Below are 144,179 nucleotides of genomic sequence, written 5' to 3'. Positions count from 1 at the left end.
TAAAAAGAGAGAGGGTGTGGAGGGGGGCTCCTGGGTGACTCAGTCGGTTAAGCATCCGACTCTTGATATCAGCTCCTGTCATGATCTCACAGTTCATGAGTTCGAGCCCTGAGTCAGGTTCCGCACTGACAGCGTGGAACCTGCTTGGGATTCTCTGACTCCTTCTCTCTCTGCCCCTCCCCTGCTGGCTCTCTCTCTCTCTCTCTCTCTCACTCAAAATAAATAAACATTAAAAAAATAAGCATTTAAAAGAGAGAGAGAGACTTCTTTTCACAGAGATAACAAAGACAGACATAGGAAGTGTGCTTAAAGGGATATCAGAGATGTGCTACTCCAATATCTCCCTTATCTGCTGGTCACGAACATGGCCTGTGAGTTTTCCAGCAGAGCTCTGTTCCTCTGAGGCAAGGGATTTTGTCCCATTAAAAACAGGGTGCACCTCAAAGCACCTTCTCCTCAAAGGTGGAAGGGCGTACAGGTGAGTAGGAAGGACGCATGGTACTGATTGAATGGGAATCAAAAGGGGACGTAGGGAAGGCAAGCCTGACTTCTCGAATTTGCTGAGTGGCAGCCAAAATGGGGTTTTTAAAGGCACAGTCTGAGCATTCATGCTCTTTTGTCAATAAGGTATTTTACCGGGACTGCTTCAAAAGGATGTTCAGGTTGTGCACTGCACACGTACAGGAGCATTGTTTATACTGCATCCAGGGCCTCCTGCAGAGATTCTAATTGCAGTTTTCTGCCATTTTTGCACCTATATGAGGTGACCTGTAAAAAGTATGCTCCTTCAATGCAAAGTGTGTCTTTATTCTTTCTTTCTCTATAGTATGTAACCCAGGACAACACATAATTGAGAGTTCAGAAGATGGTTTGTATAATGTTTATGGTGAAAGTGTCTTTGTTCTCGTGTCTTAAAAAAACCCAAAACAATAGAACAGAAGTTTTGGGCCACCAGTCTCATCCAGGCCACGCTTGGGCCAGCGAATATGAGACTTTCAGCTTCTGGTGCTTGTCAGGCTGTGCCAGAAACCCACCTTGCACCTGCTTAAAGGGGTGGAGAGGAGGGGACGTCAGGGTTAGAGGTCCAAGGTCCTTCTCCCTCCATGAGAAGGTATGTGAGAAAGACAAGCCATCTTAACATTGAGATTGAGAGTAACCCAGCGGATGGGTTTATTTCTGTGTATGTGTGAGTGTGTGTGTATGCGATGTGTGAATGAACGAACAACACAAAAAAGGATATGAAAGGTGATTCAAAAGGCAATACCTTGAGCATGAAAAAGCTGGAGGGACATCCTCATGCTTCTACTTCATAGTCTAAAGTTCAGTTTATGGAGGGGCGCCGGGTGGCTCGGTCGGTTAAGCGTCTGGCTTGAGCTCAGGTCGTATCACGGTTTGTGAATTCAAGCTCTGCATTGGGCTCTGTGCTGACAGCTCAGAGCCTGGAGCCTGCTTGGGATTCTGTGTCTCCCTCTCTCTGCCCCTCCCCCGCTTGTGCGCGCGCGCGTGCGCTCTCTCTCTCTCTCTCTCTCTCAGAAGTATATAAACATTAAAAACATTTTAATTTCAGTTTACGGAAAATGTCCAACTCCATTACAAAGTAGAACTTTCTGTCTGGGAACCCTTGAATGTGGATTCTAGCAAGGCTGCTTTTATGTTATTTCTTTTAATTTTCAAAGCTCTGGGTTGGATAGTCAGTGCCATCTTCACAGCATTCTGGACTATTCTGGGCAGACTGGCATGTTTGTTCTCCCTCCCCCACGAATGCTGAGATCTTTGTGCCTGCGAGCTGTTAGAAGACTTCACTTTCACGGGGCTTTAGCGGATGTTGGAAAGGATTTTGTCAAACGCGTGGCAAACGCTAGAGGGCGGTATGTGCTCAGACGTCAGCCGGGGCCAGGAAAAGGACTCCGCCTCCTCCTGGAATTCTTGGCTCACCTCCCGGAGCTAAAAGGAATGAATAAAATATGTGTGGGAGGGGCAAGCCTGGCCCTGAAGTCTAATCGAAGAGGCTGGATGTGAAGTCAGACTCTGCAGGCAGCCTATCAGGAGCCGGGAGGAATTCTTGTCCTTGAGTTCAGGGCAGTAGGGAAGTCTGTGCCGCAATCCTTGACTGTCATCAAGACTTGTCCTCTGTTGGGACATTCACACACAAAAACCAGACTTCAAGGCTGCAGAGAATCAGCAGCTGTATCCATCACAGATCACAAAACTTTATTCTGAGAAAGCCCCTCATGCATTCGAGGAAAACGTACCGTGTGTTTATTCGCCATGTGCCAGACGTCCAAGTCTAGGGGCTCGGCTGCAGTCCTGGGTCACCTAGCCCCAGCCCCCGCCCCCCTGAGGTTCACTTTCTAGTAGGAGGGAAGGATGAATAAATAAGGACACAAATCAATAACCTCGGGCACATATTTTCATCTATTAGCTTCTTTTCTCTCGGAGCCAGGCCAACCAGCGCTGTCTTACATGATCTATTCTCACTCTGAAAGAGAATGCAAGTCACATATTCGACTCTCCGATCGTGGCCACAGGCCACATTTTTTAACTTTTTTTTTTCAATGTTTATTTATTTTTGGGACAGAGAGAGACAGAGCATGAACGGGGGAGGGGCAGAGAGAGAGGGAGACACAGAATCGGAAACAGGCTCCAGGCTCCGAGCCATCAGCCCAGAGCCCGACGCGGGGCTCGAACTCACGGACCGTGAGATCGTGACCCGGCTGAAGTCGGACGCTTAACCGACTGCGCCACCCAGGCGCCCCCCACAGGCCACATTTTTAGAGAGACCATCTGGCTCCGGTGGATCCGACTGCACAGTGAAGAGCCGGGATGCCGCGACCTTTTACCAAACGCAAGGGGATGCAGGGAATGCGTGTGGTCTTGGCCCCCGAGATGATTTCTGGCTCGGCCTGCTTGCACTTCACTGATTCGGGGTTGATTCGACAAAGCTAATCCCGTTAGCCAGAAGCCCACTCTGACTCCTCTAAATGCCATGTAACACAGCACTTCTGTGGGAGACCATGGCTACCTCAGATTCCTACCTGTGGCACCATGATTTGGCTCACTGCCAGCATTTTTAAGTATTCTAGAAGCTGTTCTAGAAGCTTCTAGTATTCTGGAAGCCTTCTAGTATTCTAGAAGCTTTGAAGTATTCTAGAAGCCATTCTAGAAGTTGTTCTGCCACAAATTGTTTTTTTCTAAAGTGGGTTTTGAGGAAACAGGAACAGAAAGGCTGTATCTGTTACGTAAACTGTGGCCACCCCTCCCCATACACATGTACCACTCATTAGATGGCAAGGCCCATAAACCTTCCCCGGAAAAGACTCCTTTATTATTTATTATTATTATTATTTTTGATGTTTATTTATTTTTGAGAGAGAGAGAGAGACAGAGAGTGAGCAGGGCTGGGGGCGGAGGGGTGGGACGCGACAGAGAGAGAGGAAGACACAGAATCCGAAGCCGGCTCCAGGCTCTGAGCTGCCAGCACAGAGCCTGACGCAGGGTTCGAACTTGGGAACGGCGAAATCACCTGAGCCGAAGCTGGACGCTCAACCAACTGAGCCCCCCAGGAGCCCCAAGACCTCTTTCGTCTTACAGTGAATGATGTCGTGACAAACTCTGTATCCAGCCCCTCGGTATCCCTTGTGAGTCAGGGCCGCAGGTGAAAGTTTGGGGCACATCCCTGGTAGGACGCAGCTTGCCTTCCCCAAAAGGTCAAAGGGCATCACAAAAAGGGCTCTTTGGCCACGTCCCCGCACGTAAACCTCGGCACACTTCTGTCAAATGGCCGGATGGAGGCATACATCTCCCCTCTCTCCACGCGTTGACTGGGCTGTGTTGCTGCTAATCCTTTCCTATAATCCCGGTTGCATCGCTCAGTCTTACAATCTCCAGGCCCAGAGGCGTCCCCAGGTCACCGCCGGGCCACAGGGAGCCATCGTACAGCGGAAAATGCACACAGCCAGCGACACGTGCCGAACCAGCAGCAGGTCTCTCAACTGTCGTGTCACTTCAGAAGAAACGAGCAAGACTCCACGGTTAGTTGAGTGAGGATGGAGAGGGGATGAGAAAGTACACCGATTCGCTGAATACACTGACAGAAGCAAGGAAGCTATTCTAAACACATCTTTTTCCTTGTTCTATCTTGGTTTTGGTGTAAAGTCCGAATCCCGTCAGATGCGCCCGCCTTCACCTGTCAGCACCATGTCCCTTGCCAGGACTCTTCATTGCATCCGTCAGGCATGATTTTCAGACCTCGTCAATCCTGTCAGAAAAAGTTTGATTCGTCACTTTCCCCAGGCCTCGAGAGAATTTCTGACTCCGGAGAAGTGTCGGAGGGAGTGACTTCATGACAAAAATAAATAAGCGTTACAGCTCTTTCTCTGTATGTAATAAAAAAAATTACTTAACATGTAATAAAAACTGACTTAGGTTTGAGTAGGTAGTGCAAACACACGGCACAAAATGCAGAAAGTTCAAAGGTGAGTGCAGGGCAGAAACTACTACAGGCCCACCTCCTCCCCGGGGCACCTGCTTCCTCCAAACAGAGGCAGCCACGGGCACTGGGGGCTTACATCTTCCTGAAGACAGTCTCTGTATAAATGAGCAGAGATGAGTCTTTACGTCACTTTTGAGAACATCTTTTTCTAATTTCTAAATTCAGATGGGTTCTGGCAGCATTATATTAAATACACGTTGCAGTATACTAAACGCACTACCGTTTGTCCAATTAAAGCTTTGATGGCGGGGGCGCCGGGGTGGCTCCAGCCAGTTGGGCACTGGACTCTGGATTTCGGCTCAGGTCGTCACCTCCCGGTTCGTGAGTTCGAGCCCTGCCTTGGGCTCCCGCACTATCAGTGCAGAGTTTTCCTTGTGGTTCTCTCTCTCCTTCTCTCTCTGCCCCACCCCCCACTTGTGCTCTCTGTCCCTCAAAATAAATAAATAAGCTTTAAAGAAAAAAAAAATAGGGGCGCCTGGGTGGCGCAGTCAGTTAAGCGTCCGACTTCAGCCAGGTCACGGTCTCGCGGTCCGGGAGTTCGAGCCCCGCGTCGGGCTCTGGGCTGATGGCTCAGAGCCTGGAGCCTGTTTCCAATTCTGTGTCTCCCTCTCTCTCTGCCCCTCCCCCGTTCATGCTCTGTCTCTCTCTGTCCCAAAAATAAATAATAAAAAACGTTGAAAAAAAAAATTTTTTAAATAAAAAAATAAATAAAAGAAAAAAAAGAAAAAGAAAAAGAAATAATAAAAGCTCTGCTGATGACTACCAATGACTACGTAATTGGTAATTTGTTTGGTTTTCGTTACACTGCTGTAACAGAAATGTGACTGAACTTGTGAATCAGTCTGGACACATCTTAGGTAACTTGGAGCCTGCTACAGCATGTTTCTTGTACCCTAATACCCAGGTCATCACTCCTGACTTTTTATTAGTCATTTTCCCCTTGAAATGAAGAGAGGAGCCTCAGCCTTGAAAATGAGGGAACAGAGATTTTAAGATGAGGTCTTTCGTTATTAAAACCGAGGGGGGCACAGTCACTTGAACGTCTGACTTCGGCTCAGGTCATGATCACACAGTTTGTGAGTTCAAGCCCCACATCCGGCTCGCTGCTGTGAGCACAGAGCCCACTTCAGATCCTCTGTCCCCCTCCCTCAGTCCCTCCCCCACTTGTGCTCCCCCCATCCCCACCAAAATAAACCCCCAAAATGAACAAACAAACAAAAACAAGGATAAAGCTAGCTGGGATCCAAATGGCCATACTCCAAGGGGGGACACTTGGTCATTGGGAGCACATCGGGGGGTCCAGGAATTGGCTGGGTCTGGGAGGACAGACCGGTTATGCTCCCAAAACTTCGAGTTGAATGGAACCACGGCAGTTGGTCAAGTGTTGTGATCTTAAGTTAATAGGCTGTAGACACAAGAAGTCCCAAGAGGTTCGGTGCGTATCTCTTTTTCTTTTTCTTTTTTTTTTTTTTAATTTTTTTTTCAACGTTTATTTATTTTTGGGACAGAGAGAGACAGAGCATGAACGGGGGAGGGGCAGAGAGAGAGAGAGAGACACAGAATCGGAAACAAGCTCCAGGCTCTGAGCCATCAGCCCAGAGCCCGACGCGGGGCTCGAACTCCCGGACCGCGAGATCGTGACCTGGCTGAAGTCGGACGCTTAACCGACTGCGCCACCCAGGCGCCCCGCGTATCTCTTTTTCTATTCTCTGCTCCACCTCATACCATCTCCAAGGGAAAGCTCTCCAGTCCCAAGAGGGGGTCAAATTCATCTGTTTATTCTTCTATAGCATCTGGAAGAGTGTCCTGTACAAAGTAGGCCCCCATAAATGTTGGCCTAAATGAGAAAATGGGAGGAACCAAATTTCTTCCGCAGGATATACCCTTATTTTATCGATGTATCATTTTTGAATTAAAGTAGGCATCTATCAACTTTTGAATCTCCCACCTCGGCACTTTGAGAGGGGTGGTTCTTGGATGTGTGCTCTCCCCCACTGTGCTGGAGCTCTGTTTATTTATTTTGAGAGAGAGACAGACAGAGAGAGAGAGAGTGCGCACGTGCACGTGTGAGTGCGAGTGGGGAGGGGCAGAGAGAGCAAGGGAGGCACAGAATCCCAAGCAGGCTCTAGACTCTGAGCTGTCAGCGCAGATCCCAATGCAAGGCTTGAACCCACAAGCCATGAGATCATGACCTGAGCCAAAGTCAGATGCTTAACGGACTGAGCCACCCAGGCACCCCTCAGTTCTTCAATCTTAATGTATCAACACCTTCTCTAATTTCTCAGCTGCCTCTGTGGTCCAACTGTTTATCTGACTGAAATGTCTTATTTACAAGTTGACAATTCTTGGTCCCCCTTGAAGGCAAATTTATCTCTCACGTAATAAGAACTCACCTCCTCGTGGCTACAAGCTGGCTGGCTGGAAAGGGATTCTGGAGATGGGAAGGAAGTCCTTTTATTCAAGTTTATTAAGGCTACAAAATAGAGCTAGGTTCTTCGTGGGAGACAGGGTTCTTTGTCCCTCATTGCCTCACATTGACCAGATAGGAGAAAATATATGGAGCCTGGCGGGGAGAAATTATTGAGTACAAAGATCTGAAGTCTTTCAAATGTTCTGTAAGTCCAACAGGCTGATGCGATAACTCAGCCGAGGGTTCCTGCTCTTGTAGGAGTAGGCAGCGTGGAAAGACAGGCAACCACACCGGGACATGGCCGACTCGGCCTCCTTAGACCCTGGGGCCCCAGGAATCCTTGAGAGCTACCAGGGCAGTCTTAAGTTTCTTAAGCTCCAAGTTATTCCATTCTGGCTGTGTTTTGACTCATTTGGTTTTCTGTTCAGAGGCAAGCAAAGGCAAAAAACAAACTGCCCACTCCTACCTCGAACCCAACTGAAAGAGACGTGGGATTTCTTCAAGTTTTATTTTCACCTATCGTTCTCCAAGCAGAAGTTCCATTACACAGAAGCACTTCTCTGTGCCTAATCTGGTTTGCATATCAACTCTTCTGGAGTGTGGAAACCAAGCCCAAGACCTTGACCTTTATTTTTTTATTTTTTTATTTTTTAAATTTTTTTTTCAACGTTTATTTATTTTTGGGACAGAGAGAGACAGAGCATGAACGGGGGAGGGGCAGAGAGAGAGGGAGACACAGAATCGGAAACAGGCTCCAGGCTCTGAGCCATCAGCCCAGAGCCTGACGCGGGGCTCGAACTCACGGAGCACGAGATCGTGACCTGGCTGAAGTCGGACGCTTAACCGACTGCGCCACCCAGGCGCCCCAAGACCTTGACCTTTAACCCCCAGTTGGATGGAACAATCTGTGCCTATAGCAGCCCAGGGCCCCCTGAATGCCACCTCCTATTGCTGTCAGCACTGCTCCCACCCAGACGGACATGAGTAGGGGGGGAGGCATTCTCCCTGGTGACCAGGTGGCGTGGGAATTCTGCCTTCAGGGAAGCAAAAGGGGAGAAGAATGAATATGTGTGGATCCTTGTTTCATTCTGGTGTCTACTTTTTACCTGCTTCTATTCAGCTCACCAGGAAGGCTTTCTCTGATCCCCACAGCTAAAATGCTCCCCTCCTACCCCCTCACTGTCAACCTCTATACCCTTGCCTGGCTTTGTCTTTCTTTTTTAAGTTTAGTTATTATTTTGAGAGAGAGAGAGAGAGAGAGAGAGAGGAAATGAATAAGTGGGGGAGGGGCAGAGAGAAGGAGACACAGAATCCCAAGCAGACTCCGCACCATCAGCACAGAGCCCATTGCGGGGCTCGAACGCACGAACCACGAGGTCATGAGCTGAACTAAGACCAAGAGTAGGACACTTAACCCACTGTGCCACCCAGGCACCCCTGGCTTTGTCTTTAGTGCCTGTCTCCCAGCCAGAACGTGAGCCCCCGAGCATAGGATTGCCCTGACTCACTGCAGTGTGCCTCCTCCCCGCCCCCACCACCACCTGAAATGGGACCACCTGTCCCATTTGTAGGCACATAAGTATTTGTGAAACAAATAAGGAACCTTTGCTAATGCCAGCACTGTGTCAGTCCCTGTCCGTATGCCATATATTTAACACAGGTGTTAGCATCGTCATTTTACAGGTGAAAAAAACTGAGGAGTAAGGAGATTAAGCAAGTTACTTAAGGTCACACACCTTTAGCGAGTAGTGGGCTTGGAATGTGCACCAAGAGTGTCTGCCCCCAGTGTTCTAGCCCTTCTTTTATGCATAAAACTAAAGAAATACGTAGAGTCCAGGATGTTCATTCTTCAAACGACCTCAACTTTCCACACAGGCAGAATTTAGGAAAATAGAAAGAATGGAAATATACATGGAAAACCTTCCGGAGGGTCACATCTTAAACTAACCAAGCACAGGGGCACCTGGGTGGCTCAGTCGGTTAAATGTCCAACTCTTGGTTTCGGCTCAGGTCGCAATCTCAAGGTTAGTGAGTTCGAGCCCTGTGTCAAGCTCTGGGCTGACAGTGTTGAGCCTGCTTGGGGTTCTCTCTCTCTCCCTCTCTCTCTCTGCCCCTCCCCTACTCACACTCTCTCTCTTTCTCCCAAAATAAATAAAATAAGCAAAATGGTAAACTAACCAAGCACAGCCTAATACAAAATATTCTGAGCTGAAGTCAACTCATTCTCCTGTATCTCAGAGAATTTAATTATTTTACTTAGAGTTCTTTGATTGTCTCATGTGTATTGATTGAGACTCCAGAGTGTGCCAGACTCTGGGCTCAGTGCTCAGATACCAAGAGAACAAAAGACAGGATCCTTGCTTCTCTTGGGTGTCCTGTCCTCCAACGTAGACAGGCCTCAATCAAACACACACATTCGTGATTATAAATGAAGAAGAAATATACAGTGTGCTCAGGGAACAAGGGAAAGAGGGCTCCAACCTCAACTGTGGGGCAGGGGGGCAAGTCAGGGCAGATGAGCCGTGGAAATGGTTTTAGGACAGAACTAAATTTACCCCGGGGATTATCGTAGTTAAAGAAAAGCAAATAGCAAATAGCCAGGATGCACCACACGAAATTACAGAAACAATGACAAGAGGATATACGCAGGAAGGGTTAGATGTACGGCCTCGAGCTGTATATTTAGGAGTCTTCAGGTTAGAGAGGGCAATTGACATCGGAAGTGATGAGATCACCGGGGAAGAAATTACACAGCAAGAAAGGAAGAGAGCCCCTTAAAGCACTGGGCTTTAAGGCAGTAGAATCCATTTAGTGGTTTAGAGAAGGAGGTGCCAGCAAAGAATCAGGAGAGGGGAGGGCCAGAAAGGTAGAAAATCGAAGGAGTGTGGCCTCACTAGAGTCCAGGGAGGAGAGGCTCACTAAGGAGTCACCTGTGCGGAGCCAGCACTGTTGGGGGCAAGAGAGATGAGGCCACTGGTGACCTTAGGGAGGGGCTTTTAGGTGGAAGGATGTGAGTGAGGATAAGGAGAGGGAGGGACCGGAGGAAGGGGGCAGTAGAGACCAAGCGCACGCAAAACTGAATCTACAGGCGAAATGTGGCCACAAGCCTGGTTGTGCAAAGATTCATCGAAACACAGCGAGACTGCTTACCTAACATGCTATCTGTTAGGGGCTGAATTATGTCCCCCCAGAATCCGTATGTTGAAGTCTTAACCCTCAGGACCTGAGAATATGACTGGGTTTGGAGATGGGGCCTTCAAAGAGGTGATTCAGTTAGAATAAACCAATTAGGGTGGGTCCCCATCCGATATAAATGATGTCCTTAGATAGAGAAAGAGATTAGGACACAGACAACACAGAAATGAAACACCGCATGAAGACAGCGAGATGAAGGCCCTCCATGAGCCAAGGAGGGAAGCCTTGGAAGAAACCAGCCCTGCCCACACCTTGATCTTGGTCTCCTGGCCTCCAGAACCCTGAGAGAATGAACTTCTGGTGTTGAGGCCGCACAGTCTGTGGTGCTTCATTCTGGCAGCCCTGGGGGACGAATACACTGTGTTCAGCTGGTTTTGTGCTACAGTAGTCACTAACAGTTGGGTGATTGTGCCGGGGACTATATGCAGAGCAAGGCGGAAAATATTCGCGAGCTGGCCCTTTATAAAAATTGTTTGCTGACCCCTGTTGCAGACAATAGCTTCAAGGTCACATAGCTGGTACATTCCAGAGGCAGGATCTGAACCCAACGTGGCCCCAGGGAAGCCCATGCCTCCTGTAGCCGCCGCCTCTCCTCAGCCAGGAGGGCCAACACGGACAGGGTGAAGTCACCGTGGTCCTTTTCTTTTCTTCAGTTCATGCTCTGTCCTGTGGGCAGCTGTCGTGGGGAAATGCTGAGTCATAAATAATTCTTACATTAATGTCGAGGCAGCCGGAAGGGAAATGTCAGTAGGAAATGGTATTTCAAATAAGTGCAAATTTCATAATTCAGCCAATTTTTTTAGACTGTTTCTCGTTCAGCGGTTTCTCCTTAATTTGAGTTATGGTGAAATGTTAAATGTGGAAGAAACGTGCTTTCATTTGGACATTTGGCCCAGATACATACATGACATAAACATGAAGGCATTCTCCTGCCATTTAAAATGGGCCACGTGGACCAGAGCAAGGACAGGAACAATTGGTCCTATTTACAAAACCTGATCCTTGAATCTTTAAATCACCCGACACAATTACAGTACAGTGACATCCTCTGTTGGAGCTTGTGCTTGAAAGTCTCCAGGAAGCTTTGATTCCTCCTAAACAGAAGGGCTCGTTAGTGGAATGTTATCCTTTCAGGAGTATATCACACAAATCTGCCCTCGCCATCAGCTTCATTCCCATGAAGGCCCTTTCTGGGCGGTGTCCAGAGAAACGGGGGGTGTACGTGTCAGCGGCCACAGGGCCAGGCCGGTGGGTTAAAGAGAGAGAGGCCAGTCAGGTGAAGTAGGCTGCCCTTCTCCCCCTTCCCCCCCCCCCCCGCCCGGCCCCCAGCACATCGTGGCTACCAGGAAACAGGCCAGCTGCTCCCAGATCTGCTTTTTCACCAGAAGCCGGAAATCCAGATTTGATCTGCAATTTCTCAATTTCTAGATCTTGGCAATGCATTAAAACTAAAGACAAGACAAAACAAAACAACAAAAAACACCTATGCCAGACATTTTTTTGTCCGTGGGCGGGATCTGGCCTGGGTCCCCCATCTATGACTCCTGCCCCGGTCAGCCTGTACTGCCAAATTGAGGGTCGAAATTGCCCTGAGCTCATGTGTGTTCATTTTTATGAATTTCAAAACCTTGCTTCAACAGAGTCTGCACATGTGTATTTTTGTGGCTGTATCGGACCCAGCCAGGCTTGTGACCAATTTCTCTCTTCCCTATATTTCTGGGTACTGAAATTCGTGGGTCTCTCTAAGCCACTGCTTTGGAAATGTCAGCTTCTGAACTGTGTGTTCCCAAGCAAGGAGTCAGGCTGAGCGAAGGCCAACAGGAAGGATGGGACTGGATTCTTCTGTCACCCCGACAATGTTTTCTAAACCTGGAGTGAGGCTTCCTGACTCAATCTCTGCCTCTCTTCATACAAGAGTTGCCAAGGAACAGGAGAAGGGGTACTAAAAATACAAGCTTTGTCACCTCTCTGTTCTTTTTTCTTCAAGTCTTTTCTCCACTAAACGCCTCTGCCCAACTCCTGAATCTCCATTTGTTTTTCTCGTTTGTTCGTTTATTCATTGACTCGGTAAACATTTATTAAGCAAATGATATGTGCCAGGCACTATGTTACATTCTGGAAAAGCCAAGATAAGTCAGACTCGGCCCCTGCCATTGAAAGGTTTATGGTGACGTGGGTTCTTGGGTGATCCAGACCTGAGGTTCGAGTATGTCTGGTGACCACAACCCCTACCTACGTAACTCCTCCCCCTCACCACCCCTTCCATGTATGGGGAATTTGGCCTGGGAGGCTGGAAGTGGACAATAGACACCAAACTGAAAGGGAATCCTGAGGTTCCTTAGGAGAATACCGTATATCATGGGAGATGCCTTTAAGCCAAATAATGATTTTGGCAAAGGCATTATTATACTTTATTGTTTTTTTTTAACTTTTCTTAATAGACTTTCTTTTTCAGAGCAGTTTTGTATTCACAGCAAAAGTGAGCCAAAGGTAGAGAGGCTTCCCATATATTCCAGCCCCTGCATGCACACGGCTATCAACATCCCCCACACCAGAGTAGTTCGTTTGCTGCAATCCATGAACTCCATCAATAAATTCTCACCCGGAGTCCATAGTTTACGTTAGGGGTCACTCTCAGGGTTGTACATTCTGTGGCTTTTGATAAATGCACAATGACACGTGACTACCATTATGGGGTCATACAGAACAGCTTCACTGCCCTAAACAGTCTCTGTGCTCTCCCTATTGGCATTATTTTTGAAACTTTGAAATGCTTAAGAAGAGGCTCAGTAAAATGTCCGTAACCCAAGTGGAGGATGATTTGGCCAAATTTAAGGAGCGAGTCAGTTTTATCCTATCAGAGTTCAGGGGAAAGAAAGCTCCAGTTTCTCCTATAGGAACATGAGCGACTCACCCAGAATAAGTTAAAGTCATTGAACAGCATCAGGCGGTTGACTCTGATGAAACAGCAGCAAGGCATTAGTGAAGCCACCACGAAGCCACTACCCCCTTTTTGTCCCTTCTGTCACATGCACCATCCAAAGCATTTGGAAGCCTCAGTGCTTAACACATTAACAATACCACTTAGTTGTTCAAGAAAGACGATCCTGACTGTTAATTTGATTTGAAATTCCTTATGGCAATGAGGAACAGCTATATGTGCTAAGCAGATTTGCCAGAAAAGGAAGGCATCTTCAGGCCAAACGCTACTGGACTTATATTTTTGGAAACCTTAATGAGGAAAGATCTCAATGAAACATTTGCAAAACTGCTTTTATACTAAATGTTTGGATTCTCGTCCTTAACTGCTTAGAACTGCATCAAGTTTTATTTTATTATCAAAATAAGTGTCTGTAGATTCACGGTCGACATGGTTCTAGAATTGGGGTAGACAGGAGAAACTGAGGTAGCAAATGCTGTGTTCACAATCCCCGTGACCGTAGCTAACAGACACAAGAAGAGATGCTCAACGTCCCTCATCGTCGGGGAAATACAAATCAAAACCACAATGGGACACCACCTCACACCTGTCAGAATGGCTAAAACTCAGGAAACAATAGATGTTGGGGAAGATGTGGAGAGAAGGGGAACAGTTTTGCACCGTCAGCGGGAATGCAAACTGGTGCAGCCGCTCTGGAAAACAGTGAGGAGGGTCCTGAAAAAATTAAAAATAGAACAACCCCATGACCCAGCAATTGCACCACTAGGTATTTATCCAAGAGATACAAAAATGCTGATTCGAAGGGGCACGGGCACCCCCATGTTTATAGCAGCACTATCGACGATAGCCAAAGTATGGAAAGAGCCCGAATGTCCATCAACTGAAGAATGGAGAAAGAAGATACGGTACGTATGTACAGTGGAACATTACTCGGCGATCAAAAAGAATGAAACCTTGCCATTTGCAACAACATGAATGCAACTAGAGGATATTATGGCCAAGCAAAACAAGCCAGTCAGAGAGACAAATATCATGTGAATTCACTCATATGTGGAATCTAAGAAACTCAACAGATGACCATAGGGGAAAGGAAAGAAAAATAAGACAAAAACAGAGAGGGAGGCAACCCATAAGAGACTCTAAAGTACAGAGAACAAACTGAGGGTTGCAGGAGGGGAGGTGGGTAGGGGGATGGGCTAGAGGGGGGGTGGGCACTAAGGAGGGCACTTGTCGGGATGAGCACTGGGTGTCACGTGTAAGTGATGAACCACTGGGTTCTACTCCTGAAACCAAGACTACATTGGATGTTAAGTAACTTGAATGAAAATACATAAATTTCTCAAAAAGCTACAATTACTGTGACCTGATTTGTACCTGAGCAGTCAGTGAGCTATCTTCTCCCTGCTCCAAACCCAGCCTTCCACACCCTGCCCTGTGATTCTGCTGTCGGAGCACTGCAGACTACATTTTTGCTCTGGAGTTGGCTTCCTGGGTGGCTCTGCCCAGAAGACGCCAGAGGGGGACTGCAAGGCTGTCCTGGGTTTCAACTCAGCCCCCTTGGGGTGGGGGTGGGGGCCTCTTCCTCCAAACCTCCCAGAGGCCAGAGTTGCAGCCTCTTCTCTTTGCTTCCAAGCCCTGGGGGGGGGGGGGGGGTGACAGCTGCTTCCTACAGTTACTGCTTCCAAGATAATTTATTGCTATCTTTATGCCATTTCTGTTATCTAGTCAACAACTCTGCACTTAGTCTCTGTTCAGATATCTCCTGCTGGACCCTGACCGACATAACACCTAAGGTTTGCTCTGGGCCTGTGTTCATTCAACAAGCACGTAATGAGTTCCTGCCGTGTGCTGGGCACTGTGTTAAGTGCTGGGGACTCAGTGATGAAGATGTCAGACCGGCTCCCTGCACTCATGGGGGAGGAGGGAAATGGACCCTGTCAGGCTGATGGCTGGGCTCCTAAGTCCCCAGCTCCCACCAGGCGACAGCCACACTTGTCCAGCCCCATTGTGTTCTATTTATGTTTCTGATTACATTATCCAATGAAATAGTATATAACTCAACAAAATGTAATGCTCAAAGGATGGGAATTCTTTTTATAAAAAGTAAATTATTGGGGGTGCCTGGGTGGCTCAGTTGGTTAAGCGTCTGACTTTGGCTCAGGTCACGATCTCACAGTTTGTGGGTTCAAGCCCCGCATCGGGCTCTGTGCTGACAGCTCAGAGCCTGGAGCCTGCTTCAGATTCTGTGTCTCCCTCTCTCTCTGCCCCTCCCCAGCTCGTGCTCTGTCTCTCAAAAGTAAATATATGTTAAAAATTTTTAAAAAGAAAAAGAAAGTAAATTATGTGAAGGTTGCTATCAACAGGGATGCAGGTGGACAGATATTATGTGCCTGCGATGGGCATCTCACCTCTGTGTGTCCTTTCCCCAAATCCACAACTTCAATCTCCTGAAAAAACCATCAGATATTGGGAGACATTATACTGACACCTGGCCGGTACTTTTCAAGACTGTCAAGATCATGAAAGGCGAGAGAAGATGGAGAAACTCTCAAAGACCAGAGGAATCTAAGAGATGAGATAACGAAATGCAATGCGGCACAGGGGGCTCGACCCTGGGTGAGAAAGGGACAATGGACAAGTTGGTAAAATCCCAATAAAGCCTGGAGTTATTATTAGTTACTAATAATACGTCGTGTCATTTTCTTAGTTTTGACAAATGCAGATGTTAATGACTGGGAGAAGTGGGGCCAGGGGTACTCAGGAGCCCTCTGTACTGTCTTTGCACCTTCCTTATAAATCTAAAATTACTCCAAAACAAAATGTCTGTTTAAAAAAAAAAAAAAAAACTAAATTGCATGCTTTGGAAGATTTGATAATTGTGGGTTGCTTTCAAACAATGCTGTTAAATTAGACGTGGGCAACGCCTAATTGTAAAAGATAAGGAAAATATTTTAAAGCTTGCTTCCCAAGTTCCTTTATGTTCCTGCTCTGCTTTAAAGAAACCGGAACCGAAAATAATAGATGATGTTCTATGGCTCTAGCTCATGCAAGAAAGACGATGCTGAACCTGAATCAACAAATTCCTGCTTAGGATGATGACCTTGCCTCTAGGTTAAAACTGCAGAAAATGAACGTGCATTTATCGATATTTTCGCGAAAATATTTAATATAAATATACCTCATTTTTTATGATTCCCCAATTTTTGTCCTACCGACTACTGGTCTCAACTGCATTAAAGAAGACCTCTTCTACTAAAAACTAAAACAAGATAATTGCAGGGTGGAGGTGTCTAAAGAAATAGGCCTGGCGTAATGGAGAGGGACCAGGCAAAGACGGGAGGGTTTCTCCGGGAGGTCAGAGAAACTCCCTGAGGAAATGACATTTGAGTTGAGGTCAGAATATGGTGTAGGGAACTCTGGTTGTTGGAATTTAACGACGGAGAAAGTCACACCAATAAATAACATGCAGCAGTGTCTTGAGATGGATGTGCTGACACGGGGCAGCAGGGACAAGGAGGGTGCTCCTTTCTAACTGGGGACGTCAGAGGAGGCTTCATAAGAGATGCTGCCAGTGCTTTGAAATGAAGTCATTTCCCAGGCGGGTGCAGGAAGGAGCAGGGTGATTTTAAGCAGTGGGGGCAATATTAATAAAGCACAAGGGTGTGAAACAGCCTGTGGTATTTAGGAAACAGGGAGTAACAAGGTCAGATTTACATTTTATTTTATTTTATTTTATTGAGAGAGCAAGAGTGGGGGGCGGGGGAGAGGGGCAGGGAGAGAGAATCTTAAGCAGGCTCCACGCCCAGCAGAGCCTGACCCAGGGCTCGGTCTCACAACCGTGAGATCGTAACCTGAGCTGAAGTCAAGAGTCAGATGCTCAACAGACTGAGCCACACAGACACCCCAGATTTACACTTTAAAAAGAGCGTTTAGGGGCACCTGGGTGGCTCAGTTGGTTAAGCATCTGACTTCAGCTCAGGTCATGATCTCACGGTTCATGGGTTCAAGCCCCATGTCAGGCTCTATACTGACAGCTCAGAGCCTGGAACCTGCTTTGGATTCTGTGTCTCCCCCTCTCTCTGCTTCTCCCCTGCTTGTGCTTTGTCTCTCTGTCTCTCAAAAATAAGTAAAATGTTAAAAAAAATTTTTTTTTTTAGAGAGCGTTTAGCAGCAGTCCCGCTTTGCTACCTAAAGTGTGGCCCCAGGACCAACCAGCATCAGCACTGTCTGAGAGCTTGTTAGAGATGCAGGATTTCAAGACCTCCCCAAACCTACTGAATGGACATCTATCTTCATTGTGATAAGAATCCCAGATGATTTGGATACAGCATTATAGTTTAAGAAGCGTTGTCTAGAAGATGGAACAGAGGGATGTGTTCAGAAGTTAAGAGACGATTTGAAGAGATTATAACAATCTGATCAAGAAATGGAGATGTCCAGAGCTAAAGAACTAACCCTAAGGAAGGAGAAGAATAGATTGTTATACAGGTTCGGACGATGGAATTATAGGACTCGAAAACTGATGTAGCTGGCGTGAGGGAAGTGGGGAGCTCACATGACCTTCAAAGGGTGGCATGCCAGAGCCAGGGGGCGATCCCATTGTATGCACGCATAACAATTACTAAAACTTAAATCACACACACTGACAATAAAATGAATTATATTAAATATAAAGGTAATAAATTCGCGAAAGTCATCACTCTCTATTTTACTGCGTTTTTCCATTGTCTAAGCTCTGAGGTTATTTGCATCTACTCTCTATGTTTGCTGGAAACGCCACTTAATGATGTGCTCCTGTGCACCTCTTCCTCACGTCACAATCGGTGATGCCACATTAACTGCTTGAAACCTGCCACAGTGGGAACATTTTACACCGCAGAAATGGGAAAAAGCTACAAATCGGGACTTAACCTCGTTGCTTTGTTGATTTTCTAGATCAGGGAGACAACTAGACCAGAAAACTTTTACTATAAAGGGCCAGATGGTAAATATTTTAGGTTCTCTGGGTCATACAGTTCCCATCCAAACGTTCAGTTCTGCCATTGGAGTGCAAAAGTAGCCGTGGACAATATGTGAATGAGTGGGCTTGTGTCCCAGTAGAATTTTATTGACAAAAACAGGAAGCAGCCTGATATTTTGTTTTTGCGTTTGTTTTTTGCCCAGCAGGCATAGTTCGCCAACTCCTGGTCTAGATTTAAGAAAGTGATGGAGATATTGTTAATGGAGTAAGTCAAACAGGAAAGAGTTTCATATCTGTAGCCATTACACTGTGAGTAACATACAACCTTAAAACTTCTGATTCAGCTAAAAGTCATCCACATCATTGATGAATGAGTGAGGTTCCAATATATGTCTTCCTGGCTTCATATTAACTGTTATAAAGAAAAATACTAGGGGCGCCTGGGTGGCGCAGTCGGTTAAGCATCCGACTTCAGCCAGGTCACGATCTCGCGCTCCGTGAGTTCAAGCCCCGCGTCGGGCTCTGGGCTGATGGCTCAGAGCCTGGAGCCTGTTTCCGGTTCTGTGTCTCCCTCTCTCTCTGCCCCTCCCCTGTTCATGCTCTGTCTCTCTCTGTCCCAAAAATAAATAAACGTTGAAAAAAAAAAATTAAAAAAAAAAAAAAAAGAAAAATACTAATATTACCCAGCATTCATTGTTGGGGCCATGTTCTTCCATCTGTGCCACCACACAATGGCTGTGCTTACGAAAGGTCAGTGAAATTCAACAGAAGCATTCGGTAAGAATTTACAGTAAGGATTATTATATGTTTTATTACATTTGTAAATTTTGTGGCACGCATTCTTTATAGCAGTAAAAGTTTTCATGCCCGCATGTGCGTGAAGATTCCCTCTTTGTTTTCTGGAGAGCTAGTTGCTATGCATCCGTCAGCACACCCCTACTCAGGTTTCTGGTTTAGGGGAGAAGGTTGGTGGGGTCGTGGGACACAGAAGGAGCAGTTTTGCAAAGAAAATGAAGTTCTGTTTTAGATATATTCCCCAGTTCCAATATGCTACTTTCAAAAGGGTAAGAGCATGGCCGCCTGGGTGGCTTAGTTGGTTAAGCATCTGACTTTGGCTCAGGTCATGATCTCGCGGTTTGTGGGTTCAAGCCCCTCTTTGGGCTCTGTGCTGACAGCTCAGAGCCTGGAGCCTGCTTCAGACTCTGTGTCTCCCCCTCTCTCTGCCCCTCCCATGCTCATGCTCTGTCTCTCTCTGCCTCTCAATAATAAATAAACGTTAAAAAAAATTTTTTAAGGGTAAGAGCAGAGCCCGCTTAGGCCCCAACCCCACATTCCATGAACAACCCTAATTTCTTACCAAATCTTGAGTGGAATCAAGAAATTTTCTAAAGCCATTTAGTATCTGCTCACATCACCTTCCCCCACTGATATATATGGGGCCACCGAGCAGGCTGAAGATGTCAACTCTCCTATAGACCTCGTGAAAACAAGATACTGATCCAACTTATTTCTCTCTCTCTCTTTTCTTTTTGTTTAAAAAAACATAACCTTCTTAACTATTTTAAGTGTACAGTTCACTAATGTTAGGCATGTTTACATTGTTGTGCAACAGATCTCCAGCACTTTTCATCTTGCAAAACTGAAACTCTGTATCCATTAAACAACTGATTGAATTTTTTAAAATAAAATTAAACAAGTATTACAATTCCTAGAATTAGACTCAGAGGTAATTCCTAGAAACAGACTCAGAGATACAATGAGGCCCAAGATTCACACACAAAAAAACAAAAAACAAAAAACAAAAAAACCTCAGCAAAGTGTATATATATTTTATCATCTACATCTACCTGTTCAGGCACTGTTTAATTAAGTTCATGGCTTTCTTTCCTGAGTTACTTCACTTTTTTTTTTTTTTTTAATTTTTAACGTTTATTTACTTTTGAGACAGAGAGAGACAGAGCATGAACGGGGGAGGGTCAGAGAGAGAGAGGGAGACACAGAATCTGAAACGGGCTCCAGGCTCTGAGCCATCAGCACAGAGCCCGACGCGGGGCTCGAACTCACGGACCGCGAGATCGTGACCTGGCTGAAGTGGGACGCTTAACTGACTGCGCCACCCAGGCGCCCCTGAGTTACTTCACTTTTAAGGCAAAGAGCTTGGGTCCTAATCAAAGATTCTCACCAATACATAAGGTACTCTTGCTACTCAGGTTTTGTAGCTCTCTGTTGGCTGGCTTTTTTCTTTTTTTAAGTTATGTTTATTTTGAGAGGGAGAGAGAGAGCACGAGTGGGAGAGTGGCACAGAGGGGGAGAGAGGGAGAATCCTAAACAGGCTCCATGCTGATGGCTTAGAGCCTGACTTAGGTCTTGAACCCATGATGAGATGAACCCATGAACCCATGATGAGAATATCACCTGAGCTGAAATCAAGAGTCGGACCCTTAACTGACTGAGCCACCCAGGTGCCCCGGCTGACTTTTTTTTTTTTTTAATTTTTTTTTTAATGTTTATTTATTTTTGAGACAGAGAGAGAGAGAGAGCTCGAGCAGGGGAGGGGCAGAGAGAGAGGGAGACACAGAATCTGAAGCAGGCTCCAGGCTCCAGGCTCTGAGCTGGCAGCACAGAACCTGATGCAGGGCTCGAACCCACAAACCGTGAGATCATGACCAGAGCCAAAGACAGACGCTCAACCGACTGAACCACCCAGGCGCCACCCCCCCTCCAGCTGACTTTTTGTAACTGTTAGCTGGTATTTATGAACTTATTTTGTAACTGTATTTTTACCTTTGACATAAGACAATATCTAACTTTATTTCGAGTACATAATTTATGGCAGATACTGGGCTAAGTCTTTTCCCTGTAACATTTCATTTAATCCTCACGGCAAGCTAAAGAAATACTGTTTTATTCGCTACTTTAAAATGAGGAAACAAAAGCATAGAATGCTTGCTGCCAAGGGTCACATGACCAGCAAGGGGCTGAGCCAAACTTGGACCAAATTTGGAGCCTGAGATCTTCATCGTGAAAGTACAGATTGTCTTTTCTGTGCTCCCAGATCAGATTTCCAGATACAAGCACCAGCATTGACTTTCATCTTGAGGTTTAGCAATCTGGGGATTGCTGGTCCTAAGAAAGAATGGGGACCTTTTCTTCCCCTTCATCCCTACCCCGTTCATCCCCACAACCATCTCCTAAGGCAGGGACTCAGACAAGTTGCTCAATCCTTTTCCTCTGCCACTCCTGTGTGTGCTTCCAGGGTGATTGCTACCCGGTGTCCTGCACCCTGAGGTAGACTCTTTCTGTCCTGCCAAGGAAGCTTGGGGGTGGATGGGTATTGAAATGACTGGCTTAGAAATTATTCTGGACTCTTTGCTGGGAAAAATGAGAGCCGCCGCTGGGTTTCCCAAAAGGTGTTCTGTAGAATGAGAAGAGTTTATGTGGAAAAAGTGTTCTGAGTCATTTATTTGGAATGCTACTAGTGAAAGTTAATCGTAAAGTTAAATGCATTTTAATGAATGCAGAATATCTTAGGGCCTCGAATGGGCCAGTGTAAATTGTGACTCCCAGGAGGGGTAGAACATCGATCTCAGATTTTGGCTTTCTATGCACATCTATCCCTCATGACTACTGTTCTCAGGAAGACCCCTGACACACAGTTCCCAAGGATGACCCCCAAAGGGGATGAAAAATAGCTTCTTTCATAAGTCTGACACATTTCTCTTCTTTAAGGTAAGAATGTTTATTCTAATATTTTAGTCCAGGTACAGCACTGTAGGGAAGGGAGAGAAATCTCTTCCTCTATCCTCTTAGTTTCTCCAGCTGGGGTTCTATAAATCTGGCTGTAGACAGATTAACAAGAGAAAATAAACAGAAGTTAATTAACCTGTGCCTCATGCATATGTACATAGGAGCACTCAGTAATAAGCAACCCAAAGGGGATGTTGGAACTCTGGCTTCTATACGTAGGCTGGACAAAGGAAAAGGGGTCTTGGCTTCTGAGAGGGGAGAAAAGTTATGGCAAGGCAATAAGGAAAAGTATGGTAAATAAGGATTGTTCAGTAACATTTATTATGGTGCTTCTCCATTAATAGTTCTTAAGAGTCCTTCACTTGTGGGCACAGGAGATTTACACTTTCAGTGCAAATTTCCTTTACAAAAGGGAGGGGCGCCTGGGTGGCGCAGTCGGTTAAGCGTCCGACTTCAGCCAGGTCACGATCTCGCGGTCCGGGAGTTCGAGCCCCGCGTCAGGCTCTGGGCTGATGGCTCGGAGCCTGGAGCCTGTTTCTGATTCTGTGTCTCCCTCTCTCTCTGCCCCTCCTCCATTCATGCTCTGTCTCTCTCTGTCCCAAAAATAAATAAAAAACGTTGAAAAAAATTTAAAAAAAAAAAAAAAAAAAAAAAAAAAAACAAAAGGGAAACTTGTGCCCTGTTTTTAAAGCTTTTCCTTCTTCTGCTGGTTCTCAAAATGATCCATATGCCAAAGAGGCGATATTTTAGGGTGGTAGATCCTGGTGCCTTCTAGCACTTTCCAGCTTCCAATCCTAGGCCAACTTTAAACCAGTCATTTTCACCATAAGGTAAAGCTGGGTGAGGTTCTAAGCTGAAGCTTAAACTGGCCTCATACACTGTCGGGAATGTCAAATCCAGAATTTGTAATCTGTTCATTTGTAAATGATGATAAAAGAATCTACAGGTTCATTCACACAGATGTTATTACTACCTGCGAGATAGAGTTATCCATTTACTCAGAAATCCCTAGGTACTTAAACAAACAGAAAGTATTTCTATCTATTAGCTGTATCTGTACCCTGTTACTGTGTGTACATGCTGGGGAGAGTTTTATGGATAGTCCCAGGAATTAGTTGGAGGTGGGGGGAAGGAAACATTTTCTATCTCCCAGTAAGCAAAAGCCACGATGGAAATAATTGTAAATGTTTCCTCTTATGCAAAGAATGCCCCACGTAGCACTGTAGAAAATAAATATGACAATATTGTCAGTTTGGGAAACAAGAGGGAGAGAAATGACAAAAAAATTAGGGGGTAGAAAAGCCTCCGTGCTGCATACCAAAGATGCTGAGATTCAGAATCATGGGATATAAGATTACTCCGTGCAACTCTTCATCTTGTAGATAGGGAAACTGAGCCATGGAGAAGCGTGTACAAGGACACCTGGTTATTTTGGTACAACCAGAAGGAAGGAAAGCGATCACAGTTCCAGCTTACTTTTCTGTTAAGCCGGAGGCCGCCGGAGGCAGCCTTCATCCACGTCCTGCCTTGCGAATGTGGGTCAGGTCCAAATCCACATGCCAATCAGGAATGTTTCTACCTGTACTAACAGCCTTTCGCTCCTGAGGTTTGAGAGCCAATTTCTATGGTACATGCTGACCTGGCGGCTCACCTTTCTTCAAGCCTTTGGTAGTGCGATGTAAAGGCATCAGAATCTCCTTCACAACAGGAGACAGTCCATTTTGCAATCCCTTTCCTAAGTTGAGTTAATAGCTGAGCTCCTGTGGGATGTGGAGCAACTGAAATCCTATTATTTAGTGATCAGAAATGGCCCTAGTCCTAGTTTTTCATTTCCTTTGAAGGAGCCAACATGCTTTTCCTCTTTTTTCTCTTTTCATTTTTATATAATACAACATATAGGGATTGTTTTATGTTGGAGATATCTTTCGTTGGCAAAAAAAAAAGGTTTTTGTAGGTAGAAAACATTTGCAGCTGTTTAAAAAGCAAGCAAGATTTGAATGGGAACCTATGTGCCTATTTGCAAACTACTTAAAATAGATGAGATGAAAAGACATAACTTGCAACAATTTAGTAGCTATTGGATTTCATGTATCAGGTTAGGCAATCAATCAATCAACATAAAATAACACACATAAAAACCGTAAGGGTAGTTCATATGACTTACTATCTGAGTAATAATAAGTCACAACAAATACCATACAATATCAAAATGAACAACATTTTGTTTTGTTTTAAGTTTATTTATTTTGAGAGAGAGAGAGAGAAAGCAGGGGAGGGGCAGAGAGAGAGTCCCAAGCAGACTCCACACTGACAGCACAGAGCCCAACGTAGGGCTTGAACTCATGAACTGCAGTATCTTGACCTAAGCTAAAATCAAGAGTCAGATGTTTAACCGACTGAGCCTCCCAGGTGCCCCCAAAACGAACAACATTTTGAAAAAAAAATCAGCTCTATTAATTGAGGTATAGTTACAAACGATGAAGTTCATGCATTTACGTTTGATGAACTTTGACAAATCATTTGTGTAATCATTGTAACCACCATGACACTTAAGATATGAAACATTTACAGCCTATAGGTTCTCTCATTTCCATCTAAGAGTAAGTTGCAGACACAATGATTTTTTAAAACTATTTTATAATGTTTATTTTTGGGAGAGAGAGAGAGTGTGTGAGCAGGGGAGAGGCAGAGAGAGAGGGAGACACAGAATCCCAAGCAGGCTCCAGGCTCTGAGCTGTCAGCACAGAGCCCAACTTGGGGCTTGAACTCATGAACCATGAGATCATGGCTTCAGCCAAAGTTGGATGCTTAATTGACTGAGCCACCAAGACACCTCTGATGATCTTTTATTTCCTAAATATTTGTTTACATTTCCTTAAAACATGTATTATCTTGCATGACCATACGACAATGATCAAAATCAGGGAATTAACACTGAATCAATGTTATTATCTTATCTACAGACCTTATTAACTTTGTCAGTTGTCCCCACCATGTCTTATTTTATAGCAAAACAATGTGAAATTTGAATACAGTCATCTTCCTGTTTGGGGGGGGGGAGGGCACAGGGAGGGGGAGAGAGAGAATCTAAAGCAGTCTCCATGCCCAGCACAGAGCCTAATGGAGGTCTTGATCTCAGGACTGTGAGATCATGACCTGAGCTGATGTTTAACCAACTGAGCCACCCAGGCATCCCTGCATCCAGTCGTCTTGTCTCTTCCGTCTCCTGTGATCTGAGACATTTCCCCGAGCCTTTCTTTCTCATGACGTTGGTATTTTTGAAGAGTGCAGGTCAGTTATTTTGCAGACTGCCCCTTCACTCAGGTGGTTTGGTGTTTCCTCACGACTAGATTCAGGTTACACACTCTGAGTGGGGATACCACAGGAGTGACGCCAGGTTCTCAGACCATCCTAGCAGGAGCACGTGCTGTTGACTCGCCCCATTGTTGCAACGTTAATTCGGGTCATTTGGTGAAGGTGGGGTCTGCCACATTTGTCCACTGTAAAGTAACTGGTTTGCCCTTCATAATTCAAAAATACTTGAGGAGGCATATTCCTTGAGGTCCACCATATGATGATTCAGCACCCTATCCTCATGAACACTCTTCTCTGAAAACAGTATAATCTCAGCTGGGCAGAGTCCATGCAATGCAAGTTGTTCTTTGCTAAACTGTTGGTTGCTCCCTACCACCTGGGGAAAGGAGACGATTTAAACAACGTTTTAAAGCTGGCATCAGGAATTTATCTTTGCAAAAAAATATTCTAGGGTCTACCTGAGGTTCTGAGGACTGGTCTTCAACCTTAGCATCCACTGCAGTTGGCCGTTAGCATGGATGTTTTGATAACTCAGTCTTCAAGGGTTAACTCAACCACGATGATACTCGTGCTTAGAAAGTCAGGAAAGCTTGGGGTGCCTGCTGGCTCAGTTGGTTGGGTGTCCAACTTCGACTCAGGTCATAATTTCACAGTTTGTGAGCTCGAGCCCCGCGTCGGGTTCTGTGCTGACAGCTCGGAGCCCGGAGCCTGCTTCGGATTCTGTCTCTCCCTCTCTCTCTGCCCCTCCCCCACTCACACTCTGTCTCTCTCTCTCTCAAGAATAAATAAACATTAAAAAAAAAAGTCAGGAAAGCTTATATATTTTAGTAGGAATTTCAGCAATTGATGTTAAAAGTGCTGAAAAAAAATTCCCATTTCCTATTTAAACTTGAATAAAAACTTTCCACTCAATCAAGATTCTCTAGCATGTAAGAAACTGTTTCATCTTTGACAAATATATTTCTAATACATAGTATTTGTTCCACACTTAAGTTTTTTATGCCTTTTCACATATATGTGAGACTGCATTAATGGATCATTAGATTTTTAACCACAATGATTTCCCTTGTCATTTAACCTTTGGGGTTAACTGTTTTTATTTTTATTTTTATTTTTATTTTTTTATGTTTATTTATTTTTGAGAGAGAGGGAGAGAGAGCATGAGCAGGGGAGGGGCAGAGAGAGAGGGAGACACAGAATCCAAAGCAGGCTCCAGGCTCTGAGCTGTCAGCACAGAGCCCGACGCGGGGCTCGAACTCACAAACCGCGAGATCATGACCCGAGCTGAAGTTGGACACTCAGCCGACTGAGCCACCCAGGCGCCCCTGGGTTAACTGTTTTTAAATGAACATTCCTGGCATCAAATCATGTGGTAATTATTGGGCAGGAATTATGTTCATTCTCTAAAATCATCTTCTACAACATTTATTTTGTTATTTCTTTATAAGAAGTGTGGGAAAATGTACTACACATGCTTCTCAAACTAGGTTGTTACCACTTTAACAAAAAACAAAACGTCCCGATTCTAAATGCTTACTCATCGCCCGCCCGGGAAGGCTTTTACAGCTTTACATTAACAGAAGCGCTGCTCCCCACCCCCCCCCCCCCCCAGTTTCAGATGCCTTCATTTTGTTTTGTTAAATAAGAAATGAAGACTTGACAGGATATCCGTCTGAGCATTAAGCATGACTGAGAGTCTATAGCTTCCTGTTCGTTTACATCTACTGACAGATTAGGAGAAGGAGAGAAAAATTTTCTTTCTCGAACAAAATCAGGTGTGGAGAACAGAGAAGCAGCAGTGAATTTGGTGGGGGAAGGGCATGTCTGGATGCTTATTTGGTATTCTCACCCTTCATGCCCTTCCCTGACTCCCACATTGGCTATGAATTACTCTGCCCTTGGCACTTCCCCATGGCCTTGACCAACCCACCATTGTCCTATGACCATACTTAGCCCCCACTACATGGAGAACTCTAATTCTTATTTGTGCGTAGGACTCCCAGATAGGTTCCTGAGACATGTCAGACAGTTGAGTGGACGACTGAATGCTTCAGAGGTTGGATTAATATCATATAATATTTTAGAAGCAGAAAGAGAGTTAAAATCATTTAGCACAATGCAATTTTTAATGGTAGAAGAAAGCAACTCCATGTATTTAAATGACCTGCCAATGTCACCAACTATTTATTATTTTTTTAATTTTTTAAAAATGTTTTTTATTATTTACTTTTGAGAGCAGAGAGAGTGAGAGTAAGAGGGAGGGGGGGGAGAGAGAGGGAGACACAGAATCCAAAGCAGCTCCAGGGGCTCGAACTCACAAGCTGTGAGATCATGACCTGAGCCGAAGTCAGACACTTAACCAACTGAGCCACCCAGGTGCCCCGCGTCACCAACTGTTTAGATGATAAAACACCATTAGGACTCATTTGGTACTTCTACTTTCTCTTTTTCTTTTTTTGAAGTTCATTTTTATTTATTTTGAGAGAGAGATAGAGAGCAAGCGGGGGAGGGGAAGAGAGAGAGGGAGACAAACTCCACAGTCAGTCCAGAGCCTGACGCAGAGCTCCAACTCAAGAACCGTGAGACCTTGACCTGAGTCAGAATCAAGAGTCGGACACTTAATTGACTGAGCCACCCAGGCACCCCAACATCTGGTACTTTTTCCCAAGCAGTATGCATAAGTAAATTTGATTCTTACAGGACTGAGCAAAAACAAATTAGAGAGATTGTAGAGACTAGTCTCCCCATGTTCTTTACCTAGTGGTGATATAGCTAAGGTCCCTGGAAAAATTCACCTTTTGAGAATAACAGCCCTGAAGGTGACAGATAACCTCTGTCAACCTTGGTGTCCAAGCACTGTTTTCCTCGGGGTCATCTGGAACCTGCTTCATCTGAATGCCATTTTCCATTTTAGAATCTAATGCATAGATGACTCCCTGGCCATGTTGTTTCTGAATCTTTGTTCTCAATAATGTCTCCACTTGGAATGCATTCTACCTATTGATAATTTTCTGAGACATGGATACATCTGAAAATTTTTAAATGTTGAGTAAATAAGAAAGTCGTAGAAGGATGGAGTATAGTATACAACAGCACTCAAATAACTTTTTTCTCTACTTTTTAGTTACATACAATAAAATACACGCTTTTGGGTGTACTGTTCTGTGGGTTTTCACAAATTCATACAGTTATGTTCCTTCTACTACAATCAAGACACAGAAGAATTTCATCTCACAGCCTCTCTAAATTTGCTTCTGCTCCCTCTTGGTAGTCAAATCTCACCCTACTCCCCCCAGATCCCTCCACGCTCTGGCAACCACTGACATATAAGTTGTCACTATAGCCTTCTCCAGAATGTCCTATCAATGGAATCATAGAGAATGTAACCTATTAAGACTGGCTTTCCTCACTCAACATAATGCCCTTGAGATGCTCCAAGTTGCTGCACGTATCAAGTTATTTTTTCATTGTTAGGTAGTGTTCCACCGCGTGGATAGATATTGTTCTGTTTACCCATTCCCCAGTTGAGAGGCTTTTAGGCTATTTTCAGTTTTTGACAAGTATAAGTAAAGCTGGGGTTAGACATTTGCACACAAGTTTTTGTGTGAACATAGATTTTCATTTCTCTTAGGCAACAGCACAGAAGAAGGATTACTGGGCCGTATAGTAAGTATATATTTAACTTTATAGGAAACTGTTACAGCAGTTTCCCTGTCTAGGGAGTTCTAGTGGTGCCACATCCTCGCCAGCACATGGCATTGTGAGGCTTTGAATTCTAGTCGTTTGAATAGCTATAGTAATATTTCACTGTGGCTTAATTAGAGGTTTTTTCTTTTTTTTCTTTTTTTTTTAATTTTTTTTTTAACGTTTATTTATTTTTGAGACAGAGAGAGACAGAGCATGAATGGGGGAGGGGCAGAGAGAGAGGGAGGGAGACACAGAATCAGAAGCAGGCTTCAGGCTCTGAGCCATCAGCTCAGAGCCCGACGCGGGGCTCGAACTCACGGACCGCGAGATGGTGACCTGAGCTGAAGTTGGACGCTTAACCGACTGAGCCACCCAGGCACCCCAATTAGAGGTTTTTTCTAATTACTAACAATTTGAACATCTTTTCAAGTGATTATTTGCCATTAGTATATCTTCTCTTGTGAAGTATTTTCCCAATGTTTTGCCCATTAAAAAAAAAAAAAAACTAGATTGTTTTCTTACTGTTGAATTTTGAGAGTTCTTTATATAGTCTATATAAAAATCCTTGTCAGATGTGCAGTTTGCAAACACTTTCTCTTTTTTCCTTTTTTTTTTTTCATTCTCTTAAAGGTATCTTCTGCAGAGCAAAAACTTTTAACATTGATGAAGTCTAATTGATCACTTTTTTCTTCTATGGATCACTACTATTTGCATCATATCTAAGAACACTCTGACTAACCTATATTGTTCTCAAAAAGTCTTATAGCTTTATATGTTATATTTAGATCTATGACCCATTTTGGATTTGTTTTTGTAGAAGATGGGACATGTAAATGTTTAAACCACAAAAATACCACTAGGTAAACAAAAAATAAATGTGATAGATAGACGGGGTAGGAGAGAAGACCACGGAACTGAGTAGAATTTACAAAGAAGTGTTCAACATGAACCATAACATTTTATTTCCATAAAAATAATGAATCTTGGAGTTACAGGTACATGTGATTTTCCCAATTTCTTTAGCCTAAGTACAATTATAATACCTGGGCATTATATGTAAAACAAACGTAAGACTCTGGGGGTGCCTGGGTGGCTCAGTTGCTTGAGCATCTGACTCTTGGTTTTGGCTCAGGTCATGATCTCACTTTTGGTGAGTTCAAGCCCTTCATCAGGCTCACTGCTGTCAGCATAGAGTTGACTTCAGATCCTCTATCCCCCTCTCTCTCTGCCCCTCCATTGCTCAGGCTCTCTCTCTCAAAACTAAATAAACATTAAAACAAATTTCTAAAAATTAAAGCAAAACAAAACACAAAATTAAGACTCTGAAAGTTTGGAGAGAAGGCAGACTGGCTAGGAGCCTCAGGTCTCCAAGAATGACATAGTGCTAAATCTCTGGGTTTTCTTTCTGTCCCATATATATTCCAGAGAAATCCACAATTGTATCTGGAGACTTCAACACTCTGCTCAACTATTGTTAGCACAACTTAATAGAAAATTGGCCATGGGGGAAGCCTGGGTGGCTCAGTTAAGCATCCAACTCTTGATTTTGGCTCAGGTCAGAATCTTGTGGTTCATGAGTTAGAGCTTCAGGTATGGTGTGGAACCTGCTTGGGATTCTCTTTCCCTCTCTCTCTGCCCCTCCCCTGCTCTCTCTCTCTCTCTCTCTCTCTCAAAATAAATAAATAAATGTTTTAAAAAATGAACTGTTTAAAAAAGAAAGAAAGAAAGAAAAGAAAATCAGCAATGGTGTATAATTCAACACTAATAACCAACAAGATTTCACTGGTATTTATAGAACCCTCCACCTAATAACTTCAGAATACACATTTTTTCCCAAGTACCAATGGAACATATACCAAAATAGATCAGATCCTGGACCACAAAAGAGAGCTCAAAACATTTAAGAGAATTGAAATCGTACAGTGTGTTTTCCAACCACAGTGGAATCAAACTAGAAATCAAACATGGAAAGATAACATGAAAATCTCTAAATATTTGTAAATGAAACCACTGTGAAATGTCTTAAAGGAAATAAAAAGTTACATTGGCCTTAATCAAAATAGAAATAATATAACATAAGAACATTTGTCCTGGTGAGGATTATATGATTTTCTATGTAGAAAATCCCAAGAGAAAAACAAATCAATCATCAATCTATCAATCATTTCCTAGAAGTAATAAGTGTATTTAGCAAGGTCATAGGATACAAGACAAACTTACCACAATCAATTGCATTTCTATATAGTAACAATGAACATGTGGATACTGAGATTAAAAATATAATACCATTCACAATTGCTTTAAAAAATGAATTACTCAGGTGTAAATCTAATAAAACATGTATAGGACTTGTATGTGGAAAATTACACGATGTCGATGAAAGAAATCATAGACGATCTACTTCTTTGAGAGTCACAGTGTGTGTGTGGATTCAATACTTGACATAATGATGATGTCAATTATCCCCAAATTTACATACAGTTTTAACATAATTCCTATCAAAATCCCAGCAAGGGTTTTTGAAGATTTAGGGAAGATTTATATTAAGATGTATACAGAAATGTGGCCCCTGGGTGGCTCAGTTGGTTAAGTGTTTGACCACTCAGCTCAGGTCACGATCTCACGGTTTGTGGGTTTGAGCCTTGCACAGGGCTCTGTGCTGACAGCTTGGAGCCTGGAGCCTGCTTCGGATTCTGTGTCTCCCTTTCTCTCTGCCCCTCCCCTGCTTGTGCTCTGTTTCTCTCTGTCTCTCAAAAATAAACAAACGTTCAAATTTTTGTTTACACGGAAAGGGGAAGGAAGCAGAATAGCTGAAACAATTTAAAGAAAAAAAGAATAGGGGCGCCTGGGTGGCGCAGTCGGTTAAGCGTCCGACTTCAGCCAGGTCACGATCTCCCGGTCCGTGAGTTTGAGCCCCGCGTCAGGCTCTGGGCTGATGGCTCAGAGCCTGGAGCCTGTTTCCGATTCTGTGTCTCCCTCTCTCTCTGCCCCTCCCCCGTTCATGCTCTGTCTCTCTCTGTCCCAAAAATAATAAATAAACGTTGAAAAAAAAAATTAAAAAAAAAAAAAAAAAGAATAAAGTGGGAGTAAGTAGCCTACCTGATTTAAAAACTTACGGTACAGCTACAGTCATCAAGATCGTGTGGTGTTGGTGGAAGGGTACACTTGTAGATCAATGGAACAGAATAAAGAACCCAGAGATACGCCCACTTTATGTTCGATAAGAGTGCAAAACAGTTCAATGGAAGAAATACAGCCTTTTCAACACATGGTGCTGAAACACTGAGACATCCACAGGCAACAATATGAATGCCAACCTAAGTCTCAAGCCTTATAAAAATTAACCCAAAGTTGGGGCCCCTGGGTGGTTCAGTCGGTTGAACATCTGACTTTTGATTTGGGCTCAGGTTGTGTTCCCGGGGTTGTGGGATTAAGCCTCATGTTGGGCTCCATGTTGAGTATGGAGCCTGCTTGGGATTCTCTCTCTCTCTCTCTCTCTCTCTCTCTCTCTCTCGATGCTTAACCCTTTTCCCCACGCTCACACTTTCTCTCCTTCTCTAAAATTAAAAATTAAAAAAAAAAAAAAATTAACCCAAAGTGGATCATGGATCTAGTTTAAAATGTAAAGCCAAAGAACTTTTTGAAGAAAACGTAGGAGACACTCTAAAGGATCTAGAGTTAGGCAAAGAGTGCTTAAACTTGACGATAAAAACTCAGTCCCTAAAAGAAAAAATTAATAGATTGGACTTCATAAAATGAAGAATTCTTTCTCTGCAAAAGAACCTGTTGAAAGGAAGAAAAGAAAATCTACGGAGTGAGAGAAAATCTTTTCAAACCACATACCGGACAAAGAACTAGCACATAGTAGGGGTACCTGGATCAGTCGGCTAAGTGGCCGACTCTTGATTTCAGCTCAGGTCATGATCTCCTGCTCCGTGAGTTCAAGCCCCACTGCACTGTCATTGCAGAGCCCGCCTGGGATTCTCTCTCTCTCCCTCTCTCTCTGCTCCTCCCCCTACTTGTGCTCTCTATCTCTAAAAATAAATGAATAAACAAACAAACAAAAAAAAAGAACTAGCATATTGTATATATAAAGAGGTCTCAAAACTCAACAGTGAAGCAAACATAAAACAAGCCAATTAAGGAAAAAGCAAATGACATGAAGGGACATTTCACCTAAGAGGATATACAGATGGCAAATAAGCATATAAAAAGATATTCAACATCAGCAGTCATTGGTGCATTGCAAATCAAAACCCCAAGGAGGTATCATTAAATACCCGCCAGACTAGCTCAACTACAAAGTAGTGACAACATAAGATGCTGGCAAGGATGCAGAGTAACTTGAGCACTCATCAAACTACTGGTGGAAATCTCAGATGGCACAGACTTTCGGGAATAGAGTTTGGCAGTTTCTTAAAAAATTATAAGCGCAACTATTACAACCCAGTGACTGCACTCCTGTGCCTTCATCCCAAAGAAATAAAGGCTTACGGTCACACAAAAGCCTGCACAGGAATGTTTGTAGCAATAATAATGATAATGGTTATTAATGATGGCCCAGAACTGGAAACAATCCAGATGTCCGTCGATGGATAACAAGCTGAGAAATCTGTGCACCACGGAAGACTATTCAGCAACAATGACAAAAGAACTACTAGCACACAGAACGGCTTGGATGAATCTCCTGGGAGTTAAGCCGAGTGAAAAGCAAATTCGGAAAGGTCACGTAAATATGGTTCCATTTACATAACGTTCGGGACACGAGGAAAGTATGGAAATGGAGAACAGATTAGTGGTTTCCAGGTTTTCAGGAGAGGTCATAACGGGAAAGATGTTTAGTGTGGTCATAACAGGGCACCATCAGGGATCTTTGGGGCAATGGAAACGTTCTGTGTCTTGACTATATCAATGTCAGCGTCTTAGCTGTGACATTGTAGTATAGTTTTGCAAGATGTCGTCATTGGGTGAAACTGGGTAAAGATTACATCTCTCATATTTTGCAGAACTGCATGTGAATCTACAATTATCTCAAGATAAAAAGTTTCATTAGAAAAGTGGGTCTGAAGCAAAAGTGGCAACATGTTAGTATTTATTAAAATAGTACATGAGTGCGTATTATATAATTTTCCGTGTTTTTCATGTTCAAAGCTCCTTTATTTGAAAAAAAAAAAAACAACACTTCAAGACTCAGGTCAAATGTCACCTCTACTCAAGGCTACTGTCAGTTAGAATTACATTAATTGCTCTTTCTCCAAGGCTCTATGGGGATAGAATCAGAATGAGAGCATCTTATGTCTAGCCCTGGCGATTCATCTTTCTTTACACCCCTTCTTAGCCCTGGATTTAGTCCAGTGCCTTGAATATGTTATTCTTACTGATACTGTTGTTATTATTATGCATTTAGCTGTGTTCCAGGGTTCTGGATTAGTAGGAAAGAAAAAAAAACCCACATAGTTTGAGTCTTCATTCGATAAAGAAAACAAAACAGGCCAAAACAAATCCAATAGAAGTTGTACACAAATTCAAAGAAACCGTAAGGTACTGCAGAGTACTCGCAGTGTGCTTTGTTTTTCACAGCAGCTACTTTGCCCGAGAGGACAAAATATGGTTTGTGGGGTGGAAATTCTGTTTTTGTTCCTTTGCTGCTGGCTTCTCTATCTTTGTATCATTCCGAATGCTTTGGGTGTCAAGCAGCAGACGTTGAACTTAACGGGCTTAAACAGCAAGTAGCTGTCTTGGCCCACAGGACTGGGGAGCTGGTGCGGTGTGGTCAAGGTGGCCGAATCTACAACTGTAGTTCTAGTTCCCCAGGCTCTGCCGTCTTTGTGGGCTGCCTTCATTTGTAGGCCAACACTGAGAAGTTCTGGGTCTTGTATTCACCGTGATGATGACTGGAGAGAGAGGAGAAAGATCTTGTTGTCTTCTCAGACAGAGAAGCCTTAAGGGGGGCTCTCCCCTCACCTGGGTTGCTCACTGGCCCTTTGCTGAACCAGCTGCTGACAGCAGGGTTGAGATTCTGAACATATCAACCAGGCTCTCTGCCCATGCCGGGCTCCTGAGGACCTAAGTATTGTCTTGAGCAAAACTGGGGTTTAGGAGGGGCGATGGAAGCTATTTCCCTATCAACCCTCAGTCAGGTGTCATTTATGCCTCTCTCTTTCTGCAGATTTACTGTTTTATTTATTTTTTAATGTTTATTCATTTCTGAGAGAAAGAGGTGAGGGAGGGGCAGAGAGAGAGAGAGGGACAGAGGATCCGAAGCACACTCTGGGCTGACAGCAGCGAGCCAGGTGTGGGGCTCAAGCTCATGAACTGTGAGATCAAGACCTGAGCTGAAGTCAGATGTTCAACCGACTGAGCCACCCAGGTGCTTTAACTTGGTTTTATTTCTATTGGTGCCAACGGTTCTGGACTGATTTGAATTTAAGAGAAGGGAGGAACTTTCTTCCACATGTGTTCTGTCCATGAGGATATATGTTAAAAGGCCCCAGGCTAGGGCCAGATGGGGCAGGTTACCCACTAACCATTCCAAGGAGGGATTCCCCAGGCTTGGGGAGAGATGACTCAGGCGGACCCAGGTAGAGCTCTGATTCCATGTGAATAGACAGCCAGAGAATGCCTGGCAGGTGGCAGGCAGCCAGGAATCTGTCACCAGGTGGCAGTCCCTTAGTGGCTTGGGTGAAGTTGGTGAGTTTCCCTAAGAGCAGACTGGAGGCCAGAATGACTGTACGAAGAGCCTTGGGGGCAGGCTCAGATACAGTAGTGTGTTTCTGGTATGTGTTTAAAAGCACAAAGGTTCAAGGTATGTCCGGGGGGAACAGGAAACTAGCCAGGAAGATGGCTGGGAAAACGATGCATTCCTGCTTTAGGATTTAAAGGGAATAGTTAGGGTCCTGCCTCTTGAAGTAACAAGATACTCAAGGTCTATGTGTCCGCTAATGAACATCCCAGTTCCACACGGTCTCCTTCGATTAGCAGGATGATGTTACTTTCAGGCTCCACTGCGTTTCACTACATGAAGCCCTTTTTGTAATTAAAGAAAAACAGCTACAACATTCCAAGTCAACTTGGGAACTTGGGTTAAGAGCAGATAGAGAGAGAACTCACTGAAGGCTGGAGACAATGTTATTTAAAGCCTTCCATTAATATTAAGAGATTATTTTCTCTAAATATCTCTCTCACTTATTTGAAGTAGCTTGAGTTATATATCCCAGGGACTGGCCTGGTAAAGGCTTGGTGGCGATATAAAACACTGTGAGTTCTGGAAATAAAAAACAAAAACAAAAACGAAAACAAAAACAAACAAAAACAGAGAGAGAGAGGGAGAGAGAGAAAAGGAGTTGGGACACAGAAAAAAAATCATTTTTTCTCTCTTCTCTCTGAAAATTTCTAGAACACACGAGGAACTAGTAAGTGCCTCTTTCTGAGCAGTGGGGCTGGAGGTGGGGCAGGTAGGGAAGGGCAGGGTAGGGGCAGGTTGCTTTCACTACCGCTTTGTGAGATAGGCATTTTTTTCATTCACCATGAGCTGAAATGACTATTGCAATTTGTAGAAAATAAGTAAATCAGAAAGAAAGGAACAGAGCTTATTAAGTGTATTCTGAGTTTATGGAGAAAGTTAGGACTGGATTTTTCAATTCTTAGTTCTGTTATGACCCTCCTATTGTCTTCCCTGTAAAGAATTCGTGTTTGAAGTATCCTGGGCGGCCTCATTCAGTAGAGGAGGAATGTAAGCAACTGATTTTAATAACAATAAAGGGCTAAGATTCTAGACTGTATCCTTTGTAAAGATGCTTCACGCACTAAATATCACCAGGATGTCTCCGCTAAGCCTTAGCTGCACGATTGTCATAAATACCCCAGGAAATGCCCAAGGATCAGACACAGTTCATTAGGAAATGTAACAGAGTTGTAACTGAACGTTAGTGACAGATTTTAATTCAGCTTAGCCCAATAGTGCAGAAAAGTCCACCCTTGATTCTGTTTGGGGCAGGGGAGGGGACAGAATGTCATAACCAAGGCACAATTTCAAGGAAAGAATGACTCCTTAATGGGTTACTGAGTAAATGTTTTTAATGTCTCCCGTGGGCACATACTATTCTGCTACCGGCATCAAAGAGTTAAACAAAATTCCTTGTATTTCACAAGGATTTGCAAGGGATCTGGCTTGCTTCTCACACTTCCAAAACATCTGAGCTAACCTGGAATTTGTAACAGCTCTTTGGTCTTTGAAAATATAAACTCAAATTAGATTCCCCAAACCAGAAACTCAAAGCAAGCAAAAATATTATGACAAGCTAGTGTATTTCTAATACTGCTTACCTTTTTGATGCTAGTGTTTTAGTAACTGTTCATAAGGTAAATTGTTTTACCTGTTATTTCCCCCTTTAGAATGTCACTGACATCTACATTACATTGAAATCTACACTGCAGATGAGAACAAGGCCAGGGCTAAATTCCACAGAAAGCTGGAGACCCAAGAGCCAACCAGGAACCTTTGGGCAGCCAACGTCCTTTCAAACCTGGAGACACCAAACTTTTAGTTATCTTTCTACTTTCCTTTTATTTCATCTTTCCTTCCCTTATTCTACCGCTCCCTTCTCTCTTCTCTTCTCTTTTCCTTTCTTTACTTCCTAAAAAAGAATGAAGGCTGGATATGATTTGGGGTGAGGGCAGGTGATACAGTGTCTGTGGAATACTCTTGAGATATTTGTTTGCTACCGAAGGGTTGTCACTTAAGGTTTGACTTTGAAGATCTACCCTGCCTGTCAAAACTTCTGTTTGAAGAATACATAGAAACAAAAATATAAGTTTCTGATTAACAATAGGACTCTAATGATTTAGGCAAGTATGAGGGTTTCTTTTTCTTTACATCTCTTTAATGTTAGTTACTTGATCTGGAGTCCTATGAAATTCAATTCGTCTACTGCTAGAAACAGTCTACCTCTTGAAATAACTAGAAAAGGTGCCTTTGTTTCTCTGTATGATTTTTCATACTTGCTGAGGTTGGGACTAAGAACCAGAGTTAGTAGGAAACTAAATAGTTTATTTCAGAATAACGTGTGCTCCTTGGAGCCACGTAACCAAGGAATTGGCTTTGCTTGGGGCTGAGTGAACAGTTAGACAACAGGCAAAAAAGCTTAGGAAAAAAGCCTAAACCAGTTTTTCAACCTCGGCAATAATGACATTTGAGGCCAGATAATCCTTTGTGGTAGTGTTGGGGCGGTAGAGGAGGGCCCATGCAATGTAGGATGTTTAGCGACATCCCTGGCCTCTACCCAATAGATGGCCGAAGCGCCTTCCCCTCCCCCAAGAACCACTAACCTAATTCAGCAGTGGAACTGTTTTATGGACAATCTCTGGGAGTCATTTTGGAAATTTAAAATAATTAAAAACTGTAGCAGAGTAAAACTGTACACGCCTCTTCATTTTCCTTGGTCATTTGCCTAAGGTGACCTGTCACAGCCTCTCCCAGGGGACACAGACCCGCGCCAGGAATGGGTTTTGATGACCTAATAGATCTTTTCCTGTCTCGGTATTCTGGCTAATGACAGCATAATCAATGTGCTGATGCTGAAAACATGCTGAAGAAACAATGGGAACAGAGTCAAATTCCCCTGAAGAAAGATTTTTCTTTTTTGTCTTTTTTTTTTTTTTTTTTTTTTAGTAGCCTGGGCCAAACACAACATTGCATGGTACGTTTTTCAGAAGGCAGAAATCATCAGAGATTCGAGGCAAAGTGAAAAGTCGGCCCTTTTATTGTGGTTCTGTCCGGCCCATATCTGTACGTAGATAGAGCTAAGATATAGTGGCAAAAGCAGAAATCTTGAAATATGTAACCAGGTGGCTTAAAATTCACAGCCAAATCTATATATTCAATTTGGCAGGAAAACACCTTCTTTCCTTTTTTGGGAGAGATATCACACTATGCCTCCCAGATTCTGCTGAATTATGAAATGCAGAAATTGAGACGCAGGGACAAAAAAGAAACCACTTTTCCCCTACTTTTCTTCTTTCCTTTTTTTTTTTTTCCCATTATAGTGTTCACAGATATAAGAAAAGTTGATTCAACACATCTGGATTGTGAAATCAAGCACGAGGCATGATGTGTCAGTCCAAGTATTGCGTACTTTAATGTTCGATTGAACGCTGAAAATCAAGCAGCTGCCTTCCTTAGCAAGCTCTGGGAAGGGAGCGTGGGTTTTGCTATCTTCTCTGTAGCTTGCAGAACTTTTCATGTTGTACAAACCAAGGACAGGTCTTTTGTTGTAAAAGTTAAACATGATTCCGTGAAATGTTTCCTAGGGGGGTGCCTAGCCAACTGTCTACACCACTCATGTAGCTTGAAGTGCCTGGAAACTTCTTCTGCTAGGAGAGGTAAGGGGGTGGTCAGACAAGGGACTGGCTAACTGATGAGAATTTCACTTCATTGAAAATCGTTATTTTTTTTTTTTTTGAGAGAGAGAGGGCACAAGTGAGAGAGGGGCAGAGAGAGGGAGAGAATCCCACAAGGGGATAGAGAGAGAGAGAGAGAGAGAAAGAGAGAGAGAGGGAGAGAGAGAGAGAAAAGCGGGGCTCACCTGATGTGGGACTCGAACCCACAAACCATGAGATCATGACCTGAAATGAAGTCAGATGGTTAACAACTGAGCCACCCAGGCACCCTCAATTCGTTGAAAATTATTAATGTTTTCTAAATCTCAATAACAGAATTTGCCATTAAAAGCCTGACCTTCAAGCATCCTACACTATGAACAAATGAGATTCTCCATTCTCTGTCTGCCTCCTGCGTTTTCCCACTTCTAGCTTTAACCCTGGTTGTTTCCTTTGTCTGGGATGGTCTTTTTCCCCGGGGCCAAGTGCCCTCCAAACCCTGCCCATCTCAACTGCCACCTCCTCTGTGGAGTGTTCTGTCCCTCATCCTTTGAGACCAAGGAAGTCATGCCTTCCTTTGAGCTGCCTTAGCACATTATCTCCCTACTCCTGTGACACTTTGCCCTTCCAGCAAAAGATCTGTCTCTGGTTCCTTGCTCTATTTCTCATACCATGTGGCTTAGGGCACTGTATTCGGGAGATAACATGTTAAATATATGACCCTTTAGATACCTATCCATGTCTGATATTTGTTTGATTCTAAGTGTGTCTGTCTAGAGGTCAAGATAATGGGGTCAGGCTCCCCTGTAACACCATCGGTTGAAGAAACACAAATATGGGTTTTAGTTCAACTTGCTGGACTCATGTTGCAACTGTTCCCTGTGCAAACATGTGTAAGCGTTTTTGCTACCATTCTGTCTACAGATCTGTGATGAACAAACTCCCTAGTAAACACGGGCTGCTTCTTGAAATGGGGCATGTTCCTGAACACACACCATTCTTTTTCTTTCTCTGTTGTATAACACGCCAACGTGCTCATTCATATTTAGAAATAGAAAAACAATTATGTCACCTAATCCAATCCCTTTTCAGGGATGCCACTGTAGGACAGAGGTTGAAATGATCCCATGCCTGACCTTTCTCAAAGATGAGAAGGAATGTTCTAGAAGTGAATTCTTACGAATGAGGAAGGACGATGTTTAGAGTTCCTAAACCCATTGGCTTGTTATTTATATAAATCGATATTTGGATTAAAGGAACTATTTGAGCTGAATAGTTCTCACCACGGAGTGAGAATTAGATTTCTTTAACTTGGCCTGGCTCTGAGTTTCTCTGTCTTCCTTCTTTGGAAGAACTGAACGCTGGCAAAATAGTTTCACGTTTTCTGCCAACTTGTGGTCATTGACGCTTTTGCGGTATTTGAGATTCGCACAAAATTTATTCTGTCTCCGAATATCGTGCGGTTGGTTGGGTCTCAGATGGTACTGGGGACAAGGTAATGGTGTTCTGGTGGGCAAAGTCCTGGTTCTGCCACTATTGGCGACTGGTTTGGGGAAAGGCAGTTAACCTCTCCTACCTCCAGTCCCCTGTTTGGGAAGGGACAACAATAACAATGCAAGCGAACGTGCGTCGTAAAGTTGTTCAGTGCTCTGTGAGTGCCAATTCGGGTATCACCAGACTCTGCTTTCCACACATACATCCATCCCAACACCTTCTCCCCATGCGCAACAGGCATAGCGAGCGAGAGGTCCTGACCTTGCCTTTGGAGGGCATTTAATCTAAAACTGAAGTTGAGGAGACAGGTGAGTTTGGTCACGTTTGCTTTGTGAAGCTGGAAAAGCAGCTTATCTTTTGTGAGTCATGGTTTCTTCCACTGAAAAGAAAAGTAGTAACACCGACTTTTCGGAAACAAATTAAGACCGTACACACGAAGTATCGATCGAACCAGAGAGGGTGAATGGAGAACTCAGGATCTTCCTCTCCTGGGAAGAAGCCCTGTAAAGAGGAGAAAGAGGCACGGTCAGAAAGAAATGGTGTGTGATGAAAAAACTTAGGGATGAAAGGGCCAGAGGGACAAGGGTTGGCACAGTGGCCACAGACAGGTCTCAGGGAATGGCCTGGCATTGAGCCTGTTGACACCTGCTGACTTTGAAGGCAGCAAGGAGGCCTCCAGGTTTTTCAGATCCAGGCCAGACTTAAACACAGGGCCTGGGTTTTCTTAGGAGGCTATCTTGGCTAAGAAACCAGGGTTACCCCCTTCTCTGTCCATGAAATGCTGCTAACCTTGGATTTACACCAGCGATTCACCTAAAAAGCTTTCTTTAGTCACCTCTCGTCAAGTCTTAGCAATTACATGTACTTTTTTAAAAGGTTAGGCTTGCAATTTTGTTAGGCCCGCACAGTAGGATGCCGTTGGGTTCGTGCTGAAGTAGTCACGTCGGCATCTAGATTGTGAAAAGTACTTCGGCAAAGTACATTGAAGGAAACAAGGAAGGCCCGTCAAACTTTAAAACCCAAACTGCTACAAAAATGTACATTTTCCTTAAGAAGCATAAAATCTCTGAGTAAATCTAGTTTGTAACGCGATTTTGTATGAGATTACCACCCCCCAAATTCAGAGCTTTATGGACACGATCTCATTGGGCCTCGAGTGTCGGGCTTTCTTTTAAATAGAATCATGATGTCTTTATATACCCCAATATTGCTGGCATATAGATTCAAGGTTGCTTCCTCCGCAGAAGTTAATTGGATGGGACGATGGTTATTCGCTGTTAATCCATTACCCAACCTTAGTGTTACCCTTGGGCCTGGCGTTTCATTAACAGTCCAGAGAGCATGTCTCACTAAGGCTTTTTGGCTCATCACATGAGCTCACCTCTGCAAACTTAGAGACACTGAAAGGTAGTTCGCATAAATTATTCCATCATTCAACCACAAAAGCAGGTTCCTTCGGGCAAAATATTTATGACTTTTAAGTCACTTCCTTGTACGCACATTTCTGCTTCCCATCCGATGAAGCCAAACCTGACGTTCTGTTAGAGTGATCTAGGCAACACTTTGTTTTTTGCCCCAAAGACCCAAAGATCGGCTGGGAACGTCTTTAGTTTAAATAAATAAATAAAATAAAATAAAATAAAATAAAATAAAATAAAATAAAATAAAATAAAATAAAATAAAATAAAATAAAAATAATAATAATACTGTAAAAACGACTTTCTGGAAATTGTATGTTTTTCCTCCTATCAAGATATGTAAATACCACCAGTGAGTAATATGCGAAGGACAGTAATAAACGCCATCATTTGCATTCAGCCTTTCTACCATGTTGATTTTTCCCTCTGTTTCCTTACTTCAACAACTGGTGGGGATGTTTTTGCAACTAATCAATACTCATCCCAGAACAAAGGCCTTATTCACTCATTTGTTTATTCATTCAACCCTTTATGCATCAAATATATATATATATATACACATGTATGCACATAAATATATTTAAAGTTTATTTACTTATTTTGAAAGAGAGAGACAGAGAGCAGGGGAGGGCTCAAGAGAGGGAGAGACAAAATCCCAAGCAGGCTCTGTGCAGTCAGTGAAGAGCCTGAGGCGGGGCTTGAACTCAAAACTCACAAACTGTGAGATCATGACCTGAGACGAGATTAAGAGTCAGATGCTGGGGCGTCTGGGTGGCTCACTCGGTTAAGCGTCCGACTTCTGCTCAGGTCACGAACTCGCGGTTCGTGAGTTTGAGCCCTGCATCAGGCTCTGTGCCAACAGCTCAGATCCTGGAACCTGCTTTGGATTCTGTGTCTCCCTGTCTCTCTGTTCCTCCCTCTCTCTCTCTCTCTCTCAAAAATAAACATGAAAAACACCCAGGTGCTCCTATGCATCAAATATTAATTGAGAACTTCTTAAGTGCCTAGCACTGTTTAGGGCACTTGAAATACATTCGTGAAAAAGAAAATTAGTAAAAAAGATGCCCGCCCTCTTGGAGCGTACATTCTCATGGGAGATCGTTGCATAGTAAACAGTAAACAGAGTAGTAAGAAGTGCTCTGGGAAAAGTAAAATTAAAAATAAAAACAAAAAGGAGAGGAGGGAGGGGAGGGCTAATGCGGATGGTGTGCAGGTTAAACTGGGCTATCAGGAGAGGCCCCGTAGAGAAGCGTGGGAGACGGGCAAGCAGTATCCAGTCTAAAGCAGAGTGAGGGCCCCAGGGAGGAGCCTGGTGTCTTTCTGATGTAGGCAAGAAGGTCAGAGAGGCTGGGGCAGAGAAGACAGAGAGGAGCAGCCTTGGGGACAGGAGGACAGAGCTGGGGATGGGGGGCAGGCAACACGGGATTTTGAGTGGCAAGGGGACACGATCTGGCTTAAAGCTTAAAAAGACCCCTCTAGCATTTGGTTGAAAATGGACAGTGGACGAAGGTGAACATAGAAGCAGGAAGACCAAACCATTTGTTAAACAGAAATCCCAACAGACAGGGGCGCCTGGGTGGCACAGTCGGTTAAGCGTCCGACTTCAGCCAGGTCACGATCTCGCGGTCCGTGAGTTCGAGCCCCGCGTCGGGCTCTGGGCTGATGGCTCAGAGCCTGGAGCCTGTTTCCGATTCTGTGTCTCCCTCTCTCTCTGCCCCTCCCCCGTTCATGCTCTGTCTCTCTCTGTCCCAAAAATAAATAAACGTTGAAAAAAAAAAAATTAAAAAAAAAAAAAAAGAAATCCCAACAGACAGCATGAAAACCTCTTCGATTTGCATCTTTGATTTGATTTTAAACCAGATTTTGAACTAGAAGGCAAAAGACACAGCACCCCTTCCGGCTCGGCCCCTCTCTTGCCCACCCGTCTCTTACAGGAAAACGTGGCCGCCCTCCTCAACACGGGCTGCAGCGTTCCTAGCACGTGGCTTCTTCCACTGTGGCGAGCACGACATTTAGGCTAACTTGGTAGCTCCCTTCGGGGGGCAGTACAGTTATGCCACAGAAGACAAATCATCAGTCAAGGGGCACTCAGGCAAACATAGGGTTGGAAAGTTCCAGAAATAGTTCTGGAATGCTTGGTGATGCAAGCAAAGAACAGAATCAAGAAGGGGAGGGGGGGCCTCCCCTGGGCTGTACGGTCAACATTATCTAAGCTGTTAGTGGGTTAGACTGCTGGTTTTCTTTGATATTTCGAGTGGCAAGACGTAAAATACCATACCCTTCCTTACTCTGTCGTTGCCTTTGAATTTCATGAGGCAACTTAGACTTGTGTCAGTCTATTTTTTTCTTTTTATTTATTTTAAAAATAATTTATTCTTTTTAGTAATCTCTACACCCAACGTGGGACTCATGACCCTGAATTCAAGAGTCGTATGATCTTCCAACTGAGCCAGCCAGGAACCCCTATTTTTTAAAATATCTAACATTAGGGATGTCATCCAGATTGGCGGGGGGCGGGCAAGGAAATCATTGTTACAAAAGAAGGTATCAAAAATTAAGACACAAGACTTAGGAGCAATAATGACGTTGGACGTGAAACTTCTGAAGAACTGTCTTCGTAACCTACGTAAACATAAGGAAGTCAGCGAGAATTCTTAGGGCTCTCTTCACTGTTTCACATGACTGAGAATGTAGGAGCACAGCTATTAGAAGAAGTCCCAGGAGAGATCACTGCCCTAGAAAGGGAGGTCTCTGGGCCTCTGCTGAACCGGGTAAAGCCATCAGGAAGTTTAAATGGGACCACAGGGAAATATCTACTCGTGAGGGACGGGAAACCGTGTCGGAAGGTCATTTAGCCATAGAATGGCAAATAGGTTGCAGACCTCATTGCCTCCTGGGAGTAACTTCCGGAGTGCTGAGTGGTGAAGGATTCTGAGGCCACCCCTGGTACTGATTTGGACACGGTACCGCGTGGACCAACGATGCCTGCCCCAGGCAAAGGGAGTGGGAATGGTGTACATGGACCACGTGTTTATCATTCCTGACTCACTGGTCCTCTTGCCTTCATATTTGTCTACAGTTTAATCATCTTAGGGGCGCCTTGGTGGCCCAGTCAGTTAAGCATCCCGCTCTTGATTTCGGCTCGGGTTGTGATCTCACGACTCATGGGGATTGAGCCCCTTGTCAGGCTCCACACGGGGCGTGGAGCCTTCTTGGGATTCTCTCTCTCCCTCCCTCTGCCCCTCTCCTGCTCATGCTCTCTCTCTCTCTCTCCTCTCTCTCTCTCCCAAAATAAATAAATAAATATGAAAAAATTGAAAAGAATAAATCAGCTTAGAAAGATGAGGTGCTATTCTATTTTTAAGAGGTTTGCAGAGGACATTATATAAACTTCTTTCAGAAATGGAAATGCAGAGATTGTTACTTAAAATAAATTCTCCTCGCATTATCCAGGCTTTTGTTGCTCTGATGTCAAGTTCTTTTCCTTTGTTTTGGCCTTGGTGGACAGTGGAAAAGTGCTCTGTCCTGGGAACCCACCGTGGTGTCCTGGTCTCCACGTGCACCTATGGTGGAGACCTTGGACTCTCCCGCTGCTCTAACCATCGGCCACCTTCAGTCCAGGGTTTCCCTTCTCTCGGTGCCCTCTTTCCCACCTTTGTCACCCCTGCTGGCAAACTGGGCTCTTCAGACCGAGACAGAGAGAGCCTCAGGGAGACGGCATGTCATGGAGAATCTGCACTCTTTGACTGGCTCTGCCCACAGATCCCTTTCAGGCCTTTTTTGCTTTCTCTCTCAGAGTCTGCTCTTCCCCGTCTGTAAATCAAGGCAGATTTCAACCTAGGCACAAGGACCGACCTGAGATTATAGTTTGTATGTTCGGTGCACAGTTCGGGGATGGCGGCTTCTATCAGATTCTCAAAAGGAACTGTCACTCCCACATTGTTAAGAGTCACATGCATAGGCGATTTCTAACATTCTTTCCATCTGAAACCTGGCATGTGAAAATCCCTTTTCCTGTATGGATCACTGTGTCTCATGCTCACAGCTGCAGGATGGGGCAAAGCACTCTCCCATTTCTTACAGAGAATGGACCCATCTTAATACTAAAGGACCTATATTAATCAAATTTGCAGAAAATGACTAAGGTAGACCAAAAATGTAGCCTGTGTGAGAAAGAGGAACTAGCGTTGTTAAAATGACCCTGAAAGCCCATAAGTTATGAAAAAGGACACATTGTTCTAGAGGATTCCAGTGTCTTCTAAAGGTCGTCAACCAGAGGCAACGTTCACGGGAGATAGGAGATGGTCCTTGAAGGACCCGGCAAGAGGCAGCGGCCGCCGATCCTCTCCTGGCCGTGGTCCGGGGGAACTTTGGTTTAACTGACTGTGTTTGTTTTTAGGGCTGTTAGTTTCACACACTAGGTAGCTGAAAACAACTGGAATTTATTCGCTCACAGTTCTAGAGGCTTGGAGCCCAAAATCAAGGTGTCAGCAGGGCCACGCTCCCTCTGCAGGCTCTAGGGAAGGATCCTTTCTTGCTTCGTGCAGTTTCTGGCCGTCCTGACAGCATCACTCTGATCTCTGCCTCCTCTGTCACATGGCCTCCTCCCTGTGCGTCTTCGTGTGTCCTCTCGTCTTCTTATAAGGGCACCAGTCACTGGCTTTAGGGTCCACTCTAAATCAGGATGATTTCACCTTGACCTCCTCAACTAATCGCATCTTCTTAGATCCTACTTCTAAATAGGATCACGCCTGAGGTTCCAGGTGAACGGAGGATGCGATTTAACCCCCCACGCCAGCATTGTTGGAAATTTTTCTACAAACTGAGCTTGTACTCGTGGGGTACTTAGGATAGAAAAAACCAAAATGAAACAACAACAAAAAAGAGTGCATATGTATACACACACACACATGATATTTGCTCTCTGACTCTGGCTGAATTGCAGGTGAGGTGGTTGATGGGAAGAGAGGAGAATAGAATAATAATAATACCTAACACTTGTAGAGTGCTTACTATTGGCCAGATACTGTTTTAAGTGCTTTTGCATATTATATCACTTAATCTTCATAGCGATCTTGTACAGCGGGGAAGAGTATCATTCCCAATTTACAGGTGGGAAAACTGAGGCACAGAAAAGTTAAGTTACTTGCTCAAGCTCCAGGGGAAAATCCAGGATTGGAACCCAGAAAGTCTGACTCGGAAACTGTGCTTACAACTGCCCCCCTGTACTGTTTCTTCGTGTGTGCAAGGCACACATAGGAAATGTAGGTCTGATTCAAGAAGCTCCTCACCACTTCCTAAACACATGCAGACACACATACTCTCCCTCCCCCTCCAAAGAAAACAGTAATAAATGAGCACGTAGCTTCTCTGGTTAGATGTGTTTGCAGCATTTAAACTGCAGAATCCATTGAACCAGGGGCAGTCAGACACATACTCGGGACAGATGAAAGCTAGTATGGACTGGGTAAAATACAGCTGTTCCTGCACATCACCGATGGCCTGGCAGGTTCCTCAGACCGCAGGTGGTTTCAACCAACCAGAATGTGACATCGCACTGGTCAAACAGTAGCCACACATCCAGGGCGGGGTTCACTTTTAGCAGCTTCTAGCAAATTGCTGCTACTCTGCACTTGTGGTCGACCTGGTGCCTCACAAGCCAACACACAGAGGGAAGAAAAGGGAGTCGAGGGAAGAAAAGGGGAGTCGGTAGGCCTATTTAAAATAAGAATGACTGCAGTGCTTATATAAATGCCAGGTGCTGTGCGGAGTATCTCGCCTCCTGCAATCCTTACCACAACCTTCTGAATCATCCATAGCCCCAGGGCTGGGACGGTGACTAATAATAAAGTGGTAGGTTATCCTGATGATAAAAATGGCTATGGGCTTGTTCCTGTAAACTTCCTCCAGGGGCTGTCCCACCTCCAAAGTGGACTCAGCTCTATGGTGCTGTGCACATTCAGTGAGGACAAATCTGTCCGGCAACAATTACCCAAATGAAGACTAAGGACGTTTTCACTGTCGCCGTCGGAGCTCGTGTGTGTGTGTGTGTGTGTGTGTGTGTGTGTGTGTGTGTGTGGCTTTTCAGGTAATTTTTCTTATCTAAATAACTTCTTGAGAGGAAACAGGTCCTTCAAGTGTGCAGCCCGGAGCTCTGGGCAAAGGAGGCAGCCTCGGAAAGCAGAAACCTCAGGCTAAACCAGCCCAGTTATGGCCCCCGGGTGCTCGTACCCTCAGAGGCTAAATCAAGACCAGGAAAGCGTACATACAGCCTGACTTCTGCTCTCCTGTGGGATCGTGCTTGGTTGATCAGAGCATCCCACAGACAGCGCAGCGCTCACCGTGGAGGGTATTAAATCATGGGCTCTGGAGACAAACGCCAAGCTGCAAATCTCACTCGGCTCCATCACTTTCCAGCCGTGTGACCTTGGCAAAGTCCTCAACTCAGGAGCCTTAGTTTCTTCATCTGTAAAATGGGCACAGGAATAAAACATACCACCAAAGGCTGGTGTGAGGACGAATGGAGTTACCCTGCGGCATGTGCCCTGCAAGGGGCTTGGGGCTCAGGGCCAGGAAATGTTAGTCATCGCTACTGGGATATCAGCAGTGGAGTTCTGTGCGTTGCTTGCCTTCTCCAGATGAAGTGTGGTGGTGACGTGGTTCCACTGGGCTCCGTTCACCTCCTGTTGTATAAGGAGCCATTACCCACCTGCCAGCATTAGGTGAGAAAAAGAAAAGGAAGAGGAGTCTTTGCAGAGACCCACCTTTTTTTTTTCTAAGTTTATTCATTTATTGTTTCTGAGAGAGAGGGAGAGAAAGAGAGTGAGTGGGGGAGGGGCAGAGAGACAGGGAGACACAGAATCCGAAACAGGCTCCAGGGTCCGAGCTGTCAGCACAGAGCCCGATGTGGGGTTCGAACTCACGGCCCGCGAGATCATGACCTGAGCCGAAGTCGGGCGTTTAACCGACTGAGCCACCCAGGCGCCCCCAGCAAGACCCACTTTTAAAAATGTCTGCGTCTGACCCCTTCAAAACAGAGGGTGGATGGGGAGGGTCTATCTTTCTTTTCTGTAAGTCCCACAGGCCTTGCTGGTATTTCTTTCCCGACAACAAGAGCAGGTTTCTCTCCCCACAGGGGCCCCTTTCTTTCCCCAGAACCAGAAGGGAAGGTCCCCTTTCTCTCCCCAGTAACGGGCAAGAACAACGTCCCATTGACAACGTGAATGGAGCGTCTCTTACCCTGAGACTCTTCCTGCTGCAGAGGCAGAGGGACCTTTGCTCTCTGGCTTGGCTTCCCAAGACCATGATTCCAGTTCTCTGGAGGCGACCAGGGCAGGGCAGTTCAGGATGTCTGATTCCGGCCCGATCCGACCAAGGAAGGGAAACCGCCCAGTTGCCCAGTCTCCACAACAGGCCATTTTACAGGCACGCCATGACTTCCGACGCGTGCAAGTTCTAGAAATTTCCCTGTGACACCTGCCTCTGGGCCTGCCTGCCCTGACCACCCGGTAACATCCCCTCCTTCCACACCACCTTCCCTTGCCCTGCTTCATTTTCTATCAGAGCGCTTAGCGTCACCCGGTCCATTTCCACGAACATGTTTATGGTTTGTTCTCCCTCCTGTGGGAACGCAAGTTCCAGGCGAGTAGGGACTCTGTCTCGTTCATTGCCGAATCCCTGGTGTCTGGCAGAGAGTAGGTGCTCGGTGGATATTTATTGAATGAACGGATGAATGAAGTCCGAAAGGTATTTTTGCATTCCCTCTCCAATCCAGTAAATGCCTGATAAATGGGTAACTGAAGTCTAGTTGCAATTGTCCTGGGCTTCCAGAACGGCCTGGGCTTGGAGCGGTCAACCACCTGGCATGATCCTTTTATGGCCTGGCAAACTAGAGACGCAGCTTATGACCTGATCCCTGCTCTCTGAGCAGACAGAATTCAGCTGCTGAGACCAAACTCACAAAGGACAGAGTAAAGTGAACCCCAGCAGAAGAGAAGGTCTTCAACAGCTGGGACAGCTGCTGGGGGTGGCGAGGGGGGGCAGGTCTGCCGCCTGTTTATCCTGGCACCTGTAGGGAGGAGGAAGCCAGGTGACTGCCTAGTACTGAGGGACTAGGGTCCTTCGGCTGTCTAGTTTCTCGCTGCTCTCTGCAGTCTACCCAGAAACCACACCAATGTTTCCAGGAAGTATGCACTACGTGTCGTCTATAGGTTCCAACGCCCCGCCTGCCGTCTTCTTTTTCTCTCTCACTGCTTCTTGCAAATTAAAAAGTGAATCAGAAAGCAATGTTAAAAATAATCAAACCACAGCTAAAGGAAGGTGCTATCAACAGAAGAAAGGCGGGGGGGAAAAACCCGAGGTGAGTATTATTCCGCTGTGCTTTGAACACAGGCCCTGTGATTATTCATTCTGTGAAACCCCTCCGCGGCGGCCCAAGGGAATTAATGGGGCCACAATTACTTGCCTTTTGCATTACTTAAACGGGCCATAAAAATTAGCATTGGTTTCTGTGGCCACCAGCTGGAAAAAGTCAAGAGGAGACAAGCTGTCAATAAAAAGGAAAACCCACTGCTCCAGTTTTCCCAGATTGTAGACACTCACTGTCATCAGGTAACTCCTCTTACAATGAAAGTCAGCTTGGAGCATCAGGACGTCCTGAAGGAAAGATAGGAGGACCCTAAGGATGTAGAATCGAGGCTCTCCAGCCCGAAACTGGGTGCCAGAGGGAGGACAAAGAGCTTCTGAAAGGTCAGCTCTCCAAGTTAGGGGCTGGGCAGAGACCTTGGCACTCACCTCAGGGAGGGTTCCTGCCACATCCACGTTTTCAAGGCTCCCCGTAGATTAAAACATGACAAGCCATCAAAATGGGGCCACGAAGACTGTGGTGTGTTTAAAAATAATTATACTTAACAAATCAGGCCTTTAAATACACAAGCAAACCAAGGAAACAAGATGGCGGTGCTATTCGCAAGGCAAATCCAGGACTCACTCCAAGCAGGAATTCGGGGTGTGCCGCAGGGGGCCAGGATGGGCATGGGACATGCGTGTGCGTCTGGCAAGAACTTCTTTCTATTCTGTCGCTGGGTCACCTTGACCCCGGGGCTAATTCAGTTAGCGATTATTGTCAAGTCTAAATCTGAGTTCTTCCTGAATGGGAATCCCTCTCCTCTCCTCACTCAGATGCTCTGGGCCACGAATCCACTGCCTGTTCTCCCACGGTATTTGCCACTGCTTGTCCTGCTTTGTGTCAGGGAGGGCAGTTGAGGGGCCTCCTCTCTGGGTCTCGCTTGCAGGTGCTAAGGGTGGGGTGGCCTGGCTCCTTGGGGCCTCTCCAGGACATTTTCTCTGAGTCACCCTTGGGGATAAGATAGGCTTGAGCCGGTTTTAGGTTCCTCCTCTCCGAGGTTTGATTTCGGAAATTTGCAAGTTCTTTAACAACACTGTGGTAGCTTTGACAGAACTGGAATCATTCCGGGAGCCAACGCAGCAGACAACAATGAACAGAACCCTGAACCCATGGCGTAGGATTGAAGGGAGCTTTCTTCTCTGCCTCCTCACTGCTGCGTTGATTTATTCATTCAACCAGTATTTACTGAGTCCCTTCCAAGACCAGGCTCCATATTCAGGAGGAGTGATTGTGAGGAAACACAGACCTAGCCCCTTCCTGGTGAAGCTTGCCACATAGTGCGGGTCTAGGGACCCTAATTGAAAATCACAAAGCATTGTAAATAGCCACGGCAACAAGTGCTCTAAAGCAGAGGCATGTGTTACTATAAGCACCTATTACGGGGTCTAGCTTAGTTAGGCAGGACAGGGAAGGATCTCTGAAAACCCAGACATTGAGCTGGATCTGAGGGATGAGAAGGGAAAGAGAAGGAAGTCCCTTTTTGGAAGCAACAGTGCATGTGCAAAGGTCCTGAGGTGGGACAGAAGAGAATATAAGGCCCCGAGAAGGAAGTGGGGCTGGAGCAGTGTGGCAGAGACTTAAGGTGGTTCCCCGGGGCACACTGGAGCTGTGGCAGGGTGTGGAGACCTAGCATGGCCTGCAGGAAGGAGGCCCCTTTCAAGGAGCTTCTGGGCCTCCCAGATTTTCTTTCAGCCTTAGAGCAATGGGACGTCACTGAAAGGTTTTAAGCAGGGGGAGGAGTCTGGGGAGGCCTGAATCGCATTAGCATTTTGAAAAATCACTATGGGGGCGCCTGGGTGGCGCAGTCGGTTAAGCGTCCGACTTCAGCCAGGTCACGATCTCGCAGTCTGTGAGTTCGAGCCCCGCGTCGGGCTCTGGGCTGACGGCTCAGAGCCTGGAGCCTGTTTCCGATTCTGTGTCTCCCTCTCTCTCTGCCCCTCCCCCGTTCATGCTCTGTCTCTCTCTGTCCCAAAAATAAATAAACGTTGAAAAAAAAAATTAAAAAAAAAAAAAAGAAAAATCACTCTGGCTGCAGCTTTAACATCTCTAAAGGTAATTTCTGCTTCAGAAGCAGGGTCAATATTCAGTTACGGGAAGCAGAGGGTGGTGTGGCATAGCCCAGTCTGGGTTTGAATCCCAGCTTCTTGCTTCATTTCCAGCGTGGCCTTGGGCAGGCCAGCATTTCAGAGCCTCAATTTCCTCAATAAAATGGAGATAATAATACCTCCTTCCGCGTTGTTATGAGGGATAAGGAAATTTAAGTAAATAGTCTGGCCTGACATGCGGCAAACTTCCCTTGGGATCTTTTAAAAGTGGAAACCTGCGTGGATGTGACACAGAATACGAAAAGGCCAAAATTCAGCCCATCATATGGACTTGCAACTTTACTTGGAGAAAATATTTCGGACTTCAACTTCACCTTCCATCCAGATGGATGGTCTGGAAACACCTTCTCCTGCTCCTTTGAACAATGAGATAGCGAAACAACCACTTATTAAACTGTTTGTAGAAAGGTGCTGCAGCCACGCCTTGTGACTCTGACATTTATCGGATGATAAACCATAGAAAGATGAAGCAAGCCATTGGCTGTGGGTTAAGTGCATTTGTTGGTGATGAATGACAGTCTGCTGGGTGTCATATTTGGCCAAAGTGACGCTGGTAAGTAAGCCTCTGTTTTGATCAATCCACGCTTGGGCATTCTGGTGCTGTCATCTCCCAACCAGCCCAGGCCCTGCTGTGATGGCACTCCAGATGACCTTAAGTCAACAGTCTTGGTCGGAAACACTCAAGGGCCAACTTTCAGAGGCTCTTGCCGGCCGGTGATGAGACTACGTGAACACCCAGGATATGAAATATATCAACTGTGCTCCAATTCTCGAGTTGGTAATGACATTGACAAAAATACCAATCGCACACAAAAATATTGATCACCGTTGCAAGGCGATAGGAAACCAATATATTATTTTGAACATCTGTGTATAAAGGACAGGAATCAAACATTGATCCTTTGTGACGTAAACTGTGCCAGATACTAGCTGAAATCTTCCAGCTGACACACGGAGAAGGAATGACAGAGTTAGATTATCACCACTGTGTAACCCTTAACGTATGAATGAATCTAGACATTAATCATCAATGGCTGCTAACATCATAAAAAGATAGAAAGGACAGCCCTCCCTCCCTCCCTGCATTATGTGCCTCCTGATGGAAGAACACAAACAAAATTTTGCCAACAATAACAAAAAAACAGAACTGGAAACAAGTGAACTAGACCCAACCATAAATTTTTAGGAAATAGAGAGGGTAGAGGTGTTAAATAACAAAGCTTATTAGAAAGGGCGCGCCAAAGGGCCCAGTTCCTAAAAAAAAGGAATTACAAGGAAAAAAGGAGATAGAGGGGAAACCCACAGGCCGTGCAACCCATATATGACCCAATGGCAATGTGGGGATTAAAATAAACTATAAAAATCTTTTAAAAATATCAATGAGAACCTTGAACACCTGACGGGCTATTGCATGATTTTAAGGAATTATCATTAACTTTTTAGGTGTGCTAATGCTATTGTGGTTAGGTTTAAAAAAAAAGAAAGTTGCTATTTTGTTTTTTAGCAACCCAAATTAAAATACGTGCAGATGAATAGTGTATGTCTGGAATTTGCTTCAAAATAACAGGAGGAGAGAATGGGAAGATGAGGGCAGAAAGCACATTAGCCATGAGCTCGTGATTACTGAATGTGGGCCCCAGACTCATGGGACTTTGATATTTTCCTTAACAGAAAGTTAAAAAAAATTCCATTGACCGATCCAAAACCTGTTGATCACTTTAATATCTAGCTATTATTAACAGTATTATATTAACATGAAGTCTCACCTGTGCGATGCATCCAGGCACTTTCATGGGAGGTCTGGGGGCTGGTGGTTCTAGTCTTACTCTCCCATTCAGGAGCTGAGTGATTTTGGAACTTCAGTTCTCTGGGTCTCCCTGTACTCCTTCAGGAACCGAGGAGCAGGGGTGATTTCTAACATCCTGCGGGCTGTGTGCTTAGAGGGACAAAGAGATTTGGGTCCTACAGTCTGACTGTCTGGGTTGGAATCCCAGTTTCCCATTTGTATCCTACGGTAAATTTGCTTAATGCCCCAGAGCTTTAAAGATGGAAAGAACAATAATGCTTACCCCAAAGGGATCCTGTGAAGATTAAATGAGATACTGAATGCATTCATTCCATGAACGTTGGGCACTTTGCTCCCAGCTCTGGGAAGGGGGGGGTGGGTGGAGTAGTGAAGAAAAGGCTGGGGCCAGGCTGTTTGGAGCCCAATGGGAGGTCCCAGACGACACCCAGTAAACACTAAATAAGAAGCAGGACTTCAAACAGCTACAACTATGAAGAAAACCCAACAGCGATTTCACGGAAGGCTGCTTTCAGGGAGGTGGGTGGCAACATTAAACGGGTAGGTTGGGCTGAGGAAGGCATAAATCAATTGATTACATCTCTCTCGACCACGGTTCCACATTTGGCGATGTCTGAGGATTTTTGGTGGCCGCAACTGGGGGTGGGGTTGAGGGGGCGTTCTGACATCTAATGGATAAAAGGCTAGGGACGCTGTTCAATATTCTCCAATGCAATAAGACCGCCGCCTCACCAAAACATTATCAAATGCAAAATGTGAATAGTGACAAGGCCGAGAAACCCGAATATAGAGCGGACAGCAGGGTAAGGGTCCTGGGTCAGAAGGCAGCTTGCGGTGTCTGGGGTACAAACGGAAAGTCAGCGTGGTGGAGGAAACCAGGATGGGGAGAGGCAGGTTGGGGTAGGTGAGGGAGCACCTTTTGGAGCACGGTGAGGAAGTTGGAATTATCCCCAAAGCAGTCGGCAGCCCCTGGGAGAGTTTTGAGCGGGGGAGGAAGTTAACTCAGGTAATAATGCGCTTAGCACATACAAGCTCTCTAATAACTACAGTCCATCGCTACCATCACCTGCGTATCTTTGCTACTTTGCCCCGGCCCAACTCCAGGCCTCTGCGCGGCCGCAGTAACTAACTCCTCCTGGCCAGCAGAGGGCGCCGGCCGCCACCTGGCCTCCGGCCGCCCGGGGCGGGCCTCCTCTTGCCGTCCCCCTTCCTCCTCTTTTCCCCTCAGGAGAAGTCGGGAAGGTGGCGGCGGCGGCGGCGGCGACGGCGGTTGTCCCGGCCGGGCCGGTTGGTGTGGCCCGTCAGCCCGCGCTCCGCAGCGTCCGCGCCGCGCCCAGCGCAGTCGAGTCGAACCGAGGCGGCCAGGTCCGGCGCGGGCGGCGCGCGCTGACGGAGGGCGGCGGCCGCGGCCAGGGCGGCCCGTGGGACCGCGGGCCCCCGGCGCAGCGCCGCCCGGCTCCCGCTCCCGGCCCTGCCGGCCTCCTCCCTCGGCGCCGCGGCCATGGCGGCCAGCGCGAAGCGGAAGCAGGAGGAGAAGCACCTGAAGATGCTGCGGGACATGACCGGCCTCCCGCACAACCGAAAGTGCTTCGACTGCGACCAGCGCGGCCCCACCTACGTGAACATGACGGTCGGCTCCTTCGTCTGTACCTCCTGCTCCGGCAGCCTGTGAGTGCCGGGCCGCCGGGCCGCCGGGCGGGGGTGGGCCCTTCCCCGGGGCTGGGGGCGGGGGGAGCGGGGGCGCCGGGCGGCGCGGGAGGCCGGCGGGGGCGCCCGCTTGGGCCGGCGGTTGGGGCGCGGGCTGGCGGGGAGGGGCGCGGCGGAGGCCGTGGGGCGGGATGCGCTCGGCCCCGGCCGCCGGGCTGGGGATGCGCGCTTTCGGTTTCTCGGGCCGAGGGTCCCGGCCCGGGGCAGCCTTCGTGGGTGGGGCGTGGGCGAAGGTGGGGTCAGGAGGGGGCGCCCGGGGCGAGCATCTCTGCGCCCCGCGGAGCCGGCGCCGTCTCCCTCGGGCCTCTGCTCTCCGGGGCGCTGACCCGATGGGGCTGAAGGGGAAAGACCGGAGGAGGCTGGGGAGGGCCGTGCGGGTCTTTTGTGTGGCCCGCTTGGCGGCAGCCGGGGCGCGGAGATCCCCGGCGAGGCACCTGCCGGGCGCCCGCAGAGAGGGGGTGGGGGTGGGGGGGAGAAGCTAGGGTGGGAAAGAGCAGGGACGCTTAGGCTGGGCTTCCTCCCCCCCTCCCCCCGCTCCCCGGGTCGAGAGAACCTAGGTCACTGGGAGAAAGCAGGCACTTAGGCGGAGTAGCAGGATTAAAATGTCTTGGTGGCAGAGATGTGAATCCCAAGGGAAGAAGTTCGAGAGGCTTAATTGCGAGAGAGGGAGGCAGAGAAGCAGATGGGAGGTGGTGGGGTTTTAGTTTTATGGTCCAAAGAGAGTCTTGAGTTTGGGGGAAGTTTGAATGCAAATAAGGTACCGACTAGAAGCTGTGTCATGGTATCTGGAAGACTTGTCTATCAGTGTCAGTATCTGGCTGTATACAGACAGGGGAGAGGGGACGACAGCATTTTGTTGGAAAAACGGAGACTACCTCTTGAATTGTTTGGGGTGGTTTGTATTTGTTCTTCTTCGCTTCATTAAGCTTTATTTTGATAAGGTTTTTGTTACTGTGAAGTTTCCTTTGGAAAGTTTGCAGATGATTGTGGAACTGCCGAGCTGCTTTTGGGTACTAATTATCTTGGCAAAGTGGTGGTCACTAAATACTCTTAAAACCTTTGTTGTACCAAAACATCCACTTGAGTTCTTCATTGGTAGCATTCCTTCAAGTAGAGTAATTTGGACCCCATCCCCCCCCCCCCCCAAAAAAAACACCTTGTAAGATTAATACCGAGGCAAAGTGTATAATAGATGAGAAAACTCATGTTTAGAAAATGCAGGACGTGCCTAGCAGCCCACAATTCGCTTTTTTTCCCCCTTGGGCAACAAGATGTTATTAGCCTTCCATGATGTTAATTCTTCAACAGACATTTATTGGGTGCCTACTGTGTTTTGTGTGAAGCCTTGGGGTGTGCTGATGAATACAGCAAAACCACTGTGCTTTTGGTGCTTACACTGTAGGGGAGATGGTAATATAAGTAAATGAGAGAAATGTCAGGGGTAAGTATGCTAAAATGTATGTGATAGGAGAGACCTTGTTTGAAACGTTACTATTTATTTTTAATTTTTGTTTTTAAAAAAATTTTTAATGTTTATTTTGAGAGAGAGACAGAGTGTGAGCAGGGGAGGGGCAGAGAGAGAGAGAGAGAGAGAGAGAGAGAGGGAGGCCCAGAATCTGAGAACCCGTGTATCGTAAGATCTTGAACTGAGCTGAAGTCAGATGCTTGCTTAACCAACTGAGCCACCCAGGTGCCCCGAAAGGTTACTCTTAGATTGTAGTCAGAGAAGCACTCTAAGAAGTTGGTAAACAGTAATATTATTGAATTACACAGAATTGTAGAGCTGGGTGGTATCTAGAAGAAAGTCTGGTTCACACTTCGCGTTTACAGATAAAGTTAAGTGACCTGTATTGGGCAACTTTGGTTCTAAAATGAAGGCCCACAGTCTGGTGATTTAAATGTATTTGGTTTCTCTTATGTGCATAATGGTAAGTATGTTCTGCTTTTACTAAGCACGAGATCGTTTGGTACATGGGAAATATTTGGTTTGGAAAAAAAATGTCTATACTGTTTTGAATTTCTGACATTTCTCTGTAGTCCTTCATAAGTATAGCAGGGCAACATTTAGTCTAGGCAGCAAATGTTTAAGATCAACAAATATTTACAGATTTCTTCCTAAAAGCCCACATTTCAGAAACATTCTATGTAGAAGGATATCTCACTATGCTGACAATTGCTTATTTTAAGGAATTTAATCTGTGATAGATAGGACTTTATATCTCCATTCGCAGGTGATTCTGCATATATTTATTGCTCACTTGGTCTGTGTCACATACATTATGGGAGGCAGTGGTGTTACTTGGAGCCTACTGTCTTTAAGGCGCTTGTATTCTAACCGTGTAAACGTAGTGATGATACGTTGTAATATTTCCTTTCTCTAAAAACTATTCATGAAATATGTAAATGGATAGAGAAAGCTTCACAGAAGATTTGATTTCTGAACAAAGACTCTTAAAGGCAAGATCCATGTGGCTGGCTGCTTCATGGTGTTGAAAGAACAAGTACTTGTGAGCTAGATAGATAAACCTGATCTTGAATCCTGGCGCCATTTATTACCTGTGTGGTATTGAGAATGTCACTCAGTCTCCTTGAGTTTGAATTTTCTCATCTGTGAATAGTGAGGGTAAAGTTTACCTTGTAGATTTTGGATGTAGATTAGTCTTCAGTGTTAGAGATAACCTGTTTAACATCTCACTTGATGCCTGGTACATAGTAGCTGCCTGGTAGATAGGAGGGATTAACGTGGGGGAAAAGCCATTCCGTGAGTGGCAAACAGTATGTGAAAGACATTGAAATGAGAAGCACCCTTATAAAAATCTATCAGTTTGGATTCTTCAGATGTGACTCAAAACCTTTGTTCTGAAGGGAGACTTTTTCCAGGGGCTCGATGATGTTGCCTAGATTTCTCTCAACCAAAGTTGGCTGCTCCCAGCCCCTGCAGCTGGGTACTGCCTTAATTCCCGTCAGTGTCCCAGCTTTTCCAGAAGTTCTGCCATTCACTCGGGCATGTAGCTACCTTGAACTGGTGCCCTCATTGGACTCACTATCCACAGTGACTTCACTGGGACAACAAGGGTCCCCAAATAGAGTCGTCACATCAGAAATCTGGGATTCTTGGGAAGGAAAGAAGAGATGCGGGATCTGATGGCTACTGCAGAAATATTGAAGGGACAGTAGCTCCTAAGGATTTCTGTCCTTGAAAAGCAATGATAAAGGAAAATCATTTGAGGAGAATAGAATAGCTATTGAGTTTAATAATTATTACATGTTTGCTATGTAGGTGACATGGTATATTTGGAAGAATACGAATTTTGAAATCAGATTCCGACACCGCCACTAGCTTTGTGACTTAGGGCAAGGTATTAAGCAAGGCGACTGTGTGCACGTTGTCCTGGATCCTTTGGGAAACCTTGATGTGCCCAGAAAATGCTGAGACGCAGTAAATGGTATCTACGGTCATGAATTCTAAAGTTTAGAGGTTAGTCACATACCCTTTATTATTCATTTAGTGGCATCTTTGTTTACACAAATTGAATAAGCATCTTATTGTTTATATTGCTAGACCCTCAGAATCTTTTCTTTCCTGATGATTGTCATATACCTGTTTGATGCTCATTCAGAGTATTTGACAATTCAAATTGTGAAACTTTAAATGTAGATGGTTATACTATTTACTACTGAGCTAGAACGGGGGCATTGTAACAGATTGATTTGTCACTTTCTTTCTGGTCCTACCTACAGAAATAATTAAAATTATGAATGGACACTCCATTACAGCCAACAGTCAAACATTGCCTTCATGTTAAGGAACTTTTAGTTGATTTAAAGACTAGTTTTAGACCAAATTGGGGTGGCTGGGTAGCTTAGTTTAGCGTCCGGCTTCAGCCCAGGTCAGGCATGATCTCAAGGCTTGTGAGTTCAAGCCCCACATCAGGCTCTTTGCGGTCAGCACAGAGCCTGCTTCGGATCCTCTCTCTCCCTCTGCCCCTTCCCTGCTCATGAGCTTTCTCTCTCAAAAAAAAAAAAAAAATTAAAAAATTTGGGGGTGCCTGGGTGGCTCAGTTTGGTTAAGCAACTTGAGCTCAGGTCATGATCTCACGGTTTGTGAATTTGAGCCCTGCACCAGGCTCTGTGCTGACAGCTCGGAGCCTGGAGCCTGCTTCAGATTCTGTGTCTCCCTCTCTTCTTTGCCCCTCCCCTGCTCATGTGCTCTCTCTCTCTCTCTCAAATATAAAATAAAACAAAAATTAAAAAGACTAGTTTTAGACCAAATTATTTAATATTGGCATAATCAGTAAATAAGAATTGTTTGTCTTTAAAAAGTAATTCGTGTTTTTCAAAAGGGTTTAGATAAGATAAAAAATAACATTTGAGAAATACTCTGTCCCTTCTAATACCAGCTATTTTATGTGGACAGTGTATTTAAAATGGGAATTTCAATAGGTGTATACATGTAGCCTGATACTAACTTATACTTTATTAATTTTGTGTGCATTTTGACTCATGGTGAATATTTTAAAGTTAGATGAAAAGGCATCTAGTTTGTTTTTATACAATTATTAGCATTAGAGTGGATTGCAATCAAATAGTCTTTTGGAGCTCTGTTTATAATAGTCAGGATCTTACGAGATTACAGTGGGCAGTGATTTATATCTTTAATTCCTTTTCCATTTTTTTAGTACTCTAATGTGGCTGTATTCAATGAGATGTTTTGAAAATTTAGGACAATTTCAAATTAGTGTAAGTGGGAAGACCATGAGATACTTCAATTATGAAGGACACGATGTTTTTAAGCAAATATTCATTAGGTTCCCAGCACTAGTACATGTGTTGGGGATACAATTCGAGTATTTGTTGAAATAGAAAATGTAATAATAATAATAATTATTAGTAACATTTATGGAGTGCTAGCTGTGTGTCAGGCAGGATTCTAGTAACAACATGAGGAAAGTACTGTTACGTTTATCATTTATCGAGAGCTGTTTAATAACTGGGTAATCCAGTTGGCATGGTATTTGGTAAATATATAGTTTAATTGAAGATTATGTAAATAATGACACGTGAATTGTTTCGACTACAAATTGTAAAATTAGCATACATTCTTTTTTTTCTAAAATATTTTAATGTTTATTTTTGAGAGAGAGAGAGAGACACACACAGAGCATGAGTGGAGGAGGGGCAGAGAGAGAGGGAGACACAGAATCCAAAGCAGGCTCCAGGCTCTGAGCTGTCGGCACGGAGCCCGACGTGGGGCTCGATCTCATGAATCACAAGATCATGACCTGAGCCGAAGTCGGACGCTCAACCGACTGAGACACTCAGGCGTCCCTAGCATACGTTCTTAGTGCTTTGTTGTGATACTTTGGTTGATGTTGGGATCCAGAACTAATGCTGAGTCCACGCTAGCAAATGTATAAAGGTTTCCCATGGATTATTGTAAACTGTTTTGAACTCTATATTTTGGGGATTTAAATGGTAGATTTTAACTTCGTTGGATTTTAAAAGCAGGACAGTTTATGGATGTATCATGCATTTTTACTTCATAGCTATGCTTTTCAAAAAAACTTAAAGGAACTTAGTTGCAAATGTGTTTTCCCAACTTTGAATTTTGTTCAGAAACTGCTGTTGTGTATTGTGAGTGTAATGGGAATATGGTGCTGTTTTGAATTTGGCCTATCTATACTGCCATGAATGAATTCTCTTACTATTTTCTATACCTGAATTGTAATGAAAACTTCCTATCCTATGCATTTAGGATTGATAGTGATTAGATTCATTAAAAATCAATTATGTATGTATGTGTGCATATGTATATATGTTTTTATATACTTAGTTTTTTTTTAATGTATAATTGTTAACTTGTCAGTTTTTTGTAACACCTAGACTTTTTTTTTTTTTTAATTTTTTTTTTTCAACGTTTATTTATTTTTGGGACAGAGAGAGACACAGCATGAACGGGGGAGGGGCAGAGAGAGAGGGAGACACAGAATGGGAAACAGGCTCCAGGCTCTGAGCCATCAGCCCAGAGCCCGACGCGGGGCTCGAACTCACGGACCGCGAGATCGTGACCTGGCTGAAGTCGGACGCTTAACCGACTGCGCCACCCAGGCGCCCCCCTAGACTTTTCTTTGAATGTGGTTCCACTGACTAGATTCTTTATCCCTTTGCTATAACCCAGACTCACATTGTGTTGTTTACAGTATTTAGAATTTTTTTTTTTTAATGTTTACTTTTGAGAGAGAACACAAGCGGGGAAGGGGCAGAGAGAAGGAGACACAGAATCCGAGGCAGGCTCCAGGCTCTGAGCTGTCAGCACAGAGCCCCATGCGGGGCTCGAACCCACGAACCGTGAGATCATGACCTGAGCCAAAGTCAGACGCTTAACTGACTGAGCCACCCAGGCGCCCCACAATAACTTAGAATTTTAAGTTGCTTTTAAAGCAAGTTGAGTGCGGGATTGTTCTCGATCTTCAGTCTTTTACAATTCTTGTCTACAGTTAAACAACAAGTTTTCATAGTGACTCAATTAAGTCTCCAAAATACTTTGTTTTTATGGAAACAATTCTCATGTGTCGTTATTTTACATAATCTTTAATTAAACTGTATACTTACCAAATACTGTGCCAACTGTATTACCAAGTTGTTATATTAAACGGCTCTTGATAAAACATGAAACTCAGTTGGAAGGAGCAGGAGAGAGCCGGCCTCCTTGCTGGGAATGTTTGTTGTGCAATAGGCATTTGCTGTAGGTAGGTTGTTCAGCAGGGAGGAGAAACATGGATTCCTCCAACAAATTGATGAAGGGGGGCTGTTCTGTAGTTTTGTGAGCATCTTCTGTTCTGGGAAAACTCATAAGCATATATGGTATGGTGGCATCCTATTTTCACCCTTTTCTAGACGACGTGCATAATGCTCATATTCTTGAGAAAGTCCTGTGGAGATAATCAGAACTAGGTGCCGTTACTCTTCCCATTGATCCCCTGACTTCTTAATGTATTTCCCACTTTACACAGTCAGAGTGGTAATTGGTTAGGAATACCCACCGTGGATTCCTCTAAGGTGTATAAAAAAAAGGTAAATCACTCATAACCTGGAGTAATTAGTAGCAGGTTCCTTGTGACATCCTTTACAGGCCCACACCTGAGAACTCTTGTCTTAAGAGTTGGATGATTGGATGTGATTAGAAGGAAATTCATAACTTGCTTTACGGTAGCGATGGGAAGCTTGTTTGAGTTGTTCGAAATATGAGGAATGACAGTTTTTTTTAAGTTGGAACATATTTTTTCAGACTCCTGAGTAAGATGTAGTCTCCTTTTGATTGGAACCATACTGTTTCAGAGAGAGGGAAGTCATAAATACACCTTGCTTTTATTCTGGTTGCTTCTTTTAAGAGGTACATTAACTGCAGCATGCTCTAAGGAATTTTACCAGGATGATAAGCAGATTTAAAACTGCAGGAACCAGAAGTAAAGACGGGTAGGTTGGGGAGCTGTATATATGGTCACTGTCTTTGAGTAATTTTAAGGCCTGTATGTGGAAGAGGTAATAAATTTATTCTCTGGGAGGAAATGGGAGACGTGTATGGAAGTTATAGAGAAGCATACATGTTTACAAAAGGAAGAGAGAAGTTTTTTGTAATTGTCAGATTCTAAGAATTCTGTTCTTCCCCCATGTTTTGTTAAACTGTGCTAGCTCTTTGATGGGGAGAGTATTAAAATCACTACAACTAATAATGTGGGAAAACATGAAAACTCTTCCTCGTTTCTGTCTTCAAAGCTTTCTCTCCTACACAGTGAATTTTGGTAGTTCTAAAACAGTTGTGTTCAGTAGGTACGTCTATAAAAAGATCGCTAGTGTCTAGTAGAGAGACTTGATACCTTTGAAATTTAAAAAATTCCTCAAACTTTTTCATCAAAGAAAACAACCTGTAAATTGTATGTCAGTTAAACTTGGCTTTGAAGAGCAAGGGCTTTTTGTATCGATTCTTTTTTTATGTTTCATTTTTAATTCGGTTTTAATGTTTATCTAAAGAATACGTGCACATAATGTAAAAAGGGAAAGGCTTATAACGAACAAGTCACCTGTTCCCTTCCTCCATTTCAGATTGTCCTAGACCGTGACTGTGAACTCTTGTCTCTGCCCTCCTTCTGTGTTTATCTTAGTATTTCTAACTAACATAGTTACAGCTATTGGGAGGTTTTTTTTTTCCAGTGTTGGCTTTATATATTCACTTCTCTGCTGTACAAAGAGGAAATAAGGATTTGGTCCTCAGCACTTCTCTCTCCCTTTACATCTACTGTTTCTACCTCTTCCGTATAATGTTATCACCGTTGTTGGTTAAATCATTATTTAGTGTTTGCCTTGTTGCAAGTATGTACGTATTCTCAGCTGAGACCTATAGTATATTACTATTATTTTCTTGCTTATACAAACTTTTCCCTGAAGTTTGTAATTGTTTAGTTCTCTTCATTTGTTTTCCATGTATGTATCATTAATATATCCCCAGATAAATAATCTCTGGCTGAGGCATAAAACTTCTTTCAATATGATCAGACGCATCAGGTACCTTTTTTTTTTTTTATTGATAAATCTTTTCTGGGCACTTCTGTCATCTTCTGGCCTGGTCATGCTTCTCTCTAGACCTACTATGCAGTGGTCATCCTGGGACTTTTCTTCTGCCTTCATTTTGGAAATTTCTTTTTCATGTTTAACCTGTGTTAGACCCTCTGTTTCCAGGAGCCCACATCTTCATTAGCCTCCTGATAAAGATCAGTGGAAGATAGTTTTGGGAGCTGTATGACTGTAAATGTCTTATTCTGCCATCATTTTTAAATTAATCGTTTGTCCCCATTCATAAGGGTGGAAATACTTTATCCTTGCAGTTTTAAGGCATTGCTTAATTGTTCAGATCCTCAGTATTGATGTTAGGAATTAGGAAGTCTTATGGTATTCTTCGTATTCATCAGTAGACTGATGCAGCCTGCTGATTCTTCGTGTCCCATTTCCCCCCTCCCTCTTTGGGAGTATATGTGATCTTTTTTTCTCTTTTCTTCTTCTTTTTTTAATCCCTGCTGTTCTGAACCGTACATTGAAGTATTTTGGTTAGGTCTTTTGTTCATTATTTTAGCCATTCTTTTGGACTCGTTGGTTTGGAAATCATGCTTTTTTAGTTCAGAGGTATTTTCTCCAAAATTGTTGTTGGTGACTGAAAAAGAGCCTGGCTGCCATTTTTCTAGGATCCAAGTTGAGGAAGAAGACTAGAGGCACATAATCTATCATTCAGTTTGTAGAAATCCCCAGTTTAGTCCCTGGTTTTTAGCATGGTACCTAATAACAGTCCTTAGTCTATTTGGATAGTCTTCTGCAGATTAAATTTTCCTTCAGACTTCTGCCTAGGGCCTGGTAGGGGTAGTCTTGTGGCTGTAGTGGAACTGGGAGTTTATTTTTGACCCTGTGTAATCCCCAGCCCCACCCCCGCCAGCCTGCCTGCCTGCCTGCGATTCCTTTTGTGAATCTTTAAGGGGTTCTATAGTGGGAATGAGATTCTAGTTGGCTTCTCTCTGAAGGAGATTCTGTTTTGCTTTTCTTGATTCTGCAAAGTCAGTTACTGCTGTTATATTCACTTTTTATCTTCCAAATTCTGTTATTAGAGAACTATCGTATACTTTTGGCCTCCTTTATTCTCTGTTCCTCTGTCTCTTTGTGAGTTAATACCATTTTATTCCTTTGCTTTCATTTCAGTGAGGTTTGGAGAGGTTTGTGAAGACATTCTTGGGTTTTGTCCACTTTTAACTGGATACCTTAATTAGGTTTAAATTGTTACTTGAGTATTATTTTTTTTAGATGTTTTGCATAAGTGTTACAAGTACCTTTTACAGACCATATTTGTGACTTTCACCCCCCCCCCGTAAAAAAAAAAAACAAACAGGTGTGGTTTACATCGTGTGTGTGTGTGTGTGTGTGTGTGTGTGTTTTCAGTATTTTTAAGTTGGGTTCTGGATAGACTAATATTTTGGAATATCCAGTACATGTTAGTGCCTTGGCATCCACAGTTTGTAGAATCTCGATAACCTGTTAAAGTTGTCTTCCATCTGCTGTAGATTTTAAAGGTATAATTTTTTTGATATGAAACATTATTTATATGTAATATTTTTACTACATAACTAGGATTGGGATAGATCTAAATGTCATATTAACTTTATTACTTTATATCAATATTAGCAACTGCATAAGTTTCCACAGGCTATTAAAATATTTTAACCAGCTTTTCCCCCCGGGGGAGAAAAACAATTAATAAAACTGAATAAGTGTTCCTATTCACCCAGTACACATTGTTATTTGAGTTGAACAAATGGCAATTTGCAAGATTGTTTGAGGCATAGTTAAGAGCAGCATACTGGTGGACATACGGAATGAGTCACACCATCTGGTTACAGTCATACCTGGGTGGTGGTCGTTAAAACTAAAGCTCCTGGGGATCTGCATATGACTTAATTATACTGTGAAAACATATTGGGCTCCACCAGTAGGTGACTGGAACTTCTTGAAACCAATTAACTGGCAAACATGCTTTCAAAATATCAATACTGCTGTTATTAAATGAGTCATTACCTAATTTTTTTTTTGCACTAAATTGGAGACTTAAAATGTGTATTTTAGGATTTGCAATGGGTGGTACTTCAATATTGGCACTATAAAAATAATGTGGCTTACTTGCTCAACACTTTCATCCAGTAGTTATGACTAATATCATTACAGTAAAATGTTTTATAAACACTGAATTCACATGACAGCTAGACTGGGCTTAGCAAAAAAGGGAAGTGGCAGCAGCTTTCACAAATCTGCCTTTAAAGTGACTAGATAAATAATTCAGTTTTGATCAGATTTCATTCATTTAAATGATCAAACTTGGTAAGTAGAGAAGAAGGTAGGTCCACTAGTGAGAAAAAATTTATTTTAATTAGTGTAAAAGTTGTGGTTACCGTGAAGAGTAACACGGAATTAGGACTATGGTGTTTTATTTAAGTTAGTGCACATCACTGTTAACGCTTTTGGTGTGAGTCTTAACGTAAGGGTAGATTCCTGTCACTACTGCCACAATCAGCACACGGGGCTGTTCCACCATCCCCAAGACTCTTCTTAACCCTTCTCTGTTCCTAACCCCTGCCAGCTGCCTGTAGTTCTCCCAACACTGATTTTTCTTTCCGATAATGTCAGGTAAATTGTATCATAAGTACATAACTTTGTCAGATTGTCTTGTCTTCGTCACTCAGCATCGTACCTTTAAGATTAATCCAAGGTAGTTACATATTCCAGTAGTTCGTTTCTCCTGATTGCTGGTTAGTATTCCATTGCTGGGTAAATAAAAGTGGGATTGCTAGGTCATTTGGAAAGTGTATGTTTAATTTTTTTTTTTTTAAATGACGGTTTTTCTTTTGATTTTCCCTTTTTAAAAAAAAAATGTTTATTTTGAGAGAGAGAATGGCAGTGTGAGTTGGGGAGAGGGACAGGGGGAGAGAGAGTCTTAAGCGAGCTCCATGCTAAGTGTGGATCCCGAGGTGGGGCTCGATCCTATGACCCTGGGATCATGACCTGAGCAGAAATCATGTGTCGGACACTCAACTGACTGAACCACCCAGGGGCCCCCAATTTTCCCTTTATACTCTTTGGGAAGCTGTGAATTCCATGTACTTTTATGGTCATCATTGAAATTTTGTTCTCCATACTGACATTCTAGAGTTAATTTTAACCTTCCCCTAATAACTTAACAAGGACTTTGAAAATACAGAGTACCCTCACATAAGGGGTATTGTTGATGAGATGTTAAATTTGTCTCTGTTCCATCTCATAAATCAGGTGTGGTTTTTGTGTTTTTGGTTTTTGTTTTTTTTTTTTTTTTTTTTTTTTTTGAGATTTACCTACGTGTTTACCAGTATCTTTGCATCTCAGGATCTTCCTGGCATCATTCTTCTTTTTAAAGTGTATACAATATGCATTTCTTCAGTGAGAATCTCCTGGGGGGTAAACTCTTGGTTTTTGTTTATGTGAAAATACTATTATTTTGATCTTATACTTCAGAGATAGTTTTACTGGGTTCACAACTTATTTTTTCTCACTACTTAAAGATAATGTTTGTTGTCTTTGGTTTCCATTGAGAAGTCTACTTTCAGCCAGATTTTATCTTGACCTTTTCTTTCAGACTGCTTTTAAGATTTTCTATTTTTGAAATTTAAACAAAATGTTTCTAAGTGTGTATTTTATTTATCTTGTTTCTGATGAGCTGTAATTCCTATATTTGTAGATACATGCCTTGTATTGGATCTGAAAAATCTCAGCCATTATCTCTTCTAATATCCCTTCTCCTTATTTTTTCGATGTTCTCTTTCAAAAGTTAAGAGTATTGATTAGATATGTTAGACCTCCTCGTATCCCTTTTTTTCCTTTTTGTCTTTTTTTCTGTCTCCCTGTATGTCTGTGCTGCTTTCTGGGTGGTTTGTTTCCTGTCTTCTAATTCACTAGTTTTATTCTTTGGTGTATCTCATCTCTCTACCTGCTTTGTTGAGTTTTTAGTTTCTACATTTATAATTTTTCATTTCTAAAAGTTCTGACTTCTAAGTTGCTTGGTTATTCTGGTAACTACACGTATCTTGTTTATTTTTATGCCATCTTTTATTTATTTTGATGTTTCTTATATACTGTATTTATTTTCTGTTTTGTATTTGATCACTCCAGTATCTAAAGTCTTCGGGAGAGGAGGTATAAACATGTCATTTCTACCGACAAGCTTAGTGGTATGTTTTGTTGTGTGATGATTTTTATTGTAACCTCATAGTTTATTGAGCTTAATATTTCCAAATACCGATAGTATAAATTGGAAGTGCATTGCTCCTGAGAGGATTTGCATATTCTTCTGCTGGGAACCTGGGATACTACACCTGGAAACAGTTTTATTTCTCTGCCAGGGTCTTGAGTTTAACAGGTCTGTCTCCGTTTCAGCTCTCTCATCTGGCCATAGCTCTTTGTTGATTGGTGTTTGCCTTCTGAGCAACACTGCATTTTGTGTATGACATGGGTCACTTTTCTGGTTTCAGCTCAATTTTTAATTTTTTTTTGCCTTTTTTTGCCTTTTGGAAGGAATTCTTAGAGATTTTCTTTCCTTTCTAGAAAGCTCAACAATAGATTAACAGTTAGGGTTTTGTTTGTTGGTTTGTTTTTGTTTTGTAACTTATAGAGTATCTATCATATTTTAGCAGAGGAGACTTTTCAGAATATCCGGTCTGCCATACTATTAGAAGTAGAAATTGGATGAGATTAAATATGCAAAGTGTCAGTATAGGTACTTTATAAATATTAATTTCACTGTGCCTTATTTAACTTTTATTTTACCACCAATTTTGTCAGCATGCTTGACATAATAAAGTTGTTTTTTTGTTTTTTTGTTTTTTATTTTTTTGGTTTTTTAAATTTTTTTTGGTGGATACTTTCCACAGTCTTTTCTAATTTAAATTTAATATATAATATACAAATTTTAAACTGCTATATTTATTTTGTTACTTATCACTTCATAGGAAAAAGTATTCATTTCTATTTTCTGTTTTTCTGAAAATATGATGTTAAGGGAAGATTTAACTTTGTTGTTGTATATGGGGGAGAATGTCTTATGGAAGATTAAACCTGTAGGGGTGCCTGGGTGGCTCAGCCGGCTAAGCGTCCAACTTCGGCTTAGGTCATGATCTCACAGCTCGTGAGTTCAAGGCCCGAGTCGGGCTCTGTGCTGTTAGCTTGGAGCCTGGAGCCTGCTTCAGATTGTGCCTCCCTCTCTCTGCTCCTCCCACACTCGTGCCATGTCTCTGTCTCTCAAAAGTAAATAAACATTAAAAAAAAAAGATTAAACCTGTAGAAATTGATACTCAATAAAGATCCAAAGAAATTCCAGTAATTTCTTTTGCTTGCCAATTAACATTTGGCATATGTAGAGCAGTGATTCTCAACTGGAGGCATTTTGTGCATTAGGGGAGTTTTGGCAATGTCTGGAAACATTTTTCGTTGTCCCTTGTGGTTTGAGGATGTACTGATATTCAGTGGGTAGAGGTTGGAGATACTGCAATCCTACAATGCACAGAACAGCCCCCTCACAATAGTTACCTGGCCCCAAATGTCAATGGTGCGAAAGTTGAGAAAACCTGGACTTAGAGAAATAAAGTGAAGATAAGGTGTTAATGCTGGTGGTATATTTGGGAGGAAAGGCTTTCCAGGCTTTTTTTTCTTTTTTCTTTTTTTAGAAAAACTGAAAGAAAGCCTTAGGAACACTGTTTTCTCCTTCCCATATTTTCTTTCTCTAATTCTTAAGCACTGGCATTCACATCTATACAGCAAGGACTCAGAGTCCAAACTTTTTGACTACTGCTACTAATCAGTTGGACTCTCTCATTATTTCTTGCTGTTTTTTTCCCCTGTTATAGAATAATACATATTCATTGTGGAAAACTTGGAGAGAATAGGAAATTATAAATAGAAAAAAAAATCATCCTATCATTTATATGCAAGGACTGTTAACATTTGGGGGTATTTGGTTTGTCTGTTTTCTTTGTAGATAGATTTTGTGTAGTTCTGAGAATACTATGTAAGTTTCATCTTAAAAAATTAAAACATAACCATAAGTATGAATAATGTTTAGTGTTATTGTTATTTATGTAACCACTTCCCTTTGATATTGTAGTGTTTCTGATGTTTTCTTATTATGAATAATGTTTGATGAACATCTTGTATGTAATTAGTTAGCTGTGTTTCAAATTCCTTCTTTAGAATAGATACTTAAAGGGTACTTATGGGTCAAAAGGTGTGAGTGAGGTTCTTGCTAACAAATTGGTGAATTTATCCTACCATAGTGTATGAGACCACCTATTTTCATTTTGGACTAAATCACTTTTTTTAACCAAACTATTACATTAAAAAAATTGTTTTTAATGTTTATTCTTTTTTTTCTTTTTTTTTTGTGAGAGAAAGAGAGACAGAGTGTAAGTGGAGGAGGGTTAGAGAGGGAGGAAGACACAGAATCTGAAGTAGGCTCCAGGTTCTGACCTGTCAGCACAGAACCCCTCGCGGAGCTTGAACTCATGAACCGCGAGATTACGACTTGAGCCCATGTCAGACGCTTAACTGCCTCAGCCACCTAGGCACCGCTAACCAAACTATTTTATAAGCCTTTAATATCTATACGAAGCTTTTGGAGGCCAAAAGGGGAAAATCATTGTATATCCTTGCATTGAGACTAGAGTTAATCTGCCTGAGTCAATGGAATATAAAAGAGCAATTAGAGAAATCAACATGAACACATGTAAAGTTTCCTTGGAGCGACTCAATTTATGTAATTATTGTGGCCTCGCAAAATTGTATCTTCTAGTTGTGCAAATTAACTCCTATTTTAAATGCACTGAGTCAGCTCACTTAAAGAAGTCCTAGAGTAAGTGTTGTTAAGTAGAAAAAAAATGTCCTTTCATAGTTTGGTTATGAGTTCATTGTGGTTGTATTTGTTTCATAAGTTCAAAATTTTGTCACTTATTTAAGTAAAAGGAATGCCTTCTTCATGCATAAACCGACCCTGTGATACCATAGGGTCTTGAGATCTGGGAATGAATTAGCTATACACTGTACTGTCATGAGATTACGTCTGTAAAATAGAACTAAAAACGAGCTTTAGAAAGAAAAAAGAATCGGGTTTCCTCATTTAATGAGTTGAGAAATACAGGAGTATAATTCTTTGCTTGAAAATTTTCTTATCCAAAGCATACCCCCTGGTAAGCAGTGTTTGACACTTCCTCATTAGGAAATTATTCCTTTGCCTTTTCCTTTTTTAAAAAGGATACTGTAAGGGAGGTGGAAAGGTGAAGGGTTGACTGGAGCAAGGACGGAGGTATTAGCAAATAAGGGGAGACCAAGTTGCTAAGTGAGAGGGAAGGAGTTGTGGAACTTAAGAGAACAGTAAGTTAATTTGTTCTTAAATTATTTTGAACAAGGTGGGATGTAAATACACATCGTAAGTTAACACACTTCCCTGAAAATGGTGAATCTAGTCTTGTTCTCATAATACAGATGAATCGGAAAACAAAGCGTATTGCTTTACATGAATAATGACTTTCCTACATTTTCACTTTTGGAAATTTAGGAGATGTTTTTAAACCCTTAATTTGTGATTACACATTTACTTGAAACTAATTCATACTGTAGTTGTTTCTTCATTAGTTAAGTTTGAAAGTTTTACAAGGATGAAATTGCTGTGTTCAATTTCTCCTACTGTGCAGTCCTTATTTCTGTATCTTATGACTTAACCAAGAGCTAGAAGTAAACGAATTAGTTTAAAACTTAAAAACAGCAACAATACCCAACTTAACGTTTCCCCAACTTCAAAACATGAAACCTAAAGTGCTCTGTCATAATTCAAAGCATGATTTGAAAGATGTGCCATCTATCTCTGACTGTGCTGTCAGGGAGCGAGAAGGAGCAGGACGTGAAAATTGAGGAGCGTCTGTTAATTCTGAGTTCCTTACTGTTTTGGCTTATAATATTGTGAATTTGTAGGGTTATTGTATAATATTTAATTATTCGGAATGTTTCCAGGTTACTTTTGAAAGACTTCTGGCTCATACATTATTTTACATCTTTGTTAAATCTCTCAGCATAGGAGTCTGCAAGATGACTGTGATAAATTATGTAAAAATATTAATAATCTGCTCTAGACCCTGGGTTCCAAATGAGGCCTTTACCGGAGGACATGACTCAAACGTAATTAGATGAAACTTTGCATAGATTACTTGTTACTTTGCATAGATTATTTAACCCTTATTTTTGTGGGTTGAGTAGGTCACTTTGGGCAAAATGTAAATAGTTTTTATTCTTCTTTGAGTGCATTTCTATTCAGTTTTTTACGTGCATTGTAAACATCAAGAAGCGCAGAGATAAAGTCCTTTTAAGGCCACCTATGCAGAAAAGACTTTAAGGTCGTAAAAGAACTTAACAGGCATTTTTAATCTTGAGTCCAGGCATTTCTTGAGTCCCTTTATGTCTCTTTGGTTTCGTCTTGAATGCTTACTGCCTTCTGAGATGATTGAAAATATCCTTTTATTATAAATTTTTGTTTGAATTGATGGGAGAGGTGGGACTTCATTCTTACAGGTTAATCATTTCCAGTTTTCTTGGGTTAGTTTTCAGTTTTCAAATCAGCCTCAAGCTTAAAGGTAGTAGCTATTTGATTAGAATATTTGTATAGCTCCAGACCTCTAACAAACCATTGTCATTTTCTTAGGAAATGTGAAAATATTTAAATGATTAATTGCTTTTTGAATTCTTTACCATAGAGCTCTTACGTAGTCCTGTCCTTCCATTAGAAACACACTAAAGCAACTTTTGTATTTCCAAGAAGCTCATGTATTACAGGTACTATGTATTCCTAATTAGATAGTTACCTGAATTTATCTTTAAATATATTATTTAGTGTGAATCTGACTTATCTTGACATATCTATTGTGGAGATTAATAATAAAATAATTTTTAAATACTTTTAGTTTATGGAGTGAACTGTTCTACGTTTAAATGCACTAATTAAAAATGTTTTACATTGATGTGTAATTTTTAAGATATAGTAACTTTGTAAAATATTTTATCTTCTAGGAGAGGGTTAAATCCACCACACAGGGTGAAATCTATCTCCATGACAACATTCACACAACAGGAAATTGAATTTCTGCAGAAACATGGAAATGAAGTAAGTGTTTTTACAATTTTTAACTTTCTTGTTGGCAGTCGTTTTAATAAGGTTTAATAAGTTGTTTAGAACGGTGGATTTCACTGTGGAGGGGTGCCTGAGTGGTTCTTGTCGGTTAAGTGTCCGACTTCGGCTCAGGTCACAATCTCAGGGTTCGTGAGTTTGAGCCCCGCATCGGGCTCTCTGCTGTCAGCAGACACCCTGCTTCACATTATTTGTTCCCCTCTCTCTCTGACCGTCCCCCGTGCTCGCTCGCTCTCTTTCTCTCCAAAATAAACAAACATTAAAAAATAAAAGATGGTGGATTTCACTGTTTAAAAAGTTATTTTCACACAAAAATAACTTTTAGTAATGTACTCATTTAGTACTCATTTAGTAATGTACTTAGAATTAATATCTACTGCAAAAATACCTTTATCCTGAGGTGAAACATGTATCTAAAGTTCATCAGTGTTGAATGTAAAAGCCATTTTTGGAAGACATCTAGTATGGGGGTAATTGTTAGTGTTTACTTTAAAAGACCAAAAGAGTAAACTTTTGTTAGGCCATTGTGTAATCAGCTTTTGCTTGAGGTCCCCTCCTACCTTTTTATTATATGTTGAACTTTGTGTTGAGCAGGTGCTGGGTAGGGAGGAGGCTGGCAGTGCTGGGGGAGAGCCCAGCACGAAGGGGAGCCCAAGAAGAACTTGGAGAGGAGCTGTTTCATTCTAAGTCTGTTTTAATGGGCTTCCGGCAATGCCATTCTGTTTTGTTTGCTTTCTTGTTTTTAGTTCTATGTTTTTACCATGTGTTCATGAAAGTGGTGATCTGGCATTGAAAAAACTATAAAATTGACCCCAAAAATTATTTCATTACTTCATGGAAAGGAAATAATTACTTTAGTTACACTATTCTGTTTGCATATTTTTGATATAAGAGACAGAAAAAAGTTGTTTTAGTATTTTATTCATTTTAATTGTTCACCCTCAGAATATATGTAGGCATTTTTACTTGCCTCTCTTTCTTCCTTAAGCAAGTAATATCTTAAACTTGCTTGCCTACTTGTTTCGCACATCTGATTTTGGCTCTAAAACAGCAAAGAGGTATAAATTCAAGATTATGAGATATTTTTAAACGCATGATTCAGAGAAGTGAGCACACTTTGAAGTCTCCCAAATTTTGCTGATAAAAAATTATTTTGTGGAATCAAGTTTCAGACTGACGTGGGAAAATCTAAAGCTAGGAGAAAGGGCAGAAGATTTGTAATGACAGTACAGAATAGTATATTTACTGATTAAAATATAATTTGAATTGTTTACATAAAGTTTGGGATTAAACTAGCAGTGCAAACTTTTAATTACACTCTTAGAATGTTGGCCTAGTATGGAAAATTTTGGATATCTGAAATAGGGAGTCAGAAATAAAATATTATTGTTCTTAGATGAAAAATCTAATGATCATAGGTAACGTCAGAGAAATAGAACTAAAAAGGTGACAGTCTATTGGAGAGGCTAGGTAAAAACATCTGCACCTGTCAGTAAGTAGCTAAGGTTAGGTGAAGATCGGCCTCAAAATACAAGATTGATTGTGATAAGAACATTCAACATAAGATCTCCTCTCTGAAAACAATTTTAAGTGTCAATACAGTATTCTCACCTGTAGCCATAGTGTTGTACATTAGATCTCTGGAACTTACTCATCTTGTATGAATGAACTTTATACCCACTGCATAGCAGCTCCCCATTTCCCTTCCCAGCTCCTGTCAACTGCCATTCTACTTTTTGCTTCAGTGAGTTTGACTGTTTTAGATGCCTCATGTGAGTAGAATCATACGGTATTTGTCCTTCTGTGACTGGCTTATTTCACTTAGCATAGTGTCCTCAAAGTTCACCCATGTTGTTGAATATGGCAGTTTTTAAGATGGACATCAAAATAAATTCAGAATATAGGCAAGGAAACAATTTTAGGCAACTCATATCAAAAAGTGGAAACAGGGATGCCTCGGTGGTTCAGTTGGTTAAGCGTCCAACTTCGGCTCAGGTCATGATCTCGCGGTTCGTGAGTTTGAGCCCCACGTCGGGCTCTGTGCGTACAGCTCAGAGCCTGCTTCGGATTCTGTGTCTCCCTCTCTTTCTGCCCCTCCCCCACTCACAATCTGACCCTCTCTGTCTCAAAAAAAAAATTGAAGAAAAAAGTAGAAACAAAATATGAATGTTAGAGATGACTGGAATGGGTTCATGGATTTTAAATCCCGAAAAGAGCCATGCGGACTGATAGGCCACTTAAAGCCCTTGCCAGGGCAGTCACTGTGCGAGGTGCTGTGGGTGTGCGAGGTGCTGTGGGTGTGCGAGGTACTGTGGGTGCAGTTATGGGTGTGTCTCAGAGGCTTAGCTGACATAGAGCTTACAGTGTAGTTGGAGAGGCAGATATGTAACAGTTATAGCATATGTTAGATAACTAATGACAAGAATAAGAAGGATCAGAAATAATCTGGAAGGACAGATTCAAACTGGGTGAAAAGGAAAGAATTGGGAAGATCTCATAGAGGTAAAACATTTAGGACCTGAGCTGGCAGGAAAAGAGATTTGTTCGTTTTTAAGTTTATTTCTTTCTTTATTTTTAAGTGATCTTGACACCCGATGTGGGGCTTGAACTTATGACTCTAAGATCAGAAGTTGCATGCTCTTTTGACTGAGCAAACCAGGCGCCCTGTGGCAGGAAAAGATATTGAAGGCAGAGCAAACACATTGCACAAAGAGAAAGGGAAATTTACTATAGTTCGTACTGTTAGAAAATATACCAACCTTTTAAATACTTGTTAAGGAAGAGACACATAGTTTCTTGTGTCCCTAAGAACATCTTAGAATCAAAGTCTTGGGCTAGGTATATTTAATTCTTACTAATATTAACAGTATCTGTGTTCTTAAAAACTTAAGAGGTGCTTACTTAGAAGGTAAGGATTGATACTATAAAGTGCAGGATGGTCAGCACAGCCTAGCAAAAACTTGATAGACTTCCAAGCGCAGGTGCTCTATTATCACTTTATCTTATGTAAACATTTAAATATTAAGTTTAACATGCATAGAGAAAGCATGCAAATGTTAATTTTTCATTTTAAAACATGTTGCCATATTCCAACTGTGTGTCACTGTTTGAGGACCATCCTCAATCACATATATTTTGGATTAAAAAGGCCCTGCCCGTCTTACGTAATGTGCATGAAGGGGTCATACCTGAGGATGAGTGTTTCATCAGTTAAAAGAGAGTATATTGACTGGCGGCGGTCCTGGGGTCTCCTCCCTCCCGGGGTTAGTGTTCTGAGGGTCAGTTAGCTGGTCCTGATTGGAGGGTGCAGGCTTACGCAGGTAAGCACGGTGGTTGCTGAATGACTCAGCAACCCGTGTGTTGAACAGAATTCACCTACATTGCACATGCTTTCAGTGTTCCTCCAGACATTTCTTTGTGGGAAAACCTGTTTACAGTCATCTGAGTGTATAACTTCAATCTGTTGTAATGCTTGCATTACAGTTGTGAACAGCTTGCCAAAGGAAGTCATGCTGCCAAATTCAGGATAAAGAGTAGGAGGGGACCGCCAAGTTACAGGGCAAAGGGCACGGATTCAGGGAATCCGTTTTATTCACCATCAGCGCAGTGGCCTAACACATGTGCATCTCTAGGGAAGATTTCGCTTTTCATTCAGACCCGTGTTAAGAATTGTTCATTGGTTTTGGAAAATCACAGAACTGATGGCAGCACCACTTACAGTATTTGAGTGATTAATAAAGTTCATCTGTCTTGGTCTGCGAGCTGTGGTAAGCAAATACTGTCATTACCGTTTATAAATGTGTATCAAGGACATGCTTGATATTTATTACGTTATATCATTAGCTTCTACGGATGTGGTTTACGAAGTACTTGAACATTACTTTAGTGTTCTGAGACTCCTGCGGAGCAGATGTGTATGTTATTATCTTATAGAACATAATGTGCCAGATGTCAGTACAATATTTTTCAGCAAAGCACCTTGTATTTATTATTTGCAGAAATACTTTTGACATTTTTTTCAGAAGTAAAGTGTTTTACAAAAAATTTCTATATACTGTATTTACCTAGTAGCACTTTTCTATCATGATGTTAACTTAAAAAAAAATCTTTAGTTGTTTCCTCCATATATCCTCTTTTGTGATATTGTGGGTAATTTATGGTCCTCTAGCTGAGGGAATTTCACTACTGGGTTAAATCCTGATTATCAAAGTTAATGGAAGCAGGACTGGTGATCAGTGCTCTAGAAATTCAATAAAAAGAAAATGTATTAGTAATTTTATTTTGAAACATCAGTTTTTCTTTTCTAGGAGCAAATTAACTCTCCTTAATTTTGTTTTAGGCCTGAGAATAAAAGAGTCACTATTGATGCTCCACAGGCACATACAGTCTCCATGTAGAAATAAAATCATTTAATAGACAATATTTGATTATTTTTATGCTAGATTATAAAAATAACCCCCAAAACAAACTACTGCTTTAAGAAAGAAAAAAAAAACAAAACTTTCTAAAACAATTGGCCCATAAAGTAAGGTGCTCTTTTCTCTCTGTTCACATTTATGATGGATTCGTTTTTCATTTTTAAGAGAGATTTATTAATCACCTGCTGTGTACCAAGGACTGTCCCTGGGTGCTAGAGATAGAGTGACAAGCAAAAGCAGACAGGACTTGCCCTCATGTAAAGCTTGGAGTTTAGTGGGGGGAGACAGACAACAAAAATCATTTTTTGCCAATTCCATTTTGGTTTAAGACAGAGAGGGCTTCAGTGGTAGTTGTAGATGCTTTGGGAGTGTGGAGATGAGGATTTTTCAGGACATTATACTTATGATTAAATAGGCCTTAGTTTATGAGATAAGCTATTGAGAGTTTTTGGGCAATTAAATTGCATCTTTGGGAGAGATTGGGGCCATTTATAACAGGAAACAAACACTGTCACACAAAAAATATTTTTGTTTCTAAAAAAATTTTAAATTCCAAATTCACATGCTCGGACAGTTTTTCTGGAATATCCAGTTATCATTTTATGATACGTTGTGTGTACTCAGTCTACTATGGGTTAAACAGGACACCTCGTGTCCTGTAAACTAAATAAGTGATGGTGATTCTCCACACAGACTCGTGGACTCTGAAAAGTGGAAAGCCAATATCACAAAGAGTTTATGGGACATTATCAGAGTAAAGACCGTGAACTTTTTTTTTTTAATTTTTTTTTTTTAACGTTTATTTATTTTTGAGACAGAGACAGACCATGAACGGGGGAGGGTCAGAGAGAGGGAGACACAGAATCTGAAACAGGCTCCAGGCTCTGAGCTGTCAGCACAGAGCCCGATGCGGGGCTCGAACTCACGGACCGCAAGATTGTGACCTGAGCCAAAGTCGGCCGCTTAACCGACTGAGCCACCCAGGCGCCCCAAGACCGTGAACTTCTGAATGAATCGTGAATCAGTGTGTGAAGATACCATGTCGTTTCAAAGTGTTGTAGTCATTTCTTTAAAGTTTTGCTAAACGCTAAGCGGTCTTAACCCAAACTGTAACTCTCTAGGGAAATAGATTAAATTTCATCTGGATTTGTTAAATACTTCTTGAAGTGCAGTGGTCTTGTGCAGAAAGAATGGGCTTTGGCTGAGAACGTTGGACAGGATGCCTCTGAGACTCCATTTCTACCAACTGTAAAATAGTGACAGTAAAATCTTTATATAGAAAGGCTAAAATACTTTGAACTTGAGCAATCTGCGAAAGTTCCGAGTGTAGTTCTTGTTGGATAATGTAGGTATTCAGATGTTTATTGAATCAGAATCTAAGGTAGTAGAAGTTACAAGGGAAGGATTATCAATATGTATTTTTGTTCCTTATTAGAGGGATTTTTTTAGTTTTCATAATGTACAAAAGTGTCATTTACATTAATGTTTGGGTTATGTATTTAAATTCTTGGGACATTTTAATTTTTATGCTGATCTTAAATAGCAGCAACAATTGGCTGTGATTTTAATAACAGCATATTAAATGTCATGATTGAGTAGAGCTAAGTTACAAACTCAGTACTCCAGGATCTAGAATTAACCTTGTTGCTTTTAGCAAGGTTGGCAAACTGTTTCTGTAAAGGACCAGTAAATATTGTAGGCTTTGTGGGCCACCTGCATACAGTCTCTGTTGCATATCCTTGTTTGAATAGAGCATTTTTGAAATAATCCTTTAAACAGCTGTAAAAACCATTGTTAGAGCACGGGCAGTGCAAGAACAGGCCAGTGGCCCAATTTGATCTGCAGGTGGTTGGTTGAAGACCCCTGGTCTGTGGCATTCCAGAGTTTTCAGTTCTCAATATAAATCCTTTTATAACCTTCCTAGTTAATCTTTTTCTTGCTTCATTTCCAGCAGAAATGTTTAAACTGTAGTGATCTCTGTTTTGTTTTCCATATATGCTGTCCGTATTCCAGTTTTCTTGCCATTTTGCTCATGATGTTGTATTTATTGTGAATCTTTTTTTAAGATTCACATTTTTACTCCCCTATCAAATTTTTACTCTCCTGTGAAGTCTTCCAGGAGTATTGGAGCTGACAGGGACTATATAAACCCCCCACTCATACTTCAAAAAAAATTTATATTTATATTTAATTTATACGTATGTGTGTGCATATGTGTATATATATGTGTATATGTACATATATATACACACACACACCATGGCATTCACTCTAAGATATTGCACTATATATATATATATATATATATTTTTTTTTTTTTATTTCATAGTTTCTTCTGTATTGGTTTTACTATCCTCAAAACATTGTAGACATTTCTATATCGTATCTTACATACTTTTTCATTACACTTATAGCGGTGAGAGTGTACAAGAATATATATCCAAGGGAGTTTGAGACTTTGGATCCATGTGAATTTCATCCAAATTACTTTTAGTAGTTGTTAAAATTTTTTCTTATTTATTTATTTATTTATTTATTTATTTATTTATGTATTTATTTATTTATTTAGTGTGTGTGTGTGTGTGTGTGTGTGTGTGAGAGAGAGAGAGAGAGAGAGAGAGAGAGAGAGAGAGAGAGAGAGAAAGAACTCTCCAGAGATTCTGACTGTGAATGTATGGTAAGTATGGTGAGGTGAAGGGGTGTCTGTTTGCATTTTTAGCCAGAACCCCATTGTGCTTCTGAAGCTGAGGGCTACAGGCTACCATTTGAGAAAACCACTATAGCAGCTAAAGGCTCCAGACTAAGACTCAAAATAATTTGTGGTCTTGTCACTTTGGGCAAACTACTTTTCCCTGAGTTTCATTTTCCTTTGTAATCTGTGAGAAGTACCTGTCTTGTGCCTTTGATGTGAACATATTGTAGCATGGTCTTTTTGAATGGTGACTGAAAACCCAGATTATTGTAAAGGAGCTAGGTGCTAATTTGTAACGAATGCTCTGAGCGTTTAACTTTTTCTTTTGCACTGGTATCTTAGGTCACGTTGTTTACTTCCTTCTAGCTTATTTGCCTCAGCCATTGTAGCTTCCTCTCACCTCTCAGCTATTTTGTTTCTTTTTTCCTGTTAGTGAGTTACCATTTTAAAAACTTACTTGGATCTAATTGAAAATAGAAATTGTCAGTCTTTTTTGTTCCTTTTAAAACTTCTTCTTATGGAGATATTCATATATCTATACAAGCACATAGAATAATATAACAAACTTCCACCCATTCATGGTCTTCTTGTCCCTTCTTTATACATATCTATATAGATATTTTAAGTGTATTTATTTTGAGAGAGACATTGTGAGTGTGGAAGGTGGAGAGAGAGGGAGAGAAAGAGAGAGAGAATCCCAAGCAGGCTCCACACTGTCCATGCAAAGCCCAGTGTGGAGCTCAAACCCACAAAGCCATGAGATCATGACCTGAGCCAAAACCAAGAGTCGAACGCTTAACCAACTGAGCCATCCAGGCACTACCCCCGCTTTATTTTTTGAAGCAAATCTTAAGACATACAATTTTATCTGTAAATTCATCAACTAATGTTATCTCTGAAAAACAAGGGCTTTAAAAAATACATAATCGCAATACAATTTTCATGTCCATAAAAAGTCGTAATCTAGTTAGCAGTGTTCAGTTTTCTTTCATTTCCTAAGTTTCATTTCTTTTCCTTAATGGTTTGTTTGAATCAAGATGCAAGTAAGCTCCACTTACTTGCTGTGAGTGGTTAATATGGGTTTTGAAACTGTACCTGCTGATAAATGGTCAGAAGCTAGATGATCACAGTCTTACCAGGCAACTTCTTGGACCGTATCGCTTGGATTGTGGGATAGAGGCCAGGTTTGCATCAGGAGAGTTGGGGCTTCAGATCATTGGGGCTGGATGCCCTGTAGTCCGGGGTAAGTCCTGGCCATCTTAAGTCTCTGGGAAGCCTAACAGCTCAGATGACTTTAGACCTAGCAGTCAGACATGCTGCACAAGTGCCCTGTGGTGCACATCTGAGTTCTAGTCCTCCACCTGTGTCTCTTGTGCTTCAGCATCAGCTGCTACTCAGGCTGCTCACGATTGATGTTGAGTCTTACCAGAGCAGGAAGTCTGCTTGGCTTCTAGGACAGCACCTGGCATTCATCTTGGCAACAGAGGATGCCATCTGGTTGTGGGGTGCTTTATGAACTGGTAAGAAGAAAGTTGAAACAGGCTCTGGGCCCATGGATTTTTGAGGAATTGGTGATGACATCGAAGAGTTCTTGGTTCTGTTTCCGGAAATTAAAGTCATCCTGCACAGGCAGTATCAGCTTTGGGTAGGAGTAAGCAAAGGCCACACCCAGCAAGAACTTCTTATAGATTTAGATGATGTCTTGTCAGTCTTCTGCTGGACTATGGGCTCCACCAGCTCCCCAAGGAAAACCTCATACCAGTCTGTGATTCTGGGATCTTTGCAAGGATGGGGTGGTGGTGAGCAGTTACCTTCTGTTGCAGCTGCTGCTGTAGGTCTCACTGCAGGCAAGGGGGGGGGGGGTCTCTGGTAGTGTGAGTGGCTTGCAGGTTGACCTACGTGCTGCACTGTCTCTCAGAACCCCTTTTCATGGATGCCCATGGCAGCATCGTCTCAAAGCCACGGCACAATGGCCAGATCTGCCTGTCTTCTGCCCCCTCCACCTCCCAACTTACTTATTTATGTATGTATGTATGTATGTATGTATGTATGTATGTATGTATGTATGTATTTATTTTTGAGAGAGAGAGACAGCAAGATAGAGTACGAGTGGGGGAGGAACAGAGAGAGAGGGAGACACAGAGTCCGAAGCGGGATCCAAGCTCTGAGCTGTCAGCATAGAGCCCAATGCGGGGCTTGAACTCACAGGTGTGAGATCATGACCTGAGCCGAAGTCGGACGTTTAACCGACTGAGCCACCCAGGCGCCCCCCCCCCCCAACTTTCTATTATGAAACATTCAAATATACATAAAAGTTGAAAAATTGTGCAGGTATGGTAAACATTGTGCTGTGTTTGCTTTCACACATGTCTGTGTATCCATCCATTAGTTAATTCCACTTAATGTTTCTTACGCTTCAAAGTAAGCCGCAAACATTAGTTCGCATCACCCCTTAAATCCTCAGGAGATCATTAATTCGAATTCAGTATTTGTTAAAAATTGAAGTATAATTGACATAGACGGAAATGTAACAATCTTACCTTGGGAAGAGTTTTGATAAATGCATCCCCTTTGGTAACCCAAAGCTCTGCAAAGATAAAGCACATTGACATTTCTTCTTACTTAATGTCTCCCCTCTCCAGAGGCAACCACTGTTTTGATTTTTATTTGTATTTAATAAAGTGTGCTTTTTGCATAAGACTTCTTGTGAGAGTTATGCATGTGGATACATGTAGTTTGTTCCTTTTTTATTACCTAGGACTGTTCTATGAATATATCAGAATTTGTTCATTTTTCTTCATAAGACTGGTTTAGTGAGTATTTTCTTTCAGTCTGTGGCTTTCTCATTTATTTTCTTAGTGTTTTTTTTTTTTTGACCAGCCAAAATTTGTCTTTTTTGATGAATTTTATCAGTTTTTAGTTTTATAGTTTCTTCTTTCTCGGCTCTAAAGAAATCTCTGCCTACTGTCATCACAATCTCATTTTATTTTAGAAGCTTTGAAAGCTTTAGCTTTTACATCTACATCTATGATCAGTCTCAAATTAATTTTAGTATATGGTGTGTTGGAGGTTGAGGTTCGTATTTTTCTGTGAATATATACAGTTGTTCCAGCTCCGTTTGGTAAAAACACTTTCCTCAATGGATTACTTTGGAACCGTTGTCAAATACGAAATGACCATGTAAGTACGAGTATGTTTCAGGGCTCTTTGTTCAGTTTCATTCATTCATTCATTGCCCTTTATGCCAGTAGCATATCGTCTTGAAGTCAGTCTTGAGGTCAGGGAGTGCAGGTCCTCCAATTTCCCTTCTCTTTGAAGATTCCTCTCCATATTGTGTATCAGGAGTTGGCAAACTGTGTACCTGCTCCCTGCCCGCCCCTTTCACTCCCCGCGCCAGCCAGATTTGGCCTGGTGCCTGTTTTTAAAAGTCCCACTTGGTGATGTACTGTTGTTTGACATGGAGACCCCTTCCCCTGTTGGCAGCTTCTGCTACCAAGTGTTAGAATCTTATGTGGGAGTTGATGACTCAGTCATCTTTGGCCAGCTGCTTTAGTTGAGATGACTGGGCGCTTTAGAAGGACAGAAAGAGGAACACTGGGATCTGAGTGTCACTGGGGCAGAGAGTGAAAGTGATCACTGGTTATTAAGATTATCTGTTTCTTGTATCTGTTTTGATGAATTGTATTTTTCAAGGAATTTGCCTAAGTTGTCATATTTATTGACAAAGTTAATGAGAGCCTTCTTTTAAATGTGTTTAGTAGCTTCTATAATTTTGGTCTTTGTTTTTTCTTCTATTTACTCTGGGTTATTTGCTCTTTCTTTGCTTAAGATAGAACCTAAGATCACTAATTGGAGAGCTTTCTTTTCTAATCTTTTAAAGCAATAAATTTCTCTCTAACCTCTGTTTTAACTGCTTTGCACAAATTTTGATATGTTGTATTTTATCATTCGGTTTAAAATGTTTTCTAGTTTCCCTTATGATTTCTTCTTTGATCCATGGATTATATAGAAATGATTAATTTCCACATATTTGGAGTCTTTCTAGATCTCTTACTGTATAATCAATTTCTAATTCTGTTTTTGTCAGTGAACATTCTCTATATGTTTTCTCAACCCTTTCTTATTTTTTGAGTCCTGTTTTATGTCCAGCACATGGTCTCTCTTGGTGAACATACTGTGTGCACTTGAAAAGAATGTATTTCTGAAGTTATTGGGTATAGTGTCCTATAAATGTCAGTTATAGGTTGTGATTGATAGTGCTGTTCAGATCTTACAGGTCTGCTTTACTGATTTCGTGTAGGTAATTTATCAGTTAGAGCACTTAACAAATGATTGTGGATTTGTATATTTTTCCCTGTTTTATTGTTTGCTTTATTTATTTTGAAACTTGTTAGGGGCCAATATTTATTATTACTATGTCCTCCTCACAAAGGTGACATTCTGTCATATACAGTCTCTCTCTCTCTCTCTCTCTGGTAATACTTTTTTCTTCTTTGAAAAGAACATTATCTGATCTTTATATTGTTCTTGCTCTATGGCAATAGGCCATCTTGAAGCTTTTTTTTTTTCTAGAATATAACTATGACGTACCCATGAGTGTTTTATGAGCGTGTGCGTGTGTGTTTATCCTTCCTGGCGTTTGCTAAGCTTCATTAATCTGTGAATTTGTCTTCATCAAAATTATTTTAACATTTTGACCATTTTTTCTTTAGATACTTTTCCAGTTCTAGGATTTACATTTGATTCTTTTCTGTAATTGTTCCCTTTGCTGAGATTTCATCGTTTTATTCATCATAAGCTCTTGCACACGGGGATACAAGTTGCTTTAAATCATTATCTACCAATTCCAAAGTCTTTGTCACATCAGGTGTGTCACTACTGATTGCTTTTTCTTTTGATTGTGGGTCACACTTTGCTGTTTCTGTGTATATCTAGTGATTTTGGATTATATCCAGAAGGCTGGAAATGGTGCATAGTAGAGCCTCTGGATTCTGTTTTGTTCCTTCCAAAAGTGTTGGTTTTGTTTGTTTCTTTTGTTTCCTTTTTAACTGTAGCAAATTCTGCTTCTCATGGAAGATACCAGTTAAAATCTCCACTTAGTTCTTTTAGTCTTTAATTGAGTTGGTTTGGAGTCAGCCCCGCACATGCCTAGGTCAAGGGTGAGCCAGAGACCTGGGCAGAGTTTTGTGGCTCCTACTCTCTGATTCTCTCCTTCCTTGGATTTGCTGCTCACTTTCCAGTTTTTGTAGTTGCTGCAACTACTCTGATTGTTATTGACCACGTCTTTAAAAAAAAAACAGCAAATGCTTAATTTCCTTTCCAACATTCTGTTTGCTTTGGTTGTTCCCTAGTGTCTTCTGGTAGTTTTTATAATGTACATAGAGATTATAGTTATCTGTTGGAGAGTTGGGTTTTAATGTGAGCTATTCTGACATTACTAGAAGTGGTACCTGCTTTGCTTGCCTGTTAAATCTTTGTTTTCTAGGAATTTCCCCTCCGGTTGTTTACTCCGGTTCTCTCTCTCTTCCTCTTTCCACCTCCCCTGCCCTCCCCCACTCCCCTTTTCTCCCTTCTCCAGCCCAGTCATTTGTTCAGTAGTTTCCCACTGTTTGGATTTTGCTGATTCGATCCGTATAGTAGTGTCGGTGTTCCTCAGTCATCGTAGTTACCAGTAAATTGGTAGTTGGATCTAGTAGCTTCTTAAGATTCGTGTTTAGTTTGGAAAAAGAGGAAGACCTGGTGTTTCACGGGTTGGGTGTTGTGTTCTTTCATGGAGAGATATTTTGGTGGCACGGTTATGTTAGGGGCTGTTCTTGTAGATCTCTGTTCCTATATCCATTAATTTGGGGTTGTAAAGTGGTGATTTTTAACTAAGTGATTTTCCAGGTGCACTCTGGGGATCTACTGGAGATCCTGGAGACCTTTTCAGGGATTCTGTAAAATCAAACATTTTTAATAGTAGTTTGAAGACTTGATTGGCTATTTTTACTTTGATTCTCATGAGTGTATGGTGGAGTTTTTCAGAAGTTACATAACATAAAAATGCAGAGGCAGATGAGAAATCAGTTATCTTCTATTTAATCAAGTATTCATGAAATTTGCAAAGATGTAAAACTTTTTCACTAATATTTTTGGTTTTAGAAAATACAGCTATTTTAATAAAATTTACATTAATGTGCAGTACTTTTATTCTTTTTTAAGTACATTAAAACTAGTCATGAATATCAGGTATATAGTGTACATAAAGCTATATGTGGTTCTCAATATTTAACTGTTTTCAAAATGAGTTCCAAAACATCTTCCAACAATGACCAGTTACATGTGTTTTTTTTTTTAAATATTATGAAATTATTTGATGTGTTTCAGTCTGTTGTAGTTATTCTTATTGGTGGTCAAATTGTTCCCTTTGGACATTGAGATAATCTGTTTTGGAAACCTACTTAAAACTCCCCTCTTCTGCACATCTCATTTTTACTGACAAGAGCTTTGCCTGAATATTCCTTTTCCTTTTTTCTTTTTTTCTTTTCTTTTTGATTAACCTGTGGGCCACCCATGTACTCACAAATGTTCAAAGAAAACGAAATGTTTTTTTCTTTTCCTCATGATTACTTCACATAGACTGTGGTATGGATCAGGTTTACTTCCGAGGCTTGTTCTGCACTTGGGCCGCTTAGTCTCTCTGTTCCTCAGCCAGAGGCTACATTCCCAGCCTCAGTCAACTGCCTGGCAAATGCAGGCTTTGAGTCACCAGGACAACCAGACAATCGAGTGTCAGTACAAATCCATTACTATCGTTAAGCTTTCGGTTGAGTGAAACAATGAGTAGTGTTCCTGTTAGAGGTGATTCACTGGTATTGGTGCTATCCTTAAGCCATCGATAATCCACAAACAGTTCTTATTGCATATTGTGACGAGTAAATACAGTTGTACTTCATATTCAGTTCTGAAGGAAATGTGATTAGGTCACCTTTCCCATTCTGCTCTCTTGCTCAGTACCTTGTTTGTTCTTGTTAATATTCTGGAAAATGTCAACATTGAAAACTTACTCTGTAGAGAGAAAGAAACGTAAACCTTTGGTTAATCTTCCCTTTTTGGCAGGCTTGCTTATAATATTCATAACTGTCTTTGGGAATGAGAACGCTGTGCTTTAAGATTTATGAAGGCTTCACAATTTAAGTGTAGAACAATTGGAACCAAGACACTGGTAGGAGTTTTCTACTCCTTTTTAGATAATGATTCTAAAACAAAGAAGTAAAATTATCTGGGAAGAATTTGTAAACCAAAGAGTAATAAATAGGATTGGCTCCACTTAGACACTAAAAAATATCTCTGTGTTTATAGGCAATAATTTGCAATATAAACTTGGAGTAATTACAACAGTCCGAAACTAGAACAGGCACAGATCTACAGACTAGATCCTTAGACGTGCTATAATCTTTATATATATTAAGTGTTTAAAGTTACTGTAAATAAACACATTTTAGCAGTTAAGTATGGAAGGAATTGGTTATTCAGTAAATGGAAAGTCTGAGTGTTAACTGATGTGGTAGACCAAAATTAATTTCAGAAGTATTTTAGGCTTAAAATTTTAAAGCACAAAGAAAGCAGCAAAAATATAGAAAATGTCTCATAGGATCTCCCTCCAAGATACTTAATCCCAAAGGGAAAAATAGTGACTTTAGTATGAAGAAATCTGGCACATGTCAGTTAACATCACCTAGGAATGGGACTGATTGACATCATGTGTCTCCTGATACAATTCACGGAAAAGGATACAACATCACTTAGGTTGTATTCCTTGCCAAAGTGTATAACATAAGTTTAGTCATGAGAAAACCTAAATAAAGGAGCATACTACAAAATAATTGGCCTATACTCTTCAAAGATGTCAAGGTCATGAAAGACAAAGACGCTTGTAGGAAGTGTTCCAGATTAAAGGCAACAGGACAGTTCAGATTCTCTACCCGGTGAACCTTTTTTGTTGTTGTTGTTCTAAAGGACACTATTAAGATAATTGGCTAGTCTGTGGATTAGAGAATAATAAAATGTAAATTTCCTGATTTAGATAGTTTTGCTTACATTTATACAAAAGAATGTCTTTGTTTTTAGGAGGTAGACATTAGGAAGAGAAGGTTCTAAACCATTTAAAGCTTAGAAAAAATTTTATCTAAAGAGCATGATAAGTAAATGTTAACATTAGAGACTGGGTAAAGGGTATATGGGAGTTCTTTTTTACTATACTTGCAACTTTGCTGTAAAACAAATTATTTTATAACTAAAAAACAAACTAAATTGTAGTGTTTAAGGATGTAAGCTTGAGGGTAGGTAATAAAAAAACATAAGTGATTACTGTAAAATTTAATAGAAAATATAGCTGACTACTTAACATTTGAACGTGTAAGGACTTTATATGCTAAAAGCAATGGAAAACCACAAAGTAAATATTGATAAATTTAACTATCTAAAACTGGGAAGCTTATTAAAGGCAGCATACAAAATTGAAAGAACAATTGTTTTGTTACCCATACAGGGTAACTTACATAGTCATACTAGTTTGAGAAAGGAGGACAATTGATAACTTACTTGAAACCAATGTGACTTCACTAATACAATAAATTTTATATTTATAAAGCTTTTTATAATTTGCAAAGCGTATTCATGAATAACATGTGTGTTTAGGTTTGGGGAGTGCTTACCAAAGTTCTCATGCTTTGCTGAAGGAACAAAGGGGGAAGACTCCCTCCCTGCCTTGGAAAAACCACAAAATAAAGACAGAAAACACATAGCTTATTGGACCAGGAATGGACAGCTAACCCTGGGGGCCAGTGACTAATCTGATCCTCCCTCTTATAAGAAACTGAATTAAGGTTCACAGAGGCTAGATTCAAATGATGAATCACTTAAACCAAGAAGACAGGATGTACTTGGGCCATGTGCAGTCTTAACAAGTTAAACAGAAAAAAAAAGAAAGTGTACTAAGATAAGCAAGAGCAGGGATTTAGACATAGTGTGAGAAGCAAAAGTGATCAACTGTGTGTTTGGGGGGGTGGGGAGGAGAGGGGCTTAGGAAACAGATTCTCAGACTACCTAGGTCCCAAATGGCTTTTTCTGTTTGCAGCTCAGTTTCCCCTAAAGTTTTTGTTTTCTTGGTGTTGCTGTATGCTTCCTTGTTTTATCTGAACGAGCGTGGCTGGGTTTTTGTTCTTGGCAACCTCTCTGGAACACGATTTGATGTTAGAGATGTTAAGTGAAATCAGGCATGGGAGTGTGCTGTGCATTGCATATACTGCCCTTTACTAAGTTGCATGGTAAGTTTCTGAATTACAGCTACTGGTCTCCTGCACAAACTGCAGATTCTTGCAAGTAGGTTTTACTGCTCTTACCACTGCATTTAATTTCTCTCTAGTGTTTGAGTATTTGCTGCTTTTATCTCTTCTGTTTGTTTGTACTTGTCAGTTATGTAGAAAACAAGTGTCAAATACATTAATCCTTACCTGAAACTTAACTCTGGTACTTTTTCTCCTTTATTCACTAGTGAATGGGTCCATAGAATAAACTGGCCCTTACATAGCCCTCATTCTTGGAGAGTACTTCCTCCAGGGAAAGGCTTCTTTCATGTTAGTTTCATCTCTGTTACTCCCCATACACATTATAAAACCTGCCTCAAAAGCAGGCTTTTATTTATTATCCTGTTTAAATCATTATTACTTTTGGGTGCTGGGATGGTATCATAGAACGTCCATGGTTGCAGTTAAAGTCAGGGGTTGGCAGACCTTTTTGGTAAAGGGTCAGATAGTAAATGTTAGGTTCTGTGGACTGTACTGTCCTTGTTGTAACTACCCAACAAAGCAGCATAGACAGTAGGTAAACGAGTGGGCGGGACTGTGTCCCAGTGAAACTTCAGCTGCTAACACACACCAAAGGCCAGGTTTTAGCTTGTGAGGTGTGTTTTGCTAACAACCTCTGGTCTAGACAATGTGAGAATTCACATCAGTGAATTTATTACTTCTGCATAAATAAGTTAGTATGCTAAGTGTTCTAGGTCAGCCTGTATATTTCAGATGGAACTAAGGGAAAAAAGAATTTCTTAAGTACCTATATTTCAACACTCTTAAGAAGTTGCTTTCGTTCATGTGCTAGGTTATTTTTTTAGTGTCTGCTATGTGTCAGACTCCGAGAATACAAATAGTGGTGAATCAGAGAAGGTTCCTGCCTCGTACATTTAGAAGCTGTGAGATAAAGGGCATGAAAATAATATGTTGTAGTAATGTACAGGTGAGGTTTGGTGTGGGAGATGTTGCCCCCCACCATGGGATTGGCTTTTGAGGGAAGACTTTCTGAGGAGGCCTGTGTGGCCTGGAAAGAGTAATGATAGTAAAGGAGTCTGGAGAGGTAATCAGGGGTTGGCTCATTTGGGGCCTGAATAGGTGAAGGATTTGATTTTTATGTTAAGGAAGCCATTATAAGGTAGTTTATGCTTAGATTAAAAACAAAACCCCTAAGATTAAATAAATTGGATTTGATGGAAGTCTTGCTCCCTCATGTATCCATTTATATGTCTGGTTCACAAAGGCTCTGGTGCCTTACTGATGTGCACATAAAGCTTGTGTGTGCCCGTTTTCAGTGAATCAGTTGCATAGGTTCTAATTCTTGCACATTTTTTAAAACCAAATTTTAAGATGGACTATAACATACAGTCTGAAAAAGATAACATACATGGAGAACTGTTTCTCTTGCATAAGGTGTTTGGATAGTGTCTTTTTTTCCCTAAGCGTTATTGATACACATCCTTCAGATAGGCTATAACTGGGAAATACCGATCAGTCTAGAAATAATGAGCACAGTCATGCTAATGGAGGCTGGATGAATGTAGGAAATGCTGATAATGTGCTTTTCAGTATTTAACTTGGGTCATGACATATATTTGGGATATTTTTCTGGTTTTGGATGTTTAGGGCAAATTAAGGCAAAAACCTGATTGTTTTTTCTTTTAGTGCTAAATAATATGTTGCTGTTACATGGTATCTCTCTAGAGAGCTTTTAATTGTATTTCCTGTTCGTATTTTTTTCTGTGTAGTTTTTCTTTGTGCTTTCAAAGAGTGGATGTTTGTTACTTGTTCATGAATTTTTCAGTTCTGAGGCCTCCAGTTATTTGTTTCTGTATTTTCTGGGCAGTACTAGCAAGTGCTGCAATTGTATCTTAGGGAGTCAGTAACCCTCCACGTCTCCACTAAGGAGTGAGGGCAAAATAGTCTGAAATCTGGCTGGATATATGTAGATGGATTTAATGAAAAAAGGTTCTTTAATTCCAGAGCATCTTTCTGTCATTTCCTTCTTTTATTAACTTTATATATTTATTTTGAGAGAGAAGAGAGGCAGAAAGAGCGGGAGAGAAATCCCAAGCAGGCTCTAGGCTCGAACTCAGAAGCCATGAGATCATGACCTGAGCCAAAATCAAGAGTTGGATGCCCAGCTGACTGAGCCACCCAGGCACCCCTCCTTTTCTTATTTTTTATCTTTTTACCTAGAGGTTGCAAACAGAATCCAGTCACAATGTTTATTCTTTATCCTTTTTATGAAAACAAGGGTTTGTCAGAACAAAGGTAAATTGCCACTCACACAAATTTCTGCTCTGTTTTGCTGTCCCTGAGAGGATTAGGAAGCTGTAATCTCTACCCTTATCTATTTTCCTTCTCAAGCCTGGTGCAGCACCGTTTCCTTATCCTTCCTTTTTTTATATGAGCAATTGAGAATTAGTATGGATGTTTCCTATCTTTGGCGTCCGTAATTGAGTTTGTGAAATTGCTTGCACCACATGTATTTATTATCGTGGTTTAGGTGCTGTGCTGGATGGCTTCCATCTGCCCTTCTAGCTCTGGTCTTTACCCTGCTCTGGCTCCAGGCTGCTCATTTGTCTGGATACACAGATGGGCTTTCTTGACTCTTGGCTTCCAGTTGGGTTTAGCTGATGGGGGAACATTGTCAAAGCAAGAAAGGAAGGGGGGAGAGGTTGAAATATTTACTTTCTTCTTCCATGTGGGATTTCTTGTCTCCTTTCTGCATCCTTCCACTGAAGGTCAGACTCCCATCAATTAGCCCTCTTCGTCTTAAGGTTACCTCTTCCTCTCCTCCTTCCCCTGCCAGTGGGTGAGGTTGAGCTGTTACGAATGAGGGGGAACCGTATTCTCACGTGTGAGTTCCTTACAGCCTGCCTGTGCTTTGTAAATAGTCTATTAAACTTTCTTTCAAATTTTTTGAATTGAGCATGCCACCTGTTTTCTGTGGCAACCCTGACTGATACTTTAAAGTATTTTAGATTATGTCAGTGGCTATTATGATTACAATTCTAAAGTGGATTAGCACTAGAATAAGGAAAAAACTATTCTGAAAATTTCACAGGCTTATTCTTGTTGGCTGATGTGTAATTTTAAAATAAATAAATGATAGGGGCGCCTGGGTGGCTCAGTTGGTTGAGCGTCCGACTTCAGTTCAGGTCATGATCTCACTGTTCGTGAGTTTGAGCCCCGCGTCGGGCTCTGTGCTGACAGCCCAGAGCCTGGACCCTGCTTCTCTCTCTCTTCCCCTCCCCTGCTCACACTCTGTCTCTTCTCTCTCTTTCTCAAAAATAAATATTAAAAAATTGTTTTAAAAAAATAATAAATGAAGTGTGTTTTTCAGCATTATTGGTATATTTATTGAACACTTAATGTGGCACAACCCATTATTTTAAGCAATGTGGGGAATTCAAAAGTAAATGAGACACATGTGCAGTAATTCAGATATGAGGCAATTGGTAATGGTAAAGCCTCATGTAAGACATGCTATAGAAGTGCTATAGAAGTTTGGAGGAGGGAGTTGTGTGTTGTTGTTGTTTTTTTTTTTTATCAAGACCACTTTGATTCTGTCTGCAGCAGGATAGAAGGGAGACCCATAGTTTCCTGTGTTCCTGAGGAGACCTACTTCCCAATGCTTGCTTACCTCATTATTCCATAACCCACCTCTGAGAGTAATAATAACTGGTACTAGTTAAAGTTCATTATGTACCCCTGTTCCGGAATGGAAACCGCCCCCCCCCCCCACTAACTCCTTTAACCCTTCCACCATCCCTGTGAAGCAGGTTCCATTACTAAACAGAATTGGGATTCAAATTCAGGCTGTCTGGTTCCCCATGTCCAGGCTCTGAACTACCCCAACCATCACATTATTCTATAATCAGAACTGATTATCCACCTCCCTAAAAGAGATTATCAAAACCAATTCCGTCATGAGTGCAGTTCTTTCAGATGATGGCTTTTAGGTATCATTCTTGCTCCTCAGTGGTGTTTCTGGTCCCCCAGCGCCATGTTTCTCGTGCCAGTAGATTTTGTCACCTGCTGTGGCTTCTTATTGCAGTCATACCCCTCGTTCATTTTAAATTTTTTTTTAACATTTATTTATTTTTGAGACAGAGAGAGACACAGCATGAATGGGGGAGGGGCAGAGAGAGAGAGAGGGAGATACAGAATCGGAAGCAGGCTCCAGGCTCTGAGCCATCAGCCCAGAGCCCGACGCGGGGCTCGAACTCGAGGACCGCGAGATCGTGACCTGGCTGAAGTCGGACGCTTAACCGACTGAGCCACCCAGGCGCCCCCCTCGTTCATTTTAGATTTTAGCCCCTTATGTAATGTCTTCTTTCTCCTAGTGTTAATCATTTCTTCTAGTCTCACTGTCCGCATAGATAATCCACATGATTATCATAATAATAGATAATTTGGCCTCCTGAATTCCTCGACCTCCTACCTCCAGTAATCCTTCATCTTATTTTAGACTTTTTATTTATCGATAACTGAATCACCTCTCAGAGTTCAAGTTGAAGCATCCTGGTCTCTGGCCACCTCCACTTCTCTCTTCCCAGCTCATTCCCTCTTAATTTCTAAATCCCAACAATTGTGGCACAGCCGTCAGGACTGCAGCCCACTGAGGCTAAACTTCTTGGCCATCATCCTCACCATATCTTTGTTTTTCTTACCTTAGATTTCATGGTCTGTTATAACCATTCCTTTTTAACTTGTCGTATTTTACCTTGAAAGCCGTCACTCAACTACTTTGTACCTAAATAGCCAGATGAGGCTGGAGGCAAACACAACTATTAAGACTAATTTCACTTTACTACTCATCTCCATGAGTCCTCAGTGCTGCTTGCTGTGTTAGTAATTCACTCTCCCACTCTCCTTCAGCTTTGAAAAACTGTTCCTTTTCAGGTGATCCTGTTTATTATTTTACTAACGGAACAAAAGGAACAAAAAGAACTGTATACTTTTCTTTCAGCAGATCTAGAAACCTGAAAGAGCAATTTTAGTAGAATGGTTGAAACAGAAGCCAGCTTTTCAGGGATGAAAATATGAATCGGTCTCAAAGAGATGGACATTGTGTTTTCCCGGGTGTGTCCCTGGAACACTGTCTCTGTTAAATGAATCTTGCCCGATACCAGGATTAGTGATTCCGTAATTTTGAGAAATAACCGGAAACCGTATGTAGTATATGTATGGGAAGAAAGTTTCCATTTGCTGGCCTAGATTTTACTAACGCACCAGTTTGCGAACTTTGACCAATTTCACAGTCCGCCAAAGCGTTTGCTGAAACACACATTGCTGGGCACCACCTCTTGAGGTTCTGATTTCGTAGATCTTGAGTGGGTCCTGAAAGTTTGCATTACAAGTTCTTAGGTCACCTTGATGCTGCGGATCCAGGGACTTGGGAAGTCCATTTTGAGAGCCGCTTGGCTTAGGTACAACTTAAGCGGACATGAGTGGCAGGTATGGCTAGGATCTTGAGCAATAATAGGAAATAGCCATTATGGGGTAACGTAGTGAGAAGTAAGAACTAAAGATTTTTCCTGTCAGAGAGCAGGGACAGAACTGCAACAGTACAGAAGTTTGAGTGATACCCACTGGCTGCTGCTGTCAGATGCCTGTAAAGGCTACCGCCAAGCACTTCATCTTTGCTTCGCATACCCATGCTGAATGAGTGCCAAGACAGTAACTCAGGGATGTGTCTTCAGCCCATCTCCTTTTTGTTTGTATGTTTATTTGCTCACCGTTTGTTTTCAGTTAAAAAAAGTTACATATGGGTGGCCCAGTCGGTTGAGCGTCCGACTTGATTTTGGCTTGAGTCATGATCTTGTGATTTGTGAGTTCCGAGCCCCACTTCAGGCCCTGTGCTCACTGCACAGAGCCTGCTTGGGGTTCTCTCTCTCTCTCTCTCTCTCTCTCTCTCTCTCTGTCTCTGTCTCTGTCTCTCCTGTCTCTGCCCCTGCCCTGTGCTTGCGTGCGCTCTCTTTCTCTCTCTCAAAATAAATGAACTTAAAAAAAAAAAAGTTGTATATGATAGTTCTTAGGAATTTTTAGCACGCAAAGACTAAATGTCATGAAGTGTCCTGAACTAATTGTGTCAGTTACAGTTAATAATTCTTTGGCTTTGGGCAAATAATTAACCATGTCTCTTGTTTTCTCATTTGGGACTTTTTGAGAGAAAAGAACTAGAAACTTCCAATCCCCCCTTTATAAATGTAATTGCAAAGCCACAGAATCTTTCAAAATTAAATTTTCGGAGAATCATCAGTCAGGTTTCTAAAGAGAGTCCCATGTGGTTCTTTTTAAGTTGCTAAATAGTCAGTGGGGAAACTGGCCCTGTACAGGGTTGACAGCATTTCTGGCAGTAAGTTGCATTACCATTTCTGGGTGTACTTCTTGGGCTTTGCCACTGTACTGCTTTGTGCCTTAGCCTGGGGCTCGTGTGTCACCTACACTGCCTTAATGATGTTACAGTATCTGCACTGAGCCTGGAGTAGGAGGGAAAACAAGAAAACAAGAAAAATTGTTTTGAAGCATGATTGGGATACGGAGAGAGGAAGAGGGCAAGTCCTTCTTCTGGTTCTTCTTTCTCTCTTTGCCATTTCAGTGAGCATGTACGATTGAGAGGAATGCTCCTTTTTATTTATTCTCTGATTCCTCGAGTTTTGGGGGGCTTTCTGAAGCTGGATACTGTGTGCTTTTCACAGTGTCATAATTGGTTAATTTTTAAAATGATACAAGTTTGGGGGCGCCTGGGTGGCGCAGTCGGTTAAGCGTCCGACTTCAGCCAGGTCACGATCTCGTGGTCTGTGAGTTCGAGCCCCGCGTCGGGCTCTGGGCTGATAGCTCAGAGCCTGGAGCCTGTTTCCGATTCTGTGTCTCCCTCTCTCTCTGCCCCTCGCCCGTTCATGCTCTGTCTCTCTCTGTCCCAAAAATAAAAATAAAAACGTTGAGAAAAAAAAAAATAAAATTAAAAAAAAAATAAAATGATACAAGTTTGGAAGCTTGTGGACTGGTTTCTTATAGCTTTACTGAGGAATAATTAATTACAATAATTTGGATATATTCAGAGTGTACAATTTTGATGAGTTTTGACCTATGTGAAACCATCACTGTAGTAATAAGTCAGCATACATTTTCATTATCCCGAAGAATTTTTTTGTGCCCGTTTGTAATGTTTGCACTAATCTGCTTTCTGTCACTATAGATAAAGTTGTACTGTGTAAAAGTTAAATGGGGGGGGTCATACAGTATGTACTTTGGAGGGGAATCTGACTTCTCCACATGTAGTTGCTTGTATCAATAGTTTATTCCTTTTCATTGCTGAAGAGTATCCTATTTGGATATTCTAAAATTGATCCGTTCAACCTGTTGATGAACCCATTTGGGTTGTTTTCACTTTGGAGTTATTATCAGTAAAGCTGCTATGAACATTGGTGTACAAATCTGAGTGTAGACAGGTTTTTTCTTTTTGTTGGGTAAATAACTTAGAAGGCATGGCTGGGTTATATGGTAGGTGTATATTTAACTTTTAAGTAACTGTAAACTGTCTTCCAGAGGATTGTACCTTTTTAACCTTCTTGAGAGTTCCGGTTGTTCCAAACACATGATATGGTCTGTCTTTTTATTTTGGGCCTTTTAGTTGTATCTGTGGGTGCCTGTGTAGTAGGTCTCGGTGCTGATACTGGGCTGCTGTGTATATCTTTCATGAGGTGTCTGTTCATCTTCCCTGCCCACTCTTACTGGTTTTTTATAGTTGAGTTTTAAGAATTTTTAAATGTATCTTGGATTCAAGTTCCTTTAAGTTCCTATCACATTAGATCACAAAATCTTAACACATTTTGCAAATAATTTTTATCAGTTGGCTTCCCTTTTCATTTTTTCTTAAGTCTTTTGAAGAGCAATAGTTTTGGGTTTTTTTTAAGATTTTTAAGTAATCTCTACACGTGACACGGGACTCGAACTCACAACCCCAAGATCGAGAGTCATATGCTCTACTGACTGAGCCATTGAGGTGCCCTGAAGAGCAAGTTTTATTTTTATTTATTTATTTTAACTTATTTTTATTTTTTATTTTAGAGTGTGAGTGGGGTAGAGGGAGGGAGGGGGGAGGGAGAGAGAGAGAGAGAGAGGGAGGGAGGGAGAGGGAGAGAGAGAGAGAGAGAATATCTTAAGCATTAAGAATATCTAAGCACAGAGCCAGACTTGGGGCTTGATCCCAGGACCCTGGGATCATGGCCTGAGCCGAAATTGAGTTAGACACTCAACCGACTGAGCCACCCAGGCACCCCCAAGAAGAGTAGCTTTAAATTTTGAAGTCCATGTTATTAATTTTTTTCTTTATAGTTCTCTGCTCTTTCTGTTGTGTTTGAGTTCTGCATCATTTCATTTCTTTGATTTTTTCTAAAATGTTAAATATCTTAGATTCTTATTTTTTAGCCATTAGTGGGAAAAAGCATGGGAGGTACTTATAAAGCTAGAGTTGTATCTGCCTTGTGTTTTTGTTATTATTATTATTGTACTTTAAGCTCAAATTGTTTATGATTCTAGTACTTTTTATTTGTTTTTGTTGTTGTTGTTGTTGTTGTAGATTTTTTTTTTGTTTTTTTGAGTAACCTCTTTATCCAACATGGGGCTCAAACTCACAACCCCAAGATCAAGAGTCACATGCTCTACCAACTGAGCCAGTCAAAGCGCCCCTGTTTTGGTTGATTTTTAAATTTGTCAAAGATCCATGAAATTGCTCCTGGTCTGATTCCTCTGTTTTATGGGGTGAGGGAACTGAGGTTTATCAAGATAACAACTTTGCTCATGGCTTACAGTTTAAGGTCATTCCAAGACCAAAAAGGCCCAGATCCATTCAAATCCCATTTCCCTATGAGGTGTTATTCTTTATGATGCTGTTGCTAAGATTTTACTGCATACTGGAATATATTAAAATTAATTTAGTTCATTCTTTGTGGTAATATTCTCATTGAAAGCAGTGGTATTAAGTAGGTTAGCTTTTTGAAAGAATCATAATTTTCCCTTAAAATTTCATTAAGTGAAGATGTTGAATTTAACACTTTTGTTTTTTTAATTCTTTCCAAAGGTCTGTAAACAGATTTGGCTAGGATTATTTGATGATAGATCTTCAGCAATTCCAGACTTCAGGGATCCACAAAAAGTGAAAGAGTTCCTACAAGAAAAGTATGAAAAGAAAAGATGGTGAGTGAATAGTTTGTATTTAGAACAAAGGCTCCCAAAAATCACATTAATTATGGGTAAGATTAATCTGACGTAAGGAAGGAAGAAAGGATGGAAAGAAAGATAGTTATATAGGAAATAAGGAAATAGGTATGTAGGTAGATAGATACTCCTTATATTTGGGCATTTTATTGGATTTGGTTTCGAAAAGCCTTGACTCTACTTAAGTCATCTGTGCCCAGCAGCAGCCGGTTCCTCATTCCCAGGCCTCCTACCCTTTTTGGAAAGCGAAGGATCCTTCCTTCTAATCCTTCTCTAGCCCTGCTAGCTTCTCAAGACATTCTAGTTTCATATAGCCTCTTTTCTTAAAATCTTCATTCATTTTGCAAGTATTTATTTAGTATCTTTTATATACTAAGCAGTATGCTAAAGCTCTTGTGTAGTAATCCATCCACATAATTGCATTTTGTGGTAGGTCTTTGCCCAAAATATCCTCACTCCTCACCCAAGAAATGATTTTACTCCCTGGTTAAGAAGAGAGCGTTTATGCTCCCCTAACTAAATCCATCAGATGTTAATTTTTAAAAAGAAGTTAAAACAGGTTGGACATATGGCTAGTACAGCCCTTTAAAAAGCATAGCAGGAAATGTGTCTGTAAAGCTACTGTTCAACTACCTTGGACTCTTCATGTTTAGTTATATGAGCACAATTTAATTCAATTTATTAAGACCTATTATTCAGTAGTGTATATTTCCTTCTTGGGGGCTTAAGAAAATAAAGGAGAGAGTCACAATAGAGGGAATAGATAAGGTGGAAGTGAATGGCTTAACCCCGGGAATACTGAAGGACTACTCGGCTGTGGGTTATAGGTGAGATATCTCTGCCTTCATTCAGTGAGCAATAGAGAGAAGTTGCTTTAATTCGTTTCCTCTGCAAACTCTGTATTCTTAACTGTTCTCGAAAGGAGACTTCTTTTTGCCAGGCAGGATCAGCTGTAGCGCAGGCTACGTTTAGCAGCACTAGGTAGTGTTAGGTATGAATGCAGATAAAAGCATGCTCGTAAAATTTTAGTTCAAGAAAGAAGAAAATCTTTGAGGGTGGGGTGATAGTAGAAACACGGTGGCATAAAGGATTCTCTTAAAATGAAGTATATAATTAACTTTCTGTCCTTTCAGTTCTTAACTTCCAAGACCTTGTATCCTATACTAAGACCTTTCTCCATACATAGCTATAGCCTAATTTTTTATTTTCCCAACAGTTTTACCAACTCTGCAAGTTAGTTTGAATAGAACTTAGCTAAGATTTTACATAGTTTATCTTCATTTAGCAAAAGAAAGTGTGTTTGAGTAAGAGTTGTTAGATTTAAAACCATAAATTTCCATCCCTTGCATTTATAATGATGATGATGGTCGTGATGATGATAAATTATTAATTCAAACTATAACTCAAATAACTGTAAACCTCAAATAATTACAATTTGTGTTGTTTTTCTGTCCTGAGAAACAGGATAGTAATAGCAAGAATAATACAGTTACAAACTTGAATGCTCGGCATGTAGAGGGAGTGACCAGCATTCAGGTGGACCAGGTTCTGTGCATTTTAAGCACTTGCACATACCTGTGACATGTAACGAGAGAGCAGTGCAGTGGGTTTTTAACATGATATAAGCACTGTCCAAATGCAGTCTCCCTGCAAATCCTCAGTTCAGGCAACTGTATTTAAAACATTGAGACTATTGTTGTCGTAGATCTAAAGGGGTTTTGAGATTGTATGACCAGTTTTCAAACTCACTTCCTGTGCAATACAAGCTTCACTTCTTTACTTTTAGTCAGGTGAGTGTTTTGAACTAAATACAATTATCTGGTTTTATCCTTTGGTAAGACTTGACTGTGCTCAAAAATTGATCCCATCAGTGAATATACCAAGTTACGGCAAAGCAGTTGTATTGTTTGTCACTGTCATATAATTGAAAATAGCTAACACTTGTGTAGCTAATACATGTGTACCAGGAACTGTTGTAAGTACTTGAAAAATAAATGTTAACTCAGTTATACCTCATAGCAACCATGTCTCCATTTTATAGATGAAAACTCGGAGGCACAAAGGGTTGGGGTAGTTTGCCCTAGGTTTCATAGCTAGGTTTCCAGGGGTAGAGCTGGAACTTTAACTCTGTCTCTAGAACACGTAGGTGCTCCTTAACCACTTTGTTTTCCTGTGTCCCCTAAGTGATCTCGGGGTGGTGTTGGGGAGAAGGGCAGGGTGGGACAAAACCCAGAAATAGAACAAAAACTCTTACGTGATCCTAGCTCTAGAGATTAGTGTTGCCAGTGTTTGGGCATTATGTTCTTACTGCCTCTCTTTAGTTCTCTTCACTCTCTTCCTCCAGTAAATCCTGTACTTACGTGAATGAGATCAAACCTGAAAGACCCTAAAAGTCTTAGGGACTTCTTTCCTTGTCCAAACAGAGTGGCTATGCAGTATTCTGTTATACAGATGTTAGCATAATCTGCTGAATCTGTTGAATATTTCTCTCCTGATGAATGTTTGATATGTGGCCAGTTCTTTGAAATTATAAAGAGTGCTGTGATAACATGCATGTACATGTATCTGTGTGCACCTATCCAATTAATCCCTAAGGATGAGTTTCTGGAAGTTGTACTTCTGAGATACAACATACCTATTTCTGTATTTTAGCGGGCAGTAACAAAATTTAAAAATTTATGCTCAGAGCAAATGTGAATGATATATTAATTTGCATTTTTATTAGGTTGCAAGTGTTTTCATTTCTGTGTCCCCATTTGTGAATTGTTTCTGCTTATTTAGAAATTGACTTGTTGATCTTATTCTTCTAGATTTGTAATATAGACCTTTGTATTTTAGATTACTAACTGTAATGTAATAGATGTTTTCTCTTTATTTTGCTCTCTTTGCAAATGTTATTCATGATCTTATACTTTAGTTTTTAAAAAGTAGAGTTTTAACTGTTCATCATGATTAACTATAGGCCCTCTGTTGTTAAAAAAGTTATTTATGATATATATATTTTTTAGAAAAATTATAAGTAAATAATTGAAACAAGTTTTGCACATAGTCTGTATCAGCCTTTCTGAGTACTTCAATTAAGTGCAGTCTTAAGCTGTCAATTCTAAGAGGGTTTTGAAATAAGAGTAATGTCGACATAGTCTGACAAGAAATTAAAATTAAGTTTATCATTTTTTATTATTCCCTACAGTTTTCTCGGTTAAGTGCCTGTTGAATTTTTCATATGTTTTAGGTATGTCCCTCCAGAACAAGCCAAGGTGGTGGCATCAGTTCATGCGTCTATTTCAGGGTCGTCTGCCAGTAGCACGAGCAGCACGCCTGAGGTCAAACCCCTGAAGTCTCTTTTAGGAGACTCAGCACCAGCACTGCACTTAAACAAGGGCACACCTAGTCAGGTGAGTGGTCTTCCATCTTTGCAGAGACTTCTGCTCCAGGAGGATTGAGTATCACGGACCTGAGAATTCTTTAGGACAGTAGCTTTATGTCCTAGTGGTCATATACAGTAAGCTAGTGGTTCAGATAGTGCATTCAGAGAGTCTTGGTTAAGTGGTTGGGATGTGCATATTTTTGCTCTTTTTGCTCTTGAGTTTCTTTGAATGCTCCACAGGTTTGCAAAGGTACACAGGAACACTGTTAATAGCTGTCTGTCCTGTAGCTACATTTAGTGAAACAGGACTCTGCGGACCATCAGAGTTAGAACAGTATAGGCTCTGTGATGTCCTTTTACAAGAAAGGATTTCTTTAGTAGTAGAATTTTTCCCCTGCCTCATTGTGAAGCATGCTTATCATCGAAACACAGGTGGCTTTGCATTACATACCTTATTTTAAAAAACTAAACGGGCTGAAGGCTTTTTAGAAGTTGGTGAAAAAGCTTGTGCTTCTGCACTTTGTGACAGTTTTCTGAGCTGTGACCGGTTTGTTGATCTGGCACGACAGCGTTTGTCCTACACAAGAATGGTTCTGAGGCACAGTACTGTTGGAATGAAAGTCCACCCCTTTTACTAATGCATACGAGGACATCTGGATAAAATTGCTCAGTTGTCACAAGAGGTTTGAGTGAAAGCTGAAGAGAAAGGCACTGTCCCCACATAGAAAGGATGTGTTCTGTGAAAGTCTTATTATTGCTCTCCTAGCAGGACGTCTTGCTTGTGTTCTGAGGTGTAACAGCTGTTACAATACAGCATTTCTTTGTCTTTGGCTCTGTATTTAAAATTGAGAGATGATTTGGGAATAGATGTGGAAAATTTGTGCTTTTCAAAAAATACCAAGGTATTCAAAACTACAAATAAAAGATTATGTAATCTTTCAACTGCCTTTTAAGCTTGGTGAATTGGAAAGAGTGTTACAAAAATGTGGCAGATCTGACTGGAAGCTCTTTATCGTTAATGTGTGGTGTGCAGTCCCCTGTTGTAGGTCGCTCTCAAGGGCAGCAGCAGGAAAAGAAGCAGTTTGACCTTTTAAGTGATCTTGGCTCAGACATCTTTGCTGCTCCAGCGCCTCAGTCAACGGCCACAGCCAATTTTGCTAACTTTGCACATTTCAACAGTCATGCCGGTAAGTGTTTGTTCTCGACAGCTTTTTGCCAGGCATGTGTGTTTAGCACCAAGAGACATCCATTCTTTTGAAAACTGAAATATCGGTAAATGTGTTCTGTTGAGGGTGTGGGCCCTCATGGCTGTTGAGCTGTCATATGTGACCGTGTAGCCGCGGCCTTTTTAATCCCAGAAGGGATTATACTTAATGCCACATACTGACATGACCTCTTTCCAAAGAAAAATGAAAAGACTTCTCAATATTTTTTTTTCACCCTTTTAATGTGGAGAATTGCAAATATTCAAACATGACAATATAACCCTCGTGTATTCATTGCTCATGGCTAATCTGGTTTCATTTCTCATTCTTCTCATTTCCTCTTCTTATACTATTTCGAAGCAATTTTAGACATAAGAGTTTATCCCTAAATATTTTGTATTTATAAAACAGAAGAACTTTGTTAAACATCACCATTGTAGTGATATCACTCCCTTAAATAACAGCAGTAACAATAATTATTCATTAGTCACTACTTAGACTTTCTATTCCACCTCAGACGGACACGCATACACACACACACACACACACACACACACACACACACACAGTTTACTCAAATCAGGTCTACATGCTACAGTTGTGAGCTACATCACTTACTCTGTGGGTACTTCCTCCATCCCATTTTTCTCCTCTGCAATTTATTTGTTAAGAAATCTGGTTATTTGTCCTGTGCAGTTTTTAGCAGTCTGAATTTGTTGATTGCACCACTGTGGGGTCCCTTAACAGGTTCCTCTGTCCTCCGTATTTTCTGTAAATTGATAGTTGGATCTAGATGCGTCATCCATCACAGGTTCTTTTCTTGAAGGGGGCAAGCCTGCCACTTAAGGTTTAAGCAAGTAATACCAATTGTTTCTGTCTCTCTAATGTGAGCTGTTGATACTCAGTGCCTGGATCCATTATGCAAAATGTTGGTATTCTGAATTTATCATCCCTTCATTTATGAGTTGAAATATTTCTTTAAAACTCTTTGATTACCCAATGGTATAGTTAGTATAATATGTGTTAGTATAATATGTTAGTATAATAGAAAGTTAATATGTGATTGATTCTGGCCACATATCAGAATGAGTTAATTCCCTACCACATTTTAATGGTGATCTGTTTTTTTTTCTTTCGTATCATTATGAATTCATAGATTTAACATTTGCTACATCTCAAATCTGTTGTCATTATCTTTATTTTTTAAATGTTTATTGATTTTTGAGAGAGCACAGTGGGGGAGGGGCAGACAGAGAGATGGGGGGAGACACAGAATCTGAAGCAGGCTCCAGGCTCCAAGCTGTCAGCACAGAGCCTGATGTGGGGCTTGAACTCACGAACCATTAGATCATGACCTGAGCTGAAGTTGGGTGATAAACCTACTGAGCCACTCAGGTGCCTGCCCCCATTATTATCTTTATTAATTCTCAAACGATCTCATCTTTAGAGTAGCAATATCTTTAGGTTGGCTGTAGCAGATATAACTTCTTTTTTACTCTCAGATTTAACATGTTTGTTACAGGGGCGCCTGGGTGGCTCAGTCGGTTAAGCGTCCGACTTCGGCTCAGGTCATGATCTCGCGGTCCGTGAGTTCAAGCTCCACGTTGGGCTCTGTGCTGACAGCTCAGAACCTGGAGCCTGTTTCAGATTCTGTGTCTCCCTCTCTCTCTGACCCTCCCCTGTTTATGCTCTGTCTCTCTGTCTCTCAAAAATAAAAAACGTTAAAAAAATTTTTTTTAACATGTTTGTTACAAAGAGCTTAATGCACTTCACCAGAAATTAGAAATTATGGAGTTTTTATTTTATGAATGAATGTAAAAACCTTGCAATTACCTAGGTAATATTTAAAAATTATTATTTAAGTATAGATGTAGTCATTGGTGTCTCTAATTGTAATAGTAACTAATTGTAATGGACAGAGAAATGGCATAATGTAGTGAAAAGAATGGGCTTTGGAGTTAGAATGAGTCCTTATAGTTGTTTGTTTATGCTTTGTTCTACTTTTTTATAAGGTCTGGTGTAAATGATCTAAAAGCCTACATTGTATTTATATCAGAGATATGTATGAAATACCTTTTGGATGCCAGTAAGCTTTGATGTGTATGTCATAGAAAGTTTATCTAGTATGCATTTGTGAACGGTTGAGTAAGCATCAAACCAAATGCAGAGAGCACTAAAATTAAGAATTAGGTCACTTCGTAGCCATTTTATTTGACCATTTGAAACTTTGCTTTATATTTTTGCATGTATGTATAGGGGTATTGGCTAATGTTTATTATTTCTTTGTCGCTGATTTTCTTAACTTTAATTATATAATCAAGAAAAACTCAAGACTCTCTTTCTAAAACATGTATTTCACTATTTAATGCACATAGCAGAAACCAGTGCTTACAGAATTGATTTCCTATTTGTATTTTTGAACTTATTTTACTCACCTGTGAGATTGTGATGCTGTCCCTTCTTTTTCTTTCAATTTGAGGACTTGGTTTATAGTTGGATCATGATGGTATAAAGTGAATCATATATATATATGTATACTCACACACACACACACACACAAAATGTACTGTTTAAGATAGTTTGAAAAATTATGGAAAAGCTGCTCTTCGGCCACATTTCTTTCTAGCAAGCATTAAACGAACTTTTTCTTTTAAATATTCGAGTATTTTCTAAGGGCGTACTGTGGAAGAAAATTACAGTGTAATTTATATATGTTTGTATGTTGCGTGTGTTTGATTTAAAAGGGGATTGTAGGGTGGAGAGGATCTCTTTCTTAGCAAAGATTATGCTGAGGAGGGTAAGAAGTCAGGAAGCTGAAGTTGTTGGGCCTGTGGTAGGTTTCCCTTCTCCTGTGTTAGCCGAGCAGCGAAACATCCAGGAAACCTGGAGAGACTCTTTCCCTTCACCTTCCAGGTGGGCAGCCAGGCTCCTCTGACCACACAGGAGTCTCAGCTCTCTGTTCCCACCTGTGGTTTTTGAATGCTGGCAAAAGGAGGTGGAGAGCCAATGAATGTAGAGGGGACCTTCTGTAATTCATGAATAGTTTTCATTTATCTCAGTTTTACACTTGCTGAAATAGGATTTGAAATGACTGATAAGTAAGTACCAAGCTCTTTTGTACATTTTCAGCTTATTTCATGTTTTCCTTGTGTGTTTTTTTGTCTTTAAATGTAATTTGCGAATATTCACCATTCAGGGAATTAATGCTGTACTCTTCCTTGTAGACTTGTTAGCCAGGCGTGTTTATACGCGTCTACACTGCAGCTGCACGGACTACTTTGTACCATGATGGCACGCGTCCTTATCAGTAACTCCCTTGGAATTCTCTTTGAAAACAATAGCCATTATTTAATTGTAGAATATGTTAAAAAAGGAAAGAAAAGAAACCTATAATTTTATCAGATTGATAGAGGAAGTAGATCTTAACAATTTTGTCTCTTTTCCACATTTGGTGGGTGGAGATGGTAGGAAAGATGAGTCTGTGCGGCTTTTACTAGTCCTGTCGATTAGATCAGGTTGCCTAAGAGGAGTTAGTTTTTTCAGCCTGAAGTTCTTATTTACGAATGCACACTCAAGTCAGCTTTTTTTTTTTTTTAAACTTCATTGGATTCAAGAAGAATAAAATATATACACATACTGCAAGAAGAAGCTAATAGAGTTAGTCACTTATCTTCTCTTTTTCCATTCTTTTTTTTTTCTCCAGCCTTTGTAAGAACCCTGAATCTTTATTTTTCCGTGTATGGTTCACAAATACAAAGTCATTGACAGCTCAGCTCTCACCCTGAAATTTTCATGTTTTTTTTTTAAGAAGTTTTTAAGTGAGAATATTCTCCTGTACAGATTGATACGACAAATGGAACCTTTAATTTCAAATGATAATTATTTAGAAATGCCAATCTGGTTAGCATTATTTTGTAGGGAAACCTGTTATTTTGCAGATCATTTAATGGCTTAAAAGCCAGAAGTCTTCACCCTTCATCTGAACATTCTGGCTGAGATGGTATGTGAGGATATGTATCAGTGGTGAGGTTTTTACTGTGTTCAGGAAAAGTCATCTTCTACAGAAATATTTGTGCAGTTAGAAACATGATTAACCTACAGAATTTAATAGTTATTTTGCTTGGTAATAAACTCCACAGCCCTATGAACTGTAAACTGTAATTGATTTTTGTCACACCTTACTGGGGATCTCAAACTTTTAATTGTCTTGCCATCCAGTCAACACAAATGAGTAATATAACGCAGTGTGGAAGGAACCGTGTGCACGGGAAGGTGTTCTAATCTCCTGTTGCCACATGGTCAGTCAGGCTCAGGATTACTAGATTCACTGATTTTCTTTTAAGAAAAGCAGGAAATCTTGTTTATTTAATGTGAGATGCTGTCTTTTTAAATGTTGGGTTGATGAAAAAGAATTTAAACATGTAGGTGAAACGAAGTGTATTTGTCAGCTGAATTCATGATGAAGGCAGTCAGTTTCTATCTCTCATCCCTACGTTTATCTCCCTTTCTCAGGAGTACCTGTTTCTCACTGAAGAGGAAAGACAGTTCCCAGCTAGATTCAGGCTGATTAACTTGGTGCCTTAAATTCTAAACTGAGGTTACTTCTTTGTACTTTAAAAAAAATTTTTTTTTAAATGTTTATTTATTTTTGAGAGAGAGAGACAGCATGCAAGCGGGGGAGGGGCAGAGAGCGAGAGGGAGACACAGAATCCCAAGCAGGCTCCAGGCTCTGAGCTGTCAGCACCGAGTTCTACCCGGGGCTCCAACTCAAGAGCCATGAGATCGTGACCCGAGATGAAGTCAGATGCTTAACTGACTGAGCCACCCAGGAACCCCACTTCTTTGTACTTTTTGAGATAAGATTATTTAAAAAGCATCTATTATTGTTTTGTCACATTCCGTTTAGTTGATCTTTCTTTGTATGGTAGTTGCTTGAGGTGGTTCCAGACAGTAATTTTCACATTATTGAATTTATTAGTGTTTAATTTCCAAAGTTGTGGTTACTAAAGTTTCATTCCACGGTACTTAGAAATTTTAAAATTTACCATAACCAGTTGTTGAAGACACTGAATAGATTTAGTGTCTCCATATAAAGACTGAAAGAGGTATTACAAAGTCCTGTTTTGCTGTAATGAATAGATATTTGATTAATGGGTTTGGTGCTCTGGTTGGAAACACCAGTGTTTATAAATTTGATAAAAATAGACTTGACTAACAAAATGGATTACATTGACCTGATTTCTTAATGATGATGTTTGAAACACGTTAAATGTATATTTCTCCTGTAGTGTTCTAAATATGTTAAAAGTAGAATATATATTATTATAGGCTACTTATTCACTATATTTGAGATTATAAGTGATAAAGCAGCTTAGGGACCCAACTCCTGTTTCTCCAAGGGATAGATGTATTTCATTTGTTCAAGTAAAATTTCAGCCTATAAGGAAATTGAATTTTATCATGGTAATAAGTAAAAACAATAACAAAAGATTTCAGAGTATCCAGAAAATACAGAATTTTTTGTGTTAAGCAGTAAGCAGCCTTTTATTTTTTTTCAACGTTTTTTTTTTTTTTTGTTTTTATTTTTGGGACAGAGAGAAACAGAGCATGAATGGGTGAGGGGCAGAGAGAGAGGGAGACACAGAATCGGAAACAGGCTCCAGGCTCCGAGCCATCAGCCCAGAGCCTGACGCGGGGCTCGAACTCACAGACCGCGAGATCGTGACCTGGCTGAAGTCGGACGCTTAACCGACTGCGCCACCCAGGCGCCCCATGCAGCCTTTTAATTTAGATACGTCTGTGTGATGTTTGAGAGAGAGGACAAACGTCTTTAGAAAAGGTTTTCAACAGTGCGAGCAGTGATAGGTGTATGTAGGATAGCACTCCACCTGTCACAAGTGCTGGGTGTGAGGACGACACAGGGAGGGAGGTGTCACAGGTGTCTAGTAAAAGGAGGACTATCTAGTTCAGGTGCATTTCCCCCTATAGTCATATACCCTTTCGGATATACACAACATAGTAATTACATAAAATGCTGTTAGGTTTTTTTGATCATTTCCCTAGAGTAATGTTTTACTTCATTAGTGGAAAATTTGTTTAGTAACTTTTTTTTCGTTGATGTACAGTTAGAATACATATTCATTGCAAAAGCTTGGTAAACTATAACAAACTGAACTATAACAATAACAATAAACTATAACTATAGTAAACTATAACAATCTGAAAACTCACCACTACAAGTTAATGAAAATGCAGATTTTCTGTGCACATGATACCATGCTGACAAAATCGGCAGATGAAAATGTATTTGGCACTTTTTGGCCTGTTTATCTTGATATACTTCATCATAAGTATTTTTGAATAGGACTGTATCTTCTATGTGATTTTTTAAATGGCCGCATTATATTTCTTTGTATGATGTTTCATAATTTAAGCGATCCCTCATTGCTGGCCATTTGAGTTTTAAATTTGTTTTATTATTTTAAAACAAATCATTTAGCTATTAGATGCAGCCATACTCATTTGCAAGATTATTTCTTTATGAAAGCTTTTTGAAGTAGAATTGCCTGCAAAGGATTTAAAGTAGCTGACTTGTACTATGTTGATGGCATTTAACCTTTATCTTTTGGGCATGCTTTTCATTCTTGCCACTTAGCATTCTCTTTCTTACATACCAACCACTTCTTATTATATTCTCTATAAAAATCTTAATTCAGCATCTATTGTAGCCTTTAAAAAAAAACAACCTTTTGAATTGTTGTATTTAGTTACATATTTTAAGTTTAGGGAAGCCTAAAAAATTGTTCTTAGGTTAATGACAAGTGGGAAATACCAGTTGGTCTTTTTCACTGAGTCTGAAGTACACTAATGTCACAAATTTTGCTATTTTCATTTCTCAAATTTTAATATGTATTAAAAAGAGCAGGCTTCCCCCCCCCCCCCCACCTTAAGAGAGCATGAGCAGGAGGGGGCAAAGGGAGAGGGAGAGAGAGAATCTTAAGCAGGCTCCATGTCTGACTCGGGAGACCGACTCGGGGCTTGATCTCACAACTATGAGATCATGACCTGAGGTGAGATCAGGAGTCAGATGTCACCCAGACTCCCCAGAACAGCAGCCTTCGAAGAGAACGTGACTATCTGTGATTTATTTGGCAGTCATGTCCTTGTTAAACATTTAAGTTTTTTCATTTTTACATGCCATGATGTGAGATGGTTGTAAACTTAGGGAAAAAAAACCCAAAAAGAATATTAATGAAATTTAAACTTCTTTGTGTCATTATTTTAGATTCACAAAGCTGATGAATCACTCACCACCATTTTAAATCTGAGTTTCCCAGAATGTAATCTATATCCTACATCTCAGTTTGCTTTACTGTAACTCATATATTTCATGCTCTTAGAGTTTCCTTTAGTAGAGTCACTTTTGCAGTACTATTCCGGAGGTCACTCAAAGGGTATTGTGTCACACAAATTTATTGTTGTACAAAGTGTTTTGGGAAATTTTTGGCTACCCTTTAATGAATTGTTTGGCATTGGGTTAAATCAGCACTGGCAGGATTTAAAATTGGATTCTGAATGAATTCTCTTTAAAGTGAGTTGTGAAACAGAAACTTCTCATAAGATTCTTAAATTCATTTGTCATATTTTTCATTTATAATTTTCATATTCATTAACATATATTGTTCCTTACCATTTACAGCTCAGAACTCTGCAAATGCAGATTTTGCAAACTTTGGTGCATTTGGACAGTCTAGTGGCTCGAGTGATTTTGGAGGTTTCCCCACAGCAAGTCGCTCTCCTTTTCAGCCCCAAACTCCAGGTAGAGCTTCTCCGCGTCACGCGTAAACGTTTTGACATACAAAACTCTCTACACGTAGTTTAAAAAATTATTCTAAACTTAAATTCTATAATTATTTGATTTAAAAATAGTTCTATCTTACAAAGCTCTGGGGAAACCTGAAATCTTTATTTTTTTCTGTGTTCATCTGGTTTTTTGAACTCCTTGGTGTGTTGTCTAATTCACGGTGTCTGTTCTCTTCCTTTTCCTGCATATGAATCTTCCTTAAATTTCTTAGGCACAGGAGCGTTACAGTCCTCAAAATTTGTTAGGTTCACAGAACACATTGGTTTAGGCTTTGAGTAAAGGAAGCTAATTGATTGCTTCCATAGAAATAAAAACGTAAGTAATTTTCAGGGCAGTAAGCTTGAGACAATAAATATTGTCAGTCTATTAGTCAAGAGTAGATTATTTCACAGTCACTTTAATCAGACTTGGAAGTAGTTTTCTGTGCAGGAATTGGGCTTTGGACAGTGAGTACTCTCCCCTGAACTAAGTATTGTTTCCAGAATCCCGTTGAACCCTTGTTGAGATCTTTGGCTGATGACTTTTCTTTCAACTTTTAACTCTGTGTATTGTCTTATAAAGCCTTTTCTTTCACTTTTCTTTGTTTTTTTCTTCTTTAAATTCCATCATTTACATAATTTCTGGCTGTCCAGCATTTAGAATGCTTTCATCTAGCTGCAGTTTTGGTGAATTTACTTCAGCTTTTCCTCTCCAGGCTTCCAACAGTAAGTTGTGTTGTCAAGTAGGCATCTTTTACTGATTTGTATGTTTTATGCTTTTCCATGGATTTTTCGATTATAGAATGTTATTCATCTTTTAATAGTAATCATTCTGAAACTCTCATTTCTGTGTCTTCTTCACTGTTACTAAGCTCAGACTTAGCACAATAGTGTACAGTAAAAGAGTTGATTTAATAGTTCAGTTTTTAACAATTTGAAATAAATTTCATCATAAAAATTGTGAAAGATTAGTATTGTGTACTATGTTCACCAGCTACTTGTAACAGACCACGGTCTTAAAATACCAGCACATACTACTTTTAATTGCAAAGGACTGGAGTTTATTCCTGGAAGAAATTTTATCCATATTTATTTTAGAGTGTCTGTAATCCACTGATTGATGGGAAAGTGTGTTCTCTTTTTTAAAATAGGGCTGTATTCTTTCTGCTTTTAAAATATCTGTTAATTGTGCTTTGCTGTTACTTTAATACATAGCTGTAATGTATATACTGTTTTCATTGCTGAAACTAATGTGTAGGTGTAAAGAACTAATACCAACAGTATAGCATCAAAAGCATAAAATGAAATATCCTGGCTTTAGTCTTTTGGTAGTGCTTTAGGAAAGTCTCTGGTAACCAGAACAGTCTTCAAAATCTTAGCAGGATGTACAATAGACCATTAGATGAATTATGATCTTATAAGTCTCAAAAGATTATATATTGTATGCTATAATTTTTATTCCTTGAACTATATAATAGAGTGCGATTTTACTGATACTGTATATATATTACAATATTATTATGTGGAATTAAATATTAACTCTTCAAGTAAAATAAGTTCCAGAGCTCAAAGACCACTTTTTAAGAAATTGTGGATCAAAACAGTACATCTTAAACATTTTAAATCTCTGCTCTGGGATTTGTTGCCACCAGATCTCCATTGGAGCTATAAGAGCTTATAGCATAAAATACTTTGCATCTTGTCGATGGAAATCCGTTTAGGGAGAACTAGTAAAAGGTCATAGTAATATATATGTGTGTGAGAGAGAGAGAGAGAGTGTGTGTGTGTGTGTGTGTGTACACGTATATATGAATATTAACATATATACGTGTAATGTGTATATATACATATAATGTATTAACATATATATATACATATATATATGTATATATGAATATTAAGGTAACTAAGTCTGAAACCCAGCAAGCATGGAGTTACTCCTCTGTGAATTATAGTCTTTCAGGGTAGATAATTACACATAGAAATTTGTTACGCTCCATGTTGCCAGGATCTTTGAAAATCTAGTTCCCCAAATTACAGTCATACGTAAATAGAAGATTAAAGTTGAATACCATTTGCCAGTTGTTAATTCTAAGAATGTAAGATTGCTTATAGAACACTTAAGGAAGAAATGATCATATAATCTATCAAAGGATTTTGGGAAAAGTCTATAAATTTCAAGTGTTCTGTTTATTCTGTTACAGGTGGAAGTGCTGGATCAGTAAATGCTAATTTTGCTCATTTTGATAACTTCCCCAAATCCTCCAGTGCTGATTTTGGAACCTTCAATACTTCCCAGAGTCATCAAACAGCATCAGCTGTTAGTAAAGTTTCAACGAACAAAGCTGGTCTGCAGACTACAGACAAATACGCAGCACTTGCTAATTTAGACAATATCTTTAGTGCTGGGCAAGGTATTAAGCTTTACACAAAATAAATACAAATTTGTAATAACATAGTCCTCTGAATTCGGTTGTGTTTATTGCAATTTAAGGTTGTTATGCTTTTTTTAGTTGTAAAGAAATTCTGTGTACACTAAATGTTCATGACCATTCGGCACATTTTTGATGTGAAATAATAATAGGCCTTTTGGAAGGCCTAGAAAACTAGGAACTATTTGTAAACTTCTAATTCTAAAAGAAAATAATTGACAAAATTTAATTTTGTCTTAGAAAGCATGCTTCACTGTTCTGAGGCTATAGAGGGCCAGCAAATCCAATTAATAATGCTGACTGGAGCGTTATTTGGTTGTTTTTTATAATATATTCGTTTTGAGCTATATTTACTATTAATATTTTGGTATTAAAAGCCATTCGTTTTACAGGATATTTTTATACCTGGTTTTGATCTTAAGGCCAGTATTTTGCCTCTCAGAATGCATAGTGTGGTAGGGAACAGTAGAGGTCTGCTTTTGGACTGGATTCTGCATCTGAATCTCTGTAGCTGTTTTCTCATCTCCAGTAGTAATAGGGCAGTAATAGCATTGAGCTCATATGTATTATCACATCTAAGTCATTTAGAACAGTGCCTGGCACATAATAAGTGCTGTGTAAATGTTTCCTTGTACTACTGTCTCTAATTTTTTTCATGGAAAACCCTGGGAAGATGGTATTATTAATGGATTGTTCTCATTAGGTCTGGGATTTTAGAAATTTTTATGTTCACTTGAATGACACGCACCTGTTTTGGAGATGTTAATGTAGCACTTTGAGAATTTGCTCCTTATGCATAATTTAGACAATGGTACAGATTCTTTGCTTTTTGTTTTTAAGTTTATTTATTTTGAAAGAGAGTGCGCGCAAGTGGGGGGCGGGGTAGAGAGAGAGGGAGATGGAGAATCCCCTAAGCAGGCTCCGCATTGTCGGTGTAGAGCCCAACGCAGGACGCAGGGCTTGAACTCACCAACTGTGAGGTCATAACCTGAACTGAAATCAGCAGTTGGATGCTTAACTGACTGAGCCACCCAGGTGCCCCACCTTAGTTTTTGTTACAGAAACTGTATCCTGTCTTTACCACAGTGGTGTGTATAGCAATTAATCTTGTCTAATAGTTTGTAGATAGTTTATTAGATAAGACTACAGAATTCTTGGCTATTTATTCGCTTAGCATTAAAGTAGTTTTAAATTTACATGTTTCAGGGCACCTTGGTGGCTCAGTCGGTTGAATATCCCGACTCTTGATTGCGACTCAGGTCATGATCCCAGAGTCGTGGGATCCATGTGCAGCATGGAGCCTGCTTGAGATTCATTCTCTCTCTCTCTCTCTCTCTCTCTCTCTCTCTCTCTCTCTCTCTCTCTCTCTCCCCCTCTCCCCTGCTCGTGTGCTCTCTCTCTAAAATTAAAAAATTTGAAAAGTTAAATTTGCATGTGTTTCATGGCACATGTGGTTGGTAAATTGAAAGCATAATAACTAAGTTTTCGGTGTAATTGTTTTTGTTTGTTTATAGGTGGTGATCAGGGGAGTGGTTTTGGGACCACAGGTAAACCTCCTGTTGGTTCTGTGGTTTCAGTTCCCAGTCAGTCAAGTGCATCTTCAGACAAATACGCAGCCCTGGCAGAACTCGACAGCGTTTTCAGCTCCGCGGCCACGTCCAGTAACGCGTATACTTCCACAAGTAACGCTAGCAGGTACCTTGTCTTTGTCCGTGTTCCTGCTTCGTGTCTTCTCTTTTTTGTTTTTTAATTCAACGCTGAATAATGATGTTAAATAATGGCTGTTTGGGGACACATTTTTAAAATTCTTGAATATTTTTGTAAGTTTGCAGAAACGGAGTTTAATCTGCTAATTAACATGTAATCCTTGAGTGATTGCCATTTTATCTTACTTACTCAAAGGTTTTGTTACTTCTCTTCCTTGAACCCGGAAGTGTAATTGAGAGTATGTACACGTCTCAAAATGGAGAGTTATATACGGATTTAATTATACTGAGCAGAGAATCCATTTAGCAAATTATATACTTTTAAGGTACAGTTTTCAGTCATGAAGACTAAACACTGGAAGTAACATGTAGCTTTAGTTGTAAATAAACATTTTTAGATATGTTTGCAAGAGAACTCAAGACCCCGTTCTGTATCTCTTCGGTGTCCCGCTGGTACACATAGCGTATCCATTACTGTGCTCAGATTCGTGTGGAATGAAGGAATTCTAGGCAGCAGGAAGTCTAACACATTTTAACAGCAATAGATCTTTAAAAACACTTCTAATTGTAACTTCTTCATTTTGTAGTAAGGAACAGACCCAGAAGTATAGGTGACTTAGCTGTGCAGTGTTTTATCCAAGTGTTTTCTGTCCTGTAGATTGTCTCTTCTTTCTTTTGTTATCTGAGGTGTTTTTTTTGTTGTTGTTGTTGTTTTTTTTAATTTTCTTTTAGCATCTTTTCTAGGGAGAAGTGGGAGGATTGTAACGCTAATGACTTGGACTCTCTAGTAATTAATTTTACAGCCAGATGGGAAAAATTGAATCCAAAGAACAGTTTAGAGTATTTATTATTTTTCTTTCATTAAGATCGTCTCTGTTAGATAACAGTCGTGACCTATTGCAAGGTAACCATAGAGTCTGGAAACAGAGAGGTATATTTAACAGATGGTTTATTGGTATTATATTACAGTATCTTAGTGGTCCACAGTGTGATCCATGGAACATTTGGGGTACCTGAGACACTTCCAAGGGGTCTGTGAAGTTCAAACTCTATTCATAATAATTCTGAGGGGTTAGTTGTGTTTCCAGTATTTGACATTTGTATTGATGGCACAAAAACAATGGCAAGTAAAAACTTGGTAGTGCCATAGCACAGACTAAGGCCATGACACCAACTGTCCTAGTCATGTAATAGTCACTATATTTCTTATACCACTTTCAGTTTTACTTGTGAATAGTCTTGGTTGTTTTTCTTCTGAATATTCTTTTTCTAATTTTTTTTATTGAGGTATAATTGATATTTAACATTGATTTCAGGTGTACAACATAATGCTTTGATACTTGTATGCACTGGGAAATGATCATAGTAAATGTAGTTCGTGTCCATCCCCACACAAAGCTAACTTGTAGGATTTACTCTCTTGATAACTTTGAAGTAGGAACTACAATATTATTGACAGTAGTCACCATGCTGTACATTACGTCCCCATGACTTATGTATATATTCTTACAAATATTCTTGATGAAACAGTAAAGAAATTTAACTTTATTAAATCTTGACCCTTACATAATGTTTTCTTAACTTGCTGTGTATTCAGATAAGGTATACATCACGTGGTTCTGATGCATATTGAAGTATGGTAGGTAGCTTCCGGAAAATCAGCTTGTGTGGTTAAATTGTGGAATGAACCAGCCACTTGTTTTATGGAACGCCATTTTTCCTTAAGACTGATAAACCATGGTTATTCAGATTTGGATATTTGGCACACATTTTCTCAAAAATGAAATAATTGAAGTCTGTCACTTTAAGGAAAATAACTGATAAAATTCACACTTCCAAAGCAAATATTAGAATTTTGGAAAATTTATTGACTCCATCATGAACTCGACAGCTTTACGTTACTTTTTGATAAGATGAGCAGTGATAGTTTTTGATTTTGTATGAGGAAATTGTTAACATTTGGAAGATTTGGATCAGATATTTTCCCAAATGATACAAAAACGGTAAAAGATTCATTTAAAGTGCAAGATAGATTAGTAGATGTTACTTCAGAGAGCACAAAGGAGTTCATTGATAGGATTTCAAATTCCATTTTGTAGCTAATCTTTAGGAAATTATCACTGTCGTTTTGGCTGTGATGTCAAGGAAAATATTCACAAGTATCTGAAGAAACTTCAGATTCTCCTAGTTTGTTTAGCTAGGTGTCTATGAGAGCAGTTTTTTTCATACACTTTTACATAAATGACATATTACAGGAGATTGATCTTCTGTTAAGCCCAGCCATTGAAGGGATTTGCAAAAATGTTGTGACTCTTAAGTTCCTTTCGTTTTGGAAAATATAGTTATTTATCCTAAAAATGCTACTTACGTTAGTGTATAATGGCTTTATAGTTAATTTTAAAAGTATGAGATTTAAAAATTTTTCCATTTTAATTTCTGTATAGACGTATTGTTAATATAGCACATTTAAACAAAGACTCTTTGGAGTTCTCGGTAACATTTCAGAGCGTAAATGAGTCCTGGACCTCCTGGCTGGCTCAGTCAGAAGAGCACGCGGTTCTTGATCTCAGGGTCCTTAGTTCAAGCCCCATGTTGGGCGGGGAGCCTAGTTTAAAAAAAAAAAAAAGAATGTAAATGAGACCGGACTCCAGAGTTTAAGAACAGCTGTGATACATGATGTGTTCAGTATTAGCCTGTTTCCGCATTTTATGGCCACCCTATAGGTAGATTAGCCTTGCTTTAAAAAATAAATAAAAAGAACTCTTTCTGTATTTATTTTCAGCAATGTTTTTGGAACAGTGCCCGTGGGTGCTTCTGCACAGACACAGCCTGCTTCTTCGAGTGTGCCTGCTCCATTTGGAGGTATGTGTTTCTGGTGTATATACCGGATTTTCTACAGAGCCTGTGTAGACTGTAGAACATTTTCTTACGGGTACTGGAAGGCAGTCAGAGCAACAATTTATTATCCAAAAGCTCTAGTTTTCTGATCTTCATAAATGTATGAACAAATATTTTAAATGACTGAATACAAATATGTTAGGATTTCATAGCATATTTTCTAATTTTTTAAAGCTACGCCTTCCACAAATCCATTTGTTGCTGCTGCTGGTCCTTCTGTGGCATCTTCTACAAATCCATTTCAGACCAATGCCAGAGGAGCAACAGGTAAGAAATAAATATAGATTATAGAACAGAAAGCTTTGGAAAAGGTATTTATTACAAAGACATCATGGGAAGAACATCAGAAAATAAAGCTCTTCTTTGTTACTGTAGTGAATGGGAAGTGGATGGAAGAGTTTGTCCATAAAGACATACACTAGCTGGGGGCGCCTGGGTGGCTCAGTCGGTTGAGCGTCTGACTTCGGCTCAGGTCATGATCTCGCGGGTTTGCGGGTTCGAGTCCCGCGTCGGGCTCTGTGCTGACAGCTCAGAGCCTGGAGCCTGCTTTGGATTCTATGTCTTCCTCTCTCTCTGCTGCTCCCTCACTCACGTTGTCTCTCTCTGTCTCTCAAAAATAAATAAATGTGAAAACATTAAAAAAAAAAAAAAAAGGACCTACGCTAGCTGAAAGTTTATAAAATCCTGGACTTCTAATATTTGGGAGGAACCCTAGAAATTCTCTAGCGCCCCCTGGTCCCCATTCCCTGCTTTCATTCTTCAGGTGAGGAAGCCCAAGTGTGGAGGCGAGGCCTCCTTAGAGCCCTGCGCCCTGCAGCCACTTTGTGACCAAGGTGGGACTTTGAACACCAAAATTCTGACTTATTTGGTGATCGGGTTTTGGAATTACTGGTTACTACTCATTCAGTCTTAATAGAAAAAACTTACGAGAAGTTTTTTTGTTTCTTATTTTCCTCTCCACGAGATAGCAAGGAAGGAATGAGCTTTGTTACATGAGGTCTTAAAAATCACGTCTTTTCCAGTGCTTATCTCTTTTAGAGTGTTCACGTTTTTTAACTTACACAAACCTGATTTGATTTAGGGAATGGTATTTTAATATTTTCTCTTGATAATTTTTTAATCCTCTTTATTCCTTCCCTTTTTTTTGTTTTTGGTTCATACTGCAAGCCAGCCACATATTTTTTTGTATTGAGCCTCTTTGATTTTTGTCTTATCAACCTGAACACCAGAACTGTTTGCCAGTACCTTGGAGCGTCAGCAAGTGTGTGTGGAGTTGCTGGATACCCAGTAAACCTCAAGTTGGCCAGCTCTGTTTTTGTGTATGTGTCCCGGTGCATTTAGAACTAAAGCTTTCAGCGTATGGCATATATTGGTGTGGAATCTGGAAAGAGTAAGGTGCTTGTAACATGATTTGTGCCGTAAGAATTGGTATTTACTAGTAAATCTCTGTCATAGGCAAGAGTAAGAATTGTGGTATTAATGGAGTTTGAACTATAACTTTCCTTTTACATAAATGTCTTTAGTCATAATTTGTTGGTATCTCGCATGATCGATGTTTAATAAGTATTTTCACAGATAATTTTTAAAAAATGGTTTGTGTTTGTTAGAATTCAAGTATACCTAATCAGTGATTGTTTTCGTTTCTATGTGTTTCAGACAAAAATATTCATCAGTTATGATACATGTAACATTTCCGTTTCTTAGCATGCTATTTTGACTTGGCGGAATGAATTTGTAAAATGTCTCACGTCACATAGGGATTTGTGCATTGTGTCGTTTAATCCTTTTAGCTCTCATCAAATAAATGTTTTAATCACTCCTTGACAGCTGAGGGAACTGAGGCTCAGAAAAGTTAAGTGTGGATATGTTTTGGGTACAGCCAGACTTGTGTTCAAATCCTGATTTAGTATTTACTTGCTGGGTGATCTTAAGATGCTTTTTATATATTAGTTGTGTGGTGAATAAAGATGATAGAAAGATGTACTAACATTTGTTGAGTGTTTAAAATTATTGACAAGATACTGTTGAAACATTTATAGCTATCATAACCCCATTTGACAACAGAAAGATGGAAATTCAAATTGTGCCTTGGCTAAAACTTGTATTGATCTAACTTCTCTGAGCCCTATTGTTGGCCTTCTCTATAGAATGTGAGTAATATTCTCCTATTGGCAGGGTTTTTGTGAGAATTTAGATGCTACAAATCATCTTTGCATGGTGTTTGCATTGTCCTGTATGGTAAATCATTCCTATTATTTTCCTTTCATGACTACCTTGAAGTTAGTTATGTCATTAGAATTAAGGGCTTTTTATTTTTTATTTTTTTGCTTATTTTATGTAGAGTATGAAAGTCCTTTAAAGTTAAGGTTCTATATAAGATGTACATTAATATAAAACATACAGTATATGTTCAGATAATATAAGGTAATTTTAGTATTAGGCTAAGAAAAATTTATTGAAAGGTAAATCTGTGTCCATAAATTTTTATTTCAAGGTTAAAAAATTTCTCTTTATAAACTGCTTTGATTTATCACATTGGTCACCTTCATTAAATTGTTATAGAATTGATGAAAAGTAAATGTTAGCTATATATGTTTCTATTGAAGTTGAAATATGAGCAACATTTTGACAAATACACTATGCTCACTATGCTCAGGAATTTCCAGTGTCAAAATTAATATTCTTTAGGGAATATTTCTTGTTGCTTTCAAATATATTGTTGAATTCCATTTGAAGTAGCTTTTGTAAGACGGATTGCATAATAAAAGGTAAAACACTTTACTGATAACATTTCTTTCTTAAAATATATATTTTAATAATTTTTCTTCTGCATCTATAAAGCTTTGAGGCTTTAATTTTCTTCTGCCATGTTACATAGAAACTTTCATTAAGATATCAGCCAGTATGGCCTAAGACCTTTTTTATTTTAGGATTCTGTAATAGCATTTTTTTAAAAAAAAGAGGGCTCTTGAGACCTTAAATCTAACAGATTTAATACAGTTTTCAATTATTATGAAATTCTGTTAAAACTCTTCAGTCTCTCCTTTGCTGTGGAATGAAAAGTCTTTATTATTTCCCTAACTTCATTTTAATGAATGATTTTTTTAAAAAATAATTTTAGAGAGAGTGAGGGGAGAGGGGCAGAAGGAGAGAGAGAACCTTTACACAGGCTCTACATGCAGCTCCAGAGCCCGACGCAGGGCTCGATCCCACGATTCTGGGGCCATGACCTGGGCCAAAATCAAGAGTCAGATGCTCAACTGACTGAGCCACATGAATGAATGAACAAAGATTTTAAAGATTTTTTTACCCCCCAGGAGATGAACTTACTAGAGATGTAGAGCTGAAAATCACAGTAGCATCTAGGCTAGTGTCCTTGTTTTATTATCTAGGGGGAGACTGGTTTGATGGGTTTGCCTTAAGGGTTCAAAATTAATTAATGGCACAAATATTTGTACCTAGAACTCTTCTAAACTAGCATAGTTTCCACTGGTTCCACCCATTCCACTCATTAAGAATATACCTAAGAGAAATGAAAATGTACGTCCACATAGAAACTGGCGCACAGATGTTCCGTTGCAGCATTATTCATAATAGCCAAAGGGAGGAAACAACTCAAAATGTCCATCAACTGATGAAGGGGTAGACCAGATGTGTTATAATCATACAATGGAATTTGCTTGATAATAAAAAGTAATGAAATACTGACGAAAAATAATGAAGCAGACATGCTGCAACATCAGGCTAAAATAAAGGAAGCTAGTCACAAAATAATGTGTAACTTGTGATTCCTTATACATGGTGGTGCATCCAGAATGGGCATTACAGCATTCCAGGGCTAGAACTTGAGAGGGCATCGTTGTTGCAGGCTGAGGCAGCAGCAATTAATATTGGTTCACAGTCACTGTTGACTAAAGGTCAGTTTTTATCAGAGTGTATTTTGTACAGCATGTCTCTCGAGATGTTATCAAATACTTCATGGGAAAGGGTTCTATGCTCAGATATACATGGGAAATGCTGGTATAAACAATTTAACCTGCATTTTATTGTAGAACTTCTCAAGAGATTTAACGTGCTGTACGAAAGGAGATAAACATAAAGTGACCTACCTTATTTATTATAGAATCCTTCCCCCGAATTACCTCTTTGTTGAATTCATAACACAGTACTGGTGTATCTTTTAAGTACACATCTTTTAAAGTGATTTGCAAGTAAAATACATTCATTGAATATTTACATCATTTTAAAAATTTTATTGTTAAATTTATTTTTACTGCAGCTTTGTAAATAAAGAAGGTATTGTTATCCCTGTACCTGTACCCTCTATTTGCAAATGAGGAAACTGAAGCCTGTAGAGGTTACATAATCTCTTGTAGTTAGAAAATGACAGAACCAAGACTCACAACCACTCTTCTCTCCCAATTGCTCTGTTTCCCCAAATTTAATTGGTAAAGTTTGCTAATGTAAAAAGCATACATAGATGGACCTGTATTTTAGAAACAATTCCACTCCAGAAGGTTAAAACAAACAAAAAGTTTGTAGTACTTAACAACCTAAGTTTGTTTTCTGTTCATTACGTTTATTTGTATGTAACCTCTCTGGCCTCAGTTATGCCAGGTAAGATTTGCAGAAGATGCACTTCTCTCATCTCTCTTTTCAGCCATTAACATTTTCAATTGAAAGTTGCACTTACCTTTCTAATGAACTGCATTGAATAATTTCTCCCTTTCTTAATACGTAGTTCGCTTGAGTTATCTTTATGTATTTTTAGTTAGTGTACAGAGTTGTAAAGAAAACAGTCAAACATCATCCAGGTGCTGTCTGCAAGATCCGACTTTCTAGAGGCAAAAGGTAGATTCTAGATCATTTTAGATGATCCTGCGAATAGCAATTTGGGGTGTAATTCATGAGACCTACAAAGCCTTGTTATGGACACGGTTGTATCTTGATACGAAAAATACGTTAGCATTTATTTAAAAGTGGATTTCATAAATGTTTTTTTTCATTTGATATTTATCTTTCTGGTATTTATTATTGGCGATCTCCCTTTTACTTCAAACAGGTTAAATATTACAGTGTCGTGAATATAGTTGAAATTAAAAAAACTCTTGGTGGATATGTTTTTATATGTATTCTTATGCTACCTACTTTGTAACAGTGTATTCTAATTTTAAAAGTTTTTAATGAAACAGATTTGTTTTGACAATAGTTAACCATAAGTTAATTGACATTGGTCTCTCTATGGCTTTCCGTAAGGCCTTTCTGGAGCAATGCATTCTCAAGTTTTCCCTCACGCTCATTTTGGTAGGTGGCCACAACTAATACCTAGATTTGTGTGGCAATCTGTCTACCTGCTTGTGGAAGCTTCTGCTAGTGTTCTGGATCCCTGCATGTGGAATTGAGTTTCTTCCATGTTTTAAAATGGAGTGGGCATGGATGTGTGGCATCGGGGTTACATTATATTTAAAGTTACATGAAAATTGTGGTGATTTGTTTTTAACGCTGAAAAGCATTGTTGCTTACCTCCATGGTCACATTAGAATGTTAATAGCTTTTTTGATTATTTTTCTTGAGTTTGATTTCATAGTACTTTGACACCTTTTCGACACACCAAACCATTTTACCACATTATTCCATGGAGTTTGGTTTTGCTTAACTGTATACAAGTTGCGCTTTTTAGTGCTTTCTTAAAAGTGATTTGTCAAAGTTTGTCAGTGCGTTGTTGTCTGTTATGAAACCCTTCTGTTTCCCTTGCAGTGTGCTTATTATTCTTTAGTTCACTTGCTTCCTAGTGGCTTGTTTTTCCTTTTTGTCATCAATAGTAATTTCAAGAAATTCGGCATTCTAATTAGGTTCATTGAGAAAAATTGCCTTGATATAAACAATAGGATTATGAAGATTACTTTGGGCAGTATCTGTAACGTGACTCTCAGGTTTTTTTCAATAAAATATAAGTCTATGTGACATTTTTAGTTATTAATTCCTATGCCTTAAATCAGAGGTCAAATTGGTAAGTTTTTTTATATCAGGAAATTCAGTGAATTGCCACGTTTTTGATAGCATCATGCCAACACTATTTCACTGTTGTAATTACTAATATTCCGTATTGAAAGCACCATTATTGGCTCTTACTTTACTGAGACTTTTTCTAGGACATTATTCAGAAGGTTCTGTTTTTAATCTTCACTAGTAGTAAGTAATAAATTGTTTTACTACTACATGTGTTTCTGTGATGCAGATTCGATTATAAGTAATTTATAAGTGGGGGAAGGATGGCAGCATTACCACATATGTACTGGTTGTTCACACATGGATTTCAATGCGGTACTGATCACAGTGCTCATTCACCCTACATCCATCTTTTCTAAGAATGCTTATTTCACTTCATTTTCAGTCTTTGTGCATTTTGCCCCAATTTCTTTAACTCAGCAGTCCTAACCTTAAACCCCGTATCCAGAGCAGTCTGTTTATCTTCCAAACAAGAAATGGGTATCCATATATATTTATTTTGGAATTGATGTATTGGGAACCTCACATATTCTTTTAATTTTGTGGGTAGTTTTATTAGAGAAACCCCTCCCCCTCCTACCCTTTTTGGGCTCTGGTTACAAAGCTGCATAGGTTTTGAGTGGCCTGCTTCTAACCCCATTTCTCCTATAAGTCTTGTTAATTTTGGTGAACTATTTTTTAGAGGTCTAAAAAAAGTTTTTTCAGAACATACCTTATTACATTATAGTAGTTCAGTGGACAAAACTAAATTTTGGGCCATTTTACGTATATAGCAAAATGAAACTAAAAAATGTATGCTAGGATACATGTGAATTGCATCATGATTAAAAGTTGACTGCTATTTATTTAGACTTGAACTTTCTATAGTTATTTTGAGAAGTTTTCTTGTGATTTCAAATGATAGTTTTATTCTTCGTTGGGTTTCAGGAGAACAAAATGTTATCGATTGTGTTCAGCTGTAGAGTGCTAAAGCTTCCTGCTAACTTTGTTAAGAGTTTTGGAATTTAAAATGCCTTTAATGTGCACCTTAATATTTTTCGAGGCAAATTATTCTGTAATATGTGGTATGAGAAACAAAGCCTGCTCTGTTGTGTGGAAATGATCAGCCCTTGCTTTCTCTGTCAGCTGCGACCTTTGGCACCGCGTCCATGAGCATGCCTGCGGGGTTCGGGACTCCTGCGCCCTACAGTCTTCCCACCAGCTTCAGTGGCAGCTTCCAGCAGCCTGCCTTCCCGGCCCAAGCAGCTTTCCCTCAGCAGACAGCGTTTTCTCAACAGCCCAATGGTAAGATCCAGCACTCGACTAGCTGTAAGTCCACCTCAGATGTCCTCCGTGTATCGTGACGCTGTATGTTTGGACAAAGAGGCTCGTCTAAAGAATGCCGTGGTATTGGCATTGTCTGCTAACGTTTACCACGCGAATATAGACGCCCTTGGTGATTTGGGCCTTGGAAAGTGGAGTGATTTGGTGAGATCTTGTAACCAGGTTATAGATTTAGGAGAAATCAGAGACTCTCTAAAGACTACCCCTTCTTCTCAGAATCCCCAGTGTCTGTCTTAATAGTATATCTATGTTCTGATGTTCCTCTTGATTTTAAAAGACCTTGCGTGTGTATTTTTTGTATAAATTATTTATTTTGGTGGTGTAGACCAGATTTCCAATTAGGTAACAACTATAGAGCTTGTTACTTGTTTTCAGGAACTTTCAGTAGAGACCAGGGTTGTTTTTTTTACCCATTAAGTTCATTTGCTAAAGTTTGAAAGTCCGTAGATTTGAAGATTATTCTTAAATTATAACTGTGTGTTTTCTTTTTTGAAGTCAGGTAAAAATTGGGTCCGGGTCCATGGCAGAGCCATAATGATAAAATATTTCCTAAGGAATACTGCGCTGTTCACACGAAACCATTGTGTTGCACTCAGAGCCCGTCTCAGATAGTCCGTCCCAGGCTCATCTATTAACTCCATCCTTTGAAATGTCAGCAGTTGACGTAGCTGAGAAAGATTAGAATTAACCATTTCTGAGGAGCTGTGTGAAAGCTCTTTTGAGATGTGCCACAGGAAGTTCTGTCTCTGGTATTTGAAAGAGCATGAGACTCAACAATTTCATATTGGTACTTTACTATTGCCCTGGTGGGAATTCCTCTGAAACTCCTTCTGAAGTTTTACAAGTTATCAGATTGTCTCTTAAAGGTATGGCTGATAATTGGTGGTTCTGTTTTAACAAGGTGCAGGTTTTGCAGCATTTGGACAAAGCAAGCCAGTGGTAACCCCTTTTGGTCAAGTTGCAGCTGCTGGAGTATCTAGTAATCCTTTTATGGTAAGTGAGACACAGTTTTAAGCACTTGCATAAGTTGTTGTGTATTATTTGCAGATTAGGAAAAGCAGGATGTGACTCTGCTAGATGCTGTTATTCTATTGATGTCATGTGATGAGATTTTACAAATTGAGACGGCTGTCATGCACGATCCTTTTGTGATTTAAAAGCCACACATTAATCAGTTGCAGATCAAAACATGGACAGTAAATAAGCTATTTTAGAACTTGAGACTTGTCTGCTTTCTTGTCAACATAACATTTTATGAGTGGCTGTAGGTTTAGTGAACAGTATGAAAAGGGCTTGAAGTCGGAGGTTTGGTTTGAATCATAAATGCATTTTCTTAAGGGCCAAGTCCTTTCTGAGAATCTGTTATGAGAGTTATATGAAGTAATGGGTATTAAAGACCACCTAATAGTTTTATTATAATATGTTGCTGATAACAGTAATGAATAAATGTAATTGCCAGTAGTTATAAAGGAATTTCTAATGTAAATACTGTTTAAGTAAATCAGAGTTAATCAAATAAAGTTTATTTTCCTATTTTCCCCACATACACCACTCTTACATGTCTGTTTCGTCTTATGTTTTCCTTTAGACTGGTGCACCAACAGGACAGTTTCCAACGGGAAGCTCATCAACCAATCCTTTCTTATAGCCTTATATAGACACTTTACTGGAACGAACTTTTACGTGGTCACATTACATCTCTCCGCCTCTTGCACTGTTGTCTTGTTTCACTGATCTTAGCTTTAAACACAAGAGAAGTCTTTAAAAAGCCTGCATTGTGTATTAAACACCAGGTAATATGTGCAAAACAGAGGGCTCCAGTAACAACTTTTAACCTGTGAATTGGCAGAAAAGGTAGCGGTATCATGTATATTAAAAATTGGCTAATATTAAGTTATTGCAGATACCACATTCATTATGCTGCAGTACTGTACATATTTTTCTTAGAAATTAGCTATTTGTGCATATCAGTATTTGTAACTTTAACACATTGTTATGTGAGAAATGTTACTGGGGAAATAGATCAGCCACTTTTAAGGTGCTGTCATATATCTTGGAATGAATGACCTAAAATCATTTTAACCATTGCTACTGGAAAGTTACAAAGTCAAAATTGGAAGGTTTTATTCATTCTTGAATTTTTCCTTTCTAAGAGCTCTTCTATTTATACATACCTAAATTCTTTAAAAATGTAGAGGGATACCTGTCTGCATAATAAAGCTGATCATGTTTTGCTACAGTTTGCAGGTGAAAAAAATAAATATTAGAAAATATGCTATCGTTTTTGTGTTCTTGCTGCAATGCCTTTACCAAAGTGGCCTTAAAATATGAGTAGTGAATTGAGAACATCTTGAATTCTTAAATTAGAATTTCAGAAGACTTCTAGTGACTAACTTTTATGTCTAAAAGAGAAAATTTTATAAAAAGGCCATGTAGAAAATTTATTAAAACTACTATGACTGCTATATTCAGGAATATGTCAGTGGTAAAGCATTTAAATGTAGCTTGTCAGATTCACCGTAATCCTTCTAATTTCTTTGCAACTTCTTAATTTTGTGAAAATTTGTATATATGAAGAATTTGCATGTATGTGTATTTACAAATTTTTTTAAGTATCTTGAATTCTCAGACTGCAGAAGTCCTATTTTAACTATTGATTTTTAAACAAAAATATTGTCTTTGAATGTATTGGAAGCAGACATGCATTAACTGTGACATGATTGCACCTCATTTTTTTTTTCCTTTGTTTGGATAAACTGATATTGTTAAAATAGGACATTTATTTATGTTCATTTCTGGGGGGAAACAACCTGGAACCCAGTGTTACCTTAAAGTTATAGAATACTTTGTTTAAAAAGGAAACAATACTAATGTTAGGTTATATCTTTTTGTTAATACTCAAGACATGAACTTGTTTAAATATTTATGTACAGTGATGCCTCATTCATCAGGTCATAATCTAGAAGCCGCCTCAAAACCGAACACAGCTGAGAAACTTGGAATTTTAATTTTTCTTAAATGCCTCTGAGCAACGCACAAGAGTCACAGAGTCTCTACGTGTTAGAGCTCATGCATTTGTTTTTATGCGAAAGTTTGATCATTTGATTTACCAGCCCATAGCATATTTAAGTTCAGAAGTGGTGGTTTGGAAGGATACAGAAAAGCTGTGGAAAACTGTTGACCATTTAGTATAAGGACAGCTAGGCCAGCCTAGAGGATGTCGCCGTATGACATCATCATCTGACAGTGGTCTGTCACTAGGACTCTGTGTCATCAAGAAAAGGTAACATCACATATACAAATATGTAATACGTGTTTGAAAAGTTTCATCTTACAATGAGTGAACGTTTCGGAAAAAGCTTTAGTATTAAAAGAAGTGAACGTCGGTTTCTTCAGACAATTTATTTGTGTCGAATACCTTTTCCAGTGGTGACTACATGAGTTGTTGCACTATCTTAAAGTCTGTGTGGTGTTTCAGACTTGCCACAGCATTGCTGTCCGTTGTGTCTCCAACCGAACGTGTGGTTGATGAGCAAGACGGCTGGGAAATCCCGGCCCCTTTTTGAACAGTATGCCTCTTCGCTTAGAATCGAGTGAATGTGGCAAGAGTCTAGGTGTGTGCGTGGGGGTGTATACTTGGAATACCTACAGTTTGGGGTCTCCCTCCAGCCCCCCTTTCATGGAGGGAATACTTAGGAAATGTCTTTGAATTTCTATGCTTTAGATTGTATTGGGTCCCAGGCAATTCATATGTACGAAGTTATGCTATATAATTGTAGGCCATTACCGAAATAACCTACCAGGCTTTCCATCTGAGAAATAAGTAAATTAAACGGTTGTTATTAAAATAATTTTAAAGACTGTTTTTTTTTTTTTCTGGGTAAATCTTGAAGTTTGTAATGAAATGAGAACTCTCAGTTACTGACTTACTACTTTAAATGAGTGCTTATAAAACCCAAATGCTTAGCTTAAAAAGTGATCCAGCTTTAATGTGGATTTAAATCCACTTCTGTTAAACCTTCATATTCAGATTTGCTTTTGGTTTTTTGTAGACCATCAGAATTGTGTTGAGTGCTAAAGAGGAGAAAATCCTCGAAAGCGACGAGGCTGAAGACCTACACGTTTTCTGGCTTACTGGTTGAATCAGATCTTCTCTCCCATCTTTGCTCTGGGAAGAACATTTTCTTTTAGGGTGCAAACATTGTCGATACAGTTTAAGGGCATATTTTATGCTCGTTTTTGTGACCACAGAGATGAGGCAATCACTTTGTTCCTTAAAACCATTCCTTTTGGCAGTTTGGAGAAGCGTGTCAGTGCTCTCCGCCTGTGGGTTGCCCTTGCTGCCAGGACATACCGTCTTCGGCACCAGTCCTAGAAGTTGGCACAATGGAGAGAAGAGGAACGGGCTGCCCCACCGTGGCAGGACTTAACAGTTCCCAGACATTTTGGTCTCAGGACCATAACTCGTACAGTTTTCAGGACGCCCAAAGAGCTTTTGTTTATATAGCTTGTACCGATCAGAAATTACCGACCGTATTAGAAGTTAATGCTGAGGCACCTAACAGACGTGTTCATTCATTTAAATATAACGATGATAAACCCATTGCATGTCAACATAAATGCCCTTTTTTAATAAAACATTGTTGTCTTCCAACAACAGTTAATGAATGAGAAGAACATTGTTTTATGTTTTGCCTATCTCTAATGCCTGGCTTAAGAAACCGTGAGATTCTCCTACTACTTGGCATTCCGGCTGTTTCTGTATCACGTGGCGTGCGGGCGCTGGGAAACTCCACTGTGCACTCGGGAAGTCATGAGTGAAACAGACCTAGAACGTCTTCGTATTGTTAGGAAAATAGTTTTGACACTTGGCTCTTGGGGACTTTGCACAAGTCCTCCAACCACACTTGGAAAACCGCTGCGCTACACTTTTAAATTTCTGTAAGCATACCACTCCTTAAACTTCGAAGTGTTTTTCTTTGCGTGGTGGGAAAAATGGAAATTTGAGGTGAAACTGCAAACATTTTTAGTGTTGTTTTCTGGATTTTCTCCTATTTTTATTTGAAATCGTTTTAATGATGAAATTGGTGAATATTTCCTTGAAGGATATTACAAATTCAGATATTACAAGTTATGGATGTTTATTTTGGAATCATTTACTATTCTGACCACTTTGAAATTGGGTAATTGCTTTGGGGGACTATCAAATAGCTATTTAAAAAATGTTTTAAATACTTTGCTGAAGAAAAATTCAAAGTGAATAGTTTTTTATCTCTTATGTTTATAGTTAATAATTTAGCTATAGTTAAAGAATTTTTTTAATGAAAAGTAGATTCCTCTCACTACCCTCCAAGAAGTGCACTGTTACAATTAAAGGAATATGTTTACTGATTAAGAAAGAGGTTTGCTATGGTTTTCCCACCGGTGGCTTTTTATACCTTGTTCGTTTTTAAAGAGAGCACTGGCTGTTGCTTCTCATTTAAACAAAATGTTTTAAAATTCATTTGAAGTGACTTTTTTTTAAAAGATGGTTTACAGTAATTAGTCACCACCAACTCTGGCTTTGTTGCTGCTGCTGTTGGCATGCTCTAAAACATGCTTTTTAAAAAAAAATTTTTTTTTAATGTTTATTTTATTTTTGAGAGAGAGAGAGAGAGAGAGAGAGAGAGCGAGCGTGAGCAGGGAAGCAGCAGAGAGAGAGAGGGAGACACAGAATCTGAAGCAGCTCCAGGCTCCGAGCTGTCGGCACAGAGCCTGACGCAGGGCTCGAACTCACGAACCGTGAGATCATGACCTGAGCTGAAGTCGGACACTTAACCGACTGAGCCACCCGGGTGCCCCTAAAACATGCTTTTTTGAGATAATACCCCATTTCCATTCCCAAGCAGGCCCTGTGCCTTGCTTCTTGCGCCCTCTTCGTCCACACGTTTATGCTCCTTCTCTGAACTGGTGTTCAGAATGACTCGCCTCATCTTTGGCCTCCACTGACAGTTTCAGACTCCTATCAAAAAATCAATCCCTAGGAGAGCGTTGTGAAGAAGATCCGTTTTTAAAACCGTAATGACTTCAAAGTAATGTGGTGGTTTATTGAGCCCTTTCAATGTATGAGATGCTCGCTGAGTGCTCTTCACGTAGTACACGATCCTGGAAGTGGATGCAAGGAGCAGGGCACAGGGAGGGTAAGCTGATGACAGGGCTGTTGCTCTGGGGAGCAAATACTTCGTTGCTGGGTTGAAAGGCTGTCATATTTGTGTGTAAGTAGCCTTTAAAAAATTCTTTTGGAATTCCAAGAGCATGCGTGTCTACATCCCATATACCTAACACAGCTTCTTAATTTGGGTTGCATTCAGAATTTGATGAAATCAGCATACTTGACTCTCCAGGCTTTTTGGTAAATTTCACAAGTAAATTAATGAGGTAATTAGTGGAGCTTGTTTTAAACTGGAGAGGCATCTGAAGTATCACAGTGATTCCTATTTTGTGAAGCATTCCAACTTGGATGGCTAAGGTTTGTGCCCTGGACAGTTTTAACATTTACTGTCTAAAGGATGCTGTTACTAAAATTTGTGTAAGATTAGCCTATCATACCGGATTCATCCTCGTTAATTTTTTCTTTGTGTATTTTAGCACATTATAATATCCTCAGTTAAAATTTTGCAGTGTGTATTTGAGCAAGTGAATATGTGACCACGATGGAATTCTTAGTGTTGTGCTGGTGAGACTTTTTCAAATCTCGTGAAAAAGGGCCCTGTTTTGTCCTGTTCACTGATATTTGTGGTGGAAATGGTCTCGCTGTGGCTGCTGTCGCCTCTCCATCCGACGTCATAAGCTTGGAGTTGGGAGGCGCACAGCCGGCGCCCAGGCCTTTGCGAGCCGGCTCCGGCTCGCCTCTCGCAGCCCACGGCCCGTCTGGTAAATTTGCTGGTGATTGTAGCCAATATTTAAAGAGGCTTTTGCTTCCTATTGTTAATTCAGCAAGCATACGGACACTCGCCCTCGTGTAGAAATGTTCGGGGCACTGACGCATTTAATCTGGAAAGACCCAAGTACTGTGAAGCCTGAAGCCTGGTATTGAAAAGTCCAGTCACTGTGCTGGTGGTAGGGCTGGTACGTTCATGGCGAAAGTCTGAATTCTGTCTGCAGTCCTGTTTTGTTTGACCAGCACAGTGTCCTAAAAACGTGGGTTTTGAGTGGTTTTAAAGGGCATCCGTTCTTCCAGTGGTCACTAGCCTGCCCGCCCAATTTCCTTAGCCTCAAACGTTCCGATGTGTTTGAAGACCTTTAAAGCGACGCATCTGTGTCTGCGTGAGAGGTGCTTATGACGCCGCTGCACTGTCCGCCGCTGTCGGATTTTGGAGTCCCGTAGGCTTTGAATCGATGGTGTTATTTTCCAGGCAAGACTTTCACCAACAGCGCGTTTCTTTTCAAACTTGTGGCCTCTGTGTACTCTGCTGATTTTATGCCCCTGGATCAGAATTCAACGTGTGTTTGAATGTACTTTTGAAATCCGTGCTTGTCCAACTCAAAGGGCTGTGGAGTTTAATGAAAAGAGAATGTTGTGACTCAGGCTTTTTGTAAAAAGGAAACATGATCCCGGATAAAATATTTAATGAAGTGATTAAAATGCCCATATTTTCGTTGGTTCTCTGGAATCTTGAGTAGGTGTCATCCTGGCTACAGCTCAAGCAATGAGAGTTAAGATTTAAACTCTGAATTCTCAACATTTTCCCTCAATCTTGAGTGGAGAGCTAGAGGAGGCACACACCCAAGGAGCCTTCTGATTTTGACGAAATGACCATTAAGTGAAAGGCATTGAGGGAAACGACCGTTAAGTAAAAGGACTGTAAACTGATGCTGTATAGTCCATGTTTCATAGAATGCTGTGGGTACAATCAGGTTTTTTAAAGACTTTATCTTTTTTTATACGTTATGATACATGCTTGTGATTTTTAAAAATTATGCAATATATAAAGGGTATAAAGTGAGAAATTACGTCTCGTCTCCTTCCTCTGACTTCATTCCCACACCACAGGGGAATATAGTTTCTTGTATTTCTTGTATAGTCTTTGAGAAATGTTATTTCCTTCATACGCCTCTATTTCCATATATACTCCTCTCGCTGTCCTCCCTTATTTTAAATGTACAATTTTGTAACTTGGCTCTTTTTATTTAACTTGGTTATCTTTACATATTAGCACCTCCAGCTCTAACTCATTATTTCGATGGCTTCAGGGTTTCATTATATGGATATCCCTTTTGAAGAGTATTTGTATAGATTTTTCTACTAAAAAATATTATTAAATTGAGACTATCCTTGTGCATATATGAAGATAAGTCTTGACTCTGCCTGACTGGAAACTCAATAAAACAGACCTCATTCAATGTTGAGGCTCGCCAGCTGTTTATTATCTTCTTCCATTTAGGAAATTCTTCCGTTTAAGGGGGTGGGGGCAGGGGAGAATCCCTCGGATTGACTATGTACAGATATTTGAAAAATCCTACGCTTTCTAACTGAACTTTGAAGGTTTTCTTTCAGTCAGTTCTTTAAGAGGTTGTGCAAGTTCATTCCCATTTTGCACCATAAGTTTTCCATTGTCCCCACCCATGACCCTGAAAGTTTCTAAAAGTGTGCTTTGGGGCTATTTTCTGTTACTACTTGTTGGTATTGTACCTGTCCTTACACATTGGCTTAGAATGTACCTTATATTTAAGAAGAAATGGTGTGGGTTTACTATAGCAAAATCTATTTTGGCACAACCACATATGTATTCTTCAAAATTAGTTCCCCTTTGCCTTAGAGAAGACTTGGGAAATAACTGAAGGTTCTGATTCTTACTCCTCAAAAGATTCGATTCCAGAGAATTTCTTAACGTCCACTTACCATTAGTCAAGACAGGACTTGCTTCCTGGAGTCATTTGTTTATGAGGAATGATATCAGCCCTGCTAACTGATGGTGAAGGGTACCGTAGCACCTTCAGGCTAAGCCTAGGGAGGGGAGAGGACTCCGTGAGACCTCTGAAAGACGGGAGACCCTTAACGCCAGCCAGCCAGGCCTTGGAAGGGGTGTGAATATGCTGACATTTGTGAAGAGCAGTGCAGGAGATGATTTTAGGAGTTGGACGAAAACTCACAGGCTGATTTCGTCCCCATCTCTAAAACCCTTTGGTAGGTGAATTTGGTTAATAAGTTTCTGTTCATTGTGAAATATTGTTGGAAGAATTTTTTCAAAATAAAGACTCCTCAATTTGTGTACCATTTGAGAGTAGCCTCTTTAATTGCTGCATAGCATGAATTGTCTGCAAAGCAGCTCCTGCATCTACTTCCAGCTTAATCTTTTTATTAATGACACATTAGTGTTTCTCACTTTGTCTACACATTGCGAAACTTTTTTTTTTAATGTTAGGTCACTTTTTTTAAGTTTATTTATTTTTGAGAGAGAGGGGGAGAGAGAGAATCCCAAGCAGGCTCTGCATTGCCAGCATGGAGCCCCATGTGGGGCTCGAACCCACAGAGCGTGAGATCATGACCTGAGCCGAAACCCGAGTCAGACGCTTAACCGACTGAGCCACCCGATGCTTAACTGACGGAGGCCTGCGAAACATCTTTTTAAATTTTTTTTTTTCAACGTTTATTTTTTTATTTTTGGGACAGAGAGAGACAGAGCATGAATGGGGGAGGGGCAGAGAGAGAGGGAGACACAGAATCGGAAACAGGCTCCAGGCTCTGAGCCATCCGCCCAGAGCCCGACCCGGGGCTCGAACCCACGGACCGCGAGATCATGACCTGGCTGAAGTCGGACGCTTAACCGACTGCGCCACCCAGGCGCCCCTCATCTTTTTAAAAGCACGTGTTTTTCACTGAGTTTCCAATACTGATTTTTCCCCCCCAAAAGACATTTTTTTTCTTGAGTCACGTGTTGATCTAGCTTGGTTTTAAGACAGTAGGTATTGTAATTAGGTTTTACCGACTCTATTACCTATGGAAATATAACAGGTAAAATCGTGAACTGCCTCCCAGCTCTTCACGCCACAATCCTCCTGGTAGTTAGTCATTATTATTTGCTCTGTATCCATCCTGACTATTGTATACATTTCTGTTTAAATTGTTGTCAACCATCACCAGAACCCAGAAGAAAATTTCCTTCCCTTAGAGTCGGTATTTCCACCCTGACCACCAGTATCCCCTCCCTTCCTCCTGGGGGAAAACTAATGTTTATTTTAGTCTCACTTAATGGGAAGAGATTACAATTCTTTTGTCCTTTTTTTTTTTTTTTAATGGTATGTTAACAGTCTTTACTGAACTTGACTTGGGATCTTCGAAAAGAAATCCCCTAGAGCCCTTTCCTCTGTTCAGATCTTAGGTTCTGCCATTAACTGACTTTTGGGCCTGTGATTTAGACCCTTCAGTTCCTCAACTTTAAAATGAGTTCTCTTCCAAATGGTGATGTAGGATTCCCTCAGCCCTGGAATACATGGTTAAATTAGTAATTAGCCTTGGGAACTGGAATTCAATGTTTCGGAATAATAGTTGTTGAAACTGGTATTTTCATAGATTCAAAATACCAGGTGTCAGCATCATACAGTTTAATATGGCCACTATTTGTTAATTATTAATTTTGTGACATGCATCTCATAGAATTGGTCTCACTGGTCACAGCAACTGTTTCCAGGCAGTATTTGTGACCAAAAAGTGGACATTCAGGTGTTTACTTTGCCAAGACTGTATTTAGTAAGCGGCAGGAATACACTTCTATCTGATTTTAAAATTCATCCTCTCTCCTATATTCATACTTTGAAGCTTCTATTCCAGAAGTTGTAATAGGAGTGTGAGTATTTTAAAAACCTATTTCACAAACATTAATGGAAATTAAAAAAAAAAAAAAAGTCTTACCCAGTTTTGGATTTTTTTCCCTTCCATATTTGCTTCTTGCCCATAGCAGATCTTGCATTGTGATCATGGCCAGTTAATTTTTAAGATACTTTTCTCACAATTGTTTTCTTCCAAACTGGAAATATATTTACTATTTTTTTCTGCTTGTCAAAATAATAACACCTATTGTAAAAAATCTGAAAATGTAGAAAATTATTCTTTTTAAAAACCCTCTAATCTTGTGTAGATACATTGTAAGTACTTCTGGGTTCCATTCCATATGGAAGTAAATACAGAGACCTCTTCCAGAATGGAATCGGGCTGTGTTCACTATTTTATAATCTGCCTCAGTATATCATGGCTTTCTTTCAACTTCAAGTATAGATCTACGTTCTCTGACAACGATTTTTCATTGTGTGCGGTGCTCATCCCTGTGGTGAACATTGAGATAGTTTCTAATTTTTCAACATCAGAAATTTTACCTACACTTTTACACACTTAGGGTTTGACGTCATCATGGTTTCTTAGAAATGGAATTAGTGAACAATGTATATCTTGGTCATTTATCATTTTTCACAATGTTAATTAAATATCTCGCTGTGTGTGATGTTTCGTTTGTGCTATTTTTTGGAATAAGTTCTTCTAAAATCACACGCATGGCTTAGAAGGATTAACATTTTATCCTCTCAACTAAATTGCTATTTAAAGGGATTGATTTAATTTTTACAAATACCAAAAAGGCACGTGGTCCATTTTTACTTCAGTATCCAGTTGCCACAGGGAATTCCGATTTTTAATGATTGCCAATTTAGGGAATATGAAATAACGCCTCATTTTCCTTTCTTTGATTACTGGTGAAGTTGATTTTCCTCGTGATTTCCTAGTTGCATTTTCTCATGTATGGATTGTTTTAAAAGTTAATCTAAAAATATGAATTAGGTCACCTAAATTTATATTTTTATTTCATCGCATTATATATTTGGGGATTACAGAGACACAGAGGAGAACCTTTCTAATGCTAATGATGTCATTTAGTTTAGGATGAATAACCTTGTCCATAATGGGATTTCGAATCTAGATAACTGCCAAGGTTCCTTCTAGTTCCCTTTTTTTTTTTTTTTTTTTTTTAATCAGAGAAGAGAATTACTTCTTTAGATCCTCTAATGGAACTGCTCATCATTATTCAGGCTCACAAGTGCATCTTTTCTCCTTTCCCTGTATTTGGTACATGCAGACATGGCTCTTTTGTGGGTGCATTAGTTTCACTGTGATGTGGCTGGACGTAGGTGTTTATTTTGTGCCTGGAATTTGATGGGCCTCGAGTCTGGATTGCTGTTTTCACTAGTTCTGCAAGTTTCTCGATCATTAGGTCTTTAAATGTTACTTCTGCCATATGGTCTTCTGCAGTAACTTTTAAGGTTTTTAAGATTTTGAAAGAAGCTACTATGACTTTGTCATAAAGCATCACTTCTTTTAGTTCTCAAACCTCACTTAAAAAGTCAAAATTGTTGGGGCACTAAATAAAATTCTGTGTAATCCTAGAAGAATTTTAAACATTAAAATTTTTATGATTCTAAATACCAATTCAGACTATATTTCCAGGAAATTATCACAGAAGAATGTTGTGTACTTATAGAATACATTAGTTATGATTTTAGGACAAAACAGTTCCTTTCAAGGCTTATTTTCAGTTAGTTACTAAACGTATTTGGGTAGGTCTCTCAGAGAGAGAAGTGAAGAAATAACCACATCTTCCAGGGAAATCCAACATCCTAAACTATGGGGATTTTACAATAGAGAAACTTGCAAATTTAGGGCCATTCAGAAACTCAATATTTTGAACTTTCATTTAGACATAATACCTTCAAAATACGTAACAATTTTGACTTAAATTGTTTTGAGGTTTATTTTAAGAGAGAGTGTGAGTGGGGGAGGGCAGAGAGAGAGAGAGAGAGAGAGAGAGAGAGAGAGAATCCCAAGCAGGCTCCACGATGTTGCAGGGCTTGAACTCATGAAACCAAGAGTCTGACGCTTAACTGACTGAGCCCCTCAGGTGCCCCAACAATTTTGACTTTTTAAGTGAGGTTTGAGAACTAAAAGAAGTGATGCTTTATGACAAAGTCATAGTAGCTTCCGTTTAGCATTATTTTGGTGCCACTTTGCTGAATGATTTTTAAACATTATTTTCTATAGTCCTCACAACCTTGGATGTAGGGCTGACTTCTGTTTTACCGGACAAAACTGGCTTAGAGACGACGGTTTACTTGCTCAAGTAAGGGGAGTGGCAGAACTGAGCTTTGAACCCAGCTCTGACTCGAAGCGTGCTCAGAACCACTTTACAATGCACAGAAGGAACCCTTCGTCCAGACCCGGGAGGGAGGAGGGAGGCTGATGGGATAATAATCTGTGCAAGGACAAGGGCAAGGACAAGGGGCTCTGGAGAGTAGGAAAGATCTCAACCCTTCCAGTGTAGACTTAACAAAGGAGTAGCAGCCTTGACAACAGAATTTAAGACCGAGGGGGAAGGATGAGCAGAAGCTGAAGGAAGCCGGAGGAAGAGGGGTTTCTGTTGTGGATACTCTATAACAGTGGGAAAGCAGCTTGGCCAGTTCCTCCCCCCCACCCCCCAGGATATCAGAGCATTTTTAAAGGAGGGGGTGTGTGGGGAGAGAGGAGTGTAGAAATACTTTCCTTTGCAGAGTAGTAGTAATTTGGACTTCTCTCAAGCATGCATATTGCACCTCTTCATTAAAGATGGCTACGGGGGCGCCTGGGTGGCTCAGTCCGTTGGGTGACCGACTTCGGCTCAGGTCATGATCTCGCGGTCTGTGAGTTCGAGCCCCGCTTTGGGCTCTGTGCTGACAGCTCAGAGCCTGGAGCCTCCTTCGGATTCTGTGTCTCCCTCTCTCTGTCCCTCCCCTGCTCACCTTTCTCTCTCTCTCTTTCTAAAAAATAAACATTAAAAAAAATTTTTTTTAAAAAGCTGATCACGGTCATTTGCAGCTCAGAGTGCGGTCTGGGGACCCAGGCCAGATGCTGCCTGGGAGCTGGCTAGGCCTGCAGAATCTTATCCCTTGGTGGTCAGTCAGCATCTGCCTTTTAACAAATCTCAGGCGATTCGTACACATATTGAAGACATCAAACAAAGTGCACTGAGGCCCTACCTACGTTAGGTAAATAATTTTTGTATCTAGCTTTTTAAGTCCATACACATTTCTTGGGCTAAAATTGCTCTAGAGAATCTTCAAACGGTAGATTTAAGAAAAACTCCTCAAAAGAAATGATGTAAAAGCGCCTGGGAATGAAATTTCCTCTGAAACATGTTCCGTGTTCAGTATGTTTCTAGCAATGAGGAATCAGGGCAGAAGGTATCTCACCTCTTGACAAAGGAATTAGTAAAGACATGTGCCAGCGCTGAGCTCCGAACACCTAAGGGCGTTCTTTCGGCGATGCTGTAAAATGCAGGTGTGTGTGAGCGAGGGTGTTTGTGGAGGAGGGCGATTTGAAGGACCCAGGTTTCACTGTCCCCTGACGCCAGGCAGTGGAAGGGGAAGGAGGCCTGCAGATGACAGAACACAAGCACGGGAGGACACCGCAGTGTTTCCTGGTGGTGGCAGTTGAACCACGTCGGAGCAGCTGGCTCAGAACAGCGGCGGAGAGGACGGTGAGGCTGTGCGTGTCACTTCCCCCGCTGGCCAAGGTCTGGCCGAGGTTTGGCCCCGGGCTGGCTGGCGAGGCAGTGGTTCCCGTGATGACTTTAAAGAAATGATTTTACTTTTTTTTTTTTCTTGTACCCCAGCCATTTACCTTTGCAAATTTACAAGGAGTCACATCACAGATCTATTGTTTACATTGTTTACAAAAGTAAAATCTGTTCATTGAAACAAACCTTACAAGAGCCCCTCCCCGTCCAAAAAGTAACCTCATCACCCTGAGATCACCAATAGCAACATTTTGGCGTCCAGTTTTCCCAATTATAGCCGTGGGGTTTTTTGGGATACAATTTATATAAATATTTTATCATCTTTTCCCCATCATTGATGGTATATAAAATCATTAAAAAAATTTTTTTTTCGGGGCGCCTGGGTGGCGCAGTCGGTTAAGCGTCCGACTTCAGCCAGGTCACGATCTCGCGGTCCGGGAGTTCGAGCCCCGCGTCGGGCTCTGGGCTGATGGCTCAGAGCCTGGAGCCTGTTTCCGATTCTGTGTCTCCCTCTCTCTCTGCCCCTCCCCCGTTCATGCTCTGTCTCTCTCTGTCCCAAAAATAAATAAACGTTGAAAAAAAAAATTTAAAAAAAAATTTTTTTTTCACATTTATTTATTTTTGAGAGAGAGAGAGAGAGAGAGAGAGAGAGAGAGAGAGAGCACAAGTGGGGGAGGGGCAGAGAGGGAGACACAGCAGGCTCCAGGCTCCAGCTGTCAGCCCAGAGCCCGATGCGGGGCTCAAACTCACAGACCATGAGCTGAAGTCGGACGCCCAATTCGACTGAGCCACCCAGGCGCCCCCCTATAAAGTCATTTTAATGGTGGTAGTATCTGTCTCTCTAGTCAGACCGTAAATTTCTTTTTATGCTGTAGGTTGAGGGTCCGCACACTTTACTTAAAATGGCCAGAGAGTACATACATATTTAGACATTGCAGGCCATGTGGTCTCTGTCCCAACTAGTGGGTGTTGCCCCAGGAAAGCAAGAGCAGTCTTAGATAAATGGATGAGTTGGGCTGTGTCCTGGTGAAACGCGACTTACAAAGCCAGACCGGCAGGCTACCGGTTGCCCACCGCCCTAGTTGAACCTTTAGGCTGTTAGTGTTCCCTAATCACCAACCAAATTTCGGCATCTTTGCTCAGCTGCATTTTCCATAAATTAATCTCTGCAATGGATATTGGGGATGCGTATATTCCAAGTAGGGAGAACATTCCTTTACTAAACAGTTAAGAAACATGCTAAGGATGTGAATAGACAAATCCCCTCGCCCCCCCAAAAGGAACTAGAGCCAGCAAATAAGACTTGGGAAAATAGCTTTTCTAGCAGTTTAAATACAGTTTGGGCAAGGAGATACCATCTTCTGCTTATAATAATACTAAAGACTACTTAAAAATCCCCCATCAACAAGGATCAAGCAAAATGAACATTCACATCCTGATGGCAAGAGTATAAACTTGGTAAAAATCTCTTGAAAGGCAGTTGGGCAATAATTCAGTTGAATCTTGATCGATCCCAGTAAGCCTACTCCTGGAAATCTTTCCAAAGGTAACACCATATATACACACAGATTTATGTATAAGGATATTTATTAAAATATGTATAACTAACACAAACTGGAAACACACTAGGGAAATGTTTAGTAAATTATTGTGTATCTACGTTATGGAATACATGCTAAGTATTTAAAATCTTGTTTTCCCAATATTTAGTGACATGTGGTTCAATATATGTAGGTAGCCTGTCTGAGTTCAGGCTGCTATTAACAGTATTTTTTCTAATTGTTTATCAGTTGAAAAAGTCATGTGGCCAGTTCACAAATGAAGCACTTAACTCGTGCCTGGATTTCATGGCAGTTGAGAAATTATTTTCCTGTAATAAAGTGTAAATGTATTTGCACTTTTTTTGTTACTATCTAAGAGTTGTTCGAGCTTTTAACACACCTTATCTTTTTATGATAACTGCGGCTAGAATTTAATTTCCTAAATATCAATGCATAAAAAATTATTGAACTTGAAAGACAAAAATATGCTTCTATATGAGCTCTAAACATGTATTTCAAACTTCGTAGAACATAGTGTGTAAAACATTTCTTTTTGTACTTTAAACCATTTGGAGCGACTCTTAAAACTCTACAATAAGAAAGACAAACAACCCAACTAAAACATGAGCCAAAGATCTGAGCAAACATTTCTCCACTGAAGATATACAAATGGCCAATAAGCACATGGAAAAAAAGTTCAACATCATCAGTCATTAGGGATATACAAACCACAATGAGACACTGTTTCACAACTACTGGATTGGCTATAATAAAAACGATGAACAATAGTGAGTGTTGGCGAGGATGTGGAGAAACTGGAACCCTCATATACTGCTGGTGGGAAGTCAAAGTGACGCAGTGGCTTTGGACCATGCGTTAGCAGCTCCTCCGTAAAGTTCGGCATGGTTACCATAAGACCCAGCAATTCCACAGCTAGGTGTATGTATACCCAAGAGAAACAAAAACATGTCTACACAAAAACTTGTATACGAATGTTCATAGCAGCGTTATTCAGAATAGCTAAAAAGTAGATACCACCCACATGCCCATCAACTGATAAATGGAGAAATAAAATGGTATAACCAGACAATGGAATATTTTTCAGTCGTAGGAAGGAGGTACTGATTCATGCCGTCACACGGATGAACTGTGGAAATATTATGCTAAGTGAAAAAAGGCAGACACAAACCCTGTTTATGATTCATTTAGATGAAGTGTTCAGACTAGGCAAATCCATAAAGAACAGAGAGTAGCATAGAGTTACCAGGGCTGGAAGGAGGGAAGAATGGGAACAGGAAATGATCACTAATGGATGTAGTTTTCTTTTTGGAGTGATAAAAAATATTCTGACATTAAATAGTGAATTTTGTGAATATACTAAAACCCATTGAATTACATACTTTATTTTTTATTTTTTTTAAAAAGTTTATCTTTGAGAAAGAGAGAGAGCATGAGCAGGGGAGATGCAAAGAGAAAGGAAACACAGAATATGAAGCAGGCTTCAGGCTGCGAGGTGTCAGCACAGAGCCCAACATGGGACTTGAATTCATGAACTGTGAGATCACGACCTGAGCCAAAATTGGACCCTTAACTGACTGAGCCACCCAGGTACCCCTGAATTACTTTAAAAGGTAAATTTTATGGTATGTGAATTATATCTCAATTAAAATTTGAAAAAAAAAACCCACAACAATCCTACGTATGGATAAGTTATTCAAATACTTAACCTCCCTAATGGACTAGAAGACTTCATCTGAATCCATAGCACC

The 144,179-nt window shown here is 40.8% G+C and overlaps 1 protein-coding gene and 1 non-coding gene across 7 annotated transcripts; both read left to right on the top strand.

Moving 5' to 3' along the window:
- Positions 1-55,838: 55,838 nt before the first annotated feature.
- On the top strand, positions 55,839-128,569 carry AGFG1 (ArfGAP with FG repeats 1). Of its 6 annotated transcripts, none has more exons than XM_047082509.1 (14): positions 55,839-56,020; positions 73,727-73,820; positions 99,378-99,493; positions 102,747-102,909; positions 103,915-104,068; positions 111,786-111,905; positions 114,133-114,342; positions 115,938-116,055; positions 118,849-118,928; positions 119,139-119,231; positions 124,221-124,268; positions 126,099-126,257; positions 127,198-127,289; positions 127,885-128,569. In XM_047082509.1, the coding sequence occupies exons 1-14, from the start codon at positions 55,854-55,856 to the stop codon at positions 127,942-127,944; spliced, it is 1,674 nt and encodes a 557-aa protein (XP_046938465.1). In that variant the 5' UTR covers positions 55,839-55,853; the 3' UTR covers positions 127,945-128,569. The 6 variants fall into 6 exon arrangements, with proteins under 6 accessions (XP_046938465.1, XP_046938462.1, XP_046938461.1 ...); XM_047082506.1 differs by having other exon boundaries at positions 115,875-116,055; positions 127,204-127,289; XM_047082505.1 differs by having other exon boundaries at positions 115,875-116,055.
- TRNAR-UCG (transfer RNA arginine (anticodon UCG)) lies at positions 119,395-119,480 on the top strand. Its single transcript has one exon. It is a non-coding gene; the product is annotated as a tRNA-Arg (tRNA).
- Positions 128,570-144,179: the final 15,610 nt, after the last annotated feature.

Source organism: Lynx rufus, unplaced genomic scaffold, assembly GCF_022079265.1.
Source record: "Lynx rufus isolate CCGP_SWC_20201006 ecotype Redwood Valley unplaced genomic scaffold, mLynRuf1.p SCAF_2, whole genome shotgun sequence".
Lineage (NCBI taxonomy): Eukaryota > Metazoa > Chordata > Mammalia > Carnivora > Felidae > Lynx > Lynx rufus.
The sequence above is the reverse complement of the archived record's forward strand: the minus strand, read 5'-3'. Positions and strand labels throughout refer to the sequence as shown.

What these genes read in the sequence shown, in the direction of transcription:
- AGFG1 (XM_047082505.1), top strand. Translation starts at nt 55,854, where the DNA reads ATGGCGGCCAGCGCGAAGCGGAAGCAGGAGGAGAAGCACCTGAAGATG. An exon ending in TTTTCAGCCCCAAACTCCAG is followed by an intron (nt 111,906 to 114,132) that starts GTAGAGCTTCTC and finishes ATTCTGTTACAG; the next exon opens with GTGGAAGTGCTGGATCAGTA. An exon ending in TATCTAGTAATCCTTTTATG is followed by an intron (nt 127,290 to 127,884) that starts GTAAGTGAGACA and finishes GTTTTCCTTTAG; the next exon opens with ACTGGTGCACCAACAGGACA.